This window comes from Buteo buteo, chromosome 3, assembly GCF_964188355.1.
Source record: "Buteo buteo chromosome 3, bButBut1.hap1.1, whole genome shotgun sequence".
NCBI classification, from domain to species: domain Eukaryota; kingdom Metazoa; phylum Chordata; class Aves; order Accipitriformes; family Accipitridae; genus Buteo; species Buteo buteo.
Genome location: NC_134173.1, coordinates 70,217,338 through 70,337,050, shown reverse-complemented (window position 1 = coordinate 70,337,050; position 119,713 = coordinate 70,217,338). Strand labels below are relative to the sequence as shown.

Here is a 119,713-nt window from a genome sequence, read left to right as displayed (position 1 = left end):
ACTGCCAAGAATCGTCTCCAAGAGGCTTTGCTACAATCGCTATGGCAATTAAGACAAGGGCTGTACTGCAGACGATTCTCTTCTTGGCAACGAACATAGACACATTTCTGGGGTCTATTTTAAGGTGTCCACAGAGAACTACACCTAGGCTAGTTCAGGCATTGTTTCTAGTGACTTGGACATATACCATGGTTTTAAAACCTATCGTATTCCTTCCCCTTTGTATATAACAACATGAGTGCAAGAAACAGGTCACTAAACTTTGATTCAAAGAGAGCATAATACAGATTAAACTTGGTTCGGTGAGGGTCAGTATGAAAGTCTGTCACACAGTTGTTCAGGTTCTTGCACCAAGACTCAGCTACATCCCTGGGAACAGAAGTCCACTGTGTTCTTTTCAAACAGTTAATCTATGTCTTTCGAAAGAAGGAAAGTACTCATAAACTTGGTTTGGGCTCTGTTGGTACCTAGTATGAAATCTAGTAGTATCCAAATAAGCCAAAATGTATAGACAAGATGGCTGGAGAGACTGAATTATGAAGAGATGTACAGAGATATGAGCTACATGTATACACACACATAAGTATACATATAGATATTTCTTTTCCAAAATGCTCATAACTTTATTATCAAAGTGTGAATTTGATTAGCATCAATTCCCTTGTGTTATAGGGCAGGCTGAGAGACAAAGACCTGCAGAAGGAAATAGGGGAGAAGAGCGGAGGTTTAAGTGACTTCCTGGAGGACACGGAGAGAGTCAGTAACAATCACCACCTACTTCTCATACTGTGACCACAGGATGATTGTCTTGATCGTGAAGCTAATACAGTTTGCAGTTTATATTAGTAAAATTACACTCTGGTTGGGGTAACATAACCCTGTCCTGATCTAGAGCCCGTAAGTATGAGCAGTGTAGCACACCAACCTAATTAACAAGTGAGAAAGTTTCTCCTCAGTCCATGTGGGTTTTTTTACATAGGAACCTGGTCCATGCAGAGTCAGCTGGGCCCAAAGCAGCGGTGGAAGCAACCCTGGCAAGAGTTGTAAATGGAAGATTAGATTTAATTAAACGACATTTTGCTACGTAAAGATCACACAGATGGAGAGGCCTGTTTTTACGGAAAGCTAAAGGTCATGCACCGCTTAGGCAGAAGTGAAATTTGTCCATCCTGTTAACTCTAAAAATAAACTGTTAAGAATGTAATAAAATTGGACTTAGGACTGGAGGCATTTTGATTATTTTGAAATGCTTATGCATGAGCCATGTGGGACACATGTACATAACCAAGGAAACAGGGACTTTACATAGTGATTAAAAACATGGGTAAGAAGACTGTAAGTCTGCAAGATAGAAACCACATTGCTGTCCCAAGTCCATCTATAAACTAGGACAATGATTTCATTGGCCTAAATTTAAGACCTTTCAGAACCAGAGCAACAGCAATGTCTGTAGCCTCAGAAGAGTGGGTGCATATGAACAAATCACTGAAACTGTTAAGGGTTATAGGGCCTTGTCCAATGACTTCAGAGGGCTTAGGAAAAAACCTTATTAGCTTATATATGATTTTTTTTTTCTAATTAAACTCTCTGGTAGATAAGATTTTGGATAAGGAAAGAACCCAGTCTTCCACCCCCAAAGGAAAATATATGTCCCGTATCTGCATCTGTTTCAATTAGTTTTAACAGGGAAGACGAGCCCTTCTAAAAAACTGATTCAGGAGTGCTGGTTTCTCTGTAATGGCTAATGACCATGTGATTTGGGTTTGTGTGGTATGGTTTTGGTAGCCCGGAGGGGCTGCAGGAGTGGCTTCTGTGAGAAGCTGCTGGAAGCTTCCCTGGCTCCAAGTCTGACCTGCCTCTGGCCAAGGCTGAGCTCATCAGTGATGGTGGTAACACCTGTGGGAGAACAGATTTAAGAGGGGAAACCTGCATCAGGGGAGGAGATTGGAATGTGAGAGAAACCCCTCTGCAGATACTGGGGTCCGTGCAGAAGAAGGGAGAGGAGGGGATGCCCCTGCAGCCCGTGGTGAGATGGCAGGCTGTCCCCCCCCCAGCCCATGGAGGGGAGTGGGGGACCAGATGCCCACCTGCAGCCCAGGGAGAGAGAAGCCCATGCCAGAGCAGGTGGGTGACCCCAAGATGACCATGACTCCATGGGAAAGCCCACGCTGGAGCAGTCTGTGCCTGAAGGACTGCAGCCCATGGAAGGGACTCACACTGGAGCAGCTCGTGAAGGACTGCAGCCTGTGGGAAGGACCCATGCCAGAAAAGTTCATGGAGAACTGTGTCCCATGGGAGAGACCCCACACTGGAGCAGTGGACCAGTGAGGAGTCCTCCCCATGAGGAGAAAGGAGTGACAGAGACAACGTGTGGTAAGCTGACCCCAACCTCCATTCCCCATCCCCCTGTGCTGCTGGGGGGGAGGAGGGAGGGAAAATTTGGAATGGAGTTGAGGTAGGGAGAAGGTGTTCTATGGTTGGTTTTACTTCCCATTATCCTTGTTTTGATTTGACTGGTAGTAAATTAAATTGATTTTGTTTCTTCCCCAAGTTGAGCCTGTCTTTTGCCCATGACCATAATTGGTGAGTGATTCCTCCCTGTCCTTGTCTCGACCCACGAGTGTTTCTTTATATTTTCTCCTCCTCATCCCACCAGGACCGGACAGGGAGGAGTGAGCAAGCAGCTTCATGGTGCTTTGTTGCTGGCTGGGCTTAAACCATGACAGAACTCAAATCTCACAAAAATTAAAGCAGGTCTTTTTCTGAGAGAAATATTTTCAAAGATGCTGCAGCTTGCAAGCATTATTTTAGCCACGCATGCATGGAGTGACCGTATGGATATCTTCATTTCTCATGCATACTCATCTCACTTGCCTGCTTCTGAGCCCCAGGAGGGTTGCCAAAGGCACCAATGACACAGGATTTGGTGGGATTGTTGCCTGAGCCACCAGCACAGGTGTCACATGAGTGCCACCTACCTCCTTGCAGGTCCTATAGGGGATGGAAGAGTAGGAGATCTTAAACAACTCTCACTGTCATAATAAAATATCAAGCAGTCATCACGTGAGGTACAATGCTTACTTGAAGGTTATCAATTTAATGTGATATTTTGAGAAGACCACCTGCTACAGAAAAGCTTTAGATATATTGTATCATCAGAACAAACTTCCACCCTAAGGGAGGCATATTGTTCCCAGTTGTTTGAGGAAAGAATAGCTTAATGCAAAAATAAATACTTTAAGGCCTTTTAATACACCAGCATGAAATGAGGCCTCATCCTACAATACTCCAAGCAAATGCCAAACAATTTTCAAGCCCTGAGGACTCCGGTGAAAGCTAAGGGTCTCAATTGCCTTGAGGAGCTTAGTGTGCCTAAGGAGGAAAGTCACCAGTGTGAGGATGGACATGTGCTCATTGTAGGAGCTTTTGTCATCAAATAACCTAATTTTGTTTCTCAGATGCAGAAGACCTTTTCCTACACAAGCAGGATTTATCCTCATCATGATTTGAAACCCAGGAAGCAAATGCCAGTGACAGAAACTGGGAAGTACTGTCTTTCAGTGGGGTTTGCACACATCACTGTAGGGAGAAGGCTGATATTTTGAGTGGTAAAAAACTGCCTACAGACCTCAGATATACTTCTTTCACTGTATTATATTTTGTTTTGAACTGTACAATTCAAGGAGTCACTTCCCCATGCATGAAAGTAGAGTCGTACAAATCACACTGGTTCAGGGGCAGATCTGATGTGAAATGATGTTTGAGATTTGGGCAATAGAAAAGATGGCATCCTAAAGCAATTGTGAATACTTACAAACTATCCAAAGAAGAAATTATACATGGGTAAGTCAAACAGTCCCCACAGTTTTGCTGTAGAGCAGCAAAACTTACTGAAAGTCTTTCTGTGCACAGCTTCAGTCCACAGAGCCCAGGCTGCTTCACTGAAAACATCTGGCATTTGAGAAGACACCTGCAGTAACCCAAGGCAAGGCTCTGAGCCCAGTGGGACTTCTCTGTGTCCCTGTGACCCTGAACACACAAAGCTCCCTTTCAGCCCAGTTGATCTTTGCTGTGAACCTGACAAGAACATCAGTCTGGTGGAGAGCGAAAGATTGGAGGGTTTCCGGGTTCAGAAATCATAGTTTTAATCCAGAGTGGACCCAAACACACTAAAAGCAAAACCAAAGAAATTAGAGCCAACAAAGTTATCATCAGTTGGCTCTATTTATGAGCTCCTTGGGATCGCAACACAGATCATTGTGTGTAATGTAACACTAGTTGTCATCTGCCAAATAATTAGCACAGACAGGCTTTATGTGTTTTGCTGGTTTATGGGGACTTGTATTTCATGATAAGGATTAGGGCCTTTGGGGAACTCTCAGACTTCTAAACTAGCAAATTCAGAACTGAATTTAAGTTTATTCAAGACTGGATGTTCCTTATATGATGGAATTGTTTTAGGGTCTATACCTGTGTGGTTTAATGCAAATGATTCTCTTTGTTTTGTTGCTCTCAACAAGGCTTTTAGCCCCAGAATTGCAATTGACTCTAAGGAAATCAGAAGGTGAACTCCTCAGTCTGTTGGTCAGTTGACAGTGCCCCTACAAACACAAAAAAGAAACCTAGAACAGAGAAGTAAGATGCATTCCTGTCTTCACCACTCATGACTGCTGCTTTGGGGTGGGAATAACACCCCACTTGCTGTGCTGTGCTAGAGCAAAGCATGAGATGAAGCAATTAATTACCAAAGGAAAGATCTTGTAAAACAGAGCCACCTCCTTGCTAACAGCTCCCCACAAATCTCTTCTCCTGGGCTTATTGCTGGGGAGCATGACCTGCATACAAGCACACCAACTGGCAACCTGTTTACAGGGGACTGGCCACTTGATCCCTTTTTCCCCTCTACTTTCCCACATTTGTTCCTCCCTAAACCAGTTAGATCCCTCCTTTTCCTCAACACTGGTTCCTCCCCTAACCCACCCCATACTAGGTTCTATGCAATCAGCAGATGCTCTTCCCCTGCATCCTGCAACGTGTCCCATACCCAGGCAGTGATACCTCTCTGATCTGTGGGGTGAGCTGGGGAGCTGCTCCCGTTTCCCCTGGGGAGGGTCCCACCTCCAGCTCATGAAGCTGAAGCTCTCCTGGGATAGCCCCAGCCCAGCTCAGGGATTTGTGTCTCTGACTGGGATATTATGGGTCCCCTGCTTGTCCTTGTGCCTCTGGGTTCCCTGTGCGTGTGGAGATGAGCCTTTCATCGCACAACCTATTACAGTTCTTCCAAAATATTTCACGTCAGATGAAGGAAGATCCCAAAAACAAACCCCTGGAGCTGTACTACTGCTTGCTGAGCTCTGCATCTGTGTCTTGCAGCCTTGCTGTACAGCTTTAAGACACTTACTTGGTGTATACCATAGGGCATCATATACTGGGTGAGTGGAGAAGGGTGATGATGTTGTGCACTTTTTTAATGGTTGAGAAAAGGCTTAAAGAAGGAAACACAGAGGGCTGTGTTTTTCCAGGTGTGTTAGAAATGAAAAGGAAAGAGAGAGACAGAACTTTCCTGGGACAAGGATACTGTCTGGGGACTTGGGACATCTGGGTTCAGTTAAAGAGTACTTGAAAATCTTGGTCATATGGAAATGATCTGTGGTCTCTGCATCATGGAATAAGCCTCCAGGGGTGCATGGGACAGAAGGCCAGAATCCTGGACGCATGCTACCATGTGCTACCACACACCCTTTATCCCATACTGCCCGTTTTCCTCATTTTGGGCATTAAACCCAGGTATCGATGCTTCTTTCATCCTCTCCCTTGAGGCCAAGGGAATGCACTACTACACTTGCTGAATTCATCACTGCGTGCAAACTATATTTATATGACAGCAAATCTATATAACTTTCCTGTGTCCATTTACTCTGTTGTTCAGCTAGCAAGAAAAGGAAGCCCATCAGGCTCTTGCCAAAGGGCACAGTAGTTGCCTCTTTCTCGTGGTTCAGCATGGATCCTTTGCCCTGCATGAAGCCAGACATCAGAGCAGCATTTTCCTCAGGAATCCCCCCCCCCCCCCCCCAAAAAAAAAAAAGAAAAAAAGGAGCTGGATTCTAACAAGTGGTTGGTTTTCTTTCCCTCAGTAGTTAATCTTTAACTTTTAACAATCAGTCTGGTCTCCCTTTATATTCCATGGTGTTATGGGTTTGTGTGGCGTGGTTTTTTTGGTATTGGGGAGGGGGCTGCAGGGCCGGCTCCTGTGAGAAGCTGCTGGAAGCTTCCCCGGCTCCAAGTTGGACCCACCTGTGGCCCAGGCCGAGCCCATCAGTGATGGTGGTAACACCTGTGGGAGAACAGATTTAAGAGGGGGAACCTGCAGTGAGTGAGGGGATTGGAATGTGAGAGGAACCCCTCTGCAGATCCCGAGGTCAGTGAGGAAGGCGGGGAGGAGGGGATGCCCCCGCAGCCCGTGGGGAGACCAGAGGGCAGGCTGTCCCCCCCCAGCCCACGGAGGGGAGCGGGGGAGCAGATGCCCACCTGCAGCCCGGGGAGAGAGGAGCCCACGCCGGAGCAGGGGGATGGAGGCCCCACAAGATGGCCGCCGCTCTGTGGGGAAGCCCGCGCTGGAGCAGTCTCTGACTGAAGGGCTGAGGCCTGGGGAAAGGACTCACGTTGGAGAAGTTTGTGAAGGACTGTGTCCCATAGGAGGGACCCCACAGTGGAGCAGGGGACGAGTGAGGAGTCCTCCCCCTTAGGAGGAAGGAGCAGCAGAGACAACGTGTGGTGAGCTGACCCCAACCCCCATTCCCCATCCCCCTGCGCCTCTGAGGGGAGGAGGGAGAGAAAATTGGGAGTGGAGTTGAGCTGGGAAGGAGGGAGGGGTCGGGGGAAGGTGTTCTAAGGTTTGGGTTTACTTCCCATTATCCTTGTTTTGGTTTGATTCGTAGTAAATTAAATTGATTTTGTTTCTTCCCCAAGTTGAGCTTGTCTTTTTGCCCATGACCATAAGCTGGGAGTGATCCTTCCCAGTCCTTGTCTCGACCCACCAGCTTTTCTTTATATTCTCTCCTCATCCCACCGTGGCTGGCGGGGGGAGGAGTGAGCAAGTGGCTGCGTGGTGCTTTGTTACCGGCTGGGCTGAAACCACGACAGATGTTTTCCATAATCCATAAGCATGTATAAGCCAGGCAAGTTAAAGGAATAGAAGAATATTATAAAGCGCAAGCACAGCTAGTAACGTATATAAGGGAAGGAGTGAGGATCTTGGTCTGTCTGTACCTTGCAGTCATGAGGTGATGGCAAAACGTTACTGTGAAGGCAGGCTTTGAGCAATCTAATGGAGTGTTTGTAGGGCCTGGAAATAGAAGTAATTCCAGAATGGCAATCTAAGACTATCTGATAGCTCTAGATTGGGAACAGGACTAGCGGATCTCAAATTACACACTGAAGTCACTTCTGTTCCTAAGACATTCATAAATTCCTAGACAACTTCCTAATTTTCCTAGTTGTTAGTCATCTCAGTCTTTGTATACCATAATGTAGACTTTAGAGGGATAGGACTTAGTGTTGTAAACTGAGTACAACCAGGAGACAATAAAGATAATGCAGTCTATAGGACCCAATTTTGCTAGAAAACGCCAATTTGAAATATCCATGGAAATGTATCTGTTGCAGCAATCTTTCATTAAACTGTAAACTTGCATGGTATCTTTGAGTTTGGAAACCATACAAGATCCCAGGGCTCTCTGCTGTACTGGTAGGTACTAAGGTCTTTAATCAAACATCAGTTCCCAAGCAGTTCCAAACCCTTAAAAACTTCATCTTGAATTTTGGTACCAGTCCCAAGTCTACTGTAAAAGTTTGGAAAACTTGAGATCCCCATGCCGACATGGGATTTTCATACCTATGCTGTCTGAGGTGGATGGAGATTAAGAGACAAGATTCCAATGCTAGGAGCTCTGGAAAAAAAAAAACAACAAACCAATATGTGTCCTTGTATAAGAGACATTAATTCTTCCCATGTTGCCTGACTTCAGGCTGAACCCTCCAGAAGCACAGAAGCCCTATGTCCCCAGGCAGCCTGGGAGGATGAACTGCCCAAGGGTCACAAATGAATCTGACTGAAAATCATATGCTGGTCAGATCTGACTGGCTGACTTCTGAAGAGCCTCTCTTTCCAGCACACCACCTGCCAGAGCTTTTGAAATTAAAATTTGGTAATATCAAAGCAATTGGAAATTCAGTTTCAGCCAGCAGTATTTTTGACCTTGCTTACATCCATTTTACTTATGTTGAGAGAGTCATCCCTGACATCATGATTGGGGAATGATCAGCAGCAAAATCCAATTAGGCTGGAGTTGATTAACCTGAGCATTACCCTGATAATTATATTTATTATGTAGCATAACATTGCTGAACCCTTATACTGGATTGCTAAATCCATCCTGTGCGTAAGTTGGAGATATCTGAAACAGTTTATTTTCATTAAAATTAGTAACCATATCTTTACAATTTTTCTAATACCACTTTTTGGGAGAAGATGCTAGCAGGACAGTAAATGTCTCGCTGTGGAAAGAAAAGCAACAGATGTGACCCAGCAGGCTGCTGATCCCTTTTTCCGCTCCTTGTTATCTTGCCCGTGTCTCACAGCTCAGCAAAGGAGTCCCACACAGACGGGATGGAGCAGAATTTTACTGATGGCCAAATCTCTTCTTATGCAATGAAGAGGACTCAGAGACAGCTTTTTAAAGCCAGTTTTTTCAGTATGAGTTTAGTATCTAAACATCCTCAAAAAATTTGCCCTAAGTATTATTCAAGCTGGTGTGAAAAATGAATGTCAGTGAACCCAAGTGTTAACTTTGGCTTGTTGCAGCATGTAAGGGGATAGTGTAGTCTCTAAATGCCAAAATAATTTTGGAAGAAACAATACCGCAGTCCCCAAACCTCAGCTCTGTTCACAGTGCCGTCATTACTCCTGGGTTTCCCATTCTGCTCGTTTTCATGAATGATTTTCTCCATTCACCTCACAGCAGCAACAGTTGCAAGCAGGATGGGAGGAAGAACATTTGCAACAGAGGCAACACAACACTGTAAAGGGGGACTTGAAAGTTGTTGTCATTTAAGACCAAATAGTGGAGGTTGAATAGATTTGGACAGTCAGGCCCTTCCCTGAAGCCCTAATGCTTCATGTAAAATTTAAAGGAGTGTGCAAGCATGATTTTTTTTTTGGTCCCATTTCAGGATAAAGTACTTCCGCTTGGCTTTACCATTATGGTGACCCCTGAGCTATGTAGAACCACCATGCAGGGTCACCCCATCCACTCCCTCTTCCAGCTCCTCCTCATAACAGTTACATGACAAAAGCTCGTCTCCACACACACACAAAGGAGCCCACAGGCACGTGGGAATTGGGAGACCCCCAATACCCCAGTCAGAGACACAAGCCCCTGCCCCAACACCTGCCAGGGCTGTCCAAGAGGATTTTTGGCTCCATGAGCTGGGGGTGGCACCCACGCTATGGGGCAACACGAGCGGCTCTCTGGGGCTCCTCACTGACCGAGGAGGGTCTCTGCTTGGGGTATGGGACACTGCGGGATGCAGGGAAAGAGCATCTTTGTATTGCACAAGGCTTATTAAGGGACGATTAGGGGAATAACCAAAGGCAGGGAAAGGAAAGTATTAGCAAGGACTGGGGAGGAACAAGCGTGGGAAAATAGAGGGATGATAAGGGGATAAAGTGGCTACTCAAGTGTAAATGGGTTGCTGGACAGTACGCTTGCCTGGCCATGCCCTGTGCCTCATGAGTGCTGTCTGTTCTGTCTTCTCATTAAACCCTATTTTAAACCTTATTTAGGCCCTCTTTTCCCTGATGAGAGAGTCTCTGTGTGCATGGAGGGGGGGGTGCTCCGAGTGTAGCAACTGGAGTGGAACCAGGAGTCGTGGGGCCCAAGTGCCTGCGGTGCAGCAACTGGAGGGGGTGTGGGTGTGGGACTGAGGCTGTGACCACTAGTGAAGATCGAGCTGGACCAGCCAGCGGGTGGGTGACATGGCCTGGGAGCAAGGGGGTGAGTGACTCTCTGAGGGAAAGACCAAAGGAGACTTGGAGAGACCAGGGGAGTCCCAGCCAGCTTTCTGTGCGAGTGAGATGGTCTGTAACAGCAACTGAACTGCTGTGTGGCCTCAGGGGTTTATTTCTCCAAGTGCCAGCAGCCGGGGAGACTGGGATCCAGGGGCAGCTACTGGGCAGATGGAGTGTCTGAGCCCAGCTGCTGGCGGGATCCAAACTGTACCTATATATGTGTGTGTGTATATATACATATATTCCCACTTACTGACCGTTGTCCTGCTCAGAATGAGAGGGGAGCAGGATGAGGCTGTCAGTGCTTTCTGTGTTCATATTAGTTCTCTGTGTGTCTGTAAGCCGTGTGGCCAGCCGTATGTATGTATATATGTATGGTGTGTAGGCATGCTCTCTGTGTGCCTGCAGGGAATAGGTGCTGAGCCTGGTTACTGGTGGGACCTGGGGCATGGAGCTGCCCCAGCTTCACCTCCCTCAGGCTGCTGGATCCAGCCTCCCCTAACAGCGACCATCACCACCGACATGACAACACCTCTAGGTACAGATGGGAGCTCCTTGCCATCTCTGGCAGTCCAACATCACTGCCCCAGCAGAAAAGGCCAAGGAAAGAAGGAAAGGGATAGCACAGCTATAAAACCCAGGCCGTGGTAACAGCTGCATCCATCAGCCATGAGCCCGTCTGATCTGTGGGTTTCATAGCCCCTCTTCCCTTCCTTGCTCCTCCATCTGCATTCTAGAAAGCTCCTGTCTTCATAAAGGAAAATCTGTAATTACTCCTCAAACCTAGCCAATGCTTTACTCCCTCCCTCCCTCCTGCCTTCTCAAACCTAATCTGTGATCAAATCCACCCACCAAAGTCAGATGTCTTTCCAGGGATGAACTTTCACACAATCTTGGAAGCAATTTTCTAGTTCTGCGGTTGGTGAGAATAAAAAATTAATGCGGCTTGTTCCGTGTAGAAGCATCAGTCACGCGTTGTGTGTACACTAGATTCACAGGGTCATAGAAATTAGAGATTGGAAAGCCCAGGGGAGAGAGCTGCTCCAGCTAAGGAGCTGCGCAAAATTGTTCTCTGCATCGCATTAAAGTAAGGAAGGGCTTTGGGCATTCCTGAACTGTCATGTCGTCCTTGTTTTCTTGTCACCTTCTTCCTGAAGCATAGGTGTGGGTATTGTCTCTCCCAGAGAAAGTATCTTATTAATTTTAATGAGCGAGCAAGAGATGTGTGCTGTTGAGGAACAAGCTCAAATTAAAACATTATTATTACGTAATCTAAAATGAGCCTTTCACAGTGACATTTAAAGCGCCATGTCCTTGTTTTTGGTTAAAACCTGCACTGAGCTGGCTTAAGATCCATCAACATTCCTGTCTGAGGATCTGACCCAGGCTAGATATATTTGATTCAATTCTCAGGTTATTATATACTCTTTCATTACAAATCTAGTCTTAATGCCAATCAAATGGTATTGGAAAAGCTCCAAATAGCTTCGGTTGAGCAGGACTGGGTCCTGTTCAGACCATGTGCTTAAGGTCAGTGTCTGCTCTCAAGTATAAATCCAGCAGAGTGTCACTGAAATCAATTGAGATATAGTTGATTTATAAAGATGACATTGGCAGCAGCAATCGACTCACTGCAAGAATCTGTCTGTGGCCTCAACTCAGCCCAGAGCTCCAGGGATACTCACACAAGTGCTGAAATCAATGCACAACAAGACCTGTCCTCAACTTATCTTCTGATCCTCGTTTGAGTTCTTTTGGAGTTAATTTTCTAACAAAACAGGCATTGGATGTGCTAATTCTGAGGTGGAACCTCATGACGCGATTGAAAATCATCATGTTTGCTGTAAAATTATTGCCGTATGTTTGCCTCACCCTGTGCAAGTGGCCAGCAGCAGGAAGAAAGTGTTCTCCTTCACTGTGCCTTCCCAGCTGAACGTCAGTCAAAACTTCGCTGTACTTCTGCATGAAAACCAAGCCTTGCCCTGTGGCACGGCCGTGCTCTTCCCACCATCCCACACCCTCGTTCGGTCTCTGCAGAGATAGTGGCGGTGCCCGGAGATGTTCCCTCGGTTGCCTGACACCTCCTCCAGACTTCCCAGCACAGGGTGTGACTTTGCTGCTCACCTTGTTCATGTCCTGGATTCACCCCCCCCTCATGGAATTAAAAGGTCAGCAAAGAGGCAGCCCCATGCAAGGATTTAGAAGGTTTCTAAGCTGCTGCTGCAACAAATCTTTCACTCCCACTCCAAGTAGTGGAGTGCTGGACATGAGAAGAAATCCACAAGGAGCAAGAAAAAAACATATTCATTAGCATTGACTTGCTGATGATGTGGTTTCTCTGTCACAACCTGTGACCTGAATTATCACCGTCTGTGCTGCCGGAGGGATTATTGGAAAATAGATAGCTTTGCAGGGAAAGAAATCAAACTGGTGGGCAGAGCATTTATTAAAGTAAAAGGAAAAAAAGCCCACTTCTTTATATTGCACATAAACAAAGAGGACATGATCAGAACATCCTTAATGATGGATCAGGCTGCAGAGTGTAACTGGTCCATGTGAACCACAGGTCAGGGATGCTGCAAGCTGCCTTCATGCCCTCTTCAGCTAAAGCCCGCAAAAATGCATTCCCCAGCCTGCGGTTATTTAGATGCAGCTCTAATTTCCAATAAGCTGAGAAAAAAAAACAACCAAAGAAGTGTCATGGCTTAGGGTTGTCCTCAGACCATCGCCCATTTTTTGTGCTCATCCTCCCAATGGGGTTCTGTGGAGGTTTAAGACTGCTGGCACCTGGAGTCCTTCACTCAGATGATGTTCCTGAGTCACTGCCAAAATACGAGGGATGGAGGAGCTTCTGGAGCAGCTGTGAGCATGACAGCCTGTGTCCTGCCCCACTTCTGGATGGATGCATTGCCAAGAGGAGAGTTAACAGACTCAGCCACACAACCCCCTGGGTCATCTGGAGGTCAGACTTGGGTGACCTGCCAGTCCCATGGTATAAAAGCCATTTAAATCTGACCTGGAGAGCACCTTTGCAATCAGCAGCATATTTATCACTGAGGCCAATTCTTCTGTTCATCATCTTCTTCCTTCTTTTTAATCCTTTTCTTCCTTCTGACACCAAAGTTCTTGGATTAGTCAGACTCTCCTTTTTATAACACTTCTGCAAACTTCTGACTAAAGGGGAAGTCAACACGCTGCCAGACACCGATGCATTTTGGCAGTTAGAGTGGCCAACAAGCCATGTGCTTGCCTGCTCCCCTCCCAGCAAGGCTACCTTTAAGTCAGCTCAGATGAATCAGAATTTTGTACCTGTGTTTGCCCCTGGTGAGTATGTTTGTTTCGTTTTTTTAAAGAAAACAGGGTGGGCTTTTGGCAACAGCAGTGAAATGAGGATCCCAGCCCATCTTAGCTAGCTTTTTGTTTTCCCTGTAAAGAACAATTCATCCTGTCTTTATCAATATGTAAAAGACGGTAAGCAAACTTCACCAGTGAGAAGGGGAATATTAAACCTTCTAAATTCTTTTATCACAACCACAGTTTCTGAAAACCTGTCCAGTACTGTAGAGGCTTTTTCATACTTCTGGTTGGTCCTATATGGCTCAATGCAGTGCTGTGCAGATATACCCAAGCCGTATCTGAACACACCAGCTCAGATATTGAAAGCAGGCTAACCATGCTAATGAAGTCTTCCAACCAGGCAATAAGCCCTCCTGAAAACAGAATAAAACAGACAGGAAAGGCTGGCTGTCCCATAACTGTTGCAGGTTTTTTATGTGCTATTGCACTGCTCTGCGTAGATACCCTTTGACTTACAAGCTTCATTTATTTCGCTGAAATTAATGCAACAGCATGCAGTTACTATGGTGATGTGGGCTACCTAACTATCTTAGGCTACATCTATACTCATGTGTGAGCTGGTTCTTGCTGTGCCTGAAGTTTGCTGGCTCCTGTCTACAACCAGACTGCAAGCCAACATGTCAGAATGGCTGGATGATCAGGGAATGTGAATATAGCTTAAACAGACACATTTGCTCTTCAGTCACTATGGACTTGTTCGGGTGTCTCCGTGTTCTTATATGTTCCATGTACATATAGGGCACAAGCACAAACGACCTGTGCTCTTTATCAAGAAACCAGTGACACAACCCATGTCTCCTAGCCTCGTTGTTTGTGCACCACTGTACACTGCTTTCATTTTGCCAGGCTCCTGCCTTCAACGCAGGAGATAAGGGTACTTCTGAGTTATTGCAGTTTCTTGACTGCAAAAGGCAACATTTCAGAGTAGGTGGAATTCACCCAGTGACAAGATCCTCAAAGTCTCTGAAATACCTTGGATGCTGAAACACCTTCTATCTCTAGGGCTTCAGGGGATTTAACAGATACACAGTGCTTACATTGGTCTTCTGCATAAAGGGCTCAATTTGTAATTACCACAAGCAAGTAGAGGACTTCCAAGAGCTTTAACAATTTGTCTGTGGCTAGGAAAAGGGTGAACTCAATCAAAACCTGATTGTCAAAAAACATGATTTGCTGTGAGTTACCCACTCAGCTGTTGATGGTGTGTGGCTTTACCCTGCTGCTTGTTCATAATCTCTGGAGCCTCAGATACCTGAACATTGCCATGGCAATTTTATCTTGCTCAACTTTTTCTCCAGAAATAAATCTTTGTGTCCACTGATGACTTAGTCAACAAATTTGCTTGCCTGGTGCAGCTCATCATGCCACACAAAGTTGTGGTGTAGCATATTATGAAAAAGAACAAAGTTGCTCTGATATACCGTAACAAGGACGGTCGTCCTCCTAGGGTGGCACAGAAATGTTTACACTGTTCAGAGATTAGAGAACATCTGTAGAGCTTTCTGCTAATAGGAATGTGTCACTTCACAGCAGGCTGTTTGCAGAAGCACCCTATCATTGCCCAAACTGCTCTGTCTGCAGCTGTGTGGTGCCCAGAGAAGGAAAAAGAGGTGAGGCCCATTGCACAGTTACTGTTGAAAAAAAGCAAAAAAGCATAAGCATATATCTCGGTAATGGTAGTGGTGATGGGGAGATGTTGAGTCTTCCTAGCTTCTGTTTCTGACTTACCTGCTGCTTGGAGCACTAATCAGTGTCAGACCAATACAGACTACCAGTCTGGAAACATATTTATGGGTAGATTTTGAAAAGTGTCTGTAGATGCAGAAATTTTTGCCAAAATTAGGGGGGAAAAAAAAGTATACTAGGGTGATAATGGAAGTTGGATGCCTAAGCAGTTGGAGATTTTAAAAATCCCACTTCCTTTCTGCATTTGTGGGTCTTAAGTAACTTTGAAAATCACAGCTGAGATTTATGGATGTATGTTGAGGATATAACATCCAAAGATGTTCTTTCAATTCCCAATGAGTCTGAAGCTCTTCAGGTGCTCTGCAACATCCAGTGCAGAGAGCAGAGGGGGTTGTGAGCCACAGAGACAGTTCCCTGTGGACACCCATGAGGGTAACAAAATGCACATCCACACTTACAGGGAGGAAGAGGAATGAGTGGCTTGAGCTGTTTCAAAGGTATTTCCTAGAGATGGGACAGGGGTGAGAAAGTGGAAAGTCTGTGAAGAGGGGAGGCTTCAACACATCCAGTTTTTTAGCAGCATCAAGACAACAACCTTAGGATAAATTTACAGATTGTTTTAACCAGTCTAAAGAAGTGCAGCAATCATGCAACAACAAGCCTGCTGGGAGATGCACTGATGTATCTGAACGTTCGGCTCTGTCACACCTCTGCATTTCGAAGCAAACAGTCTCCCATGAAACCTCCCCTTGCACAGGATGGAACAAGCCCAGCTGGTTAACATGCTGTGCTCCCTCACACAGGCTTTTCTCTTATCCTTCTTTGTTTTGTTTTTTATTCAACGAAAGAATTTATTTTAATGCCATTTAAGCTGAAGGAATCTGGCGGCTGTTACTGTGCACTGTAAATCTGCTGCCCTCCCAGCACAGCACAGCCCTCCCCCACCTGTGGCAGCAAAAGAAACTGAGAAGGAGATGAGAATGAGATCTGAGCTACACTAAGAGGTGATTATTTTAAAAAGCTCATTGGGCAGTCCATTTGGCAGTACAGGTGTCACCTGCCATTAAAACGGGAAAGGAATTTGCTCTTTTCTCTAGCACACAACAGTGTTTTTTGTCTCATTGAAATATAATACAGGCAACTGCCCAGTTTGAGATGTACTTGCCTGCTCCCAACACCGCAGATCAGGAGTTACAGCTGTATTTAACTGCTTCAGTAAAGAAAGAGAAAAAAAAGTTCCCCAAAATAAATAAGAAACAGAAGACCAGACCTCCAGGCAAAAAAAATCCTATGTAAACATGCAATTCCTCTCCCCTTATCCTTGTATGTCCACATTCTTTCAGTGTGAGTGCACAATCACCAGCTCATGTCACTAATACAGCAAATTAGGTAGCTATGACTCTTCATGTACACTGACCAGTTCAACCCACCCATGTCAGAGAAGAAAAAAAGTGAGGATTTGGTTATTCAAAACACTTCATTGCCATGAAAGTGTGAACTTAAATGGAAAAGCTCATTTTTGAGGTGCAGGAACTAGGCTACAGCTAAAAGGCAAAGTATTTAAAACCCAGATCCAAGCAGTCCTAAAGCTTTCTCAAGGCTGATAGGACTGTGATGCTTGAGAAACCGAGAAGGTCTGAGAAGCCCTGAGTTGGTGAAAGCTTAGCTGGTAGCAAGCATTACGTAGGGCAAAAAGAAAAGTCATAGTGACAGTAAGACCAGCAGGAGTCATCACATTCATCACTGCTGAACTCCTGCATAAAGTACACCAGTGTTTCACCAATGCTTCCCACATCAAGCCCATGGCTCATGGCTAAGCATAAGTCTCTAGAATGGCGCAGAGCCAGCCTAAACTCTAAGCCTTGGGTAAAGATGTCAAGTGATGGGTAACACCCCATTGCCCTCAGGAAGGATATGTTAGAAGGTAGGTTTGGCTTTGGCCTGGAAAACCTCTCAACCCGCTATGGCAGGTATACCTATGCCAATAAAGACTGAAACTTCTCAACCACTGACAGGAAAGAGTTAAACTAGGAGCCGAGATGGTGACTCAAGTCATGTACATTGAGTGCCCCAAGTCATGTACCCCAGCTACCTGAGCCCACCAGAAACACCTCATCCAACAAAACACCTCAGTTAAGAGAAGCTTCTAGACCCCTGACCATATATGAACACGAGCCCCGATCCAACCTAGGGTATAAACGGATTCCACTGGAAGATCCCTTTGAGCCAATTTTCCTCGGAGCAGCAGGTCTGCAGTCAGAGACTCTCCCCTTACATCTTAGATTGGGACACATCTAAGGAAACTCCCTGGGTTTGAGTGCCTTGCCTTATCAGTGAGTAATATGTGTGTTTTGAGTCATCATTCTAAGCTTAGGTTTGGCCACAGTTTGTGTAGTGATAGTTCCCAACTGACATCCTGAACATGTAAATAAGTTGTGTTTCTTACAGTGTTTACAACCTAACATTCCTGTTCAGTCTGGCTGTTACATCTCAATACCACATAACATTCCTGTTCAATTTGACCATTGCATTTTGATACCATTAAAGAAAATTCACTTTTGAAACAAATCACTGTCAGCCTAGTGTTTCTGTGACACCCACTTGTCACGACACAGACTGGACAGACCAGGGAGTTGTGTTTAATTTGAAACTCCCTCGGGCTAAATTAAGGTGAAATGACACCAAATGATCAGTTAAAGATTTTATTTATGACAGAAGCAAACAGAACTTGGGAGGTGTGGTAGTAGGCGGCAGGGTTTCTCACAACAGTAATTGGCATAAGACTGCTTCTGTAAACTGTGTAACCATATACATTAATTCAGGGAATAAGGAGATCCCTCCCGTTGAGTCCTGAGGTTCAGAGCAGACCCCCTTGCTTTCCAGACTCCTCCTCAGAGAAGGGCAACAGGGGTGGCTGGACCCACTCTTAGTCTCAGACTTGGTGAACGGTTTATGTCTTGAAATGAATGAGGTGTAGGGATTGTGGAAAAGGAAAAAGAGAAGACAGAGAGAGAGAAAGGAAGAGAGAAAGATTTCACCAGTCCTGGGTCCAGCGTTGGCTCAGTCAGCCGAGGTGTCCAGTCAGCAGAGGGGTCCAGTCCCGGTGGGCTTGCACACCCAGGGCTTCAGTTTGTGTCCTTTTATCATCCTTGCCCCTCCTTCGGGCGGGCACTCAAACTCTTCAGGTTAATGAGCAGTTTGTGAGTCTTTGGGCTTGGGGGTCGTTTGGGGAGTAACTTCTCCTTCCCTGCAGATGTGGCCATTGTTTGATCTTTGTATCAGACCAGCACATCAGAACAGGGAGCTGCGCACCCTCCAGCACACCATCCCCCTCCTGTTGCTGATGTTTGAGCTGATGGGCTTTTCACCTGGGTTCCTTGCTGTGCAGGGTTTGTCTTTAAGCAGAACTTGTCCCACCACAATGTTTGAGACATTAACTCTTTCAGCCTCTCACACCACTCATGTCCTAACTAGGACTAACCACCTCTTGGCATAAAAATTGGCCTAGTTCCTGACTCAGAGGGAATAGGGTAGGCCTTGAACTTGTTCAGAAGTTATGCTGTTAGTTGATGTCTTTTAACTAAGAGAAAAGACTTCAAGTATGTAATGCACCCCAGCCCTAAGGAGTTAACCCTCCTTGAGGAGGATGTTCCAGAGCAGAGGAGGGAAGGGAGAGTGGTCGCCATCCATCAGCCTTGCTAAGGGGCAGGAGCTGATGGCACCCTATCACAGCTGCTAATTGCTCTTTGTGGAAGTCACTGTCGGTATCAAGGATGGAACAAAACCTTCTTGGTGACTACTTTGACCTTTTGGTGAGCCTTTGTTCTTTTTCTAAAGAATTTTCAAGTCTTACCAGGGAAAGGGAGTGCTGTAACAAATGCTCAAAGATGCTTAAGCACTGAGGGACATGAGTCAGGATCCAGCCTCTGTCCCAAAAGTATGTCTAGCTAGCAGCATAACTCCCTGATTTGTCCTACCTATTAGCCTTGTTGTGACAAACTTTCACCTTATTTGTGTTGTAAATATGTTTAGGTTCACTTTCCAGACACTGGCCCTCACTGGGTATGCTGAAGCTGTGGTTGTACATAGGAAGTATAAGCTGTGCTTCCAAAATCTACACCCATACCTGCAGAAAGAGTGGTGCAAAAAGGGCCGGTCAAGGTGAATTCAAGAGCTCCAAGGCAAAACCTGGTTTGGCTGGCAGGATGTGTGAGGTACTCAGAGCCCTGTGCTTTGTCTCTTGGGTTTGGTGTAGCCAAATGCACTCAAGAGATTCTCGCTGACTCCCACAATAATGCCAATTTCAAAATGGGTGAACAAGGTCATCCCAAAATCTCCGAATCAATGTTAGAACAACTCTGCATTCAATACTTAATAAATGTTGGAAAGTTTTGAATTGCCGCCTTCTTTCTGAACCTTCAGGGCACATTCAGTACACATTCTTGCCGAAATTAGAATTCGTATATATAAATAAACATGTAATTAATATACATTTACATTATATTTATATAAGAATACTTTTTTATAAAATTTTAAATACATACATATTAATATAGCTCATCAAAGCTAGAAATATTATTTTTCTAAATTTTGAGATATTCCCCTGTACTGGTTTTTGCTGGAATAATGTCAATTTTCTTCCTAGCAGGTCATATGGTGCTGTGGTTTTGATTTGTGACCAAACCAGTATTGATAACACAGAGATGTTTTCATTACTGCTGAGCAGTGCTTACAGAGTCCAGGCCTTTTCTGCTTCTCTCCTCACCCCACCAGTGAGTAGGCTGCGGGTGCACAAGAAGTTGGGAGGGGACACAGCTGGGACAGCTGACCCCAGCTGACCCAAGGGATATTCCAGACCATAGGATGTCATGATCAGCAATAAAAGCTGGGGGAAGAAGGAGGAAGGGGGCACATTTGGAGTGATGGTGTTTGTCTTCCCAAGTAAAGAGTGATGGAGCCCTGCTTTCCTGGAGATGGCTGAACACCTGCCTGCCCATGGGAAGTAGTGAACAAATTCCTTGTTTTGCCTTGCTTGGGCATGCAGCTTTTGCTTTACCTGTTAAACTGTTCTAACCTCAACCCACGAGCTTTCTCACTTTTACCCTTCCGATTCCCTCTCCCATCCCACCATGAGGGGCTGAGCTGCCTACCGGGGTTAAACCACAACACCCTCAAATCAGCTATTTCCAGAAATGGGCGATTTCACTGAAACCTTGATGAGAAGACCAAGATAGACAGCAGTTCTATGCAGTGTGTTTGCTCAAATAGTGGCCGTGATTTTTCTCCCCTTTAGATTTTGCTACAGATTAAGTCATAGCACAGACCAGTTCTAAAGCTGCCACAAAAATGTTGCATGTTACATCAGTAATTTGAATGCTGGGTATTTAGAAATGACAATTCAGCTTTCTACAGCTGAGCATTAAAAAGTAAAAGCTATTTCCAAAAGTCCAGGCGTAACTAGTGTATGCATTGACATCCACAAATCTAGAGTCAGAGTTAAAATTTGAACTCCATAGTCTTTAATTTGCAGAAACACACTCAACCTCTGCATATGTTACCTTGGGAGATGAAGATCCATCTGAAAAAGTCTATAAATTTGAAAAATAACTCTCATAAAAACTAATGTGATTTATGTAAGCACATTAAGGGGAAAATACCCTGAACAGTTGGTTTAAGTGCTTAGACTTCCTAAACTTAATATTTCCATATGGTTACATTGTAATTTTAGATTTTTAGTGGCTTCATACCCTTCTTTGTTAAATTTGAGAAACAAATCAAGGTACTGGCACAAAGAAATTAAGGAACAAAGATGTCTGCAATGAGTGTTTGATTGTTCCCACATGAAGCAATGATTCTTTCTACAAATTCCCCTAATCCTCTAGGAGACATTATTCCGATTGTCACAGGGTTGTTTCTGTGATGTTGTGAGCAGATGATTACAAAAATCTTCTGATATAAATAGCAGAAAAATAAAGGAAGAAATGAACACCCTACTTTTTTTTTTTTTTTTAAAAGCAGGATTATATTAGCTAAGTAAAGATTAGTTTCAAAATACCACACATGGCTTGAATTCTTACTGAATTACTTCATGCCTCTAACACTTCCACATTTATCCCACAAGATTTTCACTTTTGGCTAGTCTTTACTACCCCTGCAATGAACCACCACTAAAAATACTTGTTTTATCTGTAGCTCTCAAACTGGCTTATGTGCCATTTTTTAACTAAAGATACCAAACATTTTGAAAATGATTATTTAAACCATCACAACCCATTGTGTGAACCTTCTCAAATCAATAGAAGCCCACATTATATTGATTTAACTTGATTCCTACCAACTAAAACTAAATGGATACAAATCACTTTTAGAACAATGTGGAGGGAGATGCAGGGAGGTTTTGTGGTCTCACCTGAATCGTCTTGGCTCACTGACCGCAATAGTGTGCAGCAAAATGTAACAAGAAAAATCAATCCTTTGGAGGAATCTCTTTGCTACCATGAGTCATTCTTGCTTTCCCAAAAAGAAAGCCATGGTATGAGCACGTGAGAAGGCAACGTCATAAACGGCCAGTACAATCTGCCTTCATTATCTGTATCGGACCAGTTTACAGGTAAAGATGAGGTCGATGTGAGATGATACAGCAAGTGTAGGCTGAAACTTGGTTCTCTAACATGGCCTGTACATCTGTGGGGACACAGCCACAGGTAAGAAAAAATGGCAACACTTGTCCAAAAGTGCTGTCCAGTTTCCTGAACGTGTCTGCAGTCAGAGCTAGTAAATGTGATGGAGGGAAGAAGGCAAGGATCGAGAAAGAGTGGGCAAGACAGAGGGGAGAGGGGGACAGACAGGGATAGGACACACCTGAGCTGTTCCTATGGTTTGTGGTAGAAGACCCCCTAAAGGGAACAGCAGGACTCTGATGGGAAAACTTCTCATGTCTCCCAGCCAGAAAGACATGCAAGTTCCTACTCAGCCATGCCGGCTGCTCAGGCGAGTAAGCAACATATAAATGTATTACACCGATCATATTTATCACATGAGAGCGTTACAACCAGCTGCGCTTAAAACAGGGATGAGGTGTTGGGCAACAGAAAGGTTTTTCATTACATTTCTTTCCTTCAGACCTAATAAACCACTATGGAGTGATGGTTAACACACCGACACTTGAACATGCTTTGTAGAAATTAAAGGGAACCTGCTCAGATACATGAATCCTTTGTCTTTTCTTACAGAGTTTGTGTAATTCTTAGCTTGTCTTCTTCAAGTGGCAGAGAAAAAAAAAGCCATCAAGAATGGATTAATTGGTCTCTGCTTTATAATTCGACAGATGTAAGTATTTATTTAAAAATAAAACATCTGACAGCTGTCTGGCTGGGCTAGTGGCTGAGTCTGGTATGATTACATACAGCTGAATGGCTAATGCTGGAAACCAAGCTGGATGGAAGGAGCTGAAGTCTGTGATGCTGTAGGGGTTGTTAGTATTAGAAAAATAGAAAACAGATATGGAACAAAAATATCAAGATTAATAGTTACATAATCTGGTCCTTTTCCAGGGGTACCGTAATTATTAAGGCGTTTTCTTATCAGTGCCATGTGCATGTCATTAAAAAAGTACAATCAATAAAAAGTACAGGCTATGGACAACATACATATTGAAATCCCGCTATACCTCCCTAACCAGATTTTCAGTGAACTGCCCCAGTGTGCACTCCCAGCACTTAAGCGTGAGACCTCCTCATACATAGGCATTTATGTCATGCATCTGCTGGAGATGCTGCAAAGTCTCATCAGTGTGCTGTGCACAGGACAAAGGCAAGGAAATGATTCAAAGCTGGGAAAATGACTTAGTCGAAGAGTCAGATTCATCTTGCCTAAATACAGAGGTCTATAATGCAGGCAGTGACGTGACAGGTAGTCAGCATAGGCTTCCCTGATTGTTGTTAGAGAGAAATAGGAACGCTGCAAGGGACATTTATCTGGTCTGTTTTAAACATCCACTTTAAGATGAGATGAACTTCACTCTGGAAGGGCTCGTTTCTCTGTGCTGACTCCAGAGGGATGGTGACTAGTGCTGTATAGCCATCTGTTGGGTAGAAGTTCACATCTGGTCAGATATATCCCATGTGAGAGATTGAAAAAGCTCAATCTACTTAATTCATCAGAAGCAGATCATAGCACTAACTTGATTAAAGCATGGAGCACCTTCAAATGAAGACAATTCTGTTTCCAATGGGCATTGTTATCCAGTAGAGAGAAACAAGAATTAACAGTTGTAGGCTGAAGCCAGATACATGCAAAGAATATAGAAAGTGAGTTTTTTTGTACCAGTGAGACAAACCATTGTCAAACAGTAACAAGAAAAGATGTGGCTTCTTGGTCTCTGCAAGCTTCTGATGTCTTTCTGAAATGCCTGTTCAGACCAATGGTCCTTGTTCCACTTAATAAGGGTTAACTGAATAAAGCCCTATGGACTATGTTGCCCCAGAAATCAGATCAGTTGACTTGTCCAGATCTTCTAGCTGATGCCTGTCTTAAATTTATTTTGAAGTCTGCATACTTTTCTGTACCTAAAAGTCCACATTCTCCTCTGTTCTGCAGGGGAAATAAATAAATAAATAAAAATACAGCAGGTTATTTTGTTTGCTAAAAAACAGACCTAATCCTTTTTGGACATGACTACATTCTACATAGTCATGGGAATAATCACAAGGGTTTGGTCTGCACAGATAGGAACAATTTTGCAAGCAAAATAGGACAAGTCTTCTGAGCTGCTGCCCCTGGAAGCAACGGTTCTTCAGTCTTATACCGCCTTCAAATGACAAATGAAGATTAGAGGGTTTGAGTTTGTTCAGCCCCCTTCAGGTCGTACCAGTGTCCTTAACCATCTAGTTTCTGAGCTAAAGAGAAATATTTGTGCTGAGTCCTGCGTTTCAGGTTCAATTCAGATCTTAGAGAATTCCGTAGAACATGTTCTACTGCCTCATGTGAACTGCTGCCAACCAGCTCTTCTGACTCCTCTGTGGAGCAGAGTTAAACCATCACGGGGGCAGCTGGGAGGTGATGTATGCACTGTGCTCTGTCCTCCTATCTTTACACATATTGTTTCCTGCTTTGCTCATTTTTCTTGGTGTAAAACAAGAAATAGTTTTGCGGGAAGCTGCATCTCTCTTCTCAGTGCTCAGAGATATAAGAACATCCCATAAGGATGGCATCTCAGCTCCTAATGCAACTGCTTTTGGGGAAGGAGTGGCTGGAGTATAAGCCAGTTGCAGTAGCAAATGTGTGTTTGTACTAAATAGGTCCTTGACCCTTGATGGGGACTGCTAGGAATGATGTCAGTGTAAACGATACAGATATCATCCAATGATGACCATTCATAGGATTTAATACAGTATAGAGAAGGGAAGTGGAACAGGGAAACAGCATTTCATATGCATTAGGATGGGTGTATTTCTGAAGTAAAGAGTTGCAGGGTATATCACTGAGAAAATCTATAAAGATACCATGGGAAAAAAGGGATTGTAACAGCCCAGTGTTTTATTTCTTAGACAACTGTATATTTTCAGCTCCTAGTCTACGATCTATGTTCCTGTGATGTATATTCTACATAGGGTTAATACTTGGATGGAACTTTTAATGATGTGAATGGTAGAAGAAAGGAAAGACATAATGACTGTCCTACAAAATAAAAGATGAAGGTAGATCCTTGGATGGCACAAATCATCATAGATCTATGGAAGGCACCAAAAAGCTGATTTATACTAGCTGAGGATGGAGCCCTTGTGTCCGAAGTTATCCATAGATCAAGTTTCAGTGCTCAGGCACACTATGTGGGAGAGTTCTCAACCAGGGAAAAATGTCCTCTTAAAGAAATAGTAGAAGACTGGGACAATTGCAAAGGCATTGCAACCTTGTATGTATTCATGAAGCTGACTTCGAAGTGCATCCTATTTAATTAACAGTGATGAAACTAGAATGTCAGCCAGTATCACAGCAGGTTTTTTTCCTCTCTGTATCTTGAGCAAAACTCATTTTGACTTCTCAAACTGCTCAAAGTACAATCTAAGTAAGGAAAAAGATAAAAAGTATATTTGATGACACGGACTAGCAGTAACAGAGGAAATGGAACAGTAGCTCATGTTATACTGTGGCAACACTACTGTGCTGTACCAGCTAGCTGCTTTTTTTAAATGAAAAATCCTTCCTCCCCCCAAAAGCAAACGTTTAGAAACTGCATTCGGGAACAATTTATCTGTGAGAAACTTTAACGTTGCATAGTATGTGACTGTTTGTGTGAACACATTAATAATATCAGATCTCAACAGCACTTCCCATGACAAGCAGCTCCCTATTTTCAGCTTTCTGTGGCCTGGTCATAACCTCAGTACTCTCATAGGAGCAAGCCAGGCATCCCTTTGTCCATCTGAGAGGTTATGAACGGTGGTGGCCTTTGCTAAAGCCAGCAAAATCTCTGCCAGGCCATTTAATGTCTTTGTTTCTTGCTCCTTTTGGGACAATATAACTGGTGCCACTTGCTAGTGATGCATATCTTTGAGCACATGCAACATCAAGCTACATTTCCTTATACAAGGAGGTGTAGGTCTAATTCTTTAAGGTAGGTTGTTTTCTCAGACAGGAAACCATATAAAATATTCCCCAGGAATGCATCAAGCCCCATATGTAAACTTCAGAGAATCTGTTCTCCCTTCTCCACTGGAGGCTTTCTTGCATCTTTTTGTTTCTTTGTATGATCGTTAGTAACATATTTTAATTTACAACCTGAATACCTCCACCTGCAGCTGATACTCGTTCTTCCTTTAGCTGCTATACATTCCCTCCTTCCCTGCATTTACTTCCCAATCAATTGAGAGCCATCGGATTCCCCCTCAGCTTTCATTTTGCAAGGCTGAACAAATCTCATTTGCCCATTTCACGGCTTTATCTGTGGTTTAACCCCAGCCAGCAACTAAGCACCCCACAGCCACTCGCTTACTCCCTGCCAGGTGGGATGGGGGAGAGAAGAGTAAAAGTGAGTGTGAGAGACTGAAGGAATTAATGTCTCAAACATTGTGGTGGGGCAAGTTCTGCTTAAAGACAAACCCTGCACAACAAGGAGCCAAGGTGAAAAGCCCATCAGCTCAGACATCAGCAACACAGAGTGGGAGGGCGTGCTGGAGGGTGTGCAGCTCCCTGGTCTGATGTGCTGGACAGGGCAGCTCACCATGGAGAGCAAAAGATCACATCTGCAAGGAGAGGGAAGCTACTTCCCAAAAAACCCCCAAGCCACAGCCTAAAGGCTACCTAATTAGCCTAATGAGTTTGAGTGCCCGCCCGAAGGAGGGGCAAGGATGATAAGAGGACACAAACTGAAGCCTCATGTGTGCAAGACCACCAGAATTGGACCCCTCGGCTTACAGAACCAATGCTGGACACAGGACTGGTGAAATCTTTCTCTTCTTTCTCTCTCTCCCACTTTTGCTTTTCCATAATCCCTACACCTCATCCCTTTAGACATAAACTGTTGACCAAGTCTGGGACTAGGAGTGGTTCCAGCCACCCGTAGGCTCGTAGCTGAGAAGGAGTCTAGAAAGCAAGGGGGTCTGCTCTGAACCTCATGGCTCAGTGGGAGGGATCTCCTTATTGTCTTCTCTGAACTGATTCCCAAATAAGCAAGGCCTGTAGTATATGTTTGGTGATGTATGGTTAGCACATGTTACACAGTTTACTGACAAGCTTCGTGCCAATTTTTGTCGTGAGCATACCAATTTTGGTGGTGAGCATGCCAATTCTTGTTGTCAGCAAATAAAAATTGAGTTTTGTGGGTTAAAAGGTGCCTGGCTGGTGTTGTTTCACCTTAATTGTGACCTGGGAATAAGCAAGCTGAGTCATCTTCCTGAGAAACTGGGAAGTGACAGTGAGAAAATTCATGGATTGAGATAAGGACATTTTAATAAGTAAACCAAAAGCTACGTGCGTAAGCAAAGCAAAACAAGGCATTCATTCACCAGTTCCCATCAGCAGGCAGGTGTTCAGCTGTCTCCAGGAAAGCAGGGCTCCGTCACACATAAGTTACTTGGGAAGACAAACGCCGTCACTCCAAACATCCCCCCTTCCTTCTTCTTCCCCCAGCGTTATATACTGAGTATGACGTCCTATGGTCTGGAATATCCCTTTGGTCAGTTGGGGTCAGCTGTCCCAGCTGTGTCCCCTCCCAACTTTTTGTGCCCCCCCCCAGCCTGCTCGCTGGTGGGGTGGGGTGAGAAGCAGAAAAGGCCTTGGCTCTGTATAAGCACTGCTCAGCAGTAACGGAAACATCCCTGTATTATCAACACTGTCTGCAGCACAAATCCAAACCGTAGCCCCACACCAGCTACTATGAAGAAAATTAACTCTATCTGAGCCAAACCCAGCACATTCTCCACCCCTTATTCCATACCTTTCACGTCACACTCCAGTCCCACCCTACTCAATACATCCTCAATAACCACCCCACCCCCCACCCTTTGATATAATACACAGGTATCATTCCCTTAGTCTATGGACCACCCCTGAGAGATGTCCATAAAATGCCCATAAAATGTCCATTGAGTTCATTCAGTCCACAACTTTGGGCTCCATCTGTTATGGTGGTCAGCCAGGACAGGAGAAGCGGTGTGTTGTATGCAGTTATTGGGCACCAAAGCCAGCTCAGGTCCGGTCACTGCTGCGCTTGCACTGCTTCTTGTAAGGCTTGTCCTCCGTGGTTCAGGTGGTTCCTGCTATAGTAGTTTCTATAACGTGCAACTCAAAACATGGGTTACAATAATTTAAAGGTGTTTCTATTACAATCTCGATCCCTGGTCCCTTTGGACCAGACCTTAAGGTTTAACATTGCAATGCACTCTTCCCCTTGCCCTGCCCTGGCTTGGACTTATCCACAGACTGCAGTCCCTTAGGGGTGTACCTGCTCCAGCGTGGTCTTCTCCATGGGCCACAATCCCTTCAGAGCTCTACCTGCTGCAGCATGGACATAACCACAACCAGATGCTTCAAGGTGTACCTGCTCTGGTGTGGACTTATTCACGGCCACAGATGCTTCAGGGTGTCCTGCTCCCACGTGGATTCAGCCAGAGGTCACAGTCCCTTTGACTAGAGTTCACGCTGGAGTTCCAGCCTGTCCGGTACAGCCGCATGGAAACAGCAGCGATGCCCTGGCCATCTGCCAGCCCAGGAGCATCACCATTGCTGTTATCAAAATGTTGCCAGGCACAGCAGAGTAAGATGATAAGCAGTACAGCAGTACAGCAAGCAGCAACAGCAAAAAGCAGCCACTAACGAGCACTAGACTAATATATAGTAAGGCAAGCAAGCCCCATGGCAAGCACGGGAGCCTGTCAATTAATAGCTGGAGAGCAGTAACAACTATAAATTTAATCTGGCATATTCCAATCAAATCTGTTGTTATCTTGAACATTTTGAGCCCCACGTTGGGCACCAAAAAGGACTGTCATGGTTTAACCCCAGCTGGCAACTAAGAACAACACAGCCGCTCACTCACTCCCCCCATGTCAGGATGAGGGAGAGAATCAGAAGGGTAAAAGCGAGAAAACTCATGGGTTGAGATAAAGACAGGTTAATAAGTAAAGCAAAAGCCTCACACACAAGCAAAGCAAAACAAGGCATTCATTCATCACTTCCCATCAGCAGGCAGGTGTTCAGCCATCTCCAGGAAACCAGGGCTCTGTCATGCATAACAGTTACTTGGGAAGGCAAACACCATCACTCCGAACATCCCCCCTTCCTCCTTCTTCCCCCAGCTTTCTATGCTGACCATGATGTCATGTAGCATGGAATATCCCTTGGGTCAGCTGGGGTCAGCTGTCCCAGCTCTGTCCCCTCCCAACTCCTTGTGCACCCCCAGCCTACTCGCTGGTGGGGTCGGGTGAGAAGCAGGAAAGGCTTTGACTCTGTGTAAGCACTGCTCAGCAGTAGTGAAAACATCTCAGCATTGTCAACACTGTTTGCAGCACAAATCCAAACTGTAGCCCCACACCAGCTACTATGAAGAAAATTAGCTCTATCTGAGCCCAAACCAGCACATAGCACAATATAACTGGTGCCACTTGCTAGTGATGCATATCTTTGAGCACATGCAACATCAAGCTACATTTCCTTATACAAGGAGGTGTAGGTCTAATTCTTTAAGGTAGGTTGTTTTCTCAGACAGGAAACCATATAAAATATTCCCCAGGAATGCATCAAGCCCCATATGTAAACTTCAGAGAATCTGTTCTCCCTTCTCCACTGGAGGCTTTCTTGCATCTTTTTGTTTCTTTGTATGATCGTTAGTAACATATTTTAATTTACAACCTGAATACCTCCACCTGCAGATGATACTCGTTCCTCCTTTAGCTGCTATACATTCCCCCCTTCCCTGCATTTACTTCCCAATCAATTGAGAGCCATCGGATTCCCCCTCAGCTTTCATTTTGCAAGGCTGAACAAATCTCATTTGCCCATTTCACGGCTTCATCCTGCTGTGAGCTTAGAGTCATCTTGTACACCACAATCTTTCCTCTCCTTAATTGGAAGGAAGTAAAGAGCTCTTATCTCAAGGCAGATGGTTTTATTAATTCCTAAGGGTGAGGTTCACCTCACTCTACCTTGGTCTAAAGTGCACCTTGACACCTCACTCAAATTTGCTGACTGCTTTCCAGATGTGAAGCAGGTAACCTCCCAGCCCAGGGAACTCTTCCTACACACCCAAGAGCTGTACTTTAGCTGGCTACCTCCTCTTCCTGAGTGGTGGGCTTATCTTCTTGCTTGGCTCGGATCACAAGACACCCTTCTGCCTCTGTGATAGCATGGAGATGTGCTATGCAGCATTTTAAATTACAATGGAGATGCACCCTGCTCCACAGCTGGGGCACAGACCCGTTTCTGCACCCTGGATGCATGCAGAGCCTTCTAGATCAGTTGAGATGCTGCAGTGGTGAAGGTGAGCACCTCAACACCAGGCAAAGCTGGTACATCCAGTGAGATGGTAGGAGATAGGCAAAAGTGCAAAGGTTCCCATATTCTTCTTAAGAAGCTATTTTGAATCCACTTTCACATAAAGCACCAAACACTTTGTCTGTAACTTCTAACAGTTCATGCTCAGCACACATGGAAGTTGGACCACCAGTCTTAGCTTCCAAGAAAACAGCCAATTGTCTGAGTAGCACTATCTTATCTTCTTCATCAAAGACCAGTTAAAGTCAGTCTACTACATTAATCTTTTCCTCAGAATCACTTCTTGTCTCAAATAAACTTACAAATTAATCTTGTTTAATCTCCTTCTGGTAAACACAGGTTTGCCTTTTATCCCATTTTGTATTTATCTCCAGATCTTAAATTAATTTTTCCTTCTAAATTTACTCTAAGAAACCACACTGTATTAAGCTTAGATTAATTGTTCTCTGATTTTCCAGATCACTTTTTTTTTTCAGTTTCTTAGATGTAGGTTATGTTCTGAACGTAGCACCTGTCTGGTTTACAGAAAGACCATTTTCAAGTCTTTGAAACCTTTTGTCCAGCTCTCATCTCTAACCATTAAATGAATTCCTCATTTTACCCAACTTTGCTCTTCTGTAATAGGGGAACTGCATTTGTAGTCTTGCTTTTGTTTATCATACCATGCAACTTCAGCAGAAAAAAGTCATGATCAGTTACTCCAAAGCCATCTTTGACGACAAGCTCTTCTCTAAGCACTGATTTGTTAATACCAGATCTAAAACAGCATTACAGCTGACTTAGTTCTGCTTTAGTGAAGAATTTTGCTAGCTTTTGCACACAGAAATAATGCGACCTAAGTATTTTCCAGTCTACATCTGGGAAATTTATTTCTAGACCTATTTTTTTTTTCTCTAGTAACATCTCAGATACTCTGTCCTACGCTGTGGGTTAACAGCAGGTCTTCAGCACTACCCCAGCACAAGCGCTCACCGTCCCTCCCTGGAGGGATTCTGCCCACACCATTTATCCCTGCCCAGCCCATCCCACCAGCTGCAAGGGACTGCAAAATGCTATTTTAATCTATATATCTAGCAAGAAAATTTTTTCTACCCTATCTAGCTTATTATATTACTTTTCTATGATTCCACAGATGCCTTTTCATACTAAATTAAGCTATGTGACTAACATCTGCCAGGTGTGGTTCATTGTTTTACTCATAATTTTCCCAGAGGATGACTTCCACATGCAATTAGTGTTTTGTTTTGTTTTGTTAGTGTATTTAACGTAATGCAGCATGTACAGCCCTTGGTATGTGTGCGATGTCCTTTGAGGAAAAACATTTATCTTGAAAACTGCACGGTGCACAGCTTGCGTGCTTCTGTGACATTCAAGAGAGATGAAACGGTTAGCTGGTGCTGATCAGACAAGCACATAAGCCTGACTTTGAAAAGGTTCTTCTGCGTTACTATATTTATTTTGTTTGAGCCACAGAAAAATGCATTCTTGTCAAAATGTTTCTTTAACAGGCTTTGCTTGCCATTCTTCTTGTGGGCTGGAAACTCAAACACAAGCCTAATAGACACTTCAACCTAATCAACAACATTAATTTTCTGAGTCTAAGTCTAATTTCACCTTCCGGTTTATTCCTGACTGCCCTGGGGGATAGCTGAAATGAAATAAAATGAAATTATGCTAATAACTTCACAATCAGTTAATGCACACATTTTCAAGCCTTTGCTTGGGAAAAGCTGAGGGGTTTCAGCTGAAATGGCTGGGAATAGATGCTACTCAAGGCCCTATGGGGTCAAGATGCACGAAGGTAAATCAGGTGAATTTTACTGTTGTGACTTTCCGTTGGTGACGCCTGAACTGCCAAGAAGGGTCATTTATGTTGGGGAGATTGAACATGCTACATGTGTATGAAACACCTAAAAAGTATACTATATTTGTGTCTCTTTGCTGTGTAGTTACTCACCTTTATCCTCATTTTATGTGCTTATGCCATTCATTTATTCTGCAGTAAATTATTGATGGCTGATGAATGTTCCTACATGAATTTAACTTCCTGTATCCTGACAGAGGTACTATGGTTTTATCTATTTTAATATCCCCACAGTGTTTTATTCTTATTTAGTGTTTATTATTCCTCTCAGGCTTTGTATTGTCCTTATAGAAAAAATTGCATTTATCTAAGAGCACAAAAGCAAAAACTATTTCATAGCTCGGATTGTTTTTTATGTGAGTTTGCTTGAGCTCCAGATTTGCTGAACATTTCTGCAAATCGAGCTTTTTGGTGTTTACTGTGTGTTTTTATGTGCTGCAATACTGAAAGGTTTTTCTGACTTTCTCAGATATTTATTGAGAGCAGGTTACGCCATATCACAACCTTCACCCGCAGCTGATGCTCCCATACACAGCACTAATGAGTCCTAGAAGGTAAAAACATCTCTGTGCAATAGTTTGGCCTCAAAAGAAATCCCGCTCTGATGTCAAAGCTATCTCGGATGTGGTCCTGCACCTAGGTGCTGCAAAGCAGATGCTGAGAGCACTGGCCATATGTCAGTGCCACTGAGCTCTTGCAGCTCCTCACCATTTGAACTCCAAGAGCAAGCAGGGAAGGATGTTGGATGCTTTTTTTGTTTTATTTCTCTTTGCTTTTAACACACCTCAATGCCAGAGTGTGGTTTGGTGAAATATGGAGGCTGAGGATGTGATCTAAGAGCCCGTTTTAAACCTCTGAGCTCTTACCTGTTGCCTTTAGTAGGCTTTGGATCAGGGGAGACTATCACAGTTCTGCAACATCTGTCAGAAGTGCAGGGTGTTGTCTGCAAAAAAACCCCAAAAACCACAACCAAACCGGACAAGATAAAATGATCTATCAATTACGGCAAAGTCAGACGCCATCAGATAGCATTACAAAGTTTGTTCTCACTGTATGTAACATGCTACTGTAGCAAGTTATGAAAATAAGGGCAGTGCCTCTTACACGTTCAAATACAGAACAGCTTTTATCTCTTCAGTGGAGGAAAGATATATGTAGACACACTGTCTCTCTTACCAATCAGAATAAACAAATTGCGTAGAGTCCGTTTGTGGCCAATATTCTTAGTTTCACATTTATAAAGTTTTGTTGGAAGTATTTCATCTCTTTCACAGCTAGCCCTGCCAATCAATAGATGTGTCTCTGTACAAGACCTAATAAACACGAATTATTAGCTACATAAAAATATAGAGTTTTACCAGTAAATCACTTTGCCTTGTAAAGGGACCCACCTGCACGGAGCTTAGTCCTGGACTGGCGACATAACTGGAAGGTCAGTAATCACTCTCGCTAAGTTAATTGAGACAGCAATTATCCAACAACATTTCCGCCCTTCCAAAGAATGGTCCCCTTCAACAGAACTAGTGGGGAAAGCTGGGGATGGGGCATCAGTTGGCCACACTCCTGGATCCTCTCCTCTTTCCTCCCATTGGGAGCACGGAGCAGCGGTAGCACTTAGTCCATCTTTTAGAGCAAGCCAACCATTTCTGAATGACAATTTATTTACACAGGCGAGGAGAAATAGCTTCTTGGCAACTGCATACACACCAAATGCTGATTTTCTATTTTAACGTCTTCTTCTTGGCCTAGACACAATGGCAATTGGCTTGTTTGAAAGATGACAGATTACCTACTGAAGGGAGAGAAAATGAGGGGAGAGCAAACGCAAGCCCAAATCTGCACTCTCCCAGTGCGGTGCCTAACCTTACGTCCTGCTGAAATACTTGACATTGATTTGGGGCCCAAAGAGCTTTTAAAATAATCAAAGTTATTTCTTTTTAATTGCAAATCTGGAGTAACTATAAAATAGAAATGAAAAGCTGGACAATCCAGGAAAACAAGGAAGAGTGTGGAAACCAGTCCATAAGGCTGAAAGCCGTGGTGATTTTGAGCATCCGCAGAGTAGGTGCCTCGTCCCTTTGCTGTTGCAAGGATTTAGGAAGGGACAAGAGGTGAAATCCATAAAAGGTGAATCGTTGGTCATTTACCAGCAATTAGCATTGCCTATTAAAACTGCCAAGAGTGACTAAGCCAGCATTCCTAGCACTACATTGTTTATAAAGTTAACAGGAGATTGGCAAAAAAAATAGTCCAGCCAACCTTCAAAAAATAGCCAAAAGCCAACATGTTGGGAACATCACAGTCTAAGGCCTCCTTCGCCCACACCACCTGGGTGCAGCCCTTTTGTAGCTTTAGGTTAAACAAATTACAGTTCCTCTGTCTCTACCTTGAGATGAGTTTTTTTGAGATGGGAGAGCCACAGTCCTGCCCACATCTGGTTTACCGGTGTGTGTAAGAGGAAGAAGCAGTGAGACTGCTTCATTCCTCCTCTTTTCTGATCAGTGCCGGTGATAATGATTTCCTTGTTATGGCTTGTAGACTCCAGCATGCTGCTGTGTCGATGCATAGGAGGGCTCAAATCTGAGTCTTAAATAAGAAAGGGGTTTGGTTCCAGCACAGCATGTTTGTAAAATATCTACTGACAAGACAAAAAAAAATTGTTCTACATGGCCTGTAAAACATATGTTAAAAATTCTGCATCATAGACCAGCTTTAAATTATTCATTTTTAATTCCATCAGCCTTGAAGGGCCTTTAAACATTGACTAAGAGAAACAATCCTACCACTGAGGGAACAGCCATAAAATAAAATACTGGCTACTTAAAAATATAGAGAAAAATGCTTTACTTAGACACAGTTTCTGAATTTTAAAATATGAATAAAGGGCTGGATCCCCACTTGGTGAAAGCTGATACAGCTCCTTTGATGTCTGCATAGCTATTCCCCATCAGCAGCTGAAAGCCCTGGCCCAGAGTTTAGAATAGATATCGTTTCTCTACATAAGAAGACAAGCGAGATTTGCATGGTTAGTTCAAACTATTTCACATTCACTGAGCTGTTGAGGAAATACTGTCTGTGAAACAAATCCTGGATTCTTTCCCAAAAACATCTAAATGACACTTGCTAGGGAAATGCTACAGTATAAAGGGGAACAGATCCAACCCTCCAGGTTGGACCCTGCTGTAATTACTGCTGAATTATCAGAGAGCACTTGCTACCTGCGCTCTCATTGGGGTCCACTGGTGAAGTTGAGAGCAGGCAAAGGATTTGACTGAGTGTAACACTGGTTATTAAAGAGGAATAGGCGCCACGCTTGCTGTTTCTGCAGGATTTGTTCTTGTTCTCTGCTCCTGGCTTAGCCAAGCACCGGCAGAGACTTGAGGAACTTCTCCATGTTCCACCTGTATCGCTGTGCTATGCCTCCCCGAGGCTCCCCTGGGGCAAGCACCCTCCTCTTCTGCCTTGCTCTACAGAAAGGAGCTTTTCTGACCAAAACCAGCCACTGCAGAGCTCAGTTCCATATCTCCTCCTTGCAACTTGTAACCAAAGCTGGCGTGGCTGCTTGGAGGGGGTTGCACCATGTCTTACCCCTTGTGTACTCCAGAGAAACGATGCAGATAGGACTGAGAATGCAGAGAAAACATCATGTTATCCCCTGCTCCCTTTCTTCAGCCATAGAATCACAGAATGGTTTGGGCTGGAAGGGACCTTAAAGATGATCTAGTTCCAACCCCCCTGCCATGGGCAGGGACACCTTCCACTAGACCAGGTTGCTCCAAGCCCCATCCAACCTGGCCTTGAACACTGCCAGGGATGGGGCATCCACAACCTCTCTGGGCAACCTGTTCCAGTGTCATCTTGATTAACTATAATTAATTAGGCCACTCTTGACTGCAGGGCGCTTTCCTAGATACAACCTGTAGACACACTAGTAAAAATTTATATACTGTAAGATGAGAAATCACCTGTTTTGCTAGAATCATCCTTTTTCTCTGTTAAAGTCAGGGACAGACAAGGTGTGGTACAACAGGTAGTGAAACGCAGGGTGCTCACACTCTTCCTTCCCCAGGCATTGTTGCTTTCACAGGATCTTCTTCGGAGCCCTCATCACACTCTCACTCCCTCCGTCACCTCAGAAATGCTTGGGAGAAATGCTCTAAACCTGCTGCACAGCTTTTTTGCTGATGAGCTGTTCCCCAGTGATATTTTCATAAACAGACCCACTCACCCACAATCATCAGGAAGGAAATGAAGCAGCAAATTCAACTAATTTGCCTGAAGGTATGAGAGTGCCAAGTCGAGAGGGTTACAGAAATTGTCACAGGTGATCAAATTGGAGCTCCTCAAGGGCCCTATCCCACCTCCAGCAAAGTGGCAAGCAGCTCCTGGGAAAAAGCAGTGAAGAGCTATTTAATACACTGTTTCCCCCACACGCTAATTCCTTGTGTTGATACATTCCTTGTAAAAGAAGGCTAGGGTTTTTTTACCCTCATTACTTTAGATTACATCCCTTCCGAGCCCTGTTTACGAAGGACATAATACCACGTCTCTCTCTGTGTTATCCAGGGGCAGGATTTAGGGATGGGGTGAGCCCCTTGAAGGTTTTGTACGGGCTTATTCTCCCAAGCAGAAAGCTCAGCCTGTCGCAGGTACTCACACCCAAATGCAAATAATCTGCACAGCGCGGTACACGATGTGACACCGGTCTAAATTCACACTTAGGCTTTTACTAATATAACTCTATGGAAACAAGCTCAGCGATGATTGATGACTTACAGCTCCTACATGGTGCGTTACAGTTTCCAGTGGAAGTATGTTGTGCTGGATGTAATAAACCAACAACGTGGGCAGTTTCAGTAAGTAGATTAATAACCTATAAACTCGTCCACTTCACAAAAGGAGTTATGCGCCGGCTGTCCAGCGTTAAGGAACGTGTTTTTTCAGACCTCAGGAATACCTTCTCCTCCCTGACATCTGCTGTGGATGTTCACTGGGCACGTTACGCTGCCTACGGGGGTGGGGGACGAGGACTGGAGAGAAGACCAGAGAGATCATTTGCTTCTTTGGAGGTGCTCTAACCTCCCCGCTTCTCGTCTTGGCTCCAGTCTTTACACACCGACACTAAAAAAGCCAGCATTATGTTGTTAAATAGTTTTAGCAGACGCTTTATCAGTGGAATGTATCTGTTGGGGAGATTCTTTAATGATGCTGTATTCTTTTTAATTCCACAGCGTTTTACAGTCACCTTAAAAATGTCTGATGCTGGATGGAGGGAAAGCATTATTTACTCCATGCTAATTTTTATTATCGTTAATGATGCGACAGACGCTTCCTCCTGTGAGAAGCACGGCATTTCTTCCCACTTTTCCCTGCTGCGCTCACCTTTCAGGATCCACACAGCCCCATTTCAGGAGTTTTGGGGTTTTCGGGGGGGAGAGAAATTTCTGGGCGGTGACCCTCTCGAGAGGTCCCATTGGGAGCAGGCATTTCACCCCTTCAGGGGGAAAAAGAAACTCGGCTTGGCTGCCGTGAGCCCCCCGACTCCAATCCCTCGCCCCATCAGCCCCGACGGGTGCGGCATGCACCTCTCCAAGCAAAACCCACAGGGGTGCAGAGGGAAGGGAAGGGAAGGGAAGGGAAGGGAAGGGAAGGGAAGGGAAGGGAAGGGAAGGGAAGGGAAGGGAAGGGAAGGGAAGGGAAGGGAAGGGAAGGGAAGGGAAGGGAAGGGAAGGGAAGGGAAGGGAAGGGAAGGGAAGGGAAGGGAAGGGAAGGGAAGGGAAGGGAAGGGAAGGGAAGGGAAGGGAAGGGAAGGGAAGGGAAGGGAAGGGAAGGGAAGGGAAGGGAAGGGAAGGGAAGGGAAGGGAAGGGAAGGGAAGGGAAGGGAAGGGAAGGGAAGGGAAGGGAAGGGAAGGGAAGGGAAGGGAAGGGAAGGGAAGGGAAGGGAAGGGAAGGGAAGGGAAGGGAAGGGAAGGGAAGGGAAGGGAAGGGAAGGGAAGGGAAGGGAAGGGAAGGGAAGGGAAGGGAAGGGAAGGGAAGGGAAGGGAAGGGAAGGGAAGGGAAGGGAAGGGAAGGGAAGGGAAGGGAAGGGAAGGGAAGGGAAGGGAAGGGAAGGGAAGGGAAGGGAAGGGAAGGGAAGGGAAGGGAAGGGAAGGGAAGGGAAGGGAAGGGAAGGGAAGGGAAGGGAAGGGAAGGGAAGGGAAGGGAAGGGAAGGGAAGGGAAGGGAAGGGAAGGGAAGGGAAGGGAAGGGAAGGGAAGGGAAGGGAAGGGAAGGGAAGGGAAGGGAAGGGAAGGGAAGGGAAGGGAAGGGAAGGGAAGGGAAGGGAAGGGAAGGGAAGGGAAGGGAAGGGAAGGGAAGGGAAGGGAAGGGAAGGGAAGGGAAGGGAAGGGAAGGGAAGGGAAGGGAAGGGAAGGGAAGGGAAGGGAAGGGAAGGGAAGGGAAGGGAAGGGAAGGGAAGGGAAGGGGCCGCCCCGGCACCGCCCTGCCCGGCTCCCCGGCGCCGTCTACGTGGCTGGGGGCGCGCTATATGAGCGGGCAGGAAGCCGTGCCGGGGAGGGAAGGGGAGGGACGGGGCCCCCGCCCGGAGAGGCTCCGCGGGCAGCGCAGGCAGAGAGCGAGGAAGCGGCGGCGGAGGAGGAGGAGGCGGCGGCGGCGGCACCGGCCCCAGCAGCGGCGACCGCCCTTCCCTGGCCATGGGGCTCGGCTGCCCGCCGGCCCCCCGCGCCCCGCCGTGAGTACCGCGGGACCCGCCGCCTTCCTCCTCCTCCTCTTCCTCCCCCTTCCTCCCTTCTTACCTGCAAATCCTCCCGCTTTCCTCCCCCCCCCCCCCCACTGCTGCAAAAGGCGCGGCGGGAGCCTCCCCCTTCCCTTCCAGCTCCCCGTTCGGCCGTTAAGTTGGTTTCTTTTTTAATCGCTAAGTCTCGTTATTTAGAAGCAAAAGCGGGGGGGGGGGGGGGTCCCGGCGCTGGCGGAGCTCGCAGCATCCTCCGGTGGGTGCCTCCGGAGCGGGGAGGTTTCGCCCCAACCGGCCGGGATTTCCCCGGTGGAAGGGGACGGAGGGGAGGCTGCGGGGACCGAGGGGGGCTCCGGAGCTCAGACGCACCTTCGGGTGATGCCCGTGCGGGGAAAACCCCCCCAACAACCACCCCCCCCCCTTCTCCCCAGGCTGCCCCACGGCATCCCCCGGCCCACGGGGGACCGGTCCTGTCCCCTGCAACTGCAGGGTGGGCGCTGGAAAGCGGGAGGGATCAGCCTGGCGAAGTCCTGCACCCTGCTTTTTTTTTTTTATTGTACTTGGTTTTGGTTTTCTTTTTTTTTTTTTCTTCTGTCCCCTGGGGTAGACTGTGCGGCGAGAGAGGAAAGTCAGTATTACTCCGTTAGAGGGGGGAAAAAAAGCAGACTAGCTGTCTTAGGTACCCGCTCGCACATCTCTGCTTGCAGAATTAATTTCCAGTGAAGTATAAATAAATAATCTTCGAGGTCAGCAGTTTGGTTGTTAGGTGTGTTTTTATTGCACTTGATGTATTTATCTTTATAGCAAACATAAATCCCAGGTCCTTACTGTGATTGCTTTTAGTCTTGGCATAAATGAAAACAAACCGGTAAAAAAAAAGCCTTGATGCATATTTACTCATTTGAGGCGCACAAGGTTTTTCAACTCTTTGTAACGGTTGGGCTTGTATGTATCCAATACACTGAAATAACTCATTGTATATATAATTGTAAGTCCGAATTATATATTTGCCTGCTGGGCACACACGTTAAAGGGAAAACCTCCCTAATTATGGATCTTTCAGAGAGATTGGAAGGGTGACAAAGCCCTTGTAATCTTTTGGGTCAATTTTCATAAGCTCTAAAAGCTCACTTTGAAAAGGAAATTAAATTTCGGTGTGGAAAAGGGACAGGAAATTCAAGGATATAAAAAAGAAAGTCCCTATTCTACTTTGATCCTGTCCTCAGGAGTTCGTGTACGTTGGTGTTCTTCAGTGACATAAGTTAAAATGAAGAGTTGCCTTTAACTGGAGTCTTCCTGCCTCTTGGCAGTTCCGAAGATACTCAATTAGCAGCACGCTCCTGTATATTATTTACACGGCTTTAGCTGGAGGGGTGGCTCTGTGAAAAGCAGCTGCTTGGAAATATTTGGATTGCTACATCCATAGCGTCCCGTGCTATCCACGCCAGCCAGTGCCTTCTGCAGCCGATATGTTCACCCTTCCTTAATTTTTATGGCTCGATCCGAAGGTGGTGGTGCTGCTCTCATGTTAGAAGTTGGCGTTGGCCCTGGGTCCTTCTCCTTGGTTTTGGCAACAGCACGATGGTTGTCTGCAGGGCACAGCTGCGCTGGAGGTCCTTTCTGGGCTCCTCTGGGAGCCTGACGGTTTTTTCTGTTTTTTTTCTGTTTGAATGTGTGTTCAGGTGGTGGCTGGGGGTGGAGGAAGGAATGGTTGGATGTGAATAAAAAAGGCGGATTTGTTTATTAGTTAAAGGCACTTGTTGTCTTGATTATCCTGGAAACAACAAAACCCCAGCGTAGGTCTATGGTGAACTTGGCGCTCTGTTCCTCTGCCAATTTCTCACTTCGTTTACTCTATTTTGGTGCTGCTGTAGGGTAACATTTCAGCGGCAGCAGGTTTAAATCCTGTGCCTCAACAAAGTCCCGGTCTAGGGTCCTGCCAAAGCAGCTTTAAAGCTACCACTAGATTTGTAAAGTACACTCCTGTCTAATATACATTTATTTCACCTTTCTGCTAGTAGCATGTAAGAGCATAGTCTCTGAAAGAAGAAAAGAAGAGAAAAATCCAATTCCTTATTCTTTTGGCTCACTCACTCGGTGCGCAGTCTGATTGTGCAGTGGAGAGAGTGAGTTGCCCTATTTGTATGAATTTTTTCACACATCCTGGCCAGAAAGGAGCTTGCAGCCTTGTTTGCAGTTTTTCTTCCAAACTTGATGATATGAGTAATGGTGATGGCATCTCAATTGAGGAAGGTAGCTTTTAAAACTAAACATCATTTTATGTAAGAGTTTGTATCTGCTTATCAATTTGCTTTTTTGTTTATGTAAAACTGGGAGTAATTTGAGGGGAAATTAGGGTCATGCAGATGGTGGTACCATCTTCTAGGTTATTACAGCATCTTTTATGCCAAGTGCATTGCAAACACTTCTGTTAAATGATCGTAGCAATACGTTTTTATTTGGAGCTTCTTTCAGAAGTATTTTCAAAAGCATGGTGAAGCAGAAATGTGCTTTTAAAAGCAAAGGAGTAAGAGCAAATCCAGCTCCATAGCATGTTTCAAGTGCTGTTAATCCCACCACCTGGTGGAGCTTTTCATGGCACTGGCTGAGGGAACTCTGAATAAGGATGTATTTTTTGTCTTGTTTCAACACTGTCAGACGCTACATGTAAAGTTTCTTTAACTTTTTTCTTTCTCATACCAGACTTAATTAATTTCCTGTATCTTCTATATATTTTATACTTTGCAGAAGGCAGCACAGGACTACCGGTGTCTCATCTGAAAGAGCACTCCTCTGTAGATAGACAAATCAGTGAAGCAGGAGAAAAATTTCTTCTTTCGTGTCCTTGTCTTTCCCTTGCAGCATGCTTTTTTTTTTTTTTTTCAAAGGCAATATGATGCTGGCATAGAACATGACTGTAACCTGGGCATCCAGAAGCTATTTGTTTTCACCCAGGAGCACTTCTTAAGTGGAAGAATTATTTTTAATAGCCAGCCCCTCTTCCAACACACTCTGATGAAACCTTTCAGTGCAAGCCTGGTTAGCTTTGTACTAATAACTTTGATATAAATACGTGCTAAACAGCCTGCGTATACCCAAACTTGCAAGAAGAGACGCAGCTGCATTTTTGACTGATCTGAGATTACTGGTACAGGTTAAAATATGGGCATAAATGCCACTGAATAAGGCATACTTTTGCCTTTCTCTGAAGTACGTAGTTCTGCCTAACTGCATCAAAACCTGTCTGTCATGTTTGTTATGCCTAATAACTGCTAAATGAAAATCTAAGTAAGTCAGAGGTATGCAAGTTAAAAATAACTTTAGGACTATCTGTCACTTGTAAATATTTCCACCCTAAATTCTGAGAAACTTCCTTGTCCCATACATGTGTTTCCTGAGAACTATGACTAACGCTAGAGACACAAACTTGCAGACAAATTGCTGTTGTTAATGTTTGTATTGATCTTATGGCCATAGTGCCTGTATGAGTCTTTGACTCCTTGTGGCATATTTGAGACCCCAGGAAGGTGACTTTGATGTCTAGGGCCTCTCCAGTGGCATCTGAAACCTGTGGTTGGCAACTGAATTGACCCTGTGGGAGCTAGATGTGGTTTCTGGGCACTAACCTTCAACTTACGAACCAGGTAACAACATCAACGCAAGTGGCCTCTTTTTAGGAGGCAAGTTCATTAGAGAGGAGTTGTCTCCTACCTCCTGTGACTCCTCGTGTTCTGACAAGGGTTCTGGGCCACCCTGGCACTCCTTGATAGCAGCCACGGAGGAACTGCCATCACCCATCTGGTCACCTTTCCCACTCTTACCCCAGCTTCCCCTTTCCACTGGTGATGGGCGTCCCGCGCTCTAGTTTGTAAGTAGCAAACTCAAGTCACTTTGTGGATAACGTCCTATAAGGCTTTGAAAAGCTCCTGTAAGTCAGGGCTGCGCAACACCCACAGCTGTGAAATAGCCGTGGAGTGTGGAAAATGGGGGGCCTTGGGGGACTCTTTTTAAAAGAAACTCCCAATAACATCGGTAGAAGTTCGCTCTGAAGCATGAGTTAAGATTAGGGATGTCGTCAATTGTGAAGACTGTAGTAATTGTTAAAATACAATTCTGGGGGGAAAGGAGGGCAGAAAGCGATTTGTTCCTGGCTCTGCTGTGCTTTGAAGTGCTCTCGATTAAATTCCTTCGTCCGGACTGACGTGTGCATCCTTCCTCTGGGAGAAGAAGACTTGTGCCTTGCGTACAAGACGACAAAGCCTTTGGGCAGAGAGGGGTTGTATTATTTCAGGAAATCTAAACTTCATAAAACCCCAGCCATTTCTGTCGGCTGATCGCGAGGTATCGCAGGGTGCAAAAGAGGCACAATGTAAGTGGTTGTACCCAGCGTCTGGTGACAAATGTTTGAAGTGTATGTAGCTTTCTTGCTCTGAGGACATCATCTCAATAGAGCCTTTGTTTTTTGTAGGAGCTTTTCCAGTTCTTTGGAAGTCCTTTCTCCCAGCAGTAGTTTTTGATGCAGGCTCAGCCCTCTGTGGCTTTCCACCCCAAGGGGTTTGGGTAAAGGAGAAGCGAGTGGCTGTGGTCAGAGCCCACAGGGTCCCAGCCTGACCTTCCCCACCTCGCTGGTGCCTGACACAGGACTGCTGCTGGCGTGGAGGTGACCACGCGTACTCTGGGTGCCCCTAAAACTCCCCCAAGCCACATCAGTCCTTCTCCATCCCTTTGGAGGATCATTCTGCAGAGCAAAAACTGGCACGGTGAAGCTGAGGTATTAAATTGGATGCAATTTTAAAATCTCTCTGGACTAGATAATTGCTACTGACATTTTCCCAGGATCGGTGGATTTTTTAACTTTTTTTTTTCAGCTGTGGCACACCAACACAAAACAAAGGTTGTTCCTTTTAAAGGACACTACATTATTTCTGGAGGCTGGATCTTCAATCAATGACTTAATCTTACTTATCTGAAATGCTGTGTGTGCTGACACATCACAGCGCTGTACCAGCTCGACAAAGAAATCTAATTCTATCAAATCTGCCAGCTCAGTTAATATGACCCTGCCAGGGAAGCATAAGGCGTCACCTCTCCGTTTTTTTTAGGTAGGAATCAGGTTCCCTATCTCTAGCTCAAATTCAATGCATGCTACACGTGGCCAGATTTGGATATTTTTTTTAAGGTACCTGCTTACATCCTGGCATCTAAAACCGTAGATCAAATTGGAAGATGTCATCTGAATATTTGGGTTGAAACATACCTGTTTGAGTCCTACAGACAGTCCTTTGGGATTAGTCTTGAAGCAGAGACCTGTGTTAGTTCATCCTGAGACTTCTACAAAGTCATGTGTAAAGAACATGGTATAGGGCTACCTGCAACTTAAATCGGAGCTGACCTTACAGTATTTGTCTCTTTTATGACACTCTACAGTGCGTATGAAGCTGTCGGTGCAATAAGGGCATCCATGCCTATATCTTAAATTCCTTTAGTCTGATGGGAAATGGTGATGTCTTTTACATGACCTGCCCTTGAGCAGGTATACAGGCTGCAGCCTGCATTAGTGCGAGACTTTAGCTGCTAATGCTGTCGCACCATGCATCTAATACTTTCTCTTACTAGATCTTGATTTAAATCTGTTTGTGCAGATGATCTGACTTCTTAGATTTTTTGGTGACAAAACTGAGGAAAATGCTGGTGTACATTGAATCAAAGCAAACTTCAGTTAAACAAAGGCAGGTCAAGTTAATTATGGTTTTGATCAAGTGAAGCATTCTTGGTTTTTGGTTTATGTAATCTTAATTCCAGGTCCATTTCAAACTCTCAGGTAGTCAAAATTAGTAATTTTGAAAGACCCAAGAAGAAAGTTTGCCTTCAGAAATGTCAGAATGATTCCTCTGAATTTGATGTGACCTGCATCGACACAGTTTATGTCAGCCGATGGCAATATTGATATTATACCTGAATTTGGGTTTTTGTTTCTTGTCTCTTTGAAACTATTTTTGTATTGAACTTACTATTCTTCAGCAGGTTCACCCAGCTTTTCTCTTCAGGGGCAATTCTGTGCGTTTCAAGTAAAGAAAGATCTCTCCTGCTTCTCAGTGTAATGCTTCTTAGAAGAATTAGAAGTCTTCCTTCTTGATCTTTCCCTTCTCTTTCCCCTTCCCACATCCTTTGCTTTTTCCGTTCAGATAAAATTTGCTCTTATTGAGAAGTGAAGACTGTATGAGCAGGTCTCTCGTGGCTTCACTCTGTGTCTTACAAACAGACCTGCTGCTATTCCCAAACAGTTGGCTTAATTCTAACCTAAAAAAATCACCCTGAAAAGTAAAAATGAACTTTTGCTTGCCCTGTATCCCGTTAACAAAAGTTCAGCATCAAACTTCAAATGTTAATTCTGAGGGCTGCCTAATAATGTCTCTAGGTGATCAAGCAGTAGCACTGGTGGAAACACAAAGCAGGTAGATACTGAGTTTGCATACAGGACATGGAGGCACATACAGTTCAGCAGCTGAGAATGCCATAACCTTTGCAATGAAGTTACGCAAGTTAGGAAGTTATCATCTCTCATGCTCTGCAGATTATGCTGTAATGGCAACACAGAAATGCAAGGAAAAATTGCATTAGCCTTTCTAAAAGGCTAATAGTTAAACAGACTCTTGTGAAAATTTCTTTAGAAAATATAATATGGAAATCAAAGTCCTCTTTTATTGTGCTAAGAGGAAGAAAACAGTTTGGAAGGATAGTGTGGGGTTGCTTTATAAATTTGGCAAAAGGCAGCTCCTTTCTTTTGGGCTGCCAGAAATGCCTATGGTGTGGCTTGCCCTTGTAACTGGGGAATCCATAATGGATTCGCAGGGAGCGCCTGGGCAGGAGATGCAGCTGTGGGGCCAGAGGATTGGGCTTTGCTTCAAGATCTCATCTCCAGGTGAAAAATTTACCTCTACTGATGTTATTCTGATGGCTGTGATGTGGTGACTTGAGGTGCCCGTAGAAATACAAAGTGTATGTGAGATACTGAGAGCTTCTTCAGAGCTTCAGGGAGAGTTTTCCTAGTTTCATCTACATTTCTCTCCTTCCTGAGTAGACGCTGAAACATCCTTCAGCCCTGCTGTTCTGGTACCTTTCTGTGGTTTTTGTCCTTTTGCATGTGTTCTTCCTCTTACCAGTCCCGTTTCCACAACTGCTGCTTGCCAGAGGAGAACAGACTATTTCTGTGGCTCCCACCACTCCCCTTCCTCTGCTGTGCTTTGTTCTCTGTGAGCCAACGTCAGAGAGAACCAAGACATCGGGAGGGGATGCTTAAACTTTGCATCTGAGGACAAGCTTGGTGGTGGGAGGACACGCTTGTGGCTGAGACCCTGGAGTCGGCTTGGAGAGCCGAGCCCTGTCCCGTCTCAGCTCTCTGCTCCCGTCCCGTAAATGACGGTGTTTCTATGTCCTGGAAGTTGGGTTCAGCCTGCCAAACGTGTGGAGACTCCAGTAAGGACATAAACATTGCTCTTTTAACCAACAGCTTGATTTTGACATAGGGAAGGTAAAAGAAAATCTTAAACCGCGTGGACAGAAGAGCTTTAGAGATGACACGTTGGCTTTAGCGATTCGCTGTCTGCCACTCCATTGAGTAGTGCAGTCATCAGCAATGTGCAAAAGCACTGCCGATGCAACAAAACCCACCTATATTTCTGCTTTGTCTGCTGCGATGAGGTTATCGCTGTAGCGCTGCAAGGATGGTGCAGTTTGGTGCTTTTTCCATGTGGCTGTCGGTGTGCTGCTTTTGCTTGCCTGGTTCCTGAGACCTTACAGGGGAATCTGCTGTCACAGCAGATTTTTTCTGTGAATATTGCAAAAATATGCAAAAATAGATATGCAAAATTAAAAACTGCTGCAGATGAGAAATGATAGAGGAAAAGCCTGTATCATGGTAGCAGGATGCGTGAAATAGCAGCAGCTACACAACTCTGTGATAAAACTGCGGGGACGCTGGAGCGTAGCCATCCTGCCATCTCAAATGGGCACTTCATTAGCTTGCTAGGGCAGCAAGATGTATGTGTAGTCAGGGAGACAACCTAATAAAGCAAACCTATTAAAAAGCGTACTGATTACAGACAAACATCACCCCAAGCCACCAGATTAGGTTTGATAGGACTTGTTTAACTACATACATAGTTGTGTGCAATATTCAGGTGCTTTTTGGCCGCTTTGAGAAACTGCAAGTGTTTCATTCACCTGTAGGATACGTGCGCTGTAAAGTATTTGAGGACACTGGAGAACTGTCATGCACGTTCCAGACTGAGGAAAAATGGGGTGGGTTAGGTCTCTTACAAGTGGGAATTTCACTCAAGTTCCAGGAAATAAAAGTGATAGAAATTGAGACACCTTCTTCTGGTTTTTTTTTTTTTTTTCCAAAGTCCTTTAAAATCATAGAAGCTTTCAGAAAAAATATATATATTATCAATATATATATTTGCCCTCCAGGTATTGCTGTGATTTGACATAATGCTCACAATTCAGACAGTTAAATTACACCAACAAAAGCTGGGTGTAAATGCCCAGTTAAGACACTGATTTATGCCCTACCTGGGCTTCTCCAAAAGCACTGTAACTCTGCTGTGTAAAATGGCCAGTGCTTCAAACAGAAGTAAGCCTCGAGCAACTACATAAGTGGTCATGAGGCCAAAGAGCGAAGGAGCAGGAGAGAGATGCTGGCTGTTGAAAAAATACAAGGTTGTTGAAAATTACAAGGTGATTCAGTAATTGCAGAAGTGGCTAAAACATTTGCTAGTAGCAATGGAACAAAGGAGTTTAGAGTAAGTTGCCTCTCTGCAAGGCAAGGGTCTCCTGTCGATACTGGGTTGAGTCTAAGTATTGGCAGAGGATGTTGCTATGTAATTGCAATTCATTTTTGGGATTCTTTTTTTTTAATAGGGGAAAAACTGGAGGTTTGGATGGAAAAGAATCAATAGGTTAGATTTACATTCCCAGCTCGTTCGGAGGGGGATGTCTCTGCCTCACAGAGCACCAGGAGAAGAGGCTGCTCGTTTTTTCCTCTGCTGCCATCTGACCCGCTGCTGGCATAGCAGGGGGGTTCATTTGTCCTGCTTTGTTTCTGCCGGCTTAAAAGGAGGATACTGGCTTTTCCTTTACCTGTAAAAGCTCTGGGTGAAGAATGCTCTATAAAGCTAAAATTCTACCAGATTAAGCCAGAAGTGCTCAGTGCGGTCACTGCCTCTATTGTTTCTTGGAGAGGAGCTTCCCCCACCCCAGTTTAGATAGTAGCCCTTTGTCCCTGTGGCTTAAAATACCCAAGTGCTGTCTGTGGGGACTGTCATCGCACTAATTGACAAACAATCCTAAGAATTTTGCCCCATTTAAAGTTGTTCTTTTGGAAGAAAGACAGTTGTCCTGTGGGAACAAGCCTGACCAAGAGTTAGATGTTAGTGCAGCAGAAAACAATCCTTAGATCCTCCTCAGGCGAGCTGTCAGGGATCCACACATCCAACTTTTCTTCTTTTGTGTGTGTGTGTGACTTCTTAAAGACGCTTTGCTCAAAATGTCATTTCCCTGATTTATCTTACCACACGTAAACTTAGAGGTTCTCTGCATTTTATGAAAAAAAAAAAAAGGAAAAAAACCAGCACAGCTTTGTTTTGGAAAAAAGGCATTTCGTCAAGGTGTAACTCTCCCCTGAGGTTGGTCTCAGAGCTGCTAACCACACTTTTGGCATGTCTCTGAATTTGGAAAATAATATTATGAGTCTTGGCTGTTGTCTGCCAGTAAAAATTTTACACCCTTACTGTCTTGCTTGGAAATTTACTGGCTGCGATATGCAGATGCAAAAGATATCGGTGTGTGTCCTCAGTGAGGTGCTTCTCATGGAACAGACTGGAGGTGGAACAAGAGACCCCGAGGCAACCTGGTTTGCTTCCTATGGGAGTTTCAGGCTTGTTTGGCAGAGGTGCACTCACGGCGGGTGGGATTACCAGGGTGGCGTGTAACCCTTCCCACTCGGAAGAAACCAGCCGGCTTTGCAAGACGGCTCTTCCGCAGGGTGAAACTTGGTGCCGTTGGAACTGGTGCCACCTGCTCCTCCGCTGCTGGCGTCCTCCTCACTTAAATTGTGAAATGTGGCATTCTGCCATCGGTGCCCGAGGGTCACGTTGAGGGTAAAACCAGGTGAGACTTGTTCGTTTTGAAAAGTATCTCCTTCACAGCCCCTCACCTCTACAAAGGAAACCGTTCTGAATTTGTCAAAGCCCAGATGCCTTTTTTACTTTTGTATCTAATCAGGTTTCATTTGACAAGTGTAGCTCTTGGAGACGGAAATTTTGTTATTAGGGCACTGACACTTTTCTGAATATTAAAAACCCTCTTGCTTTTATAGCTGTCAGAATCAATCTTTCAGATCTCCCCTACCAGCTGCCACGCTCTCTTCTGAGCTGATCGCTACTCCTGAGCAGGTATGTGGCAGCATCGCTTTGGCTGGCACCAACAATATTGACTTCCAAGGAAATTAAGGTGTTTCCACATCTCAACCAAGTGCCATGTTTTGGTTTTAATCCTCTCTTCCATCAGTAACAAATGCTGCATGACGGTTTCACCTTTCTCCAAGAGAGAATAGGGTCGTGCACAGTAACCTTGAGTATAGACTTGTCATATCTAATGAGCTCATTAGGGCTTGATCTGCTCATTACCTGGAGACTGTTGAAGGCAAGACCAAAATATCTCACAGAGTCAGTGAGCAGCATGGTTCTCTCTGAGTCAGCACAGGGATGTTGCTCAGCACGTGTGTTTGAATCGATTGCTGAAGCTGTCATCTGCTTAATGAGACTTAACAAAGCTTGTGACGTCTCATAATCTTTAAAACACATGGCAGTTGTACAAACAGGCTTGTCGATGGTGGTTTCCTTATCCAAAGCCAACAGGACTCTTCAATCTCTATAGCAGAGTACTTTTCTTAGAGCCATCAGTCATCAACATCCAAAAGTCCAGGTGAAGGTAAAGATAAAATTTTCTTTCTTACAAAGTTACCTTCCCCTTCCCAAAGGAAATTCTTTCATGGGTGTGTCAGCCTTTGATAGTCCACTTATAGCTCCTATTAAATTCCAAATTCCTGTCCAAAGTTGCTGGGACATGAGAATGTTACAAGACTGTTTTTATTCCTCAAAGGCCACAGAGTAAGGGATCCTTGTCAACATTACATGGTAAAAGATTTCAAACCTGATGAGTGATCTTTTGAGGCATGCAGTGGGAACCTGCAGAGTGACTTGGGTGTTGGGAGCGTTAAAATTGGTTTTTTTTTCAGGAGGTGCAGAACAAAGCAGCGCAGCTGGCATCTAGAATTAAAGGTGTCCTTCAGTCTGCTCAATAGGCTATTTTGGGAGGCATAAACGATGTAAGCATCATGGCAGGGAGACTAAACTACTCCACATCAAATGAGAATAGTATTTATGCAGGCTCATACTATCCTTCTCAGTGGGTAACTTCATAGTTCCCCATCACTTGTGAGGTTTGTATCTTGAGCTAAATAGGATGGAGGCTTTTATCTTAGGCTCTTTCACCACGATTCTCTAGGTGCACACTCAAACGGGTATGTTAGCAGGGATGTACCACAAGCACCATGAATGGCAAAAGTTATATCGTTTTGGTATAGTTGCACAGTGACGCACAGTTTCATCAAGGTGGTGACTTGGTTTTTGACCTTACCTAAAAATAAGCAAGGTACTCGCTGGTATATTTGTCTTTTTATTGCCTGACCTTTCAAAGGCGACGGTGGCAGGGGAAAGACACAAATGACTTTCAGATGACATTGCATTCATTTAACAATGCTGGAATTCCTGTTGAGATGCTTCCTAAGGATGTTGCATGCATCTAGCAAAAGCTCTGCTTATATTTTCCTTTGATATATAGCCAGAACCAGAGACAGATGCTGTAAATCAAAGTAATTAAATGTGTTTGTTTCTTGTAAAAGATGGTTACTGTAGGTCATTTCATGGTTCAGGGGTCAGGAGGGATCTTTAAACACAACTTTGCTCTGCCTGTGTAATTTGAGGGGGGGGTGTCTCTTTTTTTTTTTTAACTGCAAGGCTTATTTAATAACATTGTAGGCAAAAGTATTTTGCAGTGACAAACGTCTTCCTTTGGGTGTTATCAGCAGCACTTCCTTTGCTCCTCAGCTCAGAGTGCTTTAGACAGAATGGGAGAGGGACATGCTGAAGGAGAATTGCTTTGTACTTAGCAGAATTAGAATAAGCCCAGCAAGCACATGGTTTGTGCTTAATTCCAAGAGCCTGAATCTGATCTCACTCCTACTAATCTCTAAAGGGATTATTCCTGATTTACACCGTGCTGAATGAAATCAGAATCTGACCCTGAAAGCCTATTTGTACTTCAGACATTGTCTCAAGGCAGCTGACCTGCAAATATGAAAAAGAAGCTTGGCTTCCCGCAGGTTAATTGTTTAAATTTGTCAAGCTAAGTGGACTATAGCTTGTTTAGCAGGGTTTATTTTAAACTAAAGACTCTTTATCCAGGAAACTGTATTGCAAAAACTCAGGCTAGAATCCATTTACCTCTATTGGACTAATGAGAGATGGTAATCAGAGGACCCTCTTTGGTACAACACAGTGCTTTTTATTTGCATAGTACCTTTTGTCTGAGGATATTAAATAGCTACTTCATTGCAATTCTGGAAGCTCTTCAGCCAGACAAGTCTCGTTAATGACCTGCAGCGACTCTAGTTGCTAGCAGTGAAGTAAAAATAAGGTAGTACACTAGGTTTCTGGTCATGAGTGGCATCTGTAAGAAAAGGTCTGCAACCTAGAACGGAGGGAAGCTCTTAGCTGAAAATACTGGGGTTTCTGGAATAAAGGCTATGGCATACCTCTCTGCTGTGAAGAAAATTGATCTTTATTAGCGCAAGTTAAGCTAGTGTTCACTGAGACAAGTGTCAAAGGCAAAAGTACAGTTTTGGGGTGGGGAAGCACAGGTTGCCTTTAGATCATCATGGCCAACTCCTCTACAGCCCCAAATTTATATACTTTTTGTTTACATTTTGATTGTCTACATGCTTATCTTTAAGGCTGTGTTTATGTCATACTGGTCTGTATCGTGATAAAAGGGAAGTTGAATATACCTTTTCATAAGGCTGCTCTAAAGGGAACTGGTACGTTATTATACCCCTGCATATTCTAAAATGAACAAGTCACATTTGTCATTGCTGCAAAGCACAATTTTGGTGTAGTGACACACTTGCACAGTGTTTGAACTACCTAAACACAGCGAAATAATGTCAAGGAGCAAGATGGGTGGCCTCATGCGATGGCCCACCTTATTCCCTTGAAAATTTTATTCTTGAATTCTCTTGTCAGCTTTCATTTCCCAATAACTGTCGCTTTGCCATGACTATTTGAGATGCTCCAAGCTTTAAACTACAGTAGTGCTATATAGCAATCAGGGTCATTAATATTTATAAACACTAAAAGCATGGGGGACATGAGTGACTGAATCAAATGTCTTAATTACTGTCTTTGGGAAGAGGTGGTAAATGGCTGTCTCGGCAGACTAGCAAGGTGTATTCGCAAAGGGAGATGACAAGGCACATACAACATTGTTTAGATGAGTGTGGAGGGTCCTGTGTTTACGGACCATAGGATACCTACAGCCCATGATTCACCCAGTGTAGTGAAAAACCACTGAATTCTGGGACACTTGTCAAAAAGGCGCAGTACAGGAAGATTTTGCTCACCCTGGTTCACTTATCCCATACAAACATCTGCTCCTGCTGTGGAGCTGAGCCACCTTTTCCTGGCTGAAAGTGTGGCTACAATGTTAAATATATTGAACCAAATTTGCCATGCACAGCTGTTTGACTGGAGAATACCCTTAATTTTCTTTACAATGAGGTAAGGAAGTCTGCTACTTTGTCAAAGGCGTAATTTAGCTTTATTGCAAGTTGCTCCAAGTTGTTAGCCATGACTAATGTAAGCCCTGCCTGTCTATCAGCAGAGACTGGAGGAGCTAATGACTGTATTCCTGGGGAAGAGACTTCATTGATTCAAACTGAAATAGCTGGTGAGTGATGCTCTGAGGACTTTCCATTAAGAATAAAAAACCAGTTGGCTTTGTGTCTATACTTTATATAAGGAAACCAGAAAACCCTGTAGTGAGCTTTCTCTATTTTTGTTTACCACAAAAAAAACCCCATCTTCATCATCATCTTCTCAAGTTCACGCCTCTACTTTTCTATATTCACCTGATATAAATCAGAGTAAGTGGTGCAACCGTGTAAGCAAATGTGCGATTTAGTGGGGGAATGAAACCTCCTGGTTAACCACGCACTGCTCAGCAAAGCTCTTCCCCTCCTGTGTCCTCTCCTCTGTGGCAACGTGTGCATCAACCTGGGTCCGCTTCATCGAAAAGGAGTGATGCTGGAGCTTCCTTTGGAGCTTTTGCTCTAAAAATTCTCTCCATCTGTGTCCCCGCTGTAGGGCAAGAAACATTTTTTCTCTATTTGTGTCTGCTCTTAGCTGGTCCCACTAAGGCTGTTGCCACAACACGTGTAGAGGTGGAGAAACTTCCAAATACACCATGTGCCAGATATAAACTATACTGCCTTACTGAACTGGTTAATGTCATTTCTCTAATGTAGGAAATGCTGCATGTTATTGGCCAAGCACTTCATAATTTTCTGGTATTTCTAAAATGGATGCCAGCACTTGGAAATATTGAGTAATTTTTAATTGAAGGGATATGATCAGTAGGTGATTAGTTTATGAAGTGCCTTGGATGTATGCTGTGTTATAGAGACAAGCCATCTGGAGCGAGCCTGTGGTTTAGCTTCTGTAATGAGTACCCATAGACTGCAATGCCAAAATGACCAGCTTTATTATGTCGGTGAAGATCTTGAGTAATTAATTTCATTTTCACAGATCTAAGTGAACTAAAATGGGAACATAATTTGGCCCAAAGTTTTGGTTTGATGCTCTTAATTATGCAACCGGGATCATCAATGCATTTTCCAGTATCCTTAATATAACCAGCCGCCGCAAATCAGACTGTTGAGTTCCTTCCTCTGTCTGCAGCTTTTACAAAACTTGCTGTGGCCAGGATTTCACCCTATTTTGCCTGGACAAGCAGTGTGGCTCCCTTAGGTGTTTCTTGTATTTGCTGCCCCTCTAACCTGCAAGCATAGTCCTCTGCCTCTGATATTGGGGATAGGCTGGCAGGGTAAAAGAATCATAGAATCAGAATAGTTTGGGTTGGAAGGGACCTTTAAAGGTCATCGAGTCCAACCCCCCTGCAATGAGCAGGGACATCTTCAACTCGACCAGGTTGCTCAGAGCTCCATCCAACCTGACCTTGAATATTTCCAGGGATGGGGCATCTACCACCTCTCTGGGCAACCTGTTGCAGAAATACTGTCTCACTAGTGGGGGTTGCTCGGCAGAAGAGTCCCATCATAAATCTTCGTTACAAAGCCCGTAGCTTGCATTGCTGCAGGGTACCTGGGTGGTACTCTTACTGGGTACCTGTGGCACTCGTGTCTGTGTTGCCAGTCTTGTAGCTGCTGGAATTAATTACTCTAAAATGAAGATTGATTTGCAGTATCACACCAAAAGTAATCCTCCCTCTTTCTGAAATTATTGTTGCACAGTCTTTTTGCTGAAGTCCGATTAATCACGGTGATGTACAGCATTAAAACTCGAATCCAAAGTGCTGCCCTGTATCTGATGTATCAAGAGCTGTAGGAAGGAGTGAGGGTGACTGGAGGGAGTGACTGGACGTGGCTGAAAGAAAAAAAAAAAATCCTTGAGAATGCTTTGATCTGAAGTTGAGTATCTGTGTACCGAGCAGGGAGTGTACTTTTAGGAGAAGGGCACAGTCTGCATGTAAGTAGATGTATTCTATTTGATGTGCTGAGATCAAGGTGTCAGAGCCTTTAGCGGCTCATCTGGCCATTTTACCTTGCATTTTCCCTCTTAATTTTTCCCTTGTGTTTAAGAATTGTTTTTCCCTCTTGTTCTGTGAAACATTCTTATGCAAAGCCAAATCTCCTGCAACTCAAGCAAGCTGTTTGTAGCACAACAAGGCAAAGAGGTGCAGGAGTTTTGGCTTTGCATGAAAACGCATCACTTATTTTTCTTTTTTTTTTCCTTTTTTTTTATCTCCCCAAACTTGTTATTAAGTGAGCAGTACTTTAATGAAGCATTTCAGGGGGGGAAAAATGCAACTGCTGCGTCCTGTAGATTTTTCCCAGATCCCTGAAGGAAAGATTATTTACAGATTAAAGCCATTACTGTTTCCTGTGTCATTGCAAAGCAAATAATGAGCAGGACTTGAAAAGCTCTGGTATCTTCTGGTTTGGAGTACCAGCTCCTCTCAGAACATCAAACCACCATGCCAACACTTTTTCATGGTACCAGATGACTGAATTTCATAGCAGATTCTCCCCCAATTTAATGCTGCTAATGACTATGTGAACGAGACTTAACATGTAAGCACAAGTTTAAAATCTCAGCTTCAGTATTTGAACTTAAGTCTGTGATGGAAAAGTCTGTTGGGAAGGGAAGCATCAGTTTAAAATCGTTAAGTTTTCTGGTTTTTATCGCTATTTCCCCAAAGCCATGCTATCCACAGCAGACCCAGGAATAAATTGCAGGAGTCAGGTTCTTGCTGTAAGCACGGACAAGCGGCGCGCTCTGAACGCTGGCATGTGATGAACAAGCTAGTGGTCTCTCTCTCAGCAAGACATGAGTCACTTGGGTAATTCCTTTTTTAAACAGCAGAACTGGATTCATGCTTCAAGCAGCCTCCGACAGCCAAAAAGGAATAAACTTCAGGTTACAACTTTGTGTTTCGTGTCATTACCTTCTTCTCCTTCCTTTTTCCCCTGCAGTGACAATGTGTCAGTGGATAACAACAGGAAGGGGAACTCTGCCACATGCGGGAATAATAAAAACTAGCAAGGTCTACGTTGTGAGGTCCCAAACTACAAGAAAAATGGGAGCACCTCTCTTGCCTTCTAATGTACAGGAAAGAAAAAGAGGCAGGTTTAGATGGAGCATTTGGACACGCTGAACACAGATTTTCCCTATACAAGGTACCTCTTAGAGCAGGTGAGGAGGTATACATATATATATACAATTATCTATCAACCCATCCTTAATCAAGGAAGAACACTGCTGGCTGACTGAAGTCTGTTAGTTATGAAATATGCAGAATATATCTGTAACACATTCTGCTGATAGAAGCCTGAATCACTAGCCTCCCAACTGCACTTTCCAAAAACGTCTGGTAACACTTGGCCCCTCTACCTGCAGTGCTGCTATAGCCACTGCTTTGAAAAGATGGGTTTCAGTGACAATATTGATCTGAGCTTATTCTTAACTACTGCGTAATCACAGGCTGAGCACTGGTGACCTACAGTTTCAGGGACATTTACTTTATCTTTGTTCCAACAAAAGTCTGTGATACGATCTCGGATTCCAGCCTTTGAAGGGGTCCTGTTCGCAGAGATTAGGTAAATAGAGACTGCTCATTTTTAAAGTGGGCAAAAGGGGATAGATTTTGGATAGGACACTGGATTGAAGACAGGGTTTCATTTCTGTCTCTGCCGTAGAAGAGCTGGGAACTCTGGTGTGGCTTTGGCAGCTATAGACTGTAGCTGCTATTTTGCACCTCTTTCAGAGCTTGTCTGGTTTTAATTAATATTTCTTTTCTATCCCTTTTTTAAATGTGCTATCACACTAAAACTTTTTGGAACAGTGCTGGATGGGTCTGCACAGTATATTGAAGTACTGACAATCCTTAGGCACCTACTGCTGAAGAGCTGAAATGCAGATGGCTTATTCCGTGGGGAAGTCACAGATGCCAAAAGTTTAAAGTAATGAAGATATATGGAAACCTTTGAATTTGCAGTATAAGGAGACTCTGGTAGGATAAATAACACTATGGGCTCTTTTTTTCTCTCTTTAAGGGTTCTCCATATCCCATGTTGTGCAAACATGACCGATGAGATGTTACAATGCACCAGAGTAATATTCCTAGAGACTCCACTGGTTTGGATGGGGAAAGGAGAGTTTAATGCTTACTTGATCCTAAATACACTTATTTGTAAAAATAAAAGTGTGCCTCCTTGTGCTGGACAGGTAGTGAATGATACCTAAGCTCTCAGTATATGAGAGTCTTAACTAAGTGGTTTTGGTTTTGTAAGCTACAACCTTGTAACCCTTAATATACTAGATGAGAAAAATGAATGTGGCTCATTTACTGTGACAGTGGTGAGGCACTGGAACCAGCTGCCCAGAGAAGTTGTGGATGCCCCATCCCTGGCAGTGTTCAAGGCCAGGTTGGATGGGGCTTTGAGCCACCTGGTCTAGTGGAAGGTGTCCCTGCCCATGGCAGGGGGATTGGAACTAGGTGATCTTTAAGGTCCTTTCCAACCCAAACTATTCTATGATTCTATGATTAATAGCTCTCGATAGGTAGCAGACATGGTTGCAAATGACAGCATGTGACTGGCAGTGTGTTGAGAGTAGGTGCCCCTTGGCAGGATTTCGTGGCCCCGCTTGGCAAAGAGGTGGGATATCCCTGGAGAGGGTATCAACGTGGGATGCTGCTGGCTGCCTGCCCATGAAAGCAGAGGTAAAATCCAGCCACGATGACTCTTGAGCAGTGAAGGGTGCATGGGTATGGGAATTAATCAGTCCAGGTGCACGGTGGTGCCCTGTGTGAGCGTAGTTTAGAGGGCTGCCAGGCCTAAAGTAACTGCAAATGTGTCAACCTTTCGAGTAGAAAACCTTGATGGGCCGAAGAATTACTGCTGCCCAGGCAACTCCGTAATCTGAGGTGCCTTATGGACCGCAATTACTCTGGTACCTACTGAGAGAGAGATGTTACTCTCATACTTCACTTGACATGCAGTGATGGAGAGTGGAGGGAGCCGCTACCACAACACTCGTCTTTTCTTCTCTGGCAGGATGAAACCTGGAACAGTGTTCTCTATCCCTCCTCTTGGTCACAGCGCTGTGAAGGGGGATGGAGATGTGGCAATTGTACCCATGCTGGGGAAGGTGGTTTTGGGTTTGCAGGGCTTCCCAACCGTGGCAGCTCCAGTATATTTTTTTTTTTTTTCCCCAGACAAGTCTTTATTCTTCATTTCTGTGGCTTTTCAAGTGAGAAAGCGCTGAGAGCGCTGTCCTCCTGGGCATCCTGGGCTGGCGGTGAGGACAAAAAGGGGCGAGGGAAAGCCGTCAAACTGAGTCAGTGCTCAAAGGAGCCGAGAAAACAAACAGCTAGGAAAAAAGCTCGGCTTCTGGGTCTCATTTCCGTAGGAAGTACAATGGAAGCAAAAACATGTGGGATGACTAAGATATGGAGGAAACCCGTGCTTATGTTTGGCAACAAGCCCTGCCTTTCAGCGCTGAGGGTAGGGCTTGGTTTCTCTGCCTTGCTCCAGGTCTCGCACACGTGTGGCTCTCGTGGGCAGGACTCCCACTCCACCTGCCCACCTCAGTGCTGCCGGCTGACAGAGCTACTGGCAGAATCAATACTGGGAATAATAGGCTGCTGCAACCCCATAATTTAAAAACGACCTTGCAGAAGGGAGTATGTTCTCTGGCATTGCTGAGGGAATTGGCGCTTCATTTTCTTTTAAGAAAACTCTGGTTTCTTTTAATTGGGAGAAAACTGCTGGCCTTATGAAATGAAAGGGAGCGCATGGAGGACAGGCATGGGGAAGGGGAAGCAGTTTGTCCTCCTTCTGGAGCAAGGGGTGTTGTCCTGTGCTGGGAATTTGCTTAGAGTGCAGGAGATCAGTGTGGGATGCATCCGACCGAGTGCCAGCATCTGCAATGCATGTGCTGCTGTCAGAGCTGTTTATCTGTCCTCCTTTTGTAGGTGGCAAAGGGAAATAGGTACTTTAGCATGTGATTTGTCTCATTTTAGAGGAAACATCGAAAAAAGAGGCTCTGGAGGTGGGACTTCATCCCTGTTGACACTTGAAGAAGCCTTGATGACTTGCTCAGGCATTGAGGTGTAATGTCAGATCAGATGGGTCCTGCCCCAGCATGGCTAGGAGCGAGATCCCATTAACCTCTTTGCTAGGGAGGCAAGTGTCAGAGGGTAGAGGCTGGGGCATTTAAACCGAAGGAGCTAATACTGGTTTTGTGATTTTTCTTCTTCTGTGGAGAATTGAAGTCCTGAGGCTGTGTCCCTCAGGTAAGTTGATGGGAGGTTTTCAGAGCCCAAACAGCACTGAGTTGTCTGCACGTTACTGAAAGTCAGTGAGAGCTGTGCCTGCCTGCTTCTTTAAAAAAAAAAAAAAATAAAAATTTTTGATGTTATCTATTGAGAAAACATCCAGCACATAGGTATTGTCCCTTGTAAATGAGTGTGAAAGAGATGGAGAAGCATCTTTATGGTCCAAATTAACAAGATCTGCTCCTCTTTCTGTAGGAAGGAAAAAAAATTACTGGCCTGATTGACTCAGAGCTGCCCTGCAGACCCCAGGACCCAGACTCTTTTTCATGAAAGCTTACTACATATAAACAGAGTCAAACCCCAAATAATCACTTATACTAAGATGCATGGCTTAGCTGAAAACTAACCCAGCTGGTGTCTTCCCCCTGTACCCTCTCAGAGATGAGAGCTCCAGACTGACCCGATCCCAGGCGCTCGCATGTGCAGTGAGTGAAGCTTTTTGCAAAGTGTTGATTTTCCACGTGTGAAAACAACTTCCTCAAGTATTTAATATTTAGCCTTGTCCCCTGCTTGAAAGGATGCTGTGAGCCCTCTGCCACAGGGCAGATGTTAGCGACTTTTTTTACTGCAATGAAAGAATAGCAACATTTAAGTTCCAGTGAGGCGTTGCTGCTTTGTCAAAGTCCAGTTGACCCTGAAACTTGCCGCTGAGCTACAGTTTTGAGTAAGCCAGAAAAGCAAGGTTTCTGATATGCCAGATGTTGTATCTTGTGCTTTGGGCTGTATTGCTGTCTCCAAAAGGTTGAGGAGGAGATGGCTTTTCCTATCTTAAAGAGCCTTTCACAACTTTCTGGTGGTCTTCTGAAGCACCGATTGCTGGTGATAACCTGGGGATGGAATTTTTCCTGCACAAACATCTGATCAGTTGTAATTTGTGGCAATTTCCCTTTGTTCACACTGTTCAGATGCTTTTGCTGATGTTTTGTAGGAGAGGATTCATGAGCTCTTTTTTCAGTAGGATATCTCTGCCGTGTATGCAAGCCACCATTGATATTATAACACGTTTGCCTTTAACTTGATAGCCCATTACTCTTACACGTGTTCACTGTCATTGCAAAAAAGTGCTTTTGTTGGCTTTTCTCAGGAAGGGATGAGGGGATGCAGAAGTGAAATTTCTTTAGTAGAGAAACATCTTTTCTGTTCTCTAAATATGTAAAAGAATAAAGCTAAAAATATTGGTCATTCTGTAGAGAAATAAAAGCACCACTGCCTTGCAAATGCAGCTGTGGGATGTGAAAACATGACTCTCGTTAAGAAGATTTTGGATTGTAATTCTGCATCACACCTCTGCCGCTCGGTGCTCTGCTCTGTGTCTCTCTGTGTGTTCAACTCATAATATTTTGAGTATTTGTGACTAGCTGGACAGCTACAGCCTTAGATACGATGTGATCTAAAATCCTCTGAGACACAGAAATACTTGGAGGCAAGGAAAGATGTTGCTAAAGAGTACATGATGTAACTGAAAAGTCTGACCACAGAAAGCCCAATGTCTGCTAGAGGCACTATTTACTTAATTACCTAATTTTGGACATTTAAGGAACTGTGTTAAAAAAAACCAAACCAACAACTAAGTTGCAGGCAGTTCTTTTGAGGTCTAAAATGACTGTCATGGATGATCCTTAGACAGACTTTCGAAATACAGATTCTTCCAGAAAACCAAACAAAACTCTAGTCTATGCCATTTTAGCAGGCTGATATATATTATTTTTTTTTTAATTTTGGTAGCTTTTAAATCAAAAGTTGCATTTCAGGTTGCTGGGAATGCTCAGTCTGTTTCGCAGTGATGCTTTCCTTATTTCCAAGGTTTGTGCTGAACCATTCATGAATATCTGGTTTCGCACAGTCCCCCGGATTACTATCCGCCTGCGTGCAGCTTTGCACTGGGATGGCTCTCTGGTGCTCTGGCCGCTGCCCTTTCTCAATGCCAGACCTCAGGGAGCGATAACTTCCCAGCACTACGCACTTGCCCTGTAGTTCTGCTTTTGCATTGTCATATTCCAATTTTTTTTTGCTTTTTTTTCCCCTCCCTCTGACCTGCTGCTGATGACCGTGCTGAACCCATGTCCTGATATGTATCTTATGCTACCCTGAAATGTCATGCACAGGAAGCATCTGGCTCTTCCCCTGCTGTATGGGGCATTCTTTCAGCAGATTATCTCTGTTTCATTCTGCTTTATTCTGGCACAAAGCCCTGAAAAAGTCATTTGACTAACCCAAGCTCTCTGCAGATCCACATCACCCATCTCTCGCTGCTCTTGAGACGCAAGTGATTCCTGCTGTGTCCATCTGCTTGGAGCTGGCTGTCTTGGGGACCTGGGCATGTGTCAGGTTGGCTTTTCCCCCCTTCTCATTGCTTTAACATTCATATCCCCTAGAAGATGAACTGCAAGTTGCTAGGTGAAGGTGAATCAAAATATACTCAACTTCAGGAAGTGAAGTTTGCGATGGGGGTGGGATTTTTAAACGTCCATTTTGAGTATTCACAGTGGGAGGGGGTTGGTTTTCTCCGAAGGCTCTGCATTTGCAGGTTTTCCATTGAGAGAAAAGGGAAGTTAGCTTTGGGTTTGCAGGTGTAAGAGAAAACAAGTGTCTGTGACTTCCCTCTGATTTTATGCTGGCTTTTTTTTTTTTTTCTTTGCATTTGGCGCAACTGCTCTGCACAGGCTTGGCAGGTACTCAGCTCTCTGTGCTTTCTTTTGTTGAGTCAACAATAAATCCAGCCAGCGGAGAACAGCTTAATGTCTATAGTAATCATCTAGCCAAAATCTGGCTAAAATATCCTCATCCCTCCAACCTGTGTAGCTCCTGGGTTTGCCTCCTTTCATCCCAAAGGGGACAACATTTGTGTGTGTGGTGGGGTATTGGAGGGTCCTTGTTTTGTGTTCAAGGCGAGACTGGATGAGACTTTGAGCAACCTGGTCTAGTGGAAGGTGTCCCTGCCCATGGCAGGGGGGTTGGAACTAGGTGATCTTTAAGGTCCCTTCCAACCCAAACCACTCTATGATACTATGATTCTATGCCATGAGCAGGGCAGGTGATGTTGGTCCAGCAGAAGTGGCTGGGACCCCTGGGATCCCCACATCCCTGGTGAAATATGTTCCTAACATGGTCCCTTTAGGAAAATCAGGAGAGCATTCAATCAGGATGTAGTACCTTTTTCCAGGGTAAAAAGTAATCTACTCAGTTCCAGACAAATGGGTTTCACTTTGACATTGGAGCTCCAGGCTTTAGTCGTGTGTTTATTGCTGTGTTGATAAGATTAATGATGTTGTCATGATTATCTTAATGGTGTTTCCCCAAAATGCCTCCTTTTCAGGTTGGGTAGAAATGTGGGCATCTCTTCCTTCACCTTTTAAGTTGTTTTCTAACTTTCTTATTAGCAGGAGAAGCTTTGAGGTGTGATTCCCAGTGCTGAGACCAGAAGGTCTGTTCAAAGAATTCAAAACCTCCTGATTTCTGAGGCCTGACTGAAGGTTATTTAATGGTTGGGGCTGCTGACTTGCACCAAACCCCTCAGGGTGTGCCTGCAAGAAACAAAAGCCTGAGAGACATACTTATTCATGACTGTGTACACTCATTATAAAGCTTAATGTTTGCTTGAAGCCTGGGTGATAGGGGCTCCATTTACGCTGTGTTTGGCTCTTAATCATTATGATAATTTATTATACGTCATCTCTAAAAGGTAGATTAAGTCCAAGCATGACAAAACCTCCTATTGGGTTGCTGCTGAGATCTGCCCGATAAAACCAGCCTTGGGTATATTTTAATTTTTTGGAAGCAAAGTTTTTATTTACCTATTCCCAGACCATGCAATTACTTAAAGACATTATTTTTCTGGTCAATGGTGAAATAAGCCTCAAAGTCTTATCAGTGAGGTCACCCGGATACCTGCGAATGAGATCTCCGAGCTTAGCAGCGGTTTGCTAATTACTGCTGATACGGTGCCCTGTAAGCAGCAATCATTAGCAAGATGCTGTTCGGCTGCTGGCAGTTTCCAGCCTGGATGCACAGCACACTGGTGCCTGTGCTGTTCTCAGCATCATGGAAATCCTGAAGTAAGTGATAACCCTGCCGTCAGCACGGGTGAATATAAGCAGAGCAGACATCCTGATGGAGGCCAGGCAATGCTGTTTAGTTCACAGGGCAGTCTTTTCGAACCGCAAGAATTTATTTTCCCATTTGGGGCCCCTGGGCTTGACTTTCAAAACAGAACCATATTCTGAGCTTTTTGTTCCAGCAGAAAATGAGCTTGCTTTTTCCTGCTGAAGCTCTCTTAGTGCTGCAAAGGTGTAAAAAGAAATCAGGTTCTGGCTCACGCCTTCAATTTAATTTTTTGCATTTGCCAGATTGGCTCTTTCAGTCGGTTCTGTGTTCCCCGTACAGGCTGTGGCTGCGCAGGGAAGATCCCACGGTATTAGCACATGTTGCCGAATGCAGATCCACTCCTCGTGTGTGGCTGCTCTCGCTGCCTACAACTGTTTCAGCTCACTTTGTGTGAGATGTCTCCCTTCCAAGTGAGTAAACCACAGATGCGACTTCCCGCATGATTACCAACTTTTATGGAAAGCTTATGGCTCCCTATGAGGTCTCCTCCTCCGCTCCCACTGTGCTGCTGCTTTTCTGAAGGCAAATTAAACAGATCTATTCCTATCTGACTGAAGCCATTGAGTTACTTAAACAGATTGACCTGACTTAGGCTTATCAATTTCTTTAATGAGGTATCCTCTGCAACTTCGGCTTGGCTTTTCGCCATCCTTCTCATTAAAAAAGTTTATTTTGGTATCTCTTTGTTCCAGGTGGAGACATTGCCAGCTAGTTGGCTGGGTATATGCCTGACCTTTAGCCCCTAATAAAGCTTTAATTTTAATTTTTAAATCTAGCAAAGGCACTGAGAAGTTACCTTGCTTATAAATGTATGATTTGGAGAGCATTTTAACTCTACCCAAGGAGCAGCAGTGGAGACGGTGCTTCCTACCTCTGGCTCCATGGAACTAAACCTGCAGAACAGAAAGAGTTTCAAGATTAAGATGCTGTTTCTTGCAGCCTGGGTGAGATGCCTTCTCACGATCGCCTTTTAAAATGACAACAGTGACAGATTCCACCCAGGCTGGAGGATAACCACCTCCCACTGCATCTTCTTTACGAAGTCAAACCTTCAGGATCAAATGGTGGGTATCTGTGAAGAGCTTACCCGAAGTGTAGGAAAAAAACCATTACCGATGCATAGAGAAACTGGTGTGTTTCTCTGGGATGAGTATGAACCAAAAATGGCTGAATTAATCCAGATTTACTCTGATAAAACTGCGCTCTGCTCTGGAGCATCTCTCCATGGCCCCGTCTTTCTTGATGCTGATCGTCCATCTCCTAAAGCTATTAAATTGGCTGATGTTAGAGGGTGGTGGGTTTTTTTTCCTTCAGCCATTAAGTATCATTTATGTATTATACATCAGTCCGGGCCAGATCTTCCACAGGACCTGTATGTGGATGAAGTCATGCCTTTCTGAGGGCCTTATTCAAAGCCACAAGGAAGCTACCTTTCTTGTGTTCCAGATCCCTCACCTTGAACCTTCACCCTAAAGTATCTCCCAAGCTCTTCCTCCCCACCAAAAAACCCCACCCAACAAGCAGTACTGGCTATCTTCTTTCAGGGCACAGATCATTAATCCTGCAGGTGAGATCCTGAGCAGACCACTCAGCAGTGGGAAGGATGTACCTCAGTCTCTTTCTCAACAAATCTGATCTTTTGGCTGACTTTTCTGCAAAAGCCCATTTTGTCCATGTGTGTTGGGCACAACACATACAATGTGGAGACCCCAAGGAAGCACAGACACAGGAATGCCTGATTTTTGGGTGCCTGTTGTGCGCAGCCATGAGATAGATGGCAAATACACACTCCTGCAATGTGCAGGGACATCACCCTGGTACCTCTGGGAACATTACTACTACTACTACTACTACTATGATAATAATAATTATTATATATTAAATAATAATAATGCTATTTTTTTCCTTTAAGACAAAGTCCCTGCAGAGTTTAGTGTGGGAAGAGGGCTGCTAAGTAGAAAGGATTAGATGTGCAAGTTTGCACTCAGGCATCCAGAGGCAACAAGAGACTAAAGTCTCTTCCTGTTGTCTCTCTGACCCTTTCCTGGAGCAGAGTCTATCAGAGCTGACCAGGTTTAGCAGGGACTGGTTTTCCCTTTGTCTTTGGCGTGCTCCATGTATATTGCTAGTGGGGGCAGGTTCCCAACTCCAGTGAAGTGTCGGTTTGGTCTTTTATCCTGGTAGAAATAAAGCCGATTTAATAGAAAGTTGCTGCAGAAGAAAAGCCTTCTGCTCTGGCAAGTAAACCGTCTCTGCTTCTGCCCCTCTTGCTTCAGACACCCAGCCTAGGCGCTGACAGTATTTTCATCTCAAATGCATGGTTAGAAGAGCGGGGCAGGGAAACCCAAGATAAATCTTGCATAATAGATACCTTCAGTACAGAGACATATCTTATTCCCAGACAGAGAGAGGAGGAGGAGTGCGTGTGGCTCTCGGCCCAGGGAATAGAGTGGGATGCGGCGAAGCGGAGGCAGTCCCATGGCACCGGTGAGGACACTACATTACAGATCCCAGCAGTGCGCTCCAACCTCCTGGCTGTGGAGCAGAGATTGCTCTTGTATGTCACAGTGTTTATTACTGACTGCTATTGGATTTTTATAAACCTGATTCAGCAGAGCATTTGCATCTGCATTATTTAAGTGAGTGGGAAACCCACTCTGTCTTTATAAAGTTAGATGTTCACTTAAGTGTCTTGCTGAGCTGGGATTAATTTAGAGAAAATAAATAGCTGCTTCCTGGCTTGGGTAGCAAGCAGTCTGGGGCCAGCATTTGCAACCTGATTAGATTTAGGATGTTTCAGTTCTGAGTGCCTAACTTGCGATACCTCAGCACACAAGTTTATCAAAAAACACAAGCACCCGTGAGAAAAGCAGAGCTTTAACTGCATTGAACCACATTTAACAGCCCAAACACTAATTTACAGAGTGTTTTCCAAAGTGTGAGGTCCAAACGGTTGGATAATGAATGTAAAGCTGTCCAGAGGGCCATGTATATTGGATTTGCAGACAGTATTATTGAGTTGTGGTCAAACTGACCACAGATAGACCTGTTCCAACTCAAATAATCGAGAAGCAGTCTGCGTGTGAGCCACAGGAGTGTGGAGAAGGTGCTTCTTGTGCCTATGTGTGCCCAGTGGGCCTGACCCTGCATTCCTGTGCTGGGCTCTGAGAAATTGTCCATTAAAATCAAAGAGTTTTTTGAGTGAATGAGGAGTTCAGACTGTATTGCTGTGGATTTTAGTTCCTTCTATTCATTTTCCTTTGATTATCAGTACAACACTTTATTTTCACACAGTGTAATATTTTATTAAAGGCGCATTTGTAGCTAATAACATTTATGAAGAGGCAGCTTTGACTGAAACTGCATCTGAACGTCACTTAAATAATGAATGGGAATGCCATATATTCATTAAAATTTGAACAATGATAACTGTATGTCTGTTAGAGTCCCCTTTTTGATGGATATGGCCAGCAGCCATTAAAATACAGTGGGAATTCTTGTTCAGCCAGCCTCACAGTGGCTGATAATAACACTCTTGATAAGTATTTGCAGCTCAGGACACTGCATTTACAAAAGGGATTCATCACAGCTAACAGTGGCTCTGAAGATTGAGATGTTATCATCATTCAGCTCTACTTTTTCTTTTCTTTTTTTTTTTTTGTCTTATATGTGTAAAGAGTATTTCACTTCCCTGTCAGTCTGTAGAGTTGGGTTTCTGCTGGCCCCTATGAGAAGCTATTCACTTTTTGAATTTAAAATATTCACCAGTATCCCCAGCTGGTGCAAACTGGTCTCAGCACCACAATGGGAGAGGTGGAGTGTAGGGTTTAGGGTTTATTTCCGTGGGGTCCGGATGATGGAACACCAATATGATGATCAAAGTAGTAGTAGTTTATTGAGCTTAGCCGATCATTTTTATACAATTCTATAAGTTGTTTAGAAATTCTAATTGGTTGCTGCATGCAAGCATTTGGTGTCCACGCGCACAAGCATAAATGGTGATTGGTTACATCGGTACTGTCCACACGCACAGACGTAAGAAAAGGTTAGTTATACACGCGCATAAACATAGGACATAATTGGCCGTATTAATTAGAGCATGCAAGACTTGTCTTAGTCCAATTGGTCGAGATAAGTCCCTGAATTGAGGTTGTTTGTGCCAAGTTCCCTTTATCGTGGAATGTGCACCTGTGTTTTTCTAATTGGGATCTTTCTTCTTCTATCTTCTTGTTTAGTCTGTTCAAAGCCTTCTAAAGGCGTCTGGAACACTCTTGTGACCATGAGCTACTTTCAGGCCCGATAACTAAGTTCCATATAATTGAACCCTACAGTGGAGTCTCTGTGAAATCAAAGTATGCACCTTTCATAGGTTTTTCTACCCCTCTTCCTTTCACAGCAAACCATGTGTAAGCAGAAGAAAAGACAGCACGTAGGTTACATTGAGATGTTGTTTCAAATGACTTGGCACCTGATTTCCAACCACTGTGACTAATATGAACTTTAATATAAATGAAGCTGTCCAACAGATCTTTAAAACATGCCCATACTTGCAAAGGCAGTGCTTAGCACCCTGTCACGGACACATTCTCTCTGCACAGACAGAGCACATATAGTCACTTGTGACCTTCTAATTACTCTCAACCTATAACATAGCACTGCTGTAAAGAAAAAAAGATGTACTTTTCATCTGATTTTTAACCCAGAGAGTTTGTAGAATTTAGAAATGAAAGTGACCTTCTGGGTCATCTAGTCCATTTTCTACACCCCTCCACTCCTCTTCCAAGCCTTCATGTTTCTGGGCTTTTTAACGTTTACAGATGCATTGCTGCTGCCGCTGTTTCTCCAGCTCAGTAATGTGTGGATGTCACTCAGCTCTAACAAGGAGACTCACACAGCACTTTGAAGTCAGAGGAAAATATGGAAAAATCCTCTTAACAGCATCTATTCCAGAAAGTGACTTTGCTTAGCTTACAGTAAATATGAGGTACTTCAAAAAATTTATTAACTACAGAGTCTTGTAACTCGTTGCTTAGACCTACAAAGCCGATCCAACAGAGGCAGTGTAGTACAGTGGCTAAGATGACTGGCAGATTTATATTCTTCATTTTGACCTTGAAAAAGTCACTTAATAGAGCTTTTCCTTTCCGTCCTTCTCCATTCTGCAGGGCAAGGTTTATCTGAACAAAAAGTGCTTACTAAGCATCAGTAGAGTACCTACTGTGCCAGCACCCTGAGCTTTATCTCTCAAGCCTGGACAAATAAAAAATGATAAGTTGGTCTTCTGAAGAAATAGATCTCTGAAAGAATCTTGTAGGGTTGGGTTTTCAACTGGCACAAAGTGTTGGAGTTCTTCTTAAGGATTTGGGAAGCTGTTTGAGTTTACTTTTTCCTCTGTCATCAAGGCTATAGTCTGTTGACTTCACTCATTCTTTCCCTCATTCCTGTGTTCAGTTCCGATCTGGCAGTGGGAGCTGGAAGGCTCACATCCTTGTGCATTAAACAGGATGCAGCGCCTAATTATTATCTTGATTAAATTTTGTGATTAAGTGGTCTGTAATTGTCTGTAGGCTCAGACTTTCCAAGATATTACTCAGAGCTGCATTGACTGATTATCTGGTCAGGGTTGAGGTGGCACACTGCTTTTATTAAATCTTACTTTAAGGGGAAACAGCACACATCTCTGCATGCGCTTAAGCTCTGTGGAATTTCGTTATATTTCTCTTTGCTGAGCAATATGTAAAAGTCTATCATCAAGTGCAAGGCTAGATAGGTAATAAATGTTGAGAAAGTATCTATAGGGGGATGTCTGTGTAACAGATATTAATGACTTCTTGTTTAATTTCAGAAGACAGAAAAATACCACATTCCTGATAAATTTCCAAAGTATGTACAAAAAACAGAGAAAATAGATATGTAATAGCATCTTAACTTCCCCTTGATGACTAAAGCTACAGCATTTTTAAAGCTAGGGAAGAAGCAATTTTAGGGGTGATTAAATTGAAATCTCTGTCTTTCCCTGTCCTCTCAAAATAAACCATCCATGCATTTTAAATTTTACTTCTCTAATATGCTATGGCATATTGATAAATAATAATAATGAAAAAGCAATGCTCCTTTTAACAAAGAAAGGGCAGTCTGGTAGTCAAATGTTGTTTTTCAAGCTCGGTGCAACTTGGATTTAAAGACTTGAGTATCACCCAGCAATAAGACTGTGGAGATGAAATCCACTTGGATAAAAAGCACAGAGCAATGCAACTTGACAGGCTGAATCCTAAAGGGCAGCACTCTTGGATCCAATAGTCTCTCTCATTTTGAATAATTGCTGTGCAACACGGAATCAAACATTTATTGCTGAGTACAGGCGCATTTGCTCTCCCTGGTGACCCTCTATAAGCAAATGTGCAATACAATTTTATTACCAGGAATGCATTTCACACAAACTGTTTGCTTTACAGAATTAAATAAACCCGGACAAAGGACAGTCAATACTATTGTTTTGCCTTCTTGCATTTAAATGCTGTCTCCTAGACAGTTCAATAGCAAGCCAGAAGAGAGAATGGTTCTGTCTAAATGATTCACGTAGAGAAATTCAGCTTTGAGGAAAAGCTCATAAGAGCACCAAAATCAAGGGGTTACTTCTCTGTAGACAAAGCTTTCAGACTATTGCCTTCATCTGAGCAGACCGTTGCGATTCATGGCTAGTGGGAATTAGGTTGACTGGAGAAATCTTAGCCAAAAAATTTGTTTCCAAACTGGAACGGCCGAGCAGTGGCAAAGCTTTGATTTTGCTGCCAATGCAGCATTTGAAGAGCGAAACCATATTTGTGGCTGTGGCTGAAAGAGCTTCTGGGAGACATTTGAACCCACGCCATGAATTTATGAACTAGAAACATCTTTCAGTGCGCAGGAAAAGGGCATCTCGGAGCAGCATTTGCCTGGGGAGGGGCTGTGACCAGTCTTGCCTTTGGGCAGAGCCTGCGATATAAGACCCTATCTCTTCAGTGCAATTAAAAATAAAGGCATCTGGTGCCTTGCTTGTCATGATGACAGCACATTGCACTGTTGTGGAGGGATGTTAGGAGCCACTTAAAGTGCCAACTAGTGCCTTATTTGTTGTGCTAATGTATTCCTGCAGTGTTGACTCTCCCTTGCTGGGACAAAACTAGACTAAGCAGAGTCAGAAAGGTTAATGTGTTTGGTCTTTTTCTTTCTATCAGCTTTATGAGCACGAGAGGGCTAAGGCATCCCAAGGCATGGAGCAGGGGCTTTGTTGTCTTCATAAAAACTTCAGAACTCCGCTCAGAGATACAGATCCAGCACAACACCCTAAACTCTAAAATCTTGTAATTGTTCATATTCAGATAAATGCTGGTGGTCCGTCCCCGTCCCCCCCCCCCAACACTGTGCTTTGTACAATGATATGGTTAAGGCAAAGGGAAGTGTATTGGGTTTGAGTGTCAAGGTTTTTGGTAGTGGGGGGGCTACAGGGGTGGCTTCTGTGAGAAGCTGCTGGAAGCTTCCCTCATGTCTGATACAGCCAACGCCAGCTGGCTCCAAGACGGAACCATTGCTGGCCAAGGCTGAGCCCATCAGTGACAGTGGTAGTGCCTCTGGGAGAACAGATTTAAGAAGGGGAAAAAAAACCCTGGTGCACAACAGCAGCCAGGAGAGAGGAGTGACAATATGTGAGAGAAAAAGCCCTGCAGACCCCCAGGTCAGTGCAGAAGGAGGGGGAGGAGATGCTCCACGAGCCAGAGCAGAGATTCCCCTGCAGCCCATGGTGAAGACCACGGTGAGGCAGGCTGTCCCCCTGCAGCCCAGGGAGGTCCACGGTGGAGCAGATCTCCACCTGCAGCCCGGGGACACGCCACGCCGGAGCAGCGGGATGCCCAAAGGAGGCAGTGACCCCGTGGGAAGCCCGCGCTGGAGCAGGCTCCTGGCAGGACCTGTGGATCTGTGGAGAGAGGAGCCCACGCTGGAGCAGGTTTGCTGGCAGGACTTGTGACCCTGCGGGGGACCAACGCTGGAGCAGTCTGTGCCTGAAGGACTGCAGCCCGTGGGAAGGACCCCACGCTGGAGCAGGTGAAGAATGAGGAGTCCTCCCCTTGAGGAGGAAGGAGCAGCAGAGACAACATGTGAAGAACTGATCCCAACCTCCATTCCCCGTCCCCCTGTACCGCTCGGGGTAGGAGGTAGAGAAAATCAGAGGTAGAGTTAATCCTGGGAAGAAGAGAGGGGTGGGGGGAAGGTGTTTTAAGATCTGGTTTTATTTCTCATTACCCTGCTTTGACTTTTGATTGGCAGTAAATTAAACTAATTTCCCCAAGTCAAGTCTGTTTTGCCCATGACAGTAATTGCTGAGTGGTCTCCTTGTCCTTATCTTGACCCACAAGCCTTTCATTCTATTTTCTCTCCCCTGTCCAGCTGAGGGGGTGTAGTGATAGAGCGGCTTTGGTGGGCACCTGGCATCCAGCCAGGGTCAACCCGCCACAGGAAGCACTCTAAAATATATATTGGATGTGATTGATAGCACTGCATGGAAGCAAGAGTAAATTCTGAAATGCTGATTTATTGTTCCAAGACCAGCAATTGGGCTATTTATGAGACAAACTAAGGAATATATACACTGGATGACAGGCACAGTGGGATTGGCTATTCGGACTATACCACCAGTCTGTCCAGTTATCAAGAGCCAGCACAGAACAGCAGAGAAACCATCAAAACATTGCAGGAAATCATCAGCTGTTGCAGATGTGTCCGTGGTGCAGGGATGAGATGTCCTGGGGCTCAAGCCCAATCAGGGTATTCTGTGGTGTTCATCCTCTGCATGGTCCAGGATCAAGCCTCCAGATGCAGGGAGCAGAACCGGCACAGGATGCAGGGGGATAGTCATGGTGGACCATTTTCTGAGAGTCTAACCCCATGTTTGGAGCAACAGGTTTTGTCCTGAGCAAAAAAAGGTGGGAGGAGGTATGTCATCTCAGCACTCTGACTGTGTGATCTGGCAGAGGAGTCCTCTCTACCAAAATTGTCTTTGTAATTGTGAGATAAATAAACTGCAAGCATCACACATAGCCAAATGAAATGGAAGCTACAGCGAAGTTGGTCAAGGGGACTATAACAAGGCACTTTTAAGTCAAGGAGACTTTCTCTTTCAAAAAGTTATGTAATTGGTGACCCAGACTTTCAAGACAAAATTTTGGCAAGTGAGTTTGATCTGAAGAAATTCTCTTACTCACTCAAAAGCTCCTGTCTCTTGCCAACTCAGTAATGTGCTGCTGGGACAGGTATAAAGGGCTGCTTTCCAAAAAAATAAGCAGATATTATGCAATAAGCTTAGTTATGTTAATAACTAAAAGACGGATGTACTATTTATTATCAGCTTTCAAATCCAAGTAGGCAGTCATGCTGATGATTACTGATTTTTTTTCCTCTTATAAAGGTAAATGTGTGGGGAAGGGTAGAACTCGGTATTTAGCATTCTACTTTTGACTCTACGTTGCAGCTTGATAACAGATTAAAGATCCTGGCATGTGTTGCTAGAAGCTTTTCTGTTGGCTTTGTGCTTTGAACCAGGTCTGAGAAGCCACATCAGGCGTCCTTCACAGGACGCTTGCTCTAGCTAGAGTAAAATCCTTCTTGCAGGACCTGCTTCTGGAATTTTCATTGAAGTGAATGGAGTAGATCTGGATAGAAAGCGTCTGTCCCCGATTCTGTTACTTTGTATTTTTTGGTCCCGATTCTGTTGAATATAGGAGCTGTCCTGAGTGTAATATCCACTGTTGTAAACAGCAGCAATCTTAAGATTCATCCTGAATTTTGAAAAAAGGGACTTTTTAGATAAAACGGCTGGTGGAAATCATTTGGAAGACTCAGCTGGCTGTATGTGAACTTGGAGCAGGCTCAAAATACACTAAGTCCAGCAGTGAAAAAAATCTCTGTGTTTGTTGTCAGCTAATGTAACCTTCCCCTGCACTCTGGGTTATTCGCACTGCCTCTCCTTAGGCACTTAATTTTGATGTCTAAATCAGGAGCCCGGTAAATGAGAAGGCAAGGCTTCCCACGTTGCCAACGGAGTGAGCGAGCCCCTGCGCCACGGTCACTCAGTGGAGGAATTTAACTTGGAAATTACAAGTGTGAGTTGAAAGTGTGAGATCGAGGCACGTGTCCCAGCGCCGGGCTTGAGCTGCACGTCCTGGCTCTCATCCCAGCTCTTTGTGAGGAGCAACCCAAGTGCTTACCTACCTCCATTCACCTGCTCCATCATCCCTAGGGGATTTACATTACCCTCTGCAGGAGCACCACTGTGTAAGGAACCTGCTGGTCGCATCACACTAAGCACCAGATTCACGTCTCTGCAACCTCAGTGACCTAAAAGGGGTTGTGCAAATGTGAGTAGATGCACATGGCTTCTCTGCCCCAGCGAAAGGCAGTATGCGAAATTTGGGCTTGTATGCCTACAGCTAGAAAACAAATTAAAACCTTGAGTTGATAATATGTCCCCCTATCACACTCAAAAATGCTCTTGAATAGGGTGGATGACAATATCACGGTGTCTCCTGGATGCAGGTGGAGGCTGCTGGGCAAACTGGCTCCTGCCGCCAGGACCCAGCCTGGGACCCCGCGGCTCCTTTGCAGGCATCGCCGCGGGTCGCTGAATCGCAGCCAGCGAGCCAGCTGGTAACACGCTCTCTGTCTGCAGTTTGCTTTATCCCATAAAGTGTTTCAAATGCTTCCCCCCCCCTCGCCCCACCTCTCTCTCCTTGCTTTTTAACAGATGGCATTGAAGGACTTTTACCTTTTTTTTTTTTCCCCCCAGTCTTTTTTAGGCTCTCCTTGCCTCTCATCATGTCACGGGTGATGCCCCTGACAGCTGACTGCTGACTTCTGCGCCAGCAAGCTTTTTTCCTTGTCCAGAAACCGATCTTTTACAAGGCTGCCTAATAACCCCTTCCTCCTGCCACCGGCACCAAGCCCTCACCCCACCTCGAGCGGCTGCTCCATCCTTCTGCCAGAGGCGTCAGGGATGGGCACATAAAGCCCCCAGGAGCAGCAATCCCAGCCTCTCCACTCAGCTCCCGCGATGCTGCCTTTGCCAAGCGGCACGGCAATCTGGGCTAAATTACCGAAGCAAAAGCCAGCTGAAGCAGTGCAGCGTTACCCTCTTCGGAGACCGGCTGCTCTCACCTGGCATCTTGCAGCTAATCATATTGACAGGAGCCATTGTTTATTTTCCTCCGTCCTTGTCTTCCTTGTTTTATGGTAAATTAGAGCAGGCAGGCAAGCCATCCATCAGCCTATAAATGCTGCAGAGTATTTTGGCTTTGTGCTAAATAATTGTGCATTTTATTGCTATTTACACATTCATTTTCCTAGGCAATAAAATGCAAACTGTAGTCCCCAATAGTTTTTATATTTTGTATCTGTATTGTGGCAGCCGCACAGGCTTCAGCAGCAGCAGCGTGCAGCCTGCTGCCGTAAATTCACTCTCTTATTTTAGTAGGTCTAACATTTATTTATAATTAATGTCAGGGACCTTACACAGTAATACCAATTATTGATTTTTTTTTTTTTTTTAAGAAAAAGAAATTACTTTTTTTCTTATTACTGCCATAGCAACACAATCAAGTTGCAGGGGATAATCTTGTCCAGAACAGTGAAAGAAAAGGCTCTTAAAAACTGAGTTGGTGGTAAACTTATAAAAAGGAACATGTGACTCCTTAACTCTAGGGTTCGTATAGACGGGGATTATCATATGGAGGTCAGGGGGCAGTAACTCAAATTAGCAGCTCTGTTGGTGTCAGCGAAGGCGAGTGGGAATGGGAAAGCTCTGCAGCAGGAGCCATTGTAGCCACTGCAAAATGAACACTTTTGGAAGTGGCAATAGGGCTTAATGTCCCAACACAGCTGGGGATGGGGTGGAGGGGTACAGGATCTCCGGTGGATCCCCAAACTCCCATCATTAACGACGGAGGAGTGACCGCTGTGACTGCAGGTTGTGCACCGCCAGCCGATGGGATGTAGCACTCTGTGCAATGAGCGTAAATGAAACTCACCTTGAGTCGCCACAAACACATGCCTAAGGATGTGAACTGGACCAAAGAAGCCTTAAAATAAATTTCTTTGAATCTTTGATTACTTTGAATCTTCTATTACCTTCTTGGTGTTAAGATGGCTAGCCACGCATTTGCAAAGTAAATTGCCCTTATCAGTAGCCCTTGCATGCATTGTGCTTCTTTTTCCATCCGACTGTGGCCCATTATGCCAGAAATTTGCTGAGGGCCGCATCAGACTTGGCAAAGAGCGATGGGAACAGCGGCCAACTCCATCTTAAACTAATTTTTACGTCCTGCCAGGGACGGCTGCCTAACAAGTGCTCGGAGGACCCAGGCTGAACACACAGCCCTGAAAAAGCTGTGGGTCGGAGGCGTGAAGGGGGCTGCAGAGGGCAAAGTAACATTTCTGTTACTGCTCCAGCTTCCCACTCCTAATAATTTACATTTGAAATGCTGAGCAGCAGTGGGAAAGGGAAGAAGCGGAGTCAGGAGCAGAGTCGGGAGCCGGGAATGGATGTTGCATTTCTGCCTTGAGCTCTGTAAGGGTGAGAAAAAGTTGGATGCCTGCAGGCTCGCTCAACCCTTCCCCATCTGTAAAGCAGAGCTGGCAGCAGGATGTCTTGTGCATGGTGGTATTTGGGGGATCATGGAAAAAAAGGCTTGTGGTGAAGAGTTGTCATGGGGGTTGAATAAGCAGCTCGTTTGTCACCTCCCCCTCTGAGGGTTTGGCCCCAGGTTAACCTTCCCATAGCAAACCAGCCTCGGTGGGTCAGGAAATGAAAACAGAGATGGTAAATCCTTTTCTGTGCCACCTTTCTAATGTGCTCTGAAACCAGTAGCAAAGCCCTGTCTCACCTGGGCTGTGTGTGATGTCTGTATATGAACGTGGGAGGAGATGCTCTCAGCCCAAAGCGGGATGTTGCTCAAACCAGGGATAAATTGGGGGTTTCTCAGTCTGAGGAACAGCAATCCTGAGGGATCCTGCTCTGGCTTCTTGAGGTCATTGAGTGGTTAAAACTGTGGAAACCAGTGAGGGGTGGATGCTCAGCATTTGTGGAAATTCAGCCCCCAAACGTCTCAAGTGGACTACCCTAACTGTAACCAGTGAGTGCTTTGGCTGGTACTTGGTTGCCAACATGCAGCCTCAAATGCCACCCGGATTTTGTCACTTCAAGTCTGCCATTGCCAGGGATTTATTTTTTTTTCTCTAGGACTATTAGGGTTTTTCTTTTTTTACCCGCTCATCAGGAAGACAGCTCTATTTTCATTTCTTAATTAGCCTGGTATTTCTACAGTCATTTAAAGATGTCTAAACAACTTGAAGTAATGTGCAACACCTGTCAAGCCAAGGGATTTACATATCAGGGCTAGATAGCCTGGAGTTGGGAGAACACATACACGCCACGTGTTCTCACAAAGCTGTATTGTTGGGGCTTGGGCAAGTATCGTCCAAAGGAACCTCACCTGCATGCAGGGGAACATTGCTGGTGGGCACCTGGGCAGCAAAGGGGCTTTATTCCTCCCCAGTAGCACTGGTGGGCTGCAAAAACTTCTTCATTCCTTCTGTTTGCTGTGATGATGCCGTGGAGCCCAGTCACCAAACACACAGCTCACCTCCATGATTTTTGTAAAGCTGTTTTTGAAAGCAAATCCCATTTTTATCCTGCCTGTGTTGAGCAGGTTGAGCCATAAATCATGTTTCATCCCATGGATGCTTTGCAGCCTCAGCCCTGCTTTGCAGCGGATGAGTTGGAGAGGGTACCAGTAATCCCCAGAGCCTGTAACGGTAGGACAAGGGGTAATGGTTTTAAACTAAAAGAGGGTAGATTCAGACTAGACATAAGGAAGAAATTTTTTATGATAAGGGTGGTGAAACACTGGAGCAGGTTGCCCAGAGAGGTGGTAGATGCCCCATCCCTGGAAACATTCAAGGTCAGGTTGGACGGGGCTCTGAGCAACCTGGTCAAGCTGAAGATGTCCCTGCTCGTTGCAGGGAGGTTGGACTAGATGACCTTTAAAGGTCCCTTCCAACCCAAACCATTCAATGATTCTATGATTCTGTGATTCTAATACAAGCCATGGGGAGGAAAAGGGGTGATATCCCTCTCATTTGTTTCAGGCCTTGCTGTAGAAGAGGCTTTTTATCACGGTGGGAGGTTGGTTTGGTTCAGACCACCAGAAATTTTGACAGTGGCTAGAACCTTGCGTGCCCCTCAGCCTCCTTGCACGCAGCGGTATGATCCATCTAAGGGTTAATTCCAGCTGTAAGCCCTGTCAGACCGGCAGTAAACCTGCTCCCAGACCCTTCCTGCTCCCAGCTAATCCAGGCAAATCCTCTTTCCTTGTACCTTCTCCTCTTTCTTCCACTACCATGGGGTAAAAAGGTGAGGACAAAGGGAAGTTACAGAAGCACACTTCAGTGTCCTCAAGTTGTGCCAGGGGAGGTTTAGATTGGATATTAGGAAAAATTTCTTCACCGAAAGGGTTGTCAAGCATTGGAACAGGCTGCCCAGGGAATTGGTGGAGTCACCAACCCTGGAGGTATCAAAAGACGTGTAGATGTGGCACTTAGGGACATGGTTTAGTGGTGGACTTGGCAGTGTCCGGTTTACGGTAGGACTCAATGATCTTAAAGGTCTTTTCCAATGTAAATGCTCCTCTGATTCTTGCCCCCCTGCACCGCTGTGCAAGCTGGGGTGCAGCTTCAGCAGCAGGTGGATGCTCACAAATGCTACAGGGCGATGCTCTGAGGTGTTCCCAAAGAATTTGGTTTTGATTCAGGGCTGAAAGGTTTGCAGCATAGTGTTTCAGCTGAAGGCTGGACTTGTTTCAATTTCTTTCTTTAAGACTAACTCAAATGGGAGTTTGGGGAAGGGCTTTTTTTACTATTGTCTGAGCCAGGGATGGTCTTGTATGGATAACAAATTGCTCAGAGAGGCAGGAGGATTTCCTCTACTGGCTGTTTTCAGAAGGAGTTAAGACAAACTTCTATTAAAATAGTTACGTCTAACTTGTTGGTGCCGTCTTTGCGCGGGAGGAAACCTCTTAGCACCCCACCCAGCTGAGCATCCTACGAGTCTATGAACAAATGTCCAGAATTAAAGCCAAATCGTGTCAGTTTGGGGTGTCAGGCAGGAGCTGCACCTTGCTGAGTGGCTGCGGGGGGTAAGCAGTCCTCTCTCTTTCTGGTTGATAGCTCTGTGAACAGAAATGAATGCATGTATTTGTAAAACTCAGGCAAGATCGTTTTGCCTTCGTATGCCATGTGCTGTCACTGTGAGCCCCATCGCCGTCTGTCTCCCACACTTTCCTCGCTGTTTTTCATACAAATCAGTGATGCACCAAATCTGCCGTGCACGTAAATCAGAGCAAGGTCAATGAAATTCAGAAGTACGAAATACAAGAGGCTGTAACGTGAGAATGATTTCCATCAACTGCAAGTTTGGAAATGTCTCTGCAGCAGCCGTGTTGGTCACTGGAAACTTCATCTTTTAAACAAAAGATTTAGGAGCGATCCAGGAATCTGTTGAGGCACAGGATCCCCGTGTATCCACTCTCTTTTCCTAAGGATGGGAACACCCCAGCAACAACAACTACCATGTACTGGATCAACCCCTTGTAGCTGAGTGTGACAACGCTTCTGGGGCTGGGGACTCTTGTCCCCTTTTAGAGCAACTTAAAAGCAACGATACCCCTCATTTGATACTACATCTCCTCCATGAGAAGTCATAGGTCAGTTCTCCTCTGGGAACATTTAAGGTCTATTTGTAATGACTTCCCTTTGGATGCAGTCATTATTTTCCAGCATTCACTTTGGTTTTTGAGCAAGAGAGACATAATAAAAAAGATTAAAAACTCATCTCACCCTGTTTAAAACCTAGCCAAGCAGAACAGTGTGTTTTCAAGTCTTTCTTGGTATACAGTTCCTGGCAAATCCTTGAAAGGTTTTAATTAAAGGTGAAATGACTTCTCTTTTTCCTTTGCTTAATAAAGGCAAAACACAAATAAAAATCCTGTAGCTGCCACTTGCAAAGCAAACTTTTTGACACAAATTGGTGGCTCATTTAAAAGAAAACCCAAAGCCCCAGGGCTGCACTGCCTGCGGTCATTGAGGACTGTTAGTTTTTAACACTGTGCCCATTAAAACTTGCCAGGAGCTTTATGGCTAGAGCAAGTGGTGACATTTTTGTAACTCCCATTTTAAAAGTTAATGTGAAACTTTTCATCAGAGTGGGAATGAGATGCCACATTTATTGCAATAGTAATATGCACAAAAGCTTGCAACAGAAAGAAAAAGCATCCCTGTGCCACTGAAAATGGAGGGATGTTTTAGATAGGGAAAAGATAATGCAATGAATGTGAGATTCCTGTTCTCAGTGTTTGAAAGGGAGACATGATCTTGAACCCAAAGACAGGATTTAGCTTTAGATGTTGCTCCTCTGTGGGGTTTGTGCTGACATAGCACAGATATGGTTATGGTCACTTAAGGATAGTGACCCCAAGGCTGAAGCTGGGATTTCTGACCAGTGCCAAACCAACCCGTGTAGGACTGGTGTTTATCTTTTGGTGATGCAAGAGAAAAAGTTCTTGGTTTTCTAATGCACCAGCAACTGGGCAGATGTTGGAAATTATTGTTGGGGAAAAGTAAGCAGCAGAGGCTTCCCCGACCTGGTTCGATAATCAGAGCCCAAGGACAGAGATCGTCTCTCTTCCACTCTTAGTCATCACTAAAAGAATAAATCCAGGCTGATGTTTCCAGCATCTGGCCTGTTATGGCTTGATTTCTAGGTAGGATGTGGCTGGCAGTACTGCAGAGGGCAAGACCAAAGCCGTATTGGATTGATCACCACTTTCTTGTGTTCAAATTTCTGCTTTTACAAAATCAATGCCTGATAGTATGATGCCATTTTAGAATTGAAAATCTTAATACTAAATAAATTAAATCTTCCTCTGCTAATTATTTCTGTATGGATAAGTGATACTTTGAATTTCTCTTTGAACCAGAAATCCCTTAAATATTCACGGATTGCTGTCTACCTTGGCAATCTCCCTTTTTATGATTTAACCACCTAAGTAAGACAAGTGGAAAAGATGCCATAGTTTTGTGCATGTCCGTGTATGTTTCTCCACCATTCAATTATCAGCATCCACATAATTCAGTATTAACATTTTTAATGCACTTCAGGTTGCCCAGTCGAGCGGCTGTATGTGCAGTTCTGATGTATGTAAATCCATTTTGCATGCAGCTCTTGACATATTTTCATATTCAGGATTATGGGAAGCCTTTTCTGTGCCACTCTGATGTATGCTAATCTTTGTTTCTCTCAAAACACTTTAAAAGTCCAGAAAAAAAAGACAAATTTCTTCTTCACTGAAAACCTGTGGTTTTTCTGTACCCAGGCTACCACAAGGTCCAAAGCAAATCTGCCACCGATGGAGCACCAAAGGGCCATATTCATATTGCCTGCTCTGGGCAGCTACTTCTCTCCATCAGGTATCAGAGACAACCTAAGATCTGGCACTCCTCTGGATAAAAGGCAGTCTGAATCATTCGTTTCTTTCTTGACTGTCAACACCATTGTAGATGTAGGGCAAGAGCTGGAATGGGACCGTCACCATATGCACAGAAGCTGGATGATGCCTGGGCTTTTAATGTATTATTTATTGACTCCTTATAAGCTTACTGTGGCTGCCAAACTCTCAGAAGTGTGCACGTAAATGGAAAACTCAAAGTATTATTTTGTACTTGCCATAGTTTGCACTGACTGCCAAGTCCAGACTATGCAGAGATGCTAAAAGACCTCTGAATTTAATTGTGGGCAGTTTGACACCTTCATAGCATGAGAAAGCCTAAATGTAAATCACAGGTTAATGAAGGAGAAAATCCCTGTGGTGTCATGAAACCTTCTCCAGAGTGAATTCAGTCTGATAAATAAATGTTTAATGCAAAGCCGTATCAGTTGGTGTCATCGATTGTAAGATAAACGCTGTTGGTTTAACGAGGAGCCCATCAGTGTGAACATGAGTTAACAACCTCACAGTGCCAACAACTGCTTGGTATTGCTTCAGGGCAGGAATCCCAGTGAAAACAGTCAGAGATGCTCACGTGGGCACGGAAGCATGTTTCCTAGATTTTAGGGTTTATTGAAATACCATCAATATTATCATTATCATTATCATCTGATCTTTCTCTGCATTTAGAATTATAATGCCATGAGGGTCCCTGTGGTGTGTTAATCACTCTCTTAATATCAGAAATCAGGTTTCCTCACAACATATCCTTTGAAGTCTGTTCCACGTGAACAACTGTATTTATAGCCGCATACATTTCCCTACAGTTTTAACCAAGAAATAAGTTTGGTGAATATTTTGGAGCTGGATACTCATAGACAGTCTAGGAAAACACCTGCTGTCAATGTGATTGAGTTCCACCTTTAGTTTAGAGTCTCCTATAATCTGAAATAATCCTATATCCTCACCTGTAATCCTGTAAAACTGAAACTAATGCATGTACAGGAATTCACTTCTACAATACTTTTAGCTTGCCTCTATTTCTACTGTGGCTGTTGCCATCGTTAGTTTGTCTTTTTGTATTTGGATTACCTGAAAGTAGCATTCTTACTGTCTCTGGGGAATTAGAAAGACTTTAAAAAAAATACATAGCCAGCCCAATATGAAGGTAAAACCAAATAGAAGAGGTGGTAATTTTTTTCACCCTTCTCCTAGCAGGAGTGAAAATAGAGCTTTTTTTTTTTTTTTTCATATTGAACTTCTAAATGGTTTCCTTTCCTTTAATTACCATAAATTACACATTTTCTAGAAGAAGATTTTTGAAAACTAGAATTTTTTGTTTAAAATGTCAAAGATCCTTCTTTTTTGAAAGTGAGAACATGTAAGAGAAACAACCCTGCAGACCCCCAGGTCAGTGCAGAAGGAGGGGGAGGAGATGCTCCAGGCGCCGGAGCAGAGATTCCCCTGCAGCCCGTGGGGAAGACCATGGTGAGGCAGGCTGTCCCCCTGCAGCCCAGGGAGGTCCACGGTGGAGCAGATCTCCACCTGCAGCCCGTGGAGGACCCCACGCTGGAGCAAATGGGTGCCCGAAGGAGGCTGTGACCCCGTGGGAAGCCCACGCTGGAGCAGGTTTTCTGGCAGGACTTGTGACCCTGCAAGGGACCCACGCTGGAGCAGTCTGTGCCTGAAGGACTGCAGCCCATGGGAGGGACCCACGTTGGAGAAGTTCATGAAGGACTGTCTCCCGTGGGAGGGACCCCACGCTGGAGCAGGGGACGAGTGAGGAGTCCTCCCCCTGAGGAGGAAGGAGCGGCAGAGACAATGTGTGATGAACTGACCCCAAACCCCATTCCCCGTCCCCCTGTGCTACTGAGGGGAAGGAGGTAGAGAATTCAGGAGTGAAGCTGTGCCTGGGAGGAAGGCAGGGGCAGGGAGAAGGTTTTTTAAGATTTGGTTTTATTTCTCATTACCCTGCTCTGACTTTTGATTGGCAGTAAATTAAACTAATTTCGCCAAGTCAAGTCTGTTTTGCCCCTGACGGTAATTGGTATATGATCTCTCCCTGTCCTTATCTTGACCCACAAGCCCTTTGTTATATTTTCTCTCCTCTGCCCAGCTGAGGAGGGGGAGTGATAGAGCGGCTTCGGTGAGCACCTGGTGTCCAGGCAGGGTCAACCCACCACAAGGGCACTCTGTCCACCATGGACTCTGCTATCAAAAGTTGTCAACAGGAATCAAACAGCAATTTTGGTATGTCCAGTTGTCTGCTTGGATGTTTTTAAAGAACTCTTCAAAGTAGATCAATTCACAGAGGTAGAGTGAATGTTTAGTCAGTGAATTTTAGTTTAGGATTTTCACCATAGTTATTCTTTCCATTGCCCCAGCTTTGGGCTCTCAGTGTGCTGGCCTATATAAAGACAACACAAAAACTCCCATTCCAACCCATCAGTAGATATTAGCCCACCACAGAAAAGCTCTCATAGACCAGCAGGTTAAACCTATGCGTCTGTCCAGCATTGCAAACTACAGGATGAGGAAGGAAAAGCATATATTTAAAGAGCTTGTAGTAATATATTTGCTATTTAAAACATCAGTGTATCTGTGGGGAAGGGGACTTGGAATATAGGGAAGAAAATTAGGTACCACCAGGGAAGCAGAGGTGCCATTTCTTGATTAACAGAGTGTGTGCAAAGAGGTATGGCTCCTCCAAAATCACCTTCTAGCAAGTCAGAGCCTGTGAAAGACATTACTACCAGCAGCTTATTTTTCCACTGTTGTTTTTCAGCACATCGCTGGCGAGACCTGGCAGCCTCCAGCCTCTTGGCCGTAGTCGCTACTGTTCATGGCTTGGCTGGACAGTGCCCTCGTTCTGGTGCTCCTATTTTGTCCTGGAAATACTTGATCTGAGGCTTGAGCCAGAGGAATGGACCATAAACAGGTCAGCAGTGGAGCTGTCCGTTAAGTTTGAATTAATCGCCCTTTTCACTGGCCTATTCCATTTTATCCCATGAAAAAGGCACAGAGGGGCCAGTTTGCAAGGGCTGGTTGCTTCATGGTCTGCAGATGTGGCTGAGCGCTCCCTTGGCACCGTAATAACCAGGAAAAGTTAAGACTAGGCTTACCTTGGCAAGTTTTGGTACATTATCAGTGGGCTTTTTTCACTGAGCCTGGCATGATACCAAGCCTGGACTCCGTAACAAAGGGCTATTATATAAACAGTGACTTATTTACATACTTATTTACTGACTCCCACTGGAAATAAATTGATCATGATGTTATCTCCACAGTCACAGTCATCCGTGTGTTTCTCAGTGATAAGTGGTACCCAGGTGAATGTTGTCCTTGCATAGCTGCTGCCACCAGGGCAGGCATCTGGGCTCCCCACAGCCTTGCCCTTCACCCCAAGCCCAGTTTCATTCCTTTCTCAAGGCTGAAGATCAGGTGCGGTAGGAGGAGAGGGCAGTAGGGGACACAGCGTTTAACAGAATGGTGCCAGTTTGATTTGGATCCTGGAATGAATTTGCAGCATCAGCATTTTTTATTCATAGAATCGTAGGATGGTTTGGGTTGGAAAGGACCTTTAAAGATCATCTAGTCCAAGCCCCCTGCAATGAGCAGGGACATCTTCAGCTTGACCAGGTTGCTCAGAGCCCCGTCCAACCTGACCTTGAATATTTCCAGGGATGGGGCATCTACCACCTCTCTGGGCAACCTGCTCCAGTGTTTCACCACCCTCATTGTGAAAAGTTTCTTCCTTATATCTAGTCTGAATCTACCCTCTTTTAGTTTAAAACCATTACCCCTTGTCCTACCGCAACAGGCCCTAATAAAAAGTTTGCCCCCATCTTTTTTATAAGCCCCTTTTAAGTACTGGAAGGCTGCAATAACGTCTCCCTGGAGCCTTCTCTTCTCCAGGCTGAACAACCCCAACTCTCTCAGCCTGTCCTCACAGGAGAGGTGTTCCATCACTCTGATCATTTTTGTGGCCCTCCTCTGGACCTGTTCCAACAGATCCATGTCTTTCCTGTGCTGAGGAGTCCAGAGCTGGACGCAGTACTGCAGGTGAGGTCTCACCAGAGGGGAGTAGAGGGGCAGAATCACCTCCCTCAACCTGCTGGCCATGCTTCTTGTTATGTAGCCCAGGCTACATACAGCTCCCCAGGAGCAGAGTGAAGTTGTCCTGTAGCCCCAGAGGAGAGGTGGTTGGAGCATCTACCCTTCTCCATGCTCAGCTCCTAAGATGACTTTGCCATAGACACGGTGGACCGGCGAGGGCAGAGATTTTTGGAGCCAGACCATCTTTCATGGCACTTCCAGTCCCATTCAAAGCAAAAATTCCCACTTAGCCTGAAGACATGAGTAGGAACCCTAGTCCATGGAGGACAGCACAATTAATCCTGGATGCTACCACTGCAGTTTCTCTAGACCAAACACTCCTTGCAGGAATCGACTTCTGGTATGTGAGCTTTTGCTACTTCAAACACCTCTGCAGTGGTGGAGAACAAAACATCTTCACCCCAGTGGGAGGAAGCAAGGATGGCAGCTCTAAACACCCAAGGGTACGGGCAGGGTCATGACCCTTTCTGAGCCAGAGACTCCAGCCCTTTCCTCAAGCATTGCGAGGGAGTTTTCATTTCCAGACCGCTCAGCAACATGCCTGATAAAGTCTGCCAAGATAAAGATTTATTTTGAGGCAACAGAATGCAAATTCTCCACCCAAGTTTCTCTTAATCTTATACACATCTTGCACAAAAAAACTGTTTGCTTACCCTGACTACACAGACCTGTTATGCACGTAAGCAGGGCAGCCTGTGTATGAGTACCAGGGAGATCTCCTATCTACCTGGCCAGCCTGAGCCTGCCAGCAAACCTGCCCACTGATAAAAGTCAAGTAGGTAATGATTTTTTTTGCAGATTGCTGGCACCTAAAATGCCATGCAGTTACATTCCATAAACCACCTCCAGTTTTTCTTCTGTTCACTGTGATGGATGAAACACTGCCCAATAGCTGGCTCCAAATTCAAGAAGCATGGAGGAGTTGCTGCCTTCAAATTTGTCTAAAGCTACCTTTTCTCATGTCTTAAATGTTCGTGAATGGTTCTGTTTTCTAGGCAGTGTTGATATGATTAGTTGGAGTTGCTTCGGGTGAGCTTTTTAATAAATCCAAGAGTGATATATGGACCGGCTTGCCTGACTTCAATGCTGTGACCCTGTTTGACAGTAACAGTCAAACAGATTTATGCCTTGCAGCATGGTCAGGGATGGGGCAGAAGAGTTACAGATCATTTTCTCCCTGATTAAATGGCAGAGGAGGCCTGGGGCTGCTTTTCCATGGCTGTGGGCACACAGGACAGCAGCACCTATGTCATCCCTCTGAGGATCTAATGATAGACAGGAGAGAAGAGTCAGGTAGCTCTGAGAAACAAAACACAGTCTGATTTTAATTATATGTGCTGGTTTTGGTGGGGATAGAGTTAATTTTCTTCATAGTAGCTAGTATGGGTCTATGTTTGGGATTTGTGCTGCAGTGTTGATAATACAGGGATGTTTTTGTTACTGCTGAGCAGTGCTTACACAGAGCCAAGGCCTTTCCTGCTTCTCACCCCACCCCACCAGCGAGCAGGCTGGGGGGGCACAAGAATTTGGGAGGGGACACAGCTGGGACAGCTGACCCCAACTGACCACAGGGGTATTCCAGACCATAGGACGTCATGCTCAGCAATAAAAGCTGTGGGAACAAGGAGGAAGGGGGCACATTTGGAGTTATGGTGTTTGTCTTCTCAAGTAACCGTTACGCATGACGGAGCCCTGCTTTCCTGGAGATGGCTGAACACCTGCCTGCTGATGGGAAGTGGTGAATGAATTCTTTGTTTTGCTTTGCTTGCATGCGTGATTTTTGCTTTACCTGTTAAACTGCTCTAATCTCAACCCACAAGTTTTCTCACTTTTACCCTTCTGCTCCTCTCCCCCCTCCCACCGTGAGGGAGGTGAGTGAGCGGCTGCGCGGTGCTTAGTGGCTGGCTGGGGTTAAACCACGACAGGACGGAAAAGGGGAAAGTCACGTGGCAGCTGGTGCTTTTCCAAAATTGCCTTCTGTGATGGCTTTTGGTGTCTGAGAAGGACGGGGCTCACCTTTGCCTGCCAGTGCCATGGGGCCAGCGGCACGTGAGAAGTCACGCACGAACAGGCTGAAGTCGCACAGGCAGCACCCCCTCGAATCTCCAGCCCTCGTGTGGCCTTCGATGCTTGGTGAGACTGATCTGGAGCTGAAGGAGATGGACCAGAGGTCTTGCATGGGCTCCCAGCATCATATATGGTTAAGGGAGATTCACGTTTCTGCCCTGTGTTTAACTGAAGGGCTGCCAGGCCGTCTCGTAATTGCACAATCTATTTCGCATAGCAAAAGCCTCATGCTCAGAAGTCTCTGGCAAGGTGTCAGCCCAATGAAGTGTGTCTTTCTAAAAGTCAGCCAGCTCTGGGCAGTGGGAGGAAGCCAGCGATGAGCCAGGGCAGGGCAGACAAGCCTGTGGTTTGGAGTCAAACAGTCCCCTCCATTGTTCCTCACCAGCCCTAAGCATAGACCTGGGGCGGAAATTTATGTGTATTTTTCCAGGGACAGGCTTTTTGCTGCCCCAGGATGACATCCTCCGAGACTGCTCTGGGCCTTTGTGGGTGCAGTAAAGGAAGATTTAACATTCCATCCTCTCCCAGGCCAGGGCTTTGAGACTCAGGGTTGCTCAAGTAGTTACTCGCAAGGAGTGCGGATGGGAAGAAAGTCCCCAAACAGCAGGAAGGATGCTTGAGGACATACTGTTTGTGTTGCCAAAAGGCTTTATAACAATATAGCTGTCAGTGGCTTAGCTGGGAAATTAATTCATCTTTGGAGGTTTTGCAAGGCAGGGATCTGAGCTGTGCTTCTGAAAATGAGCACTTGCAGTTCTGCCGCTGAGACCTTTCTAGCACAGCACAGTCTCTTGAAGTCAAATTGCAGCAAATCTCTACTCCTTGAAGTATACAGTTTCCAGCTGTAAAATACTATGGGTCGTAGAAGGGTTGTATGGTGGCCACCATCAGTCATGAGAGAGCTGCAGCAGGTCACACTGTCCTTCCCCATCTTCCATCAGGGCAGGTGGGTATGTGGGTTTTGAGTCTAAAGGACTTTGGGACCTTTGAACTATTCAAGCAGTGAATGTAAAGCTGGAAATATCCCTCTACAGGGATGCTGTTCCCTGTTGCCTTTGTGCTGTTCTGCCTGACACGCTGCGTCTGGAAAATGCTGGCAACTTCAAACTAGAGAAATGCGTCTCACACCGGGGTTTTAATGTGAGTTATGGACCAGAAGGCAAAAGCTGGATCCTGAACCGTTGGCATCTAACATGAGCTAACAAAGATCTCCGCAAGTGGTGCTGGTACTAAGTACTTCTTTGCTAGCAAAGTAGGCATCAAAAAGGGGTCAAACTCTACCTTAGTGTAGTGGATGAGAAGTGCAGTGATTTTTTTCTCTATGTTTTTTCACTATTATTTTCTACATGCTTTTTGTTTAAGACCCATCTTTAAAAAAAAAAAAAAAAAGAAATGAAGTGTTCTGCTAATATTGTGTGACCGACCGTACAGATCTTGTGCAATCCCCAAATGTTCTTTCACCGCACCCCATAACATGTGCCCTGTCCCCAAGCAGCAACCCATCTCACTTCCCAAGGTGCTCTGATGTTGACTCATCTGGGTGAGTTTCATGCCTTGGGCTGAAGCTGTCCTGGGCCAGTCCTGGGAGGGACCCAGACAGGGTGTCCTTTGTTCTGAGTCCTTAATTTGGGTTCCCACCTGCCTTTGTGCCCCTGTGCTCCTCTGGGCTGGTGCAGACGGGCCTTTGATGGGCTGATGGCTCCTGGGATGGGCCTGGGAGCAGCTGGGGCAGGGTATTATTTGGGCTCCCCCTCCTGCCATTGTCCCTGTGTGCTCCTTTGTGGGTGTGGAGATGAGCTTTTATCACATAACCTAACAAGTGCAGTGAGAATACATTGCATTTGTAGGTGGGTTTGTCAAAAAAATATTTTCTGAAGGTGTTAAGAATTGCTTTATACTAGTCCTTGTCTGTTAATTGCCAGATTGGCAAGGGACCAGGAACATTCTTCAGATTGTGAGTTTACAATACAAAAAAGATCTACCCAGGGGAAAAAAAGAAAAAAAAAAAAAAAAAAGTGCTCTTTCTGTTCCTTCTTTCTAAAATGTGAGAAGACAATGAAGACAAACGATTGCAATAGATTGAACCCAGTATATTTTATAATATAAAATGTAGACAAAAGATTAAGCTCTGCTCTCCTTTATGGCCATTTAATCACACTGGACCCACTCCTACACTCAGGACAGAGCTTGGAGGAACCTACACCTTCTTCTGAAGCTGCCCCCGTCTGCTCTTGCCTGGGACACCTCAGTTCACATTTTCCCTGCGCTGCACATAAAATAAGTTATCCTGAGGTATACAGGAGTGTCTTACATGGAGACAAGGGTATATTATGTAGGAAGGGGGAGGAGGTGGGAAGGTAGCAGGAGAAATCCAGACCATAAATAAGACCTTAAGCACCCAATCTCTTAAGGTAGCTTAACCTGCTGCTTGTATGAGCTGAGCTGGGACAGCTGCCCAAGGCTTAGCCGCAGGCATACTGTACTTAAACTCTGTTTAACTCTCAGGGGACCATAGCTGGGACGAGGGCTGGGCACGTAGTTTAAATCTCCATACCTGAAGTCCCCAGAAGTGGTTTCTGGGTTGAGGCCAAAATCGCCTGCTCACAGATGTACTAGGGCCAAGGTCACACCGAGGTACATTGATAAGGAGCGTGGCTAGTATCACGCTACTTACTTGTAATGGCTTAAATTAACTATCACAAATAGTATCAGGAGGTAAAACATTCCCAACAGCTGGGGTTGGCAGGCCTGCATGGTTTTTCATACCAGCTGCTGCTTTGGCATGGTCCCTGTCCTTCCCACTTCCCCGCACCTTGGCGAATCCTATGGAAACCCTTTTGCAAAGATTTATGACGCAGGGACGGTCTGAGATGAGGTGCAAGATGTTGGGAAGAGTGAAAGTACCGATGTCTGGGTTGGATCTGATGTGTGTTTTAAGAAAGGAAAAAAACAGTCCCAGTCCAAGTCACAGTGAACTCGACGAAAGCATTTTCCATTTATTTCAGCCTTCCTTTTCCTCAGGCCCTAAATCACATTTATAGTCCCCAGAGCCTTTCTGTCAGGTTAAGAGCCTTTCTGTCAGGTTATATGCATTTTTTTTTTCTATCATGAGTATCCATAGGAAACATGAGCATTCATAGGAAACTGTAAGTAGTGAGAATTAAAATAGAGTATCTGGTGTTTATTTCCACACTGGAAAAGGGCCTTGGGAGTTCTTCTGGTTTCTCACCTTTTCATCACGTGCTATAAAAGGAGGGATGATTAGGAGTTTGGAGACACTGCAGTCCACTGCATAAACACTGGTTTAGGGTTGGTTTTTTTTTTTCAAATTCTAAGTTTAACCTTAGCTCAGTTACCAAAAAAAAAAAAAAAAAAAAATCTGGTGAAATGGATGTTTATTTTGGAGGCCAGAACTGTTTCTTTTATGAACAATACTCCATTTTATAGGCTTTCCCAAGAAAGCCTGGATAATCCCCCTCCTTCCTCCACTTAAAAAAATAATAGAAAAGCAGGAGCTGTGTTTACAAATACTGAATTGGCCCAGCCATAACAGCAGTAGGGGTTCGACCCGCCAGCATCACAGCTCTTGAATTATCCACTCCATAAACCGATCTACTTCTGGGATTTGCCATATTTGGGGGGGTTTAGAGGCTGTGTTTTTGTTTAGAGTAACAACTACATCCAGGCTAGTAAAGCAAATGCGTTTGGGGCCAGCTGGCGTGGACGGGGCTGTGCACAGGGGCCATGATCTTAAACTCCCTGTCTAACTCTCCAAGGTACAGTAGTAGCATCCCCACCACCTTTTTTGGGTTGCGATTCCTGAATTTTACCCGGGAACAGTTTGGAAGATTTCTGGTTAGCCCCCAAACTTCCCTCTAAAAAGTTAAAGGGAGCGCAGGATTGTTCCCTGTTGCAGTTTAATTTACTGGTGCGGGCGAGCAGCCGGGGTTAATAAAGCCTTTTGTTATCCAGCCTGACCCACTTGTCAGCCCTTGAGCTCCTGTAAATGCATTTGTAGGGGCCAGCCTTAAAATAAATCTCAAGGCATTTGGCAAACAGCAGCTAATTGAACGGCACACACTACCCACCATGGGCGGCAGATGGGAAACCTGAAGCAGAGCAAAGGCTTAAGACCCCGGTCTGAGGCTCCTGCCTTCGGAGTCGGATTTACAGGACTCGGCAAATATTTACACGCCGCCTTTAAAAACCAGGCCTGTGCTGTCTCCGAGACACCGTGTCAAACCCCTCGGAAAAGCGGTTTGGCCTTGGGCAGCTCCTCGGGGATCCCCAGGAGAAAAACCGGCAGCAAAGCTGGGGACGCTGCGCCCAGCCCAGACCTGTGGCCACCAGATGGACTTCCCCAACGTCTGGGTACACATGGGATTTGAGTGATGAAATGAGGGGATTTTGCATCAATGTAGTGCACAGGAAGGCTTAAAATGATGGAGTTTAATGGTAACAGTTTCAGTTTTGCTTTTCGTGTGCTGGCCTGAAGCCTGCAGCTAGGCAGCAAATGAGACTTTTCTTGCTAGGCTCTTGCTTGTTCATAAATTTCATATATTCCGACACAGTTGCTTCTCCGATTTCTTTCTTTTTTCTTTCTTTTTTTTTTTTTGTTTAACTCAAAAGAGTGTTATTTAAGCAATGACACTTTTGGGGCTTTTTGCAAACATCTGAAGTTTTAAAACCCACATGTTTTTCTTCCCACAGAACAATGGCATTGTGGGAAGAAGGGATCCATTTTCTGACCTTTAAAAAGTTTAAAACACTGCTGCCAGGCAGGGGACACCAGGAGGGGAATGGAGAGCAGCTCCGGGTCCCTCTGTATCCCCAGACTCGCTGAGGCAAAGAATCTTCCTGCCTCTCTGCCCGGCTCAGGGTCTCACGGGAACTCTCTGAGATCACTGGCTGCCCTCACCTACCCTTTCTTGGCAGGAAAAATAGCAATAATCCACGTGAAACAAAGGCCACTTATACTTTGATTTCCCCTGTCTGTCCCAGAACGTATGAGTTGTTCTTGCTTGGCTCTCTCTGAATCACGAGTCCAGCCCCGATCCTTAAGAAATCAAGCCGGTTGAGGGGAGGAAGAGAAAGGAACCGATTCCTCTTCTTCCGTGTCCTGCTTCTCCCTCTTTTGCCGAGTGCTTTTTGTTCAGCTGCTTTGGGTTATGAATACTTCGCTGTGTATCTTGTGGCTATCAAGGTCAGCCTAAGGGAAGGAGGTGAGTCACTGCCATGCAAAAGGATACAAACTGTAGTTCAAATAAGGCCAGAGCACCGCGGCCGATTCGATACAAAGGGACTCAATGTCTACAGGTCGCTGCTCTGCCCTTTTGGAAATTTCACCCTGAAACTTCTCAGAATGCAAATACTACAATAGAAATTGCAGCCAGTGCTACTGTGTCAAGGGCTCTGAGCTGATCAGAAGTTTTGGGATGGGCAGAGAAAGGCAGAGAAATAAGGTTTGGGAGGAATGCAAAAAACTTTCTGACAATAATTTTTCTTTCTTTTTGTGTGTGTGTGTGTCCAGGCTGCAAACTGTTCTCCATGGCTTAAATGGACATCAAAGGATATCTCTCTGCTGGAATGTTCATCCCCAGATGATCTGATCCTTCATGAACTAACTTCCAAGAAAAAAAAATAACCACCCTCTTCTTTCTACAGTTCGGTTGCTTTAATTTATGGCTTGCTCCCATACAGAAAACCTAAATTTTAATGCTGGGATTGCTCCCCTTTAAATCTTCTGGTACGTAGAAGTGCAAGGGTCCATCTTTGCTGAACCCTCATCGGGAGAGGTTAGCAGGAGGCCAGGGAGACGTAGAAGAGACTGGGAAGCACTGTGAGAAGGTGAAAGGAAATACCCAGCTTTGCCTTTTTTGAGCCCGTTCGGAGGAACCAAAGCTTCTTCCTTTGTGGATGGAGGTGGTGGAGTTAGTATGTTCAGCCTAAGCCCGAGGTGGTAACTGGCCGGCAGCTGCAGCACTCTTTCCTTTTTGCCTTACGTTGGACCCTACATCGTACTTGGTCAGCAGCGACGGCAGAACCCGAGCGGGAAAGATGGTCGTCGTAAGGAGGAGGAACGTGAAAGTGTTTACCTTCGCCTTTTTGCTCATCACAGTAACGTCATTTCTGCTGAACTACACGCACCAGGTGACCATGACTACCTGGGATATGAGACATCTCATCATGCAGTTTTCAGAGCAAGTCCAAAAAATCTTCAAGCACCCCAGGAGACCGTGCAGCTGTCGCACATGCATTTCTGAGCTAGGACATTCCCTCTGGTTCGACCAGAGGTTTAATTCAACTATGCAACCTTTCCTGACCTCACAAAATGCCTTGATCCCAGAAGACAGCTACAGGTGGTGGCTGGTAAGTGGAAGGTGTGGATACGGCCCAGAGTTGGTGCAACGGTTGTGTTAGGCTTCGAGTGATGCCGAGCAGATAGCGAGAGACGGTTCCTGCCAAAAGCATTTGCCGTCTTAGTTGACGAGGCAGGCAGAGGTGGAAGAAAACGGGTGTTTGTGCTGCTGTTTAGCTTGCAGGCGCTCGGAGTGCACGTTCACTTGCCCCAAGCTAGAAAAGTCCCTGGCAGAGTTAGGTGGTGAAGCTAGAATTTGCAAATGTCAATATTGCCTTTTTCTCCCTTCTCTTTGAAAGACTAGACATCGTCAGCTGGCTTGTTTTACTTCAGAGGGTAAAGAGGGCTTTTGCCATCCATCGAGGCAGCAAAGCAAACTTGTTGTGAAGTGTGTAATTTCCCTGGGGCTTTCCCTACCATAAGACATGTAAATAATTAGCAGGATTAAATAGAAAATTATTAATTCCATGTGTATGAGAACAGTCTCCGTTGTGGCTGATGATGTGAAATGGGTCTGTAAAGCGCACGGGCGGCTGTGGGTCACTGGAAAGGAGCAGCCCCTGCGTATCCCTGAGCAGGGTGGTCCAAAGAGCCCGATCCAAGCATCATGAAAGCTAGCGGATACCTTGTTCAAAAAACACAGAAAGGAAGAAGGTGTATCCTGATGTTTTGCCTAATTAAAGCCCCTTTTATGTTCTCTTGAAACAAGGCATTGATTAAATGAATTGCTCATGGCCTGCACTGGTGAGCTGCTAAAGCGCAGGTTCTGGCTGCAGCAACCCCAGTCAGATCACAGTTTCGTTATGACTCACTTTCCCACTCTTGAGAAAAAACAGTCTCCCTGGGCCTTTTTTTGAACACACAACAGCCTGCAACTTGGTGTGCTGTGGTGAGCACGACCCTCAATGTTGAATTTGGGGCTTTCAGCCCTTCCCTGGTGCCCTGGGGAGAGCCCTGAGGCAGGCACCCACTTTTTGCAGGTTTTGAAGTTTCGGAGGAAGTGTCAAGTGCTGTGGGAACGAGGCTCTATCTGATTTATCACTTCTCACTCCACTGGCTGTTGCATTTACTGGTAAAAAAAGAGATGCCACTGAACTCCGAGGTCTTTAACAGTTGCATAAATAATATCCTCGTTTTATGATGAAACCCTCCTTTTTGCTGAGTCTCACATACTCCAGGCATTGTAGCCTTCCACCTGCCCCTTGGCCATGACTCAGATTTCCCATCCCTTGTGTTTTTTCTTGCAGCCCCCAGACATTTTTGCTTCTGATCCCCACATTTCCTAGCTGGGCTTTGCTGGAGCCATGAGAAGGGAAGATGGCAAGCTCAGGTCCTCGTTTCCCTTGCCCCGGGGTGAGGTTTCACCAGGGAGCTGATCTGATCTAACAACTGGCAGTTTTCGGAGAGGGGGGATACCCCAAATTGAGCTCAGTAGATGAGAGGATGAGGTTGTTCACGAACACTATGAGTGTTGAGGCTGGTTGTGAAGTGCCTCCTGGTTGCTTCTGAATACAGAAACCAGGAGCACTCAGCACCTTGAGGAGGTGCTGAGGGGAGGGTGGGATGATCAATCCTAAATCCTGGCACCCGGGCTGAGGAGGAGCCCTGTGAGCAAAGCCACCCTGCATTCTGCACTCAGACACTGCTCTGATTGAAACATGATGTCTCAATGCATTGTCTTTAAAAAAAAAAAAAAAAATTAAAAAGGAAGAAAAAGCTTGGGACTTTCAGTAGAGAGGTCTGAATTTCTGATTCTCCTTCTTGTAGTGAAACTGAAAAAAAAAAAACCCAAACCCACAAATATCTCACTTCAGCTCAACCTGAGACAGATTTAGGAGGGGGAGGGTTGTTTTGTTTTCAGCTAAATTAAAAACTGGTGACTTTCAGGACAACCCAAAGTCTTCTTTTTCTCCCCCACACCTCCCAACCCAAATAAAAGCTGTCCATTAATTTTCAGGGCTGTCTAACCCTATTTTTAGTGTTTTCATTCATTTTTTGAATTCAGGTCAAGTTCAAAGGGAATACACCATTTCAGAACACAAAATCAAATCAGTTTTTTCTTAGGTGGTAAAAATAAATCTTCTAAGATTTCTATCCTTTTCCCACCATATTTTTTTTCAGCTAGAAGTTATCTTCAGCCAGAATGTGCGTAATATTTTGGTGTCCCCCAAAACTGCATTGTGTATTGGAAGTCAGCTACACACTGAAAATACTTGCCCTAATCTGTGATAGATCGAGAAGGTGCCCTGACTCCTCTGAAAGATGCTTCTGGGTAAACCCAGGCATGACATGGCCTCAGGTCCTCATTGCGATGTATTTACTATACACATGTTGCTTTGGGTAAGCCTTTTCGAGACAGTCAGCATCATTTCTACAGCAAGTAATTCCCAGGTGCGTCCTGACTGCGCTCCCTTTTTGCTGTTCATTTTTAGGCTCGTCTTCAAAGTGATTCTGAGAGTTCAGCCAGTCTTACAAAAAACATTGCTCATGGCCATGTTTTACTCTTGCTTGCTTTGCCAACTCAATAATTTGTGACTTTTTACTATATTTGTAGTTAAAGGATGAGGCATGAAGAGACCTGAGAGTGCTTAAACTTTGTTTCAGGGGAGAAATGACTGCACATTCATTCTCAGGAACTGACTTGAGACAGCATGGTTGTTTTGTTATGCTGTAACTGAGACAACGGTGACTGCACTGGAGCTATTCATTATAAGGCTGTGACTTCCCTATCACAGGGACACCCATGTGATGTGCTTGGACTAAACACAGGCAGAGCCCTTGCTGGAGAGCTGTCTGTCTACCAAGCTCAGTCTGCCCTCCCTTCCCATTAACCCTGTTGCTGTATATGTGAATAAGGTTTATTCATCCAAATAATCCTGTAGCATTAGTATCCCTCCACTTCTAGGAAGGCGAGGACTGATTTCAGAGCCTAAGGACCGGTATTTGAGAAGAAGTGACATTCAGGGCCAAAGGATGGGGTGGTTTCACTTGCTTACAGCTCTTCACATGGCCGCCAGGCTGCTTCATGGTTTATTTGGAGAATATATGGTTTCAGCTCTTCCAGTTTGGTAGGATGTGGCCTTCTGGAATGAAATATTCCTGGCTGCTGTGAATAAAACTGCGTTGTCCATACTGGAGTTAGTGGTGCCACCTGTGCTGGTGGGAAGGAGCAGGGAAGAGAAGGTCAGTGCCACCATCCCTGCAGCAGCTTATCTTGCTGCACGGGGCAAGGCTGCTTCTGGAGAAGGCACCTGAAAACGTACGTCTCTGTTTCTGTGTTCACGGAAACAAGGGGGCTGTTGTCAGGGCTGTTACTTGCTTTTTGTTTGCTTAAATCTACCCAGCTGATAAACTCTCCCTTGGTTACTTTAGTTTGGGTAACAAGTAATGGCCAAAATTCTTCTCCTGGGTATACCCCTGCAGCTTCTCTGTTCTTTTTGTGACTTGGAGTCCTCCTGTCTTGGAGATGATCTAGGCATTAATAATATGCCAGACTGTAGCCAGCTTGTTAGAAATTCCTTCCTTCTTTCCTTCCTTCCTTCCTTCCTTCCCTCCCTTATCCCTCATTCCTTCCTCCTCCTCCTCTCTCTCCTCCTCTCCCTTTCTCTTCTCCTCTACCTGCGTGTGTCTCTGTCTGTCTGCCTTCCCACATCTTACGCTCAGGGACTGTGAGAGTCTCAGTGTTTTGGAAGTTAGCACCTTATGTTAGGTGATGCTTTTCTTTCTGCTTGTGTTTTCTTCCCTGCCTCCCTGAGCTGGTTCACCTACAAGTTTTTCATTGTTGTTCCATGACACACATGCTGTGGACATTTCCACTAAATTTAGTAACCTGTATGTAAGGAAACAGGGCAAGAATTATATGCTCTAACACACCACAGCATTTGTTTATAGTTCTCTTGTTTTATTCTCAGGGGTTTTTGGCATTGGTTTTGGTGGTCAGAAAGTATTAAAAATATGAGATCAGAACCTGCTGTTCTAAATTCAAAATAACCCTGTTGAGGTTGATGGATTAAAGCTGTGATAAATAAAATCAGGCTCAGAGTTCCTTGGCCATCTTATCTGTAGCACCTTGTTCATAAACTACCACTTTATAACAATTTTTATCTCGAGTCTTATGATATTTGAGGATTTTGCTTTCTTTTTTTTTTTGGAAGAAAGCTCAGCTCTTGGGGCCATGTGATTAGTGTATCTAAAAGAAAATGTTAGCTTTTAGTTGTTACGTTTGTAGGAAAAGAGTAATTAAAAGATTTGCTAACCAGACAGCGAACAAAAGGGCATCCCCAACATGTGCACAGGGGAAGTCATGGAAGCTGCACTTATTTTTAAGACAGCAGCAGAGCTACTTGGCACCTGAGTCATGCATTTTGAATGCTCTTTGTAGAAAATATGCCCAAATACTTTGATCACCCAAAGTCGTCTTTAAAACTGGGACGCTGTCTGTGATATACTTTGAAAGCAATACAAAGGGCTCAGCGCACTGAAGGTGGCATTTAGCTCCCAGGGAGCTGCAGAAAGTGGAACCAAATCCAGCCCAGTCCCAGGCTCTAGTCCCAGTGCCCAGTCCCACCTGGGTTTGTACTGCTTGGGTGCAAGCATGACATTTAGACCGGCCTTGGACATACCGGGAGAACGTGACCCTGGACTACCTGTTTTTCCCACTGGTAGCTCCTGCGTACGTCCAGCTGGGCTGCAGCTCCAGGGTCCCCTCCGGCGAGGACAGATGGATCTGAAGGTGGTCCAAGCTCATGGGTCCCTCTAAGCACAAGCTCTGCCGAGCTTCAAGCATCCTGCAGCCAGAAACGAGGGCACGCAGAGCTGGCAGAGGCAGGGTCTTTGCTCCTTATAGTGTGGAGGTGACCCGTACCAGCCATGGAAGTCAGAAATCATACAATTTGGCATACGCATATTAGTGTGTGTTATTTACATAATATATGCACATTACATTCATGTTTGAGAATGCGTATTTTTTGACAGACACAAATCATTAAACAAAGCTTGAACTCTTGAAAGCCCCTATATTCTTCCCCTTAATCTCTTTGATACATAGTAATTGCAGGACATTAAGTATAACAATAATAATTCCGTATTTTCCAGACCAAGGAGGCATTTTTAAAATTGATGGTTTCATTTTAACCTCTCCTTCAATCTGCAAAATGGAGATTACCTGGATTTGCCCCACCAGGCTGTTGCTAGGATTAATCTTTGTACAATGTCTTACAGCTGGGAAGTGCTGCCTGAGTATTAATGCCTCCAAACTGCTGCAGTGAGGCAATTAGTAGCTGCGCAAAAGAGATTCTCACGGGGCTTTATTCCCTCTTTATCTCTTAAAAACAGTTAAAAAAATTAGAAAAGCCACAAAACACAGTATCGCTACACCAATTTTCCCAGGCAGCCTGGCTGTGTGCTTGCAGGGCTGCCCTGGCAGTGCTGGCTGCTGCCAGAACCGCAGCAACGCTGCCTGTCCACCACGAGGGTTGTGTCTTGGTCCATCTGCATCCACATCACTGCCATGATTACAGGTTAAGCAGGATATTTCCTACCTGCTAATAAGTTGGGATTTTGAAGGTGTATTTAATACGCTGCCAAACTTGTCCATGGATGCAGGATGCGCAGTCACCGGGAGAGTTTTCCTTTGAGGCTTTCCTGGCTGTAGCTGTGTCGTCCCCACTCCAAGCTATTCGCTCTGAATTCACACCCTCCCTTTAGCTGAGATTTGGATATTGCTTCTTGGCAATCACTGGCAATGTGATGGTACCGGAGAGCCCAGGAAAGCCTTCCGAGAAGGTTATAAAAGCAGCAAAGTCTCTTGTCATCCTTAATGGAGGTGTGCACATGGTGGTGAGAGAAGGAGCAACAGGTTCTTCCTTGGAAAGCCATTCATGGGTAAAGAAAGGAAGTGCAAAAACTTTGAGGATTCTTTTTTCTTGGCTTCTTTTTTCTTGCTTTTTTTTTTTTTTAAAAAAAAATGAAGAAGCAAAAACAGCTAGTAAACTTATGTATCTGAAGTGGGGAGTTTCTAAGGCTGGGAGGATGGTGTAGTTTGTCTTCCCTGTGAACATGATTAGGGAACTTCTCAATCTGGACTCCCAATCACAGTTTTTAACAACCTAAGGTGAAGAGTTGACTCTCAAGTGCCAGACAAATATTTTGTGGAGGGGAGCTGGAGTTTTAAGTGATCTAGTGATATTTTATATGTGGACACAAGGTGGGTTAAGATGCTTTTGGACTTGGACAAGAGGTTAAGCTGCATCGTTAGACATGGCTATTGATTGCACAGACTTCCGAGAAAAGTAGCCACTTCACTCAGGACACAGGGGTCAGGTATTTCAGTGTATTTAAACCCACTTCTAGCAGCTATCTCCATACATGTATCCCTGGCACACATCTACGGCACTTGGAGGGAGGATGCTGTCCCAGCAGAGCCACATGGCACTGACACGGCTCTGCATCGACAAACTTTCACCCATTGCTTTTGTTGATTTATGGGAAAGGCTAGACTGGTGGGAGCTTGTTAAAAAAAAAGACAATATTACTCAAAAAAGGGACAAAAATTCAGTGTGGGAAAGTGAACTATAATTGGCTTGTAATTTTAAGGCCATTAAAATGGTCTTTTTCAAGAAGTCAAGTAAACATTGTGCAATAAGGAACTGGCTGCACATTAAGTCTGAACTTTTAAAAGCTGTATCTGCGTTGGAGTTAACCAGCGTCATTGCCTGCTCTGCTCTGTTTTGCTGAAATGTCAAAGACTAACTAGTGCTGATTGAAGATTAGGCCTGAAAAATGTAGTCCAATCAGATAATCACTGAGGAAATTAAAACAGACCACTTTTAATGAGTTAAGGACGGATGTCTTATTGTATGGAGTTCAGCACACAGTGCGATAAGGTCATCATCCTATTTGAGGTCATTGAGGGAATCTCTAACATAAGTAAAAATCTCTGCTGTGGAAGTTGTGTACAACTGAGGGATCGTAGGGTGACAGTGTCCTGCTTTCAGGCTGGTGTTGGTGCCCATCTTTTAACTTGGTCACAACAGAGTTACTCTAGACCGACAGCAGCATAACAGAAAGAAAAGGCAGATCCCTGTTCTGTGTAAATGGAGGTTGCCTATCCATGATAATGTTTCCTACCATTTTAATACATCAAACAGAGGTCAATACTCCAGGTCCTTTCCTGATGCTATCACTCTGGTTGAAAAGGCAATTTAACTTAAAAAGGGGGCTCAGGTACTTACAATTTTCTGAAAATTACCTTCCTCATCTGAATTTTCTCAGGCAAAATCAGTTCAAGAACAGGTTTTGGGGTTTTTTTCCCAGAATAACTATGTTCTTAAAAATGTTTTGGTGCATGTTTGGTGGTTTTCCCTTTAATTTCTTAAAGTAAGTCAGTTAAAGTCAGCTCACCTTTACAGAGAGACAGTCTACATGGGTGTATGTACGTATGTGTTCAAAAAATCAAAATAAGTTTCTTTTTTAAAAGGGTTGGATTTTTCTACATTATACACCTGATACTACACTCTAAGACATCCATGAAGTTTCCATTTATTTTGAAGGCTGCAGGCTTTCTAACATTAAGCGTTTTTCATATATTGAGAGTAAAAACAGGTTAGATTGTATTCATAAAGAATACACAAGAGTTTAGATATGTGAACATGTGTTTGTAGCATCACACACAAATTTAGAAGATAACTTTTTTCATGTAAATAATTGAGCCATCCACTGAATAGTGACATACATGATAATAATGACAGTGCTTGTCTGGTCATCCTAATTACCTTGCATCCTAATCACCTTGTGCAGTCCATATATGAGTATATAGGCTAGCAAGGATTAGCAGAATGATTAAGTCTATGTATGCAACATTTCTTTGTCTTCGTTTCAAGTTCTTGGCCCCAATATTGTCTTAAAGTTCTGAGCTCCACAGGCATGTTCAATTCAGTGCAAATAAGGTTGCCTTACCTAGTTCTGCAAACAGACAGCATGAAATTTAAACAAAAATTACAGTGATTACATCTGTCTGTGTTTGTTTGTGAGAGAGAGAGCAAGCAGGACAAATTAACAGTTCTTGGTGCAGTCAAGGGAAACACATCGGAAACTAAAGCCAAATTACCCCAGGCCATTGCTGGGAGTCATGGGAAAAGGTGTTTCTCCTCTCTCCCTCCCTGTCTCTCCTTGCCCCGGGCTAGCAGAGCCAGGGCAGAGCCTTTTGGCAGATTTTGTGTTAGGAGCCGTTCTCCCTTTGTGAGCTTGCAAGCCAGCGGCACCACAAGGGTGGGCAATGCTTTTTTGTGAGCCTGCAAGCACTTCCAACCTCTTTTGTAGCCCTCAGAGAGCAGAGCCCCAGAAAGGGAGTATCTGACCATCACCTGCCCTGCACCTTGCCTGTACCTTCCCCATCCAGCCATTGTTTCCACCATGCACCACAGAGCTGCTACAAAAGAGTTTCCCTCCATGGCAACAGACACAATGACCAAGGTCCGGGTGGCTTTCTTCATCCTGGAGAATTTTTTCAATGATTTTACATCCCAACTCTCAGGGCTGACTCTACCTTACCGTAGTTTCCTATTGCACTAGCAGCTGGTTCCTCCACAGTCCAGAACAGCAGCAATAAGATCTCCTGCTCCCACTTCTGGCATATGCCAAAATTTGTGGAAGGGGTGTCAACCACTTCTGTGCTCCATCGGATTCCCTGAGACTCTTCTGTCCTTTCTAGAAGGGTTAAAAAAAATCTTATACATATCCTAACAGAAGATAGTTGGTCCAAGGTGGGATTAGGCTTATAGACACCAGAAGAACATTTATTCTGCTAAGGTCAGCCTTGGGGAGAACGCATGATCTGTTCTACTATGGCTAGATAGAGACTGAGGAGTTCTGGGAATCCAAGGAGAAGGAGGGGAAAAGGGGAACCAAGTTTAAAAAGTTAATGGGAAGGGGTTTTCTAGGTTTTTTTTCACACTTCTGCTCCCAACCCTAAGCCTTGTAATGCATACTGCAGGAGACAGTGTCTGCAGGTAGATGCAAGAATAGTCTTTGAGAAGACATTTGAAGCTACGTCTTGCTCACAGAGAAGCTAGCAGTATTGATAACCTGGAGTGATTTTTCTCCCTAACAGAAATTGCAAGGAGAGAAAACTCCAAAGAATATTAATGCTACTCTCAAGGAATTGTTTGGGATCATTCCCGGGGATGGGGATCCGCTGCAGGAGAGAGGCACCTACACATGCAGACGATGCGCCGTCGTGGGCAACTCTGGGAACCTTCGGCAGTCTCAGTATGGCCAAGATATTGACTCCCATGACTTTGTGCTCAGGTGAGTAGGCACCACCTCGGCTTCACATGTCTTTGTTAAGATTCATTGGTATTTTTGGGGACAAGTGAGCAAAGATTTCAGGGGCTATCTAGTGAAATCTGTACTTGGGTCAAATCTAAGTTCCAGGGATGTAAATTATGTGTGTTGGAGATACAACCTCATGTTTTAGCTTAGAAAAAGATGTTGATACTGTAGCTTGTTCTGCACTGTCCATAATTGCCTCTGTTAAAATAATATAGCTGAAAAAACATGCAGTTTTGAGTAAAAGGTATTTCTGCAGCTAGTACTCACAAGTGATCTTTTACACACTTCATTGACTGTATCAGATTTGACTTTCTTGCACTGGTTCATTCTTAAGCAACGGTGGGGTGGGAAAGCCAAAGTCACTTTTTTTGACGACTGGTTGGCTGCAGCTACTTTGTAAAGAGTTGCATTGCCTCTTCCTTTTGAGGCCATGAAGACTGGCTATTTTGCCCCACTGAAACGTAAGCGGGAACTAGGTAAGCAGATCTAATCGCCCAGCGGGCAGCCAAGATACCTGGGCTGACTAAGTTCACCTCCAACACATTGTCCAGCTTTCACACTTCAGCAGCGAGTACAGCGCAATTTGGGGAGCAATGCAGGGCAGGTCAGAGGGCCTGGAAGAGCGAGATTGCTATTGAAAATACCACATGAGGGATTATACTTTCAGAAATAACGTAACCTTTAGTAGGAAGCTGTACACTGAAGTCAAGAGTGAATCGCCAGAAGATCAACACTATTAAAACTGTTAAGCCACCTTAGGCCACTTGGCTTCCAATGTGGCTTGGACATGCTGTAGAGTCTTCAGATGACATCTAAACGTTCATGATAAGTCATTTCAGGAATTGATTCCTTCAGTCGTGTGCCTTACCCTCTGCCAAAAGCACCTCCCCAAAGGCAAAGGCAGCCAACCTGGTCTTCAGATCCGTGAAGAGAAGAGCCCTTGACATTAGTCCTGCAGGTTGCAAATGTAAGACAGCTGAGGTGCATTTATGCTTAATTCTGTGTCCCTTGCTATGGAGACAGCCCTATTCCTGTGTGGACTTTCTTATCTTGCCTGGCCTGTGTTTCTAGATTCACACAGAAAAGGTTTTGCTAGATTCAAAAGCTATTTTTTTGGAGTAGTAACTAAAGAGTAACACAGAGAGATGCGTGTTTCTGCTCTGAGGCCTTGCCCTTCCCGTAACCATGCATCCCTGGCAAGGGAGAAACTCTCTGTGACTTGGAATTGAACCTTCCAGTCTCAGATTTATATCTGAGCTATCTCAAGCCAGATCTGAAGGGATGGCGCAAGGTTTTAGGATTCACCATGGAAATTTGTGCAGAGAAGGTGACCCCTCTGTGTGTTAATCCAAACCCCAAAATCTCTGGTGACCTGATATTCACTTGCACGTGCTCTGGCAATACAGCCAAGTGCAGGAAAGAGCCAGGGAGTCTGAGGGGAGACCTCTCCATCCAAACACCGTGTTCCAGCCCACCTTTATTTGTTTAACTATCTGCTTTCATGACGGAAGGAAATTCCTGCTCGGTCCTTCCTGCCGTGACTGGGTGTGAACACGGCCTTCTGCCATGTCACGCAGGCAGCCCCACCACGGATGGTGGGGAAGGTACATGGACCTGAGGGCAGGTTGTGAGTAAGATAACTAAGATGCTACCCTTGGCTTTGTCCTGATGGAAAGAAACTCCCCTATTTTATACCTTAGACTGACTAATCTCAAGAAAAACATCATGTCTCATGCTTTACTAATATTTCTACGCAGTACAATGTGGGTCACTGGCAGGGAAGAGGCTAACTCAATAACAAGTCCACGCAGGCTCGCAGGCTATTCTTTCTACACTAATAACTCCCTTCGAGGGAGTTAGAATAAACTTAACTAATTCACCTGGGGGAGCACTGCAATAACACAGCCTGGCATAGACTTGATAAGCAGATGTTGCCTCCCCCATTATCAGTGACCAGGGCAGCGTGTTGTCTGGCAATGTACAATGCTCCTCATCACCTCGTCAGCTACATCGTTCCTTGTCCTCCCCGCATTTCTGCCAGGAGCTGAGCTAATGTCTCTGCAGAAGACTCCACTGGGCTGCAAAGAAATCCCATTCTGCTCAGAGCCAGTTTGGGGGCTTCCTCATGGTGTTGCACAGCACCATGGATTCATGCAAAGTTGGTCAGAGCCGCTTTGGGGATCTCTAATCTGCATTACACTGCACCACAGAAACATGCAAGTCTCTACCAGCGGGGAGCTAATGCATCAGGGAAGGAATTGCTGATGTGTCCCCAGATTTGCTTTCAGAAGTGAACACAAGTGTAGAGGCATTTCTGCAGTCCTGAGTTCAGAAACCCCCACTGATACACCCAACATAAGGTAGCCCTGTTTGGCCAACAGGTTTTGACCAAGCTCTGGTGGGCCCTGGGCAGATCTTCATGCACTGACCCCAGATCTACCTAAAGCACACCACATGTCTGGAGAGTGACCCTAAGTAGATGTACCAAAGTTGGAGGATATACTACAAAGTAAGGTTTGAGTAAATGATGTGTCAGCAGCAGGTCCTGGATTTGTCTACTGTGGGTTTGGTGCCTTCTCGTGGGATGACCATAAGAAATATTTGCTGCTTCTCATCACACATAATATGGTTTGTTACCTTGACCCTAGACATCCAAATACACCTGTACAAATGTGGGGGAATGAAACTGCAAGAAGTCAAGCTGATGGACTTTAGGGCAATGCTTTTCTCACCTACTGGAGGCTACAGTTTTAGGATGAAGGGAGATGAGTCCTCATGGACTTACCACTCTTTTGACTATCTCTCCGCTGACTGTAAAGGGAACACAGGGATGTGCTCTTAGATACACCTGCTTGGTAGACACTCCCATTCAGTCCAAGGAATCCCACACTAAGGCTGAGCTTTCATTTACTGCTAATGTATTCACATGGGTGATGGTCATTTCAGCCTGCTTGAGGACCCCTACCACCTGTCAAGGATGTCTAAAAAGCCTGCATACAGCACTCTCCTTAGCCATGGGAGCATTTTCCTGCCATCTCAAGCAAATGATTTGGGGAAGTTTCACACATGTTTGTACCTAGTTAATTCCTCTCCTGCTTCTTCACTCTCTCCCTTCTTACTTTTGGGCTGCAGAATGAACCGTGCTCCCACTGCTGGCTATGAATCCGATGTTGGGAGCAAGACCACTCACCACTTCGTTTACCCGGAGAGCTACAAAGAGCTGGCAGAAAACGTGAGCATGATCCTCATCCCCTTCAAAACCCTGGACCTGCGCTGGGTTGTCACCGCTCTCACCACAGGCACCATCAACTTGTGAGTAAGGGCAGGCTGAAAGGGTGGGAGCTCCCACACCTCATGTTGCTGTGCGAGATAAAAGCCTACACTGGGTAAATCCTGGCTTCTGATAAGGCCTAAGGGAGCTTTACAGACCCCCTCAGGTCGGAGTTCAGTCCTGAACACTTGCTTTCTAGGAAAAGCTTAATGTTATGGTGCAGTCTCTGAGGCAAAGAACCAGACCCAGCTCTTCACAGCCCCACACAGCAGTCTCAGAGAAATGAAAAGGGGAGTTTTTGCTGCTGGAGGCAGCCAGTTTGAGCAGTGGCTTCCTGGGCTTTGGGGTTCAGTGCCTCATTTTGGGCTTCTGCTCATCCTTCCTCCTTTCCGGTCCCTCAGGAGTATAGTGAGTGCAGCCAGCATGCCCATACCCAGAGGTACCCATCAGAAAGCTATCTGCAGAATCCGGTGTTTGGTGGGTTATTCATTTAGTGGTGGTTCTAGACACCTGGATTATCCCACCCGAGACATTTGGGTGGCCAAGTGGTCCTCCAACATACATTATCCCACTTGCAGAAGAGGACAAGGAGGCAGAGAAGTATGTGCAGGCTGCTCACGCAAGGCAGTGAGAGCAGAAGCAGACTGCAGCACTTAGTGCCCCATCCACAGCATCCTCCCGTGGACAGGTCGGTCAGGAGTTCGGTCTGCCTTTCCTGGCGGAACACAATTGAGTGCCGTGCAGAGGAGACACTGTTGTTTTGTGCATCATCTGTGTGCCTTAGCCTTCAATTCACGTGTTCTACCTGGCAATAATGTGCCACACTGGTATTTATTCTCCATTTCTTCTTTATGAGTGCTTTCAGAAGTAAATATCCTGCTTAATACATTTATGGCAGCGCTAGAATTAGAAATGTGAACAAAATGAATGTTTTTTTCTGGACGCCTGCTAGCAGATTCTCTCACTTCCTGTAAGCTGTTTTTTCCTAACCCAGAGAATGAAATACGTGACATTTGTACTGTGTGTAAGGTTATCTGCTGGGTGTAAAACCACAACCTTGTGGGATTGCTCAGTGACACCCTGTTACACATAGACAACAAGAGCAGATCAGTTTACTTTATTCCAGAGAGAAGTATTTCAAGACATTTCAACTTTTTTTCCCAATTTCAGAGTCTCAGAAGATTAAAAACTTGGAAAAGTATGTCCCTGTTGAGTGGGCATAAGACCCACTTTGCATTTTTAAGGAAAACTTTTTGATGGGACAACAAATGGAGTTTTATTTCTTCTTTTCTTTTCCTTTTCTCTCTTTGAAAATGCATTTTAGATTCTTTTCACTTCTTATTAAGATTCTCTTAACTTTTAACAAATCTGGTTTAGTCTCTTTTTAAGTTTTTTGCCACCAGCACTTAGTATATACAGTCATAAGTTGTCTTGAAAAAAATCCATCTTCAGGACACACTTGTAATTTGGAAAAATCAGCCCACTTCTTAGAAAACTGGATAAAATTTATCACCTTTTTTGCAAGGCTTAGGGTTTTTTTCTTTTAGAAACTGTATTGATAAAAAAGATTGAGAACCTCTGCCCTTAAGCCTGGATCTAAATCCTATCAGAAGCAACGGAAAGATCCCGCTGCCTTCAACAGCCTTTGAATGAAGCCCCTTGCTGCATCTTTGTCATATCTGCACCTGCACTGGGAAGAGGAGCCCACAAAGGGCCAGTTGCTGCCATCATCACCCATCCGTGTTTCCATCACTGTCACTGCTCTGTGCCCAGATTGCAAAGCTGTTCACTATTTTTTTGTCAAGTATTTACCTTCAGAAGTGGCAGCAAGTAGGTTGCAGTGGCAAAGTTGAGTGAGCCCTTAGCCTATCGGGAAGATATAACTGCTTGACTACAAGGCAGTCACAGCACATGAAAGGAAAAACATCTTTGCTTAATAAATTACAGGATATATTATGTCTTTATAATCAGATTGTATACATGGGCTTGGTAAGCGTCTGGTATAAATTAGTGTGTGAGTAACCACATGGAAGAAATATCAGTATTTTAAGATTTTTGCCATACTCAAAGGGGGGAAATTGCATAATTAATAAGCTGGTACATGGTGGAATAATAAAACCAGAAATTTGTAAGCACACAAATCATAACAATATATGTAACATAATTTTAGGCTAGCAGAATAAACCTATGAGCACGCATTAAACACACAATGTCAGATACAGTGTATAAAGAAATTGTTGACTGTACATTTGTAAAGGGGAGAAGGCATGAAATAAAAGTAAAACCCATCTGAAATGCGGTAGTTTAGAAGAAAAGAAATACTCACCTCCTTACCCCAACCTACATGGCCATCATGCCTAGTGCACAGGCTGCATAGTATCAATTGAGGTTAGGTTAACAACAACCTAAGTGCACTCATAGTTAAAAAGATAAGCATCCTGTATTGATTAGACTTTTACACAATGTTTAATTTTCTGTATCCCATTCAAATGAAGTAATAATTTCCTAAGACTCAAAACCTGTGAATTAATCATATACTCCTCCCAGTAGTATTTTAATTCAAGCAATTTTTACAGCTCAAAACAAAAGCCAAACTGCAGGTGGCCTTAATATTAGATTGAATTGATAGCTGAATGATTCTCTCAGACATGTCCCATTTGACTGATGGATGTCCATTCCAAAGTTGCTCACTAAGACTGAGCATTATCCCAGAAAAGACCAAGAAAAGCCTTCTGGGACAGAAAACCTTCAGGCCATCATCAGTCATATATATAGCCTAGTTGCCTTAACTTGCCTTCTGCAAGTCTTTTAGGAATCTCCATAGTGAAAAAAAGCTCCATGCATCTCTGCTTTGTTTGGCAAAGAGCAATTTTTATATTCTTTAAAATGTTCCATATCTTCCACTTGGGTCAAGGGTACAGTAAATGTCCTGTACAAGGTGGCCAGTAATGATGGCAGGCTTCACTAGAGCCCTGCAAAGTGGCCCATAGAAGATGTTTTCCAAATTATATGTATTCTACCTGTAGCCACCTTCATCACAGGCTTCATTCTTTGTTCAGTTCCTGTGTAGTATTTCTGGGTTACTAACTCCCTGACTGCTATGCAGCCCAGGTTTTATATGATCATAATGGCATAGGTCTCCATTCATTCTTAATCAGGGTGCCAATACTTTCTGTGCAGGTGTATGAAATTCTGCAGCCACGTGACAGCAGGATTTGGGTACTGCTTCTGAAAAAATGAAATATCCCATGATTAAAATGCCTAACGTGTCACCTGACAAGAGCTACAGTAGTCTTCTGGTTGGAGCAGAGCTGTCTGCAAATACTGTCTTGAACACTGCTTACCGTTCTCTTTGGTCTTCTACTGTACCTAGGTAGATGCCCATGAAGTATGTCCCCTTGCTTCCTCCACATCACCTTTTTAGAAAAGATTGGCTGTTTATTTATATAATAATGAGATTTTACCAGCAAAGAAGCCTTTTTGTTTTCATAACCACAAAAACGACGTGGGATCACCAAGCCTACTTCTATTGACTTCACTAATCGAGGTCAGGCGTGGGAAGCAGATGCAAGGGCAGATTTGCTGAGAGCAGATTAAGAAGTCTGCATGGTTGTCCCTTTCCCTGTGTCTTGTGTCTCATCTCGGGAGGGCTGGAACCCACCCGTCACCTATCCCACTGCATCCAGCCCAGAGCAGGGATCACAGCTCAGGGATGCCCAGAAGTACTTAAGGAGATGAAGACGTCGCCAGGTCACCACTGGTTCAGGGAGACTTAGACTAATGTTTCAAAGTGGTGATGTTCCATAGTTCAAAGAGAAATAAAACCGTAATGACAGGAACCTTGTCGTTACCAAAAATCAAGTGAAAACCTTTTAGATTGAACTAATGGAAGGCTTTTGTGATTTACCACAACCCATCTAAAAAGCATGCAAGGTATATTTTGGGATATACTCCAATTACAAAGCTAGGTCACCAGAATTTTTTCACTTGAAACAAAATCGGGGAGATTTTTTTTTTTTTACAGCACTCATGATAAGCTGTGCAATGCCAGCATGCACTGTGCATGAGATATGGGGAAGAAAAGATTTTTTTTGTTTTCAAGACATGACTCGTGATTTCAACCCAGTCATAAGGTATGACTTGGAAGTTTTATGCTGGGAACTGCAGGAAGCCTTCAGCATCCCTCTGGGGAGGAGGGAAATAGCTTGCTGGTGAGGGGCTGTGTACTGGGAATGCCCGAGTTGCACATAACCACAGAAATTATGAACTCTGCTACCACCTACATTGAAAATAATGCAGTAGCTACAAGTATTAGGAGGGGAAAAGTCTCCCCCTGGTGGGAAAAGGTTTTTCTGCCATGAAATTACATGGAAAGCCCCATCATCAGAGTGCAACAGTCGTGATCCAAGAATTAGAAGTCATGGGCTCCACTTAATATTGACTCTACAGTATATTGTTAAATAAATCTTTGGTGTCCTACTGTCAATAATTAACTTGAAAATTTAAAAATGTAATGGCTTCCTATAAACTTGCTTCTGTGACAGCTCAGTTCTTTTCATGCTGTATCACTTAATTGCAGCCTCATTTTCCAACAACTTCTTGAATTTATTACTTTCAAATCATTTGAATTTATTACTGTACATGAAGAGTATTCTTTTTTTCTTTGGAAATACCTAAAAATATTAATTATATTGAGCTTTTATTAATCTGGGCATTGTGTTTTCTTTCTTTTAACAGCACATATGTTCCAGTTCCACGGAAAATCAAAGTCAAAAAAGAGAAGGTGAGCAATGCTGGTTTGCGAATTTGTTCTTCTAATCCATTTGTAGTTCTTTTGTCTCTTGGGTCAAACTGCAAGAATCCAAGGAACCTCTTGACGTTCATAAAAACTGCAGCCAAAATACACACACTTTACAAGGCTCAGCTAAGCTAAAGGTTTAGTTCCTGTGTGCCATTCAGGCCATAGATCAACCACTAAATAACTGAGGCTGGACAGAAACTGCTCTTGTGACTATGCCATTGCATTACCACTGTTCTGGAGGTTTCATTGCTTCCTCTGGTCCTGCTCAGGGAGATTTAACGTGCACTGTTGGCCAACAGTGCTCACCCTTCACAGCAGTTGCTCTGTTCCCACCCGTTGCAGTCATTTGACACTTTGAGCTGTGGAGAGCCTCTGAAGTTTTTTTAAAATAATTTGACTATTTGAACTCCAAGGATGTTCCTCACTCCTGGGTCAGTTCCTTGTCATAAGGAGCTAAGTGAACTCTGAACAAAGATGTGTGTTTTCAAGTCAGTGGAGAATTCATGATGCTATCAACGGCTCTTGGGGAGGGCTCTTAGCCCGCAGCTGTAATAATAACTACCTGCACCCAATTAAACAAGCTTGGAGACTGGGCTCAGGCCAAGTCCATGCTGGTTTTGTCCCAGGTGTATTAATACTGTCCCAGGCAATGTTGAAGCAAGGTTTGGAGCATAGCACAGACCAGGGAATATTCCCTGTTTTACACTGGGACAGAACTGAGCAATGTGGACACGATCTGTGCCATGCCACTTCCCTCAAGGCTAACAAAACACCTCTCACCCATTTTATTTCATAGTGCGGATGTGTAGAAGGCAATCAGTCAGGGGACCTCACTTCTCTGAGAAGGTCAAAGAAAGATGGACAAACCTGGTGCCCACCCTACAGCAGTGGGAAGAGAGCCCATCCCACGCATACTGACTCATTGCCCAAGTATGCTGTGGTTTAATAGACATGCCCTATGGCTGGAGGCAGGCTTTCCCATGCAGCAGGGTGGTCATGCCCATGTCTCACCTTTAGCCACCATGCAAAGACTTGTTTTATTGTAGCTGTATCCTTTGGGGATGTAACCAAGGCAGGCTATGGAGAGGAAAAATGTTTCTTCCTCCACAGACCTTCCAGCAAAACAAAAGTCTCATTCTCTCGGCCTTTCGAGAGGCTGATTTTCAAAGGAGCTCAGGCTCCTAATGTCGCAAGGGTTGGTAAAGTTTGATATTAGCCCCGGAGCATTAAAATTACAAATTAAAGCACATGTCCTTCATTCAGGAGGTCTGCTTTTGCCAAAGGCTTCAGATGAGACCTTTTAACCAGTATCAGTTTATATCCCTGTGCTTCCAACCGTGGACCTCCAGGGGGTATTAAATAATCACTTAGCTCATCCCTACCTGTTGTGGGGAACACAATAACCTCTGAAAAACCCTCATGAGATGCACTATGGCAGGTTGTTAAACTCATGTCACAGTTGAGTAGCACCAGCCCAGGGTACGACTGGTGATATGCAGCAGCTTCCCGAGCAGGGAGATGAGAAGTTTGTATTTCTTATCACACCATGCAATGCTAAACACCCTGTGAGAAGCGATTACACACAGATACAGTATCAGCAATTAACCTCTGACTTTATAAAAGGAAAAGCCCTGCAGCTAACCAGATAGCACTGAAACACTGTCACTCTAATTACAAACGCAGCATGGAGGGAAAAGCCTCTCTTTGCCACATTCAGGGAAGGGGGTTGAAACCAAGGGCTCCCACCAGTCCTTGGATTTACTGTACACTCAGGTCTGATCTTAAGTAAGTGCTCTGTCTTCATTAGATGGCCTCATAATTTCCCCAGGAGATAACCAAGTGCGATTTATCTTTTGTAAAAAAAAAAAAAAAAAAAGCATAGAAAAATAGCATGTTTGGGAAACGAGAGAAATGCAGCTGATACAACCTGATAGGCTTCATGATAGTTTACACCTGACCCCTGGTTTCCTTAGACCTGTACCTATAGACATACCAAGACATGGTTGGCATATTGTGCAGAAGATACAGTTGCTCCTACATTCCCACCCAAATTACAGTTGGACTGGATGATGTTAAGGGTCTTTTCAAACCAAAATGATTCCATGATTCTGTGAAATCGGGCATGGCATCTTACGCTTGCCTTGCTCAGCCCTCCAACTCCCCAGAGCTCATCTGCATTACAGCAGGATGCTGCAGGGACAGTTGAATGCCTGATTTTCTTCTCGCTTGCGCCATTTCATACACATTGGTTTCAGTAAGAAGCACCCAAGATTTACATTAGTGTAAGCAGGTGAGGTATCAAGACCAAGGAAGGAATATTCTTGTGTAATTGTCCACGGGAAATATTCTTCAATGCATTTAACTATACGACTGTATTTTTTACTTTCACCTGCCCTCAGGGAATAACTATTATTCCTTTGTCCCCTACCCCAGTGTCCTTTAGGGATGACATGCTACTGTTGTTTTTTCCTAGGGTATTTTATTAATGAGTCTTTCTCTCCAATTTTGCCTAGATCCTGGTTTATAATCCAGCTTTTATGAAATATGTCTATGAAAACTGGCTCCAGTATCATGGGAGATACCCCTCCACAGGCCTTCTGTCTTTGATATTTGCACTCCATGTATGCGATGAGGTAAAGTCTGGCTATGTTTGGATATATGGATAAAAAATCAGGACGTTCCATACTGAAGTGCCAGGAACATGCCCTGGCCACTCACTCAGCTTTTATTTCCCCCTCTCCATCTTCTCTGCCATTTGCTTCTTCAGACAGATGCAGAGTCCTCAGCATCAGTTCTCAGACACCAGGTCAGCTCTACAAAATCCTGCAAGCATGGGTCTGTCAGCATGGGGGTTAAAAATCACTATGCTGGAAAAATCCCTGGCCTGGATACAGTTCTATTAATGAAAGAGAGCTTTTGTCACCTAGGCCTGTGTTGCTTGGAGAGGTGATGGAAATATTCCTAATGATGCTGGCAGAAACTGTACCATAGTCAAGGCAGAGAGGAGGGGTGGCTTGGGTGGAATCTCTTTTCTGGTAAGCAGGCAATGCACAAGGCTCTGACATTACCAAAAAGAACTTAAAACCAGCTAGTATTTGGGTGGGTCCAGGTGTGGGTGGGTTAGGGTGCTTGTTTTGTGGGCTATGACCCACTCAAACCCAGCCATATCCCCCCTCTCAGTTTAAATAAATCAACTGTGACGGTTGGACTTTTACGACTAGAGGAGACAGGCATAGCCATCGATGAATGAGCCTTTGGGAGACGAAAGGCCATAGGTGTATACACACACAAAGTACATAATGTCCATCTGCCTCTGAAGTGGCTGCAAATGTCATATAATTAAGCACATAAGTGGGCGTCGACATGGGTCATCATTTGGAAGACTAGGAGCAAAACCAAAAATTTTCCACTCTTTGTGGCCTTAACCAGCTAAAGAGGAGATTCAATTCCCAAGCCTCTGACCTCCTGAGGTCAAACATCAAGCTTAGGGGACAGGAATGTGTTTTTCATATCTCTAAACAAGAATTCATGGAGAGAAATTTCCTTTTCTGTCTGAGTTCAGGTACGGTGGTGGTCTCAGCATAGCTTAAGATGTAATGTCCCTTGAGTAGGCCTTGGTCATTCTTCTGTGGTTGCATCGTCTCATGCAGCAGAATAGCTTGGCATACCGCCGAGGTCTCCGGGTGCTGCTGCCTGTAGATAAACTGAGAATCAAGAGAGTTTCTTCAACGTTTCAGACGAAGACCAGTTGCTTTGCAGGCCATAAGACTAGTTCTCTCTTACTTCCTAGGTGAACGTGTACGGCTTTGGAGCAGACAGCAAAGGACACTGGCATCACTACTGGGAAAACAACGCTTCAGCTGGGGCTTTCCGGAAGACAGGTGTCCATGACGGGGATTTTGAGTTCAATGTAACTTTGACTCTTGCCTCCATTGAAAAAATAAATTTTTTCAAGGGCAGATGACCCTGGCCACGGGGAGAAGTGGGGGCTGCAGTTTCCAACGTGCAGCAGAACCAAGCTCAGTGAAGATGATCTGGGCACCAGCCAGGTTTCAATGCGTGTATCTGCGGTGGATTCGGAGCGTCTCACTGCTGCAATGCTCACCGCAGGGAGCTCAGCCGAGGACCGGCTTCCACATCGCACGTGATTTCCTATCTACGGATAGCTGGAAACTACCAATCAGTTGTGGGAATAAATGAATCTCTGCTTAGGCTCTGCGGCTCAATTCTTGAATTATTGATGAAAGATCTGCCTGTTGCAATTAGGGGAAACATGGGCACAGGAACTGCTGTTTGTGTGTCCGTTCTTTCCTCCAGTAAGGCAGGAGATCCTTGAAGAAGAGTGAAAACAACTTCTGGGACTTGAGACCCACTAGGGCAGCTGTGAACATCATAGTAAGGATTACCTCAAAGAAATGAATTCACTTCTGCTGTTGATCTTCTTTTTGAACTGTCTCTGCTGTTTCCTCTATTCTGATTTTGTGCTGTATTAAGCAAAAACATGATGAAGTTGCCTGGAGTAGTAAATATCACAGCCATTGCCTCATTCTGCATTGATAGTGTCTAGAAAATATGGATCAAATCATCTCTGATCATATATTATTTAATATTGCTTCCTACACAGCCATAATGAGACAGAAGACAATACTGAAAACTCCAGCAAAAAACTGGCCTTTTTAGCCACTTGTTTGTTTGTCTTGTTTGGTTATATATAATTTTTCTTTCTTCTTTTTTTTTTGGTGGAAAATACTCTGGAATGCTCATTTTTATTTAATCAGTTTAAGGTTGGAAAGTGGACTTTTTCCTTTCAGTCGTTTATATGTGCCTTTTATAATTGTGCAACAGATGTGATTTTTTTTTTAAGATGACAAACCCTAAATTAAACTTTTTTATAAAAGGGGGGAAAATTTACCAAAGTTTAGCCTCCATGTGGTATACTTTTGTAGTCAAAAACAATAATAACAGCTCCTATATTGTATTTGAGCAAACACAAACAAGACTAATTTTTAAAGGTAGGTTTTACCTTTTTTTATGGGAAAATATTCAGAAGTTCCAAGGAAACTTTTCTTCTTATTTTTTTACAAATTGTATCTCTTTACAAGGTCTCTATCTGAAATGGAAGAAATGTCATGGGTTGGGATACCAGCTAGTAATACAATAGGAATCTTTTGTTCTGTAGCACTGTAGCAGCATCTACAAGGACATTATCTACGCAAGCTGATCCTACAGTGTAAGCCAGACTTCAAAATTATGTGCATCTCTGGAGGAATGAGTGTATTAATGTCAGTACCTCGAGGCAGTGAGAGGAGGGAAGTGACAGTGGAGATTTTATAACCACAGATTTTTGCTGGAATCAATGCATTTAATCCTCAAGGACAGATAAAGTATGAATCCAAGAACAAAGTTTAGGTAGTGAAGAATGGAGAACAGTGTTTTTTTTTCTTCCTGATATCATGAAAACAGGATTCATGGATTATTGACCCATTTTCAGCTCTGGTGAAGCCAATGGAGTTCGTGCCACAGACTTCAAGGGACTTTAGATCAGGCTTGGAAAAAAATGGCATATTTCATTTTTAGTGTATTACGATGGTTGGGGTTTGTGCCAATTTAGAAATCATCATCTAAATGACTTGTCTTTCATGCACCAGTTGTGGCAGCATGTCCAAGCAGGTAAGTATTTGAGCTCAGTGAAAGCCCAGCCCTTCGACAAGTGACGTGCTTCAGTCCAAGATTTATCTATCCCCTTGTCTTTCCGTGCCAGTTGTTAACAGTGAGCTCCCCTCCAAGGCAGCAGTTCACAGCACGATGGCACGGTCAGCTGGAATATCCCTATTTTGGGCCACAGCACCACTCACCAACACGAACTGCTTTACCCATGTGTGTATGACCGGACTCGCAGCGTATAAAGAGCCGAGGGTGCCGAACGTCTGTGCAGGGAACTGAGCTCCCTTTGCTGTAGACACGTGACCCTTCGGTTCAGCGATATGGAAAGGGCAGGATCTTCAAATCCTCGTGCTGAGATCTCTTCATGATCCTCATGTCAAGAAGCCCTTTCCCAGCATGGTGGCCAGCAGAACTCACCTGCATGTCACAGGCGCAGCAAATTCAATGGGCTTACTGTCTACTACATGTCCTTTGTAAAAGAGCGAAACATTTCTACCTGAACCATGTTTGTTTGTTTGTTTTAAGCATTCCCACTATTTAAACTGTTGTTAATCCATATGCTTCTGGTGAGATGTCACAGTAATACAAGCAAAGGAACTTTAAGAGGAAAAAGACTCCATGGAAGACCCCAGTGGTATCTTTACCCTGTGGCTGGATTTTGGAGATACTTTTTTCATCATGAGCTTCAAATGTTTTATTTTTATTTTTCATGGACAGATGTCAGTAATTCAGAAACATTTCATTGCTGTTTCAGTCATTTTTTAGAAAGAGTTGGAAGAAAACTCCTAGTGGTTTGGTACCCAAATCCCATTGATTTTTTTTTTACCTCACAGGTGTCAGCTTGGGAGCAAAGAAAGTGGTAAAAAAAATCACCTATCTTTTACCCTCTGTTGTTCTGGAAGTTTCCTTTTGCTGTCCAAATTAAATTTCCAATTTTCCCCTGAATATTCTGCCTCTGACAGCACATACGAAACATCGTGGCTCATACTATTGTGGATAGATTTGGTGTCTTCATCATGGAACAAGCTGCAATTCCCATTTAATTCTCTTGCCGACAGCAAGCACTAACTGTGTACCACTGCTGTCTATTTTTCAGAGTGTGAGGAGAGCAGAGAGTGAACCTCTCCGGCTGCAGGTTGAGGCATAGTCTGTGCCATCACATTTCCATTCCAGAGGAACTTTTTCTTGAGTCCTTCAGGCAACTGACTGTTGTTTTAGATCTTTGTCTCAGTTTCTCCACAATTTTGCTGCTCTTTCAAATGCCTTCAGAATAAGGAGATACCAACAGATGACGCTGAGGGAAGAATTAATTCCCACTGCCAATGTTGAAGACTGTCCTGTTTCCTGCTAGAAACTTTCTGGGTTTATTTTGTTTAAAAGGACAAAGGAAAACATTTAGCAACATGTCAAGGCTTCAAACTCTTGGACTGTATTTGCCACCACTGCAAAGTCTCTGAAGCACTCCTTGAGTGTGTGTTATGTTTTTTACCAAAGCCAAATCTCTTGAGCACTTTTTTTCTCACATGACCAGATTTTCTTCCTATTTTTCTTTGACTACATGATTGATTATGTTTGGGGTTTTTTTCCCTGATGGTGGGGAGTCTCACTCAATCATTCTTTGACATATTATTTATTTAATTTTTCAGTATGATATGAATCAAAATAAATTTTTTATTGTAATCAAATCAAAGGTGTTTCTCTCTGTGCACACTTTTTCTTCCCGCAATATTTCCATTAGCTCCTAGAACCTCCTCTGTCACATAAGAGTGTAATGAAGCCTTATTCCACTTCCCTCCCACCCATCCCTCGGGTGACATCAGCATGCTTCAGGTTGCTGGAAAGCTTGTGGTCATGGGTATCACACTGCCCAGCTTATGGCAGCTCTAGGCCTCTCTGGAGAACAAAAATTAAACTTTGTATGGATCTTTGCTTTATTTAGGTGATATATAAGGGAAATTAAGGCAGACTCAGAAATCAGTGGCTTGAGAAGAGATTCAGCTCACCTGTTCTTTGGGACTGACAGACCTGGCTTCTTTCATAGGGGAGATGCTGAGGATTCACCCCAGGTCCCTATTTTAAGGGCCTAGTTTAGCTGGTGTGATCACACAAGCACTTTAGTCATGGATGGCCTAGGCTGTCCATTGGAAGAAGCCCATCTATGAGATGGACATCTTTGATCGGGTATCACTTCAGCATGCCACACCACCTCATCTGCATGACTGTGGCTTTACATGGGAAGACTCCACCTTAACTATTTCTTGTGGACCTCATAAGCTGCTCCATTTCCTTGTGCACCGTTTCCATTCATTGTTTAAGTGAGTGAGTAGGGTAGATGGCCTAGCAGTGATGCAAGTTGCCCATTAAAATGCAACCACCCTGGTTGCTTAGTGGTAGAAGCTCGAGAAATCATCACAGGGCAGCTCAGGAAGGTCCCGTTCAGATACAGGCAATGGTCTGATGGTCACCGTAAGAGCTGCTTTCCAGTGGGACCTTCAGAAGACCAAGTTCTCGGGAACTGCTTCACACTTTGCTTTTCAACCCAGGCTCTAGGCAGGCTGCATCAGTGAGAGATTAACTACTGTTGATGGATACAACCCAGCCAGCATCACAGTTGTTGAAAATGAGTGGGAAGTAGAGGCGCAGAAGTCTGAGAGCTATCCCAGTCACTTCAGGTCCCAAAGGCTGGTTTCTGCCCAGAGCTATAACCAGGCTGGTCACAGGGTTGTTCCAGAGAAAGGAGTGCTAACCTGGGATGGCTTTTGAACTGAACTGTCATTCACAGTGGCTCTGTACCTGCATACTTGCCACTGTGCAGAGATGCAAAGCATTTGCTCCTCTGTCATCCTCAGCAAAGCAAAATAACGCTGGGGAACAGCTTGCTCTTGAAAATCATTTTGCATTTTGCTTAATGTCCACTCACAAGAAGTGGACTGAAATGGAGCTTCCAGGTCTGAAATGATTTTGTCAGGAAAGTAATTTGCATAAAATTACAATCTGAAGACCCACTGAGACCAGTAAGACAGGCAGCAGCGACAACAGCAACATCCAGACAGATGGACCGACCACAGGAGTTGGACAAAGGACTTTGCTTATACCATCAAATGAAGAACAAAAGTACCCACAGGGGAACAATATGGCTTCACTTCATGGCATGGGTTCCTTTGATGGCTCACATTCAGGATAGCAATTAAACCCAACAAATGAAAAGGCAAGGGAGTCCCTTGCCACTTTTAAAAATCTCTGTTTTCACTTCTCTTTCCTAGAGACATTCAGGGAGCAGATCTCATTACATTTTGTTATCTTCAGGCAATGTGAAATAAAATGTGGTTCACACAGTGAAAAGTTCTCCAAGGTTAGGTACTTGTATGCAGAGGTAAATCTCTGGTTTTCAGTTTAATTTTCTCCTATAGGAAATTAACTATGCTGCTTTACTCCTTAGTTTCTACGGTAACCTTTGCCTGGCAGAATATAAATATATCC

At 44.6% G+C, this 119,713-nt stretch overlaps 1 protein-coding gene across 2 annotated transcripts; it reads left to right on the top strand.

Annotated features, from left to right (window-relative positions):
- The first annotated feature begins 38,563 nt into the window (after positions 1 to 38,563).
- On the top strand, positions 38,564 to 117,917 carry ST3GAL1 (ST3 beta-galactoside alpha-2,3-sialyltransferase 1). Of its 2 annotated transcripts, XM_075023998.1 has the most exons (8): positions 38,666 to 38,696; positions 52,698 to 52,766; positions 92,340 to 93,178; positions 102,277 to 102,473; positions 105,630 to 105,809; positions 110,506 to 110,551; positions 113,083 to 113,202; positions 114,360 to 117,917. In XM_075023998.1, the coding sequence occupies exons 3-8, from the start codon at positions 92,867 to 92,869 to the stop codon at positions 114,531 to 114,533; spliced, it is 1,029 nt and encodes a 342-aa protein (XP_074880099.1). In that variant the 5' UTR covers positions 38,666 to 38,696; positions 52,698 to 52,766; positions 92,340 to 92,866; the 3' UTR covers positions 114,534 to 117,917. The 2 variants fall into 2 exon arrangements, with proteins under 2 accessions (XP_074880098.1, XP_074880099.1); XM_075023997.1 differs by lacking the exon at positions 52,698 to 52,766 and having other exon boundaries at positions 38,564 to 38,696.
- The last annotated feature ends 1,796 nt before the right edge of the window (positions 117,918 to 119,713 follow it).

Coding starts and splice junctions, on each gene's coding strand:
- ST3GAL1 (XM_075023997.1), top strand. CDS start 92,867: ATGGTCGTCGTAAGGAGGAGGAACGTGAAAGTGTTTACCTTCGCCTTT. Junction 105,810..110,505: donor ACCACAGGCACCATCAACTT/GTGAGTAAGGGC, acceptor TTCTTTTAACAG/CACATATGTTCCAGTTCCAC. Junction 113,203..114,359: donor CACTCCATGTATGCGATGAG/GTAAAGTCTGGC, acceptor CTTACTTCCTAG/GTGAACGTGTACGGCTTTGG.